The following is a 123,845-nucleotide window of genomic DNA, read 5'->3' as shown; positions in this document are numbered from 1 at the left end:
ATTCTAATATAGGCTGAGTTCGAATAGAATAGTGATTGGGCTTATGTGCATAGTCGTAAGCATAAATACTTCACAAACGATCAACTACAAAAGTGTCATAGTGGTCTTTTCGTTTTCACGCATATGATGCTCGATCTTGGGTCCAACGAAGGTAACACAAGAACAACGAGTCGATCGTGATTTCAATGAACTCAGAGGTAAAATAATCATTTCATGTGGAAACGATGTTATTTGAGAATTTTCTTTAAGTTGAGCCGATAAAAATTATTAATTAATTAATTATTTATTTATTTATTTATTTATTTATTATTATTATTATTATAATATATATATATATATATATATATATATATATATATATATATATATATATATATATATATATATATATATATATATATATATATATATATATATATATATATATATATATATATATATATATATATATATATATATATATATATATATATATATATATATATATATATATATATGCACACGCTTCTCTTTTTGTCATCAACACGAAATCGAGGTGGATAAAATGGCGTGAGGCGGCGTACTTCTTTGCTGAGATAGAGAGAGAGGAGGAATCGTTCTCGAAGTTCTCAAACCCTTTCCATATCTTGGAGCGCGCGACGAGGACAAGCGATATAGGTATGCGACGAACGAGGAAATTCGCAATCAAATCGATCCCTTTAGGATCTAGGGTTCCCTAATTCGCTCCTCCGATCTTGTTTCTTGAGCGCCGTCGCTGTTGTTTGCGTCTTTTCCGCATCGGTTTGATTCGCGACGGCTCCCTAGGAAAACATAATTGCCGAATTGTTGGTCCCGAATTATCCTAGGGCTTCTGGGTTTTGTTTTCTTGCTGATGTAGACGTGTTTCGGGTTCGTGGTTCTCGTGTAGATTTCCCTATTTGGGTGATATTGGAGTTTGTTTGTTTGTATTTTGTGTGCGTTAGGGTTTCTTGGTATTGCGTTGGAAGGCCAAGTTGAAACTTTCTGTCAGGTCCTCTCTCGCAAGTATTGCCTTTCCGTGGAATATTATTTAGTAGAAAGGTTGATATCGAGAATTCATTCGAGAATGTTCACTTTGTTTGCGAGGATGCTACTGTAATCTTGGTAATTGAACGTTCACTTGGAATGTCCTCCATTCTCTGTTACACGATTATGATGCATTTCTCCAGATAGCGATCTTGTTCATTGTTGCGAGCTCTTAAATTGCTGTTTTAGACAGTAAGCCTGATTTCCCAATTCCCTCTTCATGGTGAATTTTCGTTTCTTTGTTCTGTTACACCAATTCGGAAAGTGCAATTTTTTTTAATTCCAATTTTTTGAAATGGAGAATTGCTCCTTTTGAAAGGCCATTTTTTGGTCATTGGTTGTTTTCGTTCCTTCTTGGTTCCATATTCTTTACACACACATTCACTTATTAAAGAGTATATTGATAACCTTCTCTTAGTCTTTTCATCGAGTCTTGATTGCAGCCATTTGATCTTTGACTTCAAAATATCCCTACAGTTTCCGTGTCTATCAGAAGGGTGCAGTAGCAGTATAACAGGTGGTATGCTGAACTATACCACCTGTTTAGTTGAATAAAACACCAAGAAAATAAACTAAATGCTACTGTAATGGTATCAAGCTGTATGGTTCAGAACCGGTACTTGGCCGGGCTGGTTTATTGACTTGTGAGATCGAGATCTTACGTTGATTACCTTCCCACTGCTCTTCATTTCTGGGTGGCCTTTTTGATCGAGTTATGAATTTCATTTTGCTTTTTATCTTATCTAAATATTGTTTCTCAAATTTCAGGTTTGTTGCCATATTTCATGAGTTCAACTTGATGTCAACTTTATGCTACATTTGTTACTGGACAATCTATATCTTCAATCACAAATATTTTCTTTGATTGCCTTGCACTATTAAACTAATTTCAACCTGGATAAGTTCATTTATATTCTCCTTAATGTGGTGCATTGTAAAAAAGTTATTTACTTTTCTCATCTTGAAAGATCTAGTATTTTGGCTATCTTTGTTTCTATATGTCCATTAACACAGTCGAGTGCCACATTAAGGGAACTAACTTGAGACTGTATCCTTTGTTTAGATCTGAGCCTTGCCTAACTTATTTAGGGCATCTTTCTTTCTACCTTTTTATTGAAGATACAGAGGAATAATATGGAAAGAAATGTACAGTAGTTTTCCACTTGCGGGGCTGTTTAACTTTTGTAGCGATATTTTACTTGATGATTTAGACATCTTGAACCTTGTTTTTTATGGTTGTTTTTGTTGCTGCTTTTTAATCAGTGACTGTTGAGAATTGCTTATGATTGGATTTTAGATTTAAAATAAATCTAATATATAAATTTTCTGTATCATATAGCATAAGATTGCATTGTTACTTCTGGTCATGGTAAACTATATGATGTTATTATATGGGGAAAAAGCAGTACAACATGGATTATCAGTAGGATATTCTTTTCCTTTGAGCATATTTGTTGTTAGTAATGAGAGTGGGAAAATTGAGACCTCTGTCATATCCATGGAGTGAATGTGAAAGAAGACAAACAAATTTGTGTTTGAAATAATTTGCACTCTCATTGTTGGTTGTTTGGTTATACAGAAAAATCCCAGCAGAATTCCATAAACACAAACAACCCTATATTTTTTTAAAGCTTTGTAATTTCTCCACTAATTTATCTCATTTTATGCAAATATAAATTATTGGATTTCTCTAACTTTCTATTTTTTGCTCCTTTTCGTTTCTTTGAATACCAATTGCTGAGTCAATACTTGATATTTGATACTTGTGAACTCATTTTATTTTATCTGATCTGCCATCGCTGATGTTGACTACGTATTGTGATTAAAAAATTTATACTTTAAATTTCTGATCTGCCATCGCTGAGTCAATAATATTTTATTTTATCTGATCTGCCATCGCTGAGTCAATAATATAACCCTCACTATAGTTGTGGTTTTCAGTGTTCTTTATTTTTCTTGTTTTTGCTTATTGAGTTTGCAATTGTGATCAGCCATTTGTGGTTGGCATTTCAGGACTGAAGTTTTCAAGATCATACGACAAACATTTCATGCTCTCTGTTGGGAACCTGCAAGGGAAGGTTATTTTGGAGTTTGGACAAACATAATAGTCGCTGGTGTCATGAGCATGCTTGCTTACTCTTCATTTTGAGAGTGGCTTTGGATTCAACCTTTCTTTAGTTCCAATTGCCAACTGAGAAGACTTGCACAAATCATGACTTCTTCAGTTCAAAGCTTATCTGGTAATTATCTCTTTCCATTATTGATATTTGTTTTTATATATTAAATGTTATGCATATTGGTAAATTTCTATTAAGCACAAACAACTTGTAGTTGCTGATGCATAGAAACCATGATTTGATACTTCTAGTATTGCAACTTTTATACTAAGCTATTCAATATGTAAGTGGTCAAAAAGGATCTTGTTTTATAGTTGGGAACTGAGCAGATTTTGGGTTTCTAGGTTGTCATAACTGAATTGGTGCCTAGTGAAGTAGGGTAAAAGCTCTGACACCAAATTTGATGCAGGTTAGAAGCTTTGATATTAGGCAAACTTTGGTATCAAACCTGATATAGGATGAGTTTGGGAGGAACAAAGGATTTTTTGTGAGAATAGCGAAAGGAAAAGAAATAGGAAGTGAAAGATATTAATCAGTAATCTATGCTTTGTGTTACTTAAATATTTTGTTTTCTTTCTTCAAAGACCGGTTAACATTTTAAAAGATATGAGATTAGCAAGATTATCCATATTTAAGTTCCGTTGGTCTAAATGCTTAATGGATCCTAATATGTTTTCAGTTATGTAATTTTGTTCAATTTTATTTTCTACTGGTTGAAACCTTCCTGACAATCTCAACAAATTTTGTTAGCTTTGGTGGTCCTCATGTTGTTGAATGGGCTTTGGTATTCACTAACATGCACTGTAGGGAATCTTTGAGGGATTGCTTGATATGTAAATAATAAAAAAAACATATTTATTTTAAGTTTTGACGATTCTAGGATTTCTATCTTGGGCAAATTTATAGATTATTGTACCATCAAAAGCTAAGTCTGTCTTAGTTGTGGTAACCAAGACTTCAAGTTCTGATCGTACTTTTTTTTTGCTTTCTATTTTTCCAGTAAATACCAGGCAGCACAGTTGGTATACTGGCCGGTAATACCTGTATTGTATTGATCCAGCCGATTGGCAAAACTATTATCAGACTCTTAAAGTCACTTGGAATGGAGATTTATAATTATGGTTTGTGAGGATTTGTGTCAATTTGACTTTAATATAGTTTATGTGCTGAAAAAGCTATTATTAGTTTGCAGCCTTTGATTGTTCTATTTGGAACTCATTTTTAAGCTGTTGAAAAGTTTGAGGAGCTAAAGGATTCATGTGACATTTTTTGTCCTTTTCCTTTTTTATCCTAAGATCCTGCAGGTAATAGACATTTTCCAAAAAGAAAAATACATTATGATTGACATTCTCATCTATTACCACAATTAGTCATTATTTGTTTCACTTTATTACTCTTTCTTGTAAGTTGAATTGTCATCAACCATTGGCAAGATATGATTGGAATTTATTGCCAAGAACTTACTTTTTTCAAGGGCAGGACACCTCTAAGAGAATAGAGGAGAGAGAAGATGAGAAGAGGTATTGATAGGAAATATTGATAGAGAAGATGAGAATAGATGGATCGAGATAAAATATACAGGGAGTAGATTTGATAAAACAATGATTAGAACACCTTTATGTATAGGCTTTAACCCTTTCTCTCTCTTGTTTCTAAACAGCGACTTAATAATAGCTAGAGTTTACATGCATGTAAGGGAAGCTTATACAATATCTTTTTTTCAAACAGGACTCTAGAACTTCAAGAACACAAGTCTAAATTGGAAAAGAACTGCTCTAAACTATATCATACCCATTTCAGGATCTTATACTTTAACTTGAGACTAGATAAGACTTTGTAGGCCAAGGATTGAAATATCGTACCGTACCGGAGTTTCGACATTCGCTCGGTACGGTACTATATACCAAGCGGTATACTGTTCGGTATATATATATATATATATATATATATATATATATATATATATATATATACCGGTAACAGACGGTCTATGTATCGGTCTACTGACGGACTGGTACGTACCGCCCGTATCAGGCGATATTATTCGAAATTGAAGACCTTGCTGTAGGCCTTCCAAATTTTGACAATACAATGATAATCCTAGTTCAAGTAGGACTTGTATTCCTTGTTAGCTAGGAAGGCTAGTTAGGATTTAGTAAGTTCTTGAACTTGGTTCAATTAAATTTTGATCATCTTCTAACTTGGTCGGGATATCGGGTACTGATGGGCCTTAGCACTATGGGGTCCTATGAACATTAGGGCTGGCTCATCTAGGCTATTAAGTTCTGGTTTTTCTGGTGTCTTTTTAACTGATGAAGGGGTCTTCAAGTTGTTGAAATTTTGCTTTGTTACTTATTTAATCCATCCTCATTTTCTGCTACATTGGTTGTTAGATACTTAGATTTGTTCTTTTTTTAACGTTTACCTCAACTAACTCTTTTCTGGGTTTGACATCTAGTTGGCTTTATATGTTTGTTTTATGGTCCTATGTTTTCCAGATAACAGTGAACCTGATGAACAGCATGAGCAGGCACAATCTGAGAACCAACAGCAGCCCTATGGTGCTGCAAGCTTGCAGTCTGGCATAGCAACACCTTTGCTTGGGTACATGATGCCCGCTGGTCAGTTTGAAGTGGGACAGACTATGGTAAATGTTCTTGTAACTGTAATCTTGTGCAAATTCTCTTGGTCCCATCATTTGTGTATGGTCATGTGCCATGAAGAACCTGTTATTTTTCCTTCTATTATGTCAAAAAGTTTGACACCAGGTTCATGACCTTATTGCTTCTGCATCTTACACAGGTCTAAATTAATTATTAGGTTATGTTTCGTCTTTCATGTAAAGAAGTTATTTATTATTTATATTTATATTTGAAGTCATAAAACATGAGCCAGAATTTTGCAGGTCATCATTTTGGACTCCATTCTTATGCTTCTGACAAAAAAAATCAAGACTACCAACTCTAGCTTAACCTAGGAATTTTTATCTAGAGTCGGTTAGCCAATTGATGTAAATAAACAAAGTATAAGGTGAATCTTGCATTTTTTAAGTTCAAAATTCAGAAGCTGTCTAGTCTTCCTGGTGAGGTATCTTCTTTGTTATATCATGTACATACATATACTCGGGTGACAGGCAGGAAAATAATGTATATTATGTGGGAAGCCCTAGAGTATTATAACTGTTAGCTAAGTTATAGACAGTTTGCTGACCAATTAAATTAGCAATAAAGTGGTCTTGAGTCTGTTGATGCTGGTCAGTGGATTAGGTAGACAAGATTTGGACGGTGACCTTTTCCAGGGTAGAATACATTAATATACTTCAATTCAAGGCAATTTTTGCCTAACTTCTATGCTTTGTTAGTGGTGGGAACAGTATGAATTGAATTCAAAATCACATGGTGCTGAACTGGCTTGGCTAAATGTTTCTTTAAAAATCTTCCGTGGCAGGCTCCAACACCTTACCCATATGTGGATCCTTACTACGGTGGTATTTTTGCAGCTTATGGTGGACAACATGTGGTACATTTTATCCTAGTTAAACATACATGCTTTTCTGTTATTTGAATATCAAACACTGATGGCAAGGAGCTAACCGGTGCCTATATCTTCATCTCAGTATGGTGTAATATTTTGTTGATTATCTTTTATTTTCTTACCTTGAAAATTTTCAATTATTTTTAGATTCATCCACAACTAATTGGAGTGAATCATTCTGGGGTGCCATTGCCAACTGATGCAGTTGAAGAACCTGTTTATGTTAATGCAAAACAGTATCATGGTATATTAAGGCGTCGACAGTCTCGAGCAAAAGCTGAATCAGAAAATAAGTTAGCAAAACTTCGTAAGGTGCGTAGCTTCTGAATATACTATGACTTGCTAGGTAACTTGGAGTGTATTGTTTAGTTAGCATAGATTTTGTTTTCTAGTGGGCTGAATAAACTAATCATTCACCTTTCTGCTTTGAAATTGAACCAAATTGGCTTGACTCAGGCTCGACCTAGCTTGAGTTAAATCAAGTGGGTGCCTGGCCTACCCAGCACCTGGGGCATGCCCGGTTGAAGTTGCCCACCCAGCCCACTTATCGGGCACTCAGGCCTTGTCTCACCTCACCTAGGTGCCTCCACGAGCGTTTGAGCACCCACTGACTTCCTTGAGCTACCTATGACCATGGAGTTATTATGTCTTTAAATTTTCTTAAAAATCACCACTTTATGTTATTAGGATTCGATTCATTTTAATGATATTCTATTGCATTTAAGTGTTGTCTTTTAAAATGTTCATAAAATTGTTTGTCAACATGCTAGATAATATAGTCAAATGATCAGGGTCTCTGAGTTTCCATATTTGATTGATCATATATTTTCTTTTACCATTGGTCTGGACAAATTTATCCTAAAACAATAGTCAATACGAATAATATAGGTTCAAAATTTTTTCATGCTTGAGTTTTTAACTTGTTTATATAAAAGGTTGGAATGCATGTATATCTTTGGAATAATATAGGTCTTCTGATGGAAATCAAAACACTCTATGGGTGGACACTTTTTTGTATTGCATCAAAACACCATATTTAACCTCTCCAATTAATTAGAAAGCCCACTTTTTTGTATTACATCAAAGAAATTTCCAAACAAGTTGGTATGCTGCCCGCATACAAACTTTGTATCATCAGAATTTTCTTTGGTTTTGTCTTGTTTGCCGAATGAGTGACCTCACATGCAGTCTTGATGTCTCTGTGAGACACCTGCCCAGTAGAAGACATTAATACCTTGAATCTTTTCTCAGGAGTTGTGGTGTAGTTAATAGACTGAACTCAAAAGTTTCTAGATTCCTTAACCTTCAAGGTGAGGGCAACAAGACAGATTATGTTGATATCATTTGTATCTCATCCTGCCTGGTTTATTTGGGACATTGCTGTACTTGCCTTTTCATTATGATTAGTGAACAAACCTAACATTCATTAGTCATTAAATTGTTTGTGCTTGCACAAATATGGACAAATCCGTGCTTAAAATGATGTTGTTTCTTGAATATATTTTCGTTACTAACTGCAAATATATTTTATAACCATGGTATACCATGCTGACTCTACAGCCCTATCTGCATGAATCTCGTCACTTGCATGCTTTGAGAAGAGCTAGAGGATGTGGAGGTAGATTTCTTAATTCGAAGTTAGAAGCAAACCAACAGAATGAGTCCGAAGGAAATCAATTAAACGAGATTGCCACAAATGACAAGGCCCAATCTTCTGACATTCCAGGTTCCGGTAAGTGTCCCATTAACCAGGAGAATACTACTAAGCTCTCCGGCAATAGAGCAGAATCGACCAGGGTTCTAGTTTCTGAAAAGACACCACTGGACATTGAATCAAAGCAAACACCCTAATTTACTTGTTCAGAGACCAGATTTGCTGAATGTTGGTAAGGACAGTGTTTCTGTACAGTATCTTCCAGGATTACCAGCCAGCGTAGGTGTAGAGTCAAACCGCAAGAGCTTTAATTAATCTGAACTGTAGCTTTGGTGATCGGTGTGCTCTTAGGAGAGTTTGATGATGTAAGTTAGGAACGTCATGGGATCATGTAAAGATTCTACTTCCTCGGGTGTATTTTGGTAGGTTCTTGATAAAAGCAAATGTTTGGTGAGAGAACATCTGATAATTTTGATTCTCTCTATGAATGTTGTTCTTGCAGAGACTATAGGAGTTAGTCATTTCTTCGTCACCAGTTCGGCGAACATTATGGTTGGATTGCTTTGGATTAAGTTAATGTTTGTGTGATGGAAGATAAATAGAACAAAAAATAAAGGGGAAGCCTTTATCCATTACGGACCGGAGGATGACGATGTATTTTAGTGGCCTCTACAAGGTACATATTGTTGTAGATTGTTGAGAAACCTGTTGCAACTTTCATATGATGCATTAGAATGCCCTGTCTGGTATTCTCTTTCCCTCTGCCAAGCTCCATTTTCTTCCATGTCAAGACTTGAGCCTAGGTGAATTTTTTTTGCGGATCTTAATCAGATTGGGCTTGGAAATGGTTGGGAATCGGATGGGTTTCATGGCTAAATTTTACGAGTGTTTTGGGATTTTTTTTTTTGAATAATGTTCTTTGAATAAGAGAGAACTTACTAGTTTTGTAATATCATGTATGATTTTTTTTTTTTTTTTGGTTAAAGTTGTGTCGAAGAAAATCAAGCTTTTCATCAATTCCCTTATTCGTCATGGCACTAATATACTTGAGAATATGTTTTTTTTTTTTTTTTTTACATAGAAGATTCTTATTACTAATATCAAGTCCTTTTCAATAATCACAATGATCATCACTTGTTATGTTATTCATAATGATCACTTGTTTGCGGGGGGCAACTCTAAATCTTGTCTCAGCCTCCATCAATTCTCTACTTACATCCAACTAAATTTTCTTGCTTTTTCTCTAATATCATGTTGGATTAAGCACAAATCAACTCGGAAGCTGGTGAACAAGTCCTTATCAATTCTAAGGTCTTGGGTTATAATAAAATCCTTAGGCAAATGATTCAGATTTGTAGGCATCCTTTTGGAATCATAGTGCCAGTGGTCATATAACATGAATCTCATAAGATTATGTAGAGGACAGGTTTCTGGCTATGGGGGACTCCCTCCTCTTCTGGTATGCTTCTATTTACCTAAAGCGAGGCGCTCTTATGAATTTGCATCTAATGTTAAGTCCATGAAACGTGCAAATGCATCGGGCCTGTTGGGCCCTCGTTCCTGACTCGATTGAGGCTAAGGCCTGAGAGAGAGAGAGAGAGAGAGAGAGAGAGAGAGAGAGAGAGAGGAGCATCACAGACCATTCTGATCTGCACTCCGTTGATCAGGAAAGAGAGATTAGACGGTGACCGATGGACTGGTTTTTCTAGTTAATGGATCATCTAGATGTGAGTGCAACACACAGGAAGATCGACTTGCTCTGCCACAAAAGTTTGCACATGTTTCACCAACAACATATCAGATGGAGATCGTCAAATGCCTCTTTTAGTCTTGATGGAGAGTGGGTTAGATCATTTATATTACCCCTATAGTGTTTCGGTTTATACACTTTAAAAAATTACATTAACATTTCATATATTTACGAATATAAAATATATACATTTATGTATCTTAACGATATTAGTTTTATCGATGAAAAAAAATAAAAAAATAAAAGGTAAAAATATAATTTTAATGCTCCGTGGTGGACGACATCGGTGGTGACAGATGACGATGCCACTGGTGTCGACGTCGACACAGTTGCCTAGCAGCCTCATTGTGACGTCACCCGCCTCGACGAGGAGCACGCTGTCGACCTCATCGTTGCTTGTCCTACATCGCTTTATATCTACGTCGGCATCGACACAAATGGTGGTGGTCGCCACAGTGTCTATGGTGAAGACGGTAGTTGCCTCATCATTGACTCATCAGGCGAATCCTAGTCTTGACCCCTCTCGCTTTGTATGTGTCGGTGTCAACACAGTTGTCGAGCGGCAAAAGAGTCGCTTGGTATCTATACAAGTATCAACGCAAATATCGAGCAGCCCTTTTCAATGTTTGACAATTACGTCAACACCGACATAGATGTAAAGGGGGAGGGGTTAAAGTTGAAATCCGCCTACTGGGTCAACAGCGAGGTGGTTACCATTATTGCCATAGACATCATGGTGGCCACCACTATTTGCGTTAAAGTCGATACAATTACCTTAGCATTGATGCAGATGTAAAGTAAAACGAGACGAGCGACGATGAGGTTGACTGCACACTTCTCATGAAGGCGAGCGACTTTGTAGTGAGAGTGAACCTTATCTTCGTCGGAGGTAATCAAGCAAATTGCATTAGCATCGACGCCAGTAATGCCATCGGCCACCAATGAACGTTAAAATTATTTTTTATCTTTTATTTTTATATTTTCGTTGGCAAACCTGATGCTATTAGGATAAATAAATCTATATATTTCACCTTGGTAAATAGATATGTCAATACAACTTTGAAGGTGTAAGGACCCAAAACACATAACCAATACGTAACTAGCCCACCACCATTTGACATTGACATCGTTGTTCCTGTTGAGCCAGTTTGGTGTGGGACAAAGCTGAGCAATGATCTCTCTCCGATGAACCCAAACAACATCTTCTGCTCATGCACTCGCCAAGAAATGGACTTGTCATTGGTCGCGCAAGCAAACCATGCATACCAAGCTTAATACTGGTACCACTTAATCCCTCAATCTGCAGTGATCACCTTGTTCGGAAACGAACGGGCATCATCACAAACATCTATTTAGCTGTTCTCTGCTTAAAGATGGTTCTTCTCCCAAGCCTTGTGGCTCACAACATGAGACAAACATGATTACCAGTGGCTGTCCACATGTTGGGAGCTCGTTTTGCATTGAACTCCAACTGATATGACTCTATAATAATCTGATGCAACCCCTTATAATTAAAGGGAGTGGCACTTCTTCAAAGGTGTGGGGTGGGGGGGACATCCCCACATTATTCCTCCTCCTCCTCTCTTCCTTTCATCCCAGTCTCTTGTTGCCCAAGCTATCAGTTGTACTGCCATGTCCTTTGTGATAGCTATCGCTTTCATATCCTTACCCTCGATCTTTGCCAACTAGCAAAGTATTACATCACCCCAGCTGATTGGTGTTAATCCGTGGGAGGATGAGAGAGACGGAGAGAGGACTTGAATGCATCAAAATCCTGAAGTCATTATCAGCAGCACTCTTGTTGGATCTCTAATCATGAATCCATGCATGCAGTAAACAGTACTCCATGACTCTTAATCATGGTTCCTAGTTCCATGCAAAGCTCGATTGATGTCTTCCATCCATGATCACTATCATCCTTCGAAGGTTTATGGAGAAGAGCAGTAGCACTTGCATCTGCAGTTAAAATCAACGGAGAAACAACACAGATGTGTGAGGTGTGGGAAGCACGCAAAGGCAGAAAGCATGCATGCCGAAGAACACGCGCGCGCGGCGCTCGGCTGTGGGCGTCCACCACCACCGCCACCACCCGTATGGGCGGTTCTGGACCCCATGACCCTCCTTAACGAGAGAGAGAGGGGGCTGTGAAAGGGACTGGACCTCCACACTTGCTAATCTGCAAAGATCTCGCAATGGATCTCGGAGCATGCATGCTTTATTAACTGCACCGCAAAGGCAGAGGGGGTCATCCCCCCATTTACTGCTCTTCTCTTTTTGTGAAGTAAAAGGTGGAGGGGAGACAAGGAAGGGGAGGCATGAGAAAAGTGGCATCAGCCCTCATCATGGCGGAAGGTAGACAGGAAGACAACCCTATGCGAGTTTCCATGCCCAGTGACTCTCCCACCACCCATCATCACCCATTAATTGCTGCCGTTCTTCTTGTTGTCGTTGTTTGCTTCTGTAATTGATCATGTCTAACAAGAGTAGATGGATGATCAAAGGTTACTGTGCATGCATGTCAACCCTTGCAACATATAAATTCTCTGCGCTTTTGCTCTCCAATAGCTTTTCTTACATCCTTTCTCTTTTGTGAGTAAAGCTAATGACAAGCTTGGGAGTGAAGGCAAGGGTGTGGCCAACTCTCTCTCTCTCTCTCTCTCTCTCTCTCTATATATATATATATATATATATATATATATATATATATATATAAATGCAGGTGACTGTGAGTGTGTTTGATGATTGTATAACTCAGGTCATGACACCAAAGTGGCTTTTAAGGATCCTAGGGTTTAGGGTTAAGGATTTGAAAGCACATTACTGGCTCAAATTTGATCCACACTGTCATATTAGCTACTGCTTTGGAATGTGTTCTTCCATTCGCATGAATTGAGTGAGACCCTTCTCTTGGACTCGAAAGCATTTTAGTTTCTGATTACTACTTCTTTGCCTGTATGTGTTGTTAGGGTTAAGAAACATACAAGCAGAACATGTAACTAAGAAGAATCTTAGTATGACCTAAGAGAGATCTTCTCTTGGACTTCAAACCAGTATATGTTTCGAGACTTGACTTGTAACTCAGAAATTATTGGAAAAACCAAGACATCCATTAGCATCGACTCCGATATCATCCAAGATTGAGTTGTGTTCATGCCTTTTCTTCTGTGTGAGCTGTTATGAGCTTGCAACATCACAGTTTCAATTCAGAAAACACATATCCATGGACTTGTAGCAATGTATGATCTCATTTCCAGCTCTTATAATTACCATTTGAACTGATGACTCAATCAACATGATCGATGATGTATATATTGATATAATACACTGATGGAGAAATTTTTGACTGGTTTTTAGAACCATAAAGATGTGATGTAGAGCCTGCAAAAAGGGCTCTATCATGAGTTGTCTCCTAACCCTAGCTCCAACTATACTACCAATTCTTTGTGCACCAATCAACTTATTTCAAGGACCCACTAATTATTCTAGTGGTAAAGTGGCAAGAACAGCTTCTATGGAACATGGATATTTGGTCCAACCATGCCAGCTTAATCAAGCCCCCCCTGCAAAAAAATTGCATAAGATTGTTTGCAACAGTCCTGCATGAAATGCAGTAGATTGGAAACACAAAACAATGTATATCAGTACAACTCTTCATCTCAAATAGTCTGACAGAGTGGTTTTAGTTTTAGGTTAGTTCATCAAGAACATTCAACTTGTGACACTATTTGCTCTATGAACCAGCACTTGTAATGGATGGATGTTCAGGTGGACAACTATAGGCTTTGATTGATTCATCTACAAACTATATACAGCAAAGTTTTTTGTGTATTATTATTATTATTATTGTTGCATTGGTGCATGCAACATCACCTACATACTAATTGTGTGATGGGAAGATATATTTCAGGACCACTTCATGCATGGTTGTAACATTTGCTGATAGCTGCCATAACAGAGGGGAGGTGGCAAAACAACTCATGCAGAAAGTGAAGCAATAATGAAGCTTCTCATTGTTCTTTTTGAGTTTTTGAGGAGAAGGCCTCAGAGATTGAACATTTAGTTCATCCTTCTAATGGTTCTCTCATCCCAAATTATTAGGAAGATCAACACAGGCATTGGCATGATAACTAGACATTACTACAGTCTGGCAGCTGAAGTTGATTGATCATAGGTCAAGTTTTCGTACATATAGATTAGGTTGAAATTTTAAATGGTTAATCGTGTGGAACATATCCACCCTCTCATATTCTCCCAATCGAATTCTTCAAGCACAGTTCATGTTCCTTGTACCTACACCATTCAAAACGATTCACATTGCATGAAAAGGGAAGAGTCTCAAACTCATGATGCAAACACATACTAATGCTATCCATGATAGATAAGCTTCAAACATATGATTATTCCTGCATGGCGATTAATGATACAACAAACATTCACTGCACATGCCGCCATGAAGAAGATGTCTATTGCTGAACCAACAGAAGAAGGAAGGAGATGCAAAAGGGCTGCTTGATGTAAATGATAATGATTCATCTACATGGATTGCTGTTTTCTTATTTGTTCTGGATTGGACATCACAGATCACTAGCATCGGTGAGCAGTAGACCTTTACTTCAGTCATGACAAAGAACAGTGTGAGCCAGGTTGCTTGAGTGAGCCTTCTTCAAGATCATGAATGAATCATCAAAGATTCCACGAATGAAATATGTTGTGCCCAGATTTATAATTTGATCCCCATGCTATCACCATTGTGGAGATGATGAGCTGTGCCATAACACAAATGAAACAGTGACATATGTGACATCACAGAGATGGTGGATTAAGAGTGACTGCATGCCATTATTCTGTGGTGCAAGTAATGGCCATCTTACATATAGTACTTGCTATCTATAATTGCTTTGCCTGATAAACCAATCCCCTGCTTGGAAACCACTCAAACAAAAATGCAGATCAAATATAAGGATATGAATCCTGCTACTATAGATTCAGTGGAATTCATAATCCCAAAGTTTCATGTTTTGATGTCAGACAAGAATACTTTTTTTTTTCCTTTCAGTTCTTTGGCTCAGAAACAAGTCTGGTGACCTTTTATAAATTAATTTTGTTTGTGAAATTTTGTGACAGAGAAATATGTGTCTTCAAATCAACAATGGCAATCTTATGAAGATTTTAAAAACATAAATGATATTGGCACTACCTCAACTTTCATCCTTTCTATCCAAAAAATGAAGAGAGTAAAATCTGTTGTCTGTGTCTTGATCTCTCATGTATAATTTTGACAGCACAAGGTTTAGAGTTCTCTGTTTTTTACTCCAAAAAAAAAAAAATCTATGTTACTTTTGCAATATAGATATTGTTGACTTTTTAGCACAATTTGCTAGTCAATCAATAAATTGATTTTATTTTCTTAATACATATTTGATTCTATAGTTATCATAAAAATTAAGATAGTAGTATATATATCTCTAATTACATTTATCAAGTGCCAAGGAGGACTTTTGTCTTTTTGCCTATGAAATATGTATCTTTTGCACCCTTTGCCTTCCTCATTAGCACTAGCTCGATTAAATGATAATGTAAATAGCTCTATTCCCATGAGAATCTCTCTCTCTCTCTCTCTCTCTCTCTCTGTGTGTGTGGTCAAACAGAGATGAGAAATGGTGGGATTGCAGAGTAAAAGGCAGAACGCACACACACCCCTCTGCTGATGGCCGTGCAGTGATGGAAAAGGAGTTACTGCGGGCGGAAAATAAAAAGGCAAGCAAACTTAACTCGGGTCACTTTTGGGGGAACAGTGAGAGGGAGAAGACGAGGGAAAAGCTCGATGGCTCTCAGCAGCAGCAGTAGAGAGGCAAGACGACGGACAAAAGATCTCACAGCATTTGTTGCAGAGATTCGGGTAAAAGCCTCGTAATAATAACTGCGCTTGTCGTATTAATCTTAGCTTTCGAGTGTAGATTTTTTTTGTTGAGCAGTAGCGGTCATATATATCCTTGTTATCGTTCTCAAACTCACACTCACATAGAGAACAGTACACAAATCCATCAGAAACATAGAAGATAATAACACCAGCCGACGAAGACTTCAGTCTTGGGTAAGCTCAGGTTTCAGATGGATGATGTGATACATAAATCTAGAGACGGGGGTAAAGCTAGAGAGAGACGAAGGAGAAGGATGTTGTGCCCATCACAACATGCATCATGCTATTTATGCCTGCTGCTCCCACATACCAACATACCATCTCTTTCACCACTGACAGCACAAAGAACAGCCTCATCCTCCCTTGATTTGATATTTGAAGAATCCATTCTTCTCTCTCTCTCTCTCTCTCTCTCGCTGAGCATCGAAGGGAGAGAAAGCACTTTATGTTTTCCCTCCTCTTCCTCACAGAGACAGCTGCTGCCACTGCAGCAGGCCAAGCATTAGCAGCATAAACAACACGTCAAGACCCAAAACATGTACTTGGAAAGAATAGATGGCCTCTCACACTTTATTTAAGCCATTAAACTGAGAAGAAAGCATATGAAACGGGAGAGCACAACCGCTCGCCCCCGGCTTTAAACTTCGAAGGGTTAGCAGCGCCAACCAAGGCGCCTCCTTTTCAGCTTCCTCTTCTTCCCCGTCCCACCCTCTATCCGTAGAGCAATGGCTGCTTCGTGGGAGGAGAGGCAGATGGGGTTCCCCACGGCGGCGGCGGCGGCGAGTTTTTGAGGTGCGGTGATGTGTCTCCTGCTGCCGAGGAGCCGGGAGAAAGGGAGGGCGCGAGGCTTCTGAGGGTGGTGAGTGCGTCGGGTGGGGAAAGATTGGATTTTTGAGGGATTTGCGTAGGGGAGGGGATGGCGATGGTTGCGAGTGGAAGGGAAGCGGGGAAGGGGCAGCAGGAAGCCGCGGCCGCGATGGACACGGGGAAGTACGTGAGGTACACGCCGGAGCAGGTGGAGGCGCTCGAGAGGGTATACAGCGAGTGCCCGAAGCCGAGCTCCCTGAGGCGGCAGCAGCTCGTACGGGAGTGTCCCATTCTCTCCAACATCGAGCCAAAGCAGATCAAGGTCTGGTTCCAGAACAGAAGGTAAAAGACCGACGGAAAGGGTCTCTTCTTTTTCTCTTCCCAAAGTTGGGTCTGGTGTCTTTAGGCAGCAATTGAGATTCATCGTAGCTGTTTCATCGGTTCACTTTGTAGAAATTGATACTTCGAGAAATGATTAGTAGAAAATTTGAATCATTTGAGACACTGGTGGGGATATAACTCGAAATTTTTTTTTTCACCTTTGGTATTCCATCTTATGCTCGATCCTATAATGTTCGTGGCTTAGCATTATTGCATTTGTGTCATTTTTAGCATTTTTAGTGGATTCTTTTCGTGTATTTGAAATATCGGGTTTTCTATTTGGTTTTTTTTGTTGTAGCCAATGTTTTGCAAGATGATAGCATATCGTTCCTTACTGTTTGTTTTATTTTTCCTATTGACATTCAGAATCAAATATGCTTCTTTTTCTTTATCTTATTCTTTTTTGGCTCTTTCTGGTAATCCTCAGTGAGATTCTGAGGATTTTGAATCTGGTTGTCTAACAATAGAGTTGCTTTTGTGCCAAAAGTGGCCTTTTGTCTTGGTCTTTAAAGATCTTGCTCTGTTTGAGATCACTATACGGATTTTGCTAATGATCATGTGAAGGATTATGTTTTTCCTTAATGTGTTTAGAGTATAGTTTACATGCTGCTCGATCGGTTTCAGATTCTGCAATTTTCTGTTGTTTCTGAGTTTTTGGTTGTAAAGTTTCTAGTTTTTGCTTCCTAAGCTTGAATTTGGAAGCCAAGGTAATGATTTTGGTTAAGGGTTCATATTAATGTATGATAATTACTACCTCCCGAAGTGAAGGCCACTGAACCTTCGAAGACCTTTTTGTAGTCGCAAACTATAAATAAATTGACACTGCATTAATGGGAAAAGTAGTAGTTCTTATTTCTGTCAAATTTAATTTAGGAGGCTATACATTTATAATTTTATCAAGGCAGCGTACCTACAAATGACAATCTCTTTGAAACCAACCTTCAATCTTAAGTGATTAGATTCTTAACATCTTAATCTCTTCTTGTAACTGTATTGTCTGATGATGTCCAATAGTTTAGAATTTAGATTTGATTTACAGAATGTCATATTAACTCGAATTAGTGTAATACTATAATGCTGGTCTTTGTATTAATTTGTAGCATTCATTATCTTCCTTCTTGTAGATGCCGAGAGAAGCAGAGGAAGGAAGCCTTTCGTCTACAAACAGTTAACCGCAAGCTGAATGCCATGAACAAGCTGTTGATGGAGGAAAATGATCGGCTGCAGAAGCAGGTGTCCGAACTTGTTTATGAGAATGGCTATATGCGACAGCAACTGCACAATGTGAGTGTCCATGTTGTTTGTGCTCTTTTTCCGGAAAAGGAAGCCATCCAAAATATAATTAGTATTACATAGAGCAATTCTCTTATGTTTTCTTCTGAATCTTGGTTTTCCAGGACTCAAAGACTGCGGTGCTTTTACTTTAATAAATTAATATAAGCTATGCTACCTGCTTGGTCAAATGCTCCCCAATATCTATGCTTAACAAGCGAAGATCTGCATTTGAATATGTTATATGAGCCAGCCAGTTCTGATATATGCTTTCATCACTTTGAACTCTTTGCTTTAGAGTGGAATGTTATGATTACGAGTTTATGTTTCATGTTCCATGTTAATTTCAGAATTTTACGTAGAATCTTTCATGATTTACAATGCTTGTTTGGATCTTACTTCTAGTTAATGGATATACAGGCATCTGTAGCCACCACCGACACCAGCTGTGAATCTGTAGTCACAAGTGGTCAGCACCAACGTCAACAAAACCCAACACCTCAGCATCCTCAAAGGGATGCTAACCCAGCTGGGTAATCAGACTTCCTTGTTGTGATGGCTCTAGCTTAGATTGCTTTCGTCGGCTGTTTTCTGTTAACGCGTCATGCTTTGTGTTGGGACATTTCTGCTACAGTCTCCTTGCAATTGCTGAGGAGACATTGGCAGAGTTCTTGTCGAAGGCTACTGGAACTGCCGTCGATTGGGTTCAGATGGTTGGGATGAAGGTAATATTTTGATCGACTTCTTATCTTGTGTTGACCAATTCCATTCAGATTGCATGATGATTTCTTATATATATTATAGCCTGGTCCGGATTCCATTGGAATCGTTGCTGTTTCCCATAATTGTAGTGGGGTAGCAGCTCGAGCTTGTGGCCTTGTGAGTCTGGAACCCACAAAGGTTAGGCACTTGCTGAATTCTCTCTGCAGTTATGTTCTTTTCATGTTATGCAATTCATGGATCTGCTGGGTCTCTTAGGTTGCAGAGATACTTAAAGATCGTCCAGCTTGGTATCGTGATTGCCGTTGCATTGATGTGCTTACTGTAATTCCCACTAGTAATGGAGGGAATATAGAACTTATATACATGCAAGTATGTTTTGTATTTTCCTATGAATTTCATTATAGTTGTTCATCTTTTTCCGTGTTTCTAATATTTGACTTTTTGTTTTCAATCTCTTGTTATCAGACATATGCACCTACAACTTTGGCAGCAGCACGTGACTTTTGGACTCTGAGATATACTAGAGGTTTAGAAGATGGCAGCCTTGTGGTATGAGTTGTGCATCGTTTATGCATTGATAGTTTTTCATACCTCATTAGGTGTTTTACCCGTGGCCCTCAAATGTGTGCCAACACATTTAAATGATCATCAATTTTTTTCTTCCAAGTGATAAAAGACACATTAACTCAACATGTTTCTTCTAGATTTGTGAGAGATCTTTAACTCCTGCAACTGGTGGTCCGACTGGGCCTCCTTCTCCAAATTTCATAAGGGCTGAAATGCTTTCCAGTGGATATCTAATCCGACCATGTGAGGGTGGTGGCTCAATGATTCACATTGTTGATCATGTTGATTTAGATGTGAGTTCCAGGTGCTTTCTACACTTCTTGAGGTTCATTTTTCCATATTTTACCGACAATATCTTTGATGCTTCAGGCATGGAGTGTACCTGAGGTTCTTAGACCCTTGTATGAATCACCAAAATTTCTGGCCCAGAAAATGACAATTGCTGTAAGCCTTATTACTCATTATTATGCATTTCAGTCATCATAGACCGACCGCTAGTTACACTTTTGTCATTTTTCCAGGCACTTCACCACCTAAGACAAATTGCTCAAGAAACCAGTGGTGAAGTTCCATATGGTGGGGGTCGACAACCTGCTGTATTAAGGACCTTCAGTCAAAGACTGAGCAGGTCATTGGCGGCTTTGTTAATATGTTTGACTTGAGCCTTTTTTTTTTCCACGGTAGGTTTATGTATTTAACACAATGTGCTGGGTGCATGCAGAGGTTTCAATGATGCTGTGAATGGATTTGCTGATGATGGTTGGTTATTACTGGGCAGCAATGGTGTTGAGGATGTGACAATTGCTATAAATTCTTCCTCAAATAAACTTATTGGGTCTCATGTGAACTCTTCAGCATTGTTTTCAACCGTAGGAGGTGGTGTTCTATGTGCAAAAGCATCAATGTTGCTGCAGGTCTAACCTTTCCTTTTTAAGCAGAAGATTTCCATCACTATGCAGGAATGTCTTCTAAAACATATGCTTTCTTGTTCAGTTCTAATCCTAGTCCTCAAACACTATTTTTTCATGTAGAATGTGCCGCCTGCTATATTGGTTCGGTTTTTAAGGGAGCATCGATCAGAATGGGCTGATTGTGGTGTTGATGCTTATTCTGCCGCATCATTGAGAACAAGCCCATATGCAGTCCCTGGTGTTAGGACTAGCAGTGGGTTATCGGGGAGTCAGGTGATCCTTCCTCTCGCGCATACTCTGGAGCTTGAAGAGGTAGTTTATTTTTTAATGCTAAGAAGCAGTATCTTGGATTATTCATTGATGTTTTCTTTTACTCATGTATTGCACTAATGTCCTTGAATATAGTTCTTGGAGGTGATCAAACTCGAGGGTCATGTTTTTAACCAAGATGATGTCATTTTGTCGAGGGATGTGTACTTGTTACAGGTTTGTCTTGTGTAAGTTATTCCTCAGTATCTGGCTTTAGTGTTTTGGCTGAATGATTAACGCTTTCCATGCCATGGCAGCTTTGCAGCGGAGTTGATGAGGATGCTGTTGGTGCTTGTGCTCAGCTTGTTTTTGCACCCATTGATGAATCCTTTGCTGATGATGTTCCTTTGCTACCCTCAGGCTTCCGTGTTATACCACTGGAACCTAAAACAGTTGTGTGCCTTAACAGTATAGTGTCTTTAAAAAATTATGGTGATTGGTTCTTGTTTTGCTTTTATGGCTGTTCTTTTTAGCTAGATACGATTTGCGCATTTATCATGTAATTAAAGTTTCCACCACACCTCTGATTCTTACGTACAGCTTGTCTGCCAATGCTGCAGGATTCTCCTGTTGCTTCACGAACCCTCGATTTGGCATCCACGTTAGAGATTGGATCTGGTGCTGCATCACGCTCTGTTAATGAGACAGCTTCAAGTTCATACAACCTGCGGTCAGTCCTCACGATAGCCTTCCAGTTCACATACGAGAATCATCTCCAAGATAATGTTGCAGCAATGGCCCGGCAATATGTTAGAAGCGTGGTTGCGTCAGTGCAGAGAGTTGCTATGGCAATTGCACCTCGACCCAGTGGTCAGATTGGAGTCGAGCATTTACCGCAAGGTTTTCCTGAAGCTGACACGCTGGCATGTTGGATTTCTCAGAGCTACAGGTAACCTCATCAATACTTGCATGTACTTCTGCATTTTGTTACCTTCTTGCCTATGATCCATTGAGAAATTGTGAGTTGGACTTTACGCCTACTTGCACTCCCAACTTTTTTTTATCACAAATGCAGAAGTTGGACTTCATGGCTACATATTATCCTGCTTTCTTATCTCATATATTCAACTTATTCCTCTTGAAAATTGTTATAATTATTTGTGCAAAAGCGATATAATGTATATGTTGAATTAGTAGTTATTGAACATCATGACAAACTTACTTACCTGTAGATTTCTGATGTGTGTTATCTGCTAATGAATCATCTTTGGTGCTTTAGGGCTCATACTGGACTAGAGATCCTCCGCGAGGGCTCACAAACTAGTGATTCATTGCTGAAACTGTTGTGGCATCATTCGGATGCAATTGTGTGTTGTTCTTTGAAGGCAAGATTTCGTATATATGCGTCTTTGTTACATGCTTTCAGAACACCTGACTATAATATATGTTCTGTATTTATGTGACCATACTCGAGACATAAGAATACGTCTATGACAGGAATGTTCATTCTTTTGCAGGGTTCTCCTGTTTTTACCTTCTCCAATCAAGCTGGTCTTGATATGCTGGAAACTACGCTGATCGCTCTTCAAGACATTACGCTGGAGAAGACTCTTGATGATGGTGGTCGGAAGCTTCTTTGCTCGGAATTCCCCAAGATCATGCAGCAGGTAATTAGTAAACAAGTGTAGCTATTGTTTTGCTCGTTGCTGCGCTTGTTTCTATACATACTTACTGAAACCTGTGCATCTCTCGTCAACCTGCAGGGCTTTTCTTATCTTCCTGCTGGTATCTGCCTGTCGAGCATGGGGAGGCCGGTGTCGTATGAACAAGCCGTAGCATGGAAGGTCCTGAATGACGATGATTCACCCCATTGTCTTGCTTTCATGTTTCTGAACTGGTCTTTTGTTTGAATGCCCTGAGCAATTCTAGCCCTTCTGTGATCCACTTAGCTAGGGGTGGATGCAACTTTAGAACTCATCCCTTTTGCTTATGTTACAGTTTCTAAAGAACTACCAAGAAACATGTCAGCTTCAAGTGATCTTAATCCATGAATTCTGCTTATTATGCTTTATATTTCTTGTTTCTTTTTCTAGCTAGATTCATCCGACCTGGTGAAATCATTTGAATGATGTCTTCTTTTCCTTTTGCTTTAATAACTGTGCTTGGAGCAGTTGAATGCAAATTGACGTATCACCGAACCGAGAGATCGGTCTCCTTCGATGGATGAGGATGATGATTCATGCCAGGATTTTACTGGTATTCACGTTCATTTTGTACTGTTAAATGTGTCCTTTCAAGATGCAGCAGGTTCTTTATCATTTTGTCTCCTGAGAGCTGCTGTGTCTACAGAATCAAACAACAATCGCATTCATCATTCTTCATGTAGATCTACAGGTTACAGTAAATGAGCAAAATCTGCTCTTGGATCTGCCGGGGGAGGGTTTGGGAACCATTTACGAGCACATTGAATCGAAGCTGCCCTTTGAACCTGCAAAGAGTTTACGCTTGCAGATGACGATAAGACCGCTGTCACCTGCAGGTTGCCTCCCCCGCCCCATGCACGCGATGCTGCAGCAGAAAACCCCATCACGAGTGCCGGTCTTTTCGCCTGCTGTCACATCGCGAGGACGGGCGTCGCATCAGCGGCCGTTGACGGCTTCGATGCGATGGGATGTGATGTGATGTGACGAGCAGCGCCGGTGGTGGCCTTTGTTGTCGTCGAGCCCTCGTCGACATCGCTCCGCAGCGAGCACTAAAAGCCATCCGAGCCGTACTCGTACGTCTTCCACCTCACGAAATGTGGGACCCACGTGTTGGGTGATCTATCGGACCAGTCACGAGGCGGGTAGGCGAATGGTGAGGCGAAAGGCGTTTCGGTCCGTGGTTTGTGGGGTGAGACAGGTGTGAGAGATCCTCACGAGCCGCCGGCGGCGAAATCAGACGGTTAGCAACGTCCCGTTGATTTTGCGGACGGCTGAGATGGTACGGATCACACGGGAAGAGGATAAAAAGGAAAAGAAATTAATTCTTCCCTTTCCTCAGACGGCAAAATCTTACCAACTCGGCCCGGTCGGGAATCTCACGACGGATCTCGGCCTGTCATTTGAGTGGGACCCTTCGCAGCGCGCTCGTCGACCGTACACGTTTCGCCACCGCATAAGACCTCGTGCTTGTCCCCCTCAAAAGCCACACCGTTCTCCCCCGTCCTCCGTCATCGAGACGGCAGCAGCGCGGCAGGCACGCGTATCACGCCTCCCCCTATCACTACAACGACCCTTTCATTTGTCATTTAATTACGGTGTCACCATGCCCGCCCATCATGTCGCGACCATCATGCATGCATGCTATGCGCTGGTCTGGTCAAAGGTATGTGCTTCACGCCACGATTTATGTTACGACCAAAGAACGCGGCGTAGCAACATCGAGAGCCACGTCCTCCCGTCGTCGTCAAAGGCGCGCCGCGGAGCAGCGCTTAGCTCTGCTCTCGATGGGAGCGCTTTATGGCTTTTGGTTGTGTTACAGCACCAAGATCTCGGTGGGCTGCGGCGGATCTTTCAGCCGCAGATCGATGGCTCCTCGGATCGGTGATGGGCGGCGGGAGGACGAGCACCTGGCAGGGGCCGGCGGGGATCCCGGTGGCCTAACGGGGGCAGGGAAGGCCAGGACTTCGAGTAGCAATGCTACGGTCCGACTACAATGTCAAAGATTTGACCGGCAGCAGGGTAGATGGAGGAATCCGAGTCGATTCGATTCATAATTGGTGATGAATTCGTATCTTCTTGATCGAGAGTTCAAGAAAAGAGGGAGCTTGTCTCCTCTTGTTTGCCATTACTGCAGCTGCTGCATAAAGACACACTCAGCTGTTAAGAACAATTCTCTCTTCATTCGACTCTCTACATTTCTAAAGAAGAAACTGATGGGTGAGCTAAAGCTGCACTGCAGTTCGTATTTCGTGTTTGACCTTCTTACATGTGGTAATCAAATCTTAGGAATTCTACACCATGTTTGAACAATCACCTGCCATAATCACTGACTAGATTACTTATTACATGGTTCCAAGCCAATAGTGCTGCTCCAACGGCTGGTTCTACCTGCAGATTATATTCGAGCATTGAGAGATCCATATCATGAATATAAGATCAATCAGGAACTGAAGTTGAAGTCCTATTTGTTTGATATCTCCATCGAACGGCATGAAGTTAGATCGCTGCTAGTTAATTTTGACCGTAAAGAAAATTTGCAGATAAATCACCAACCGTGGGACGAACTGGATGTGCTCCTGGATATATCTTTGTGATGCAATCTACGACTGCTTTCCCGATATCCCAACTCTTGTTTGCCTCAAGAACTCCTCCGACCATAACAAGTGGAAATGAATCTTTTCCATCTGCATCCAGTTCACAGAGCACCTTCAATCTAACTTAGAGCACCAGCTCAGTGAAGCAGGAGTCTTCTTACTCCTACCTCAAGGCACACCAATGAGTTGTTGCGATGTTAGAAGTTAATCTAGTCATTGTACCTTCACCACACAAGTCAAGCCTCTGAACAACAGCTTTGACACTGGAAGTCAACTCTAAGACTGTATCATGTAGAATTCTGTTTGCAACTTCGTCGCCAGCTTCAGCAGAAGATACTACTGCCGGGGACAGTTTTGCGATACGAGCCCAAGATGGATCCGCATAAGTCCACCTGTTTTAGCAAGTCGACAAAACACTGTCAATGCTAATTCATTGAGATCAGGTTTCATGGAAGTGGCACTCCTAAGAAGTAAATTCTTCTACACGATTAAGATAACTGCCAAACATGATCTAAAAGAATAATCTAATCGATCCAGAAAACTGTTTCTTTACTTAGTCCCCTTTTTTTGGTTGTCCCATTCATGCGACTATTGTTACTGAGGCTTGTGCAGTAATTAAACCGGCAACTTTTAGTTCTCAACATGAGACAAAATGATCTAAAAGGTCACAAATCTTTAGTCAAATTCTACAGAACTCCAGCATGTTTTTAGTCAAATCTTTAGGCAGAAGCAGGCCAAGAAGAACTGCAAGTGCGTAGAAATACCCGATAAGTTCATCTGGTGAAGAAAGACCAAGCATGCTGAGGATCCCATAAGTAAGGAATGTTGGAGGGCCACGTCCATCATGAGCTCTCATTATTGCTGTCAATGCTTTAGCGGCAATCCCGTATCCACTGTGCAGCGCAAACAGCCAAACATAACTATATTTTCTTCCGAACAAAAACATGACAGTAAGAAAGATATAATAACAACTTTTTGTTGATTAAAATCACTTGCCAAAATAATCAAGACTATTTTCATGCACAAAAATGAAATCATCTGTATACATAAGCGTAACTATCCGTATGATACGCTGAAAAAACAAATGAAAGTTCTTACAGTTGCAAACTAGGCATTGCACAATTAAAGAATCCGATTTATATAAAGCTTGAAAAATCATCTCTAAATTCCCTTCCAAATATTTGTTAGCTAATAATAGCTCTGTGCACCAGCTACCAGTTGGTAAAACAAAAAGAACAGCCTCAATGGCCTGCTTATTGTGACAATGTCCTGTTTTTGTAATTAGTAGCTAGAATCCACAATATATGAAGGAACCCTTGTTGTTCACTTGTCACCTGTGAATTTGAAGGGGAAAAAAATGGCATTTGTAAGTATCAACTAGGTAAGATACAATTATCTTGATCGACAAGAAATAACTGACTTTCATGCAGAAGTAACTGCAAGCAAAAAGGTTACTTTTCACTCTATAATTATGTTAAAGACATTTGATTTGACAAAAAAAAATGAGGTAAAGATCATGTAGCCAACCTCGAATAGTTGGGACATCATGATTTTGGTGTTGTTATTGTTGTATTTGAATGTTAAATGTAACTGTTGCCTCTGATATGGTCATATGATGTTTCTGGTGAGTATTAGGTGATCACACATAAAGAACTTCCTGTCTATCTAGTAGATCACAGGCTTCAGTAAGTTTCCATGAGATCCTCACATACAAATCATGAGGCTATACCATCATCCAGTGAGTCTACGAACTATATGAGCAAAGACTAACCTTCCCCAGTCACCCAAGATGGGTCCTGCTCCGGCTGCTCGAGCTTCTCTTCCATCTTCTGTGAACCCGTAAGCAATTGTACCTGTACCGGCAATCAATACACAGCCATGGAGCTTGCCCATGGTTCCACTTGCCAAAGCCGCAACAGCATCATTTTCTACAAATAACTTGACATGCACTGGGAATATGTTTCTAAAAGAAGGAAATTAAAAGATCAGCATATCGTTACCACTTCAGTTAATTCTAAAAGCATTACAAAGTAGAGAAGGTAATGGCAAACTATCTACCGAACAACAAGATGTTGAGAATTGAGATTGTAAAAGCTTGATTTTATTTCAGCTATTAATTATTTCAAAGTAGAAAAGCTTTGATTAAGAAATCAGAAGAATCATCAGATATCAATGTGATAAAGTATCCAACAAGCCAAAAACTATGCCTTCATTAAATATTCATGAAGAAAGAAAATAAAGAAGCAGAAGCAGAAAACAAATCTTTTTCATATGAGGTTCTTCATGCTAATAATGGCAAACAGTCAGCACACAAACATTAGCCAAATTAAGTTTCATCATATGATATAGAAAATTGGTTTTTTTTAATCCATTCACAATTTCAGAACTCAGCCAATTCACCTCATTCTTGCATTCTGTTCATTTGTCTTCTTCTATCATGATATCAGTGTTTTAAAGATCAGCAGTGTAAATCCTCTGATTACCTCTCAGAGAAACATTAGCACAAGTAGAGTACCATCTTGAGGACTAGACAAGAAAATAATCTGATGTCCTAGCAATATCATGGATGCATCAGAATGTGGTTATTGCAGACATATTCATCAGGCACAGAAGGTACTCTAAGCCAGGGGAGTCTAGATGATCAATTTCAACTTTCAATTATAAGATCTAATGAGCAAGGCAATATGTGGGTCGGCACTGCATGGATACAGAACTTAGTTTGTGGAATCGTCCGATTTAATGATCCTATTTTGAGCAATTTTTTGGCCTTATGGTTTGATATTGACCATGTTGCCAGTAACCGATGTTACGGAAGTTACACTCACATAGATAGTATGAGAAGAGAAAATCAACAAAATTTCAGAATGATAGTAAATCTGATTATTAGATCAGTCCAGATTGACTAAACTATTCCTTATTCCAGTTCCTGAGTAATTAAGCACCACTGAGAGCTGCCATGAAGGAAAGGAGATATATGACTCAAGTGTCCTCGGTAAACTTCAACTTGACAAACATGACAAACACCTCTGTAATTTTTATGGCATAAAATTCAATCACAATCTAAAATTTATGTTTGATGCGAACAGCAGGTTAGCACATTTTCACTCCAACTCCATGCAAAATACTATCAGCATGTCGAAAATAATGAAACTGAATACAAGTTCCTCATATAACTAATGTAAAGCTTTAGAACTAAATCCACTAATCAGGCCATGATGTATATTAATTAGAATAAAGAAACAGTACATTAGACAGAAAGAAAATTTCACAATAAATGAGATTGACAAACCTGAGCCAATCAAGTATTCTTTCTTGATCGCTAGGATGATTGACACCAGCTAAGGCTAAGCAAACAGCACGAACAGCAGAACGATTAGAACCGGCCTTCAGAAGGGCTTCAGCCATGACCTTCTCTATTGTTTCCTTAGCTGCACTTTCTAAATGATAGCAAAAAAGAAGGTAAATACCAAAAGTAAGAAGTTATCATGGAACAACAAAGAGAAATCAACCCTTTCCCACACATTGTAGAAAACCGTAAGATTGCATATTCAGATTGTCTGATCAAGCAAATATAAGTCATTTTATTCAGTTATCAAAGATGACAAGGATTTTACTTGAACTTGAATAGATTTAAAGTTTGTAGGTATATTTAATAGGTCAAAAACCATGGATAATTAGTCAGTGGGAGAAAAATATATGTGACATAAATCATTGTGGCCAATCCCTTCTTTCTAACATCACCTTTAAAATTGCAGCTCTCTTGTTTCATTTGAATGTTCTCACATACTCTTACGATGTGAATAGACACACTGACCCATGGAAATAACGTTTAACTAGGTTTATTGTATCTACATCTCCTATTAACAGCCTACTCAAGTTGATCTTCTTTACTAAAGAGCTAAATCGAAATTAGCGTTGATCATATTGACTATCAAAATTCATAGTAAAAAAGATGAAACAATTGAGCATGAAGCATCTTAGCATTTCTTAAAGAACTTTCAGTTATCAGGACAGTAAGCAAGAGAATATGCTTTTTTTCTTTTTTCAAGAAAAAAATATTACTTTAAATAACGAATATATCCTCTGTTTTGTTCATCAGAACATCAAAGACTTGAAGAATAGAACAAATTTTATATGTTGTCCCCTTGTCAAAGAAAATTACATTTGCCAAAAAACCAAGAACAAAATTCTATTAGGGAGCAAGCAAAACTGATTCCTTATACCCATATGAAGATTAATTGATTCGATTACCAAAATGCAGTAAAGGAGGCACCTTTCTACTGGTTTCTGCAAAAGAGTAGAAGAAATCGAAGAAAGAAAAGTTGATCTTTCACCAGATTAAAGGTGAATATAGACGATAATGCCATAAGGAACCGTTGTGAAGCTCATAAATACAATAAAGGCGGAATCTTTGACAACTCCTCAGCACGAGAGAGAGAGAGAGAGAGAGGTACCTCCGACGGAGTTGTGGTTGGAGAAGCCGGCGACGGCGCGGGCGAGGACAGGGAACGGGTTAGGGAGGCGGCCGGCGAAGGAGGGCAAGGCAGCGGATATACACACGCAGACTGTGGCGGCGGCGCCGCCGTCGAGGCCGAGGATGACGTCGGCCCTATCCCTGCTCACCGGCGTCTCCATCTCAAAGTCCCACACCTCGCCGTTCCTGTATCTCTTCATCGTCACCCTCCGCAGCTTCTGTCCTTGCCGCAAGATGCAGCCTTTGACCTCCCGCTCTCTTCAACTCACTCTCCTCCTCCTACTCAACCAATTAAGCCAGAGGAGAAAGCCTTCATTCTTCTTATATGGAGCTCGTTGTTTGTGGTCGGCAAAAGTGCCAAAGAGTAGGAGTTTCGGAGCAAAAAGACAAATCGCTGGGAAGAGTCAGCACCTCCACCGCCGCCAGGAATGGAATCGACTTAATTGTGAGGATAAGATTGACACTCTGATTCAAGCTCTGAAACTAAATCAAATGAAGAACAAGGATTAAACTGCTCATTCCATGCAAAAGGTACGTGAATTAGGGAGCAATTTGAATGAGACTTCTTCACCATGATTATTACAAGCACATTGTCAAATAAGATACAGAACACATGGAGATGGAGATCTACCGAGAAGAAGGGTGGGATCGCCACATGGCAAAGTGAGGTTGGAAGACCTGCAAGATGTTTCTTGATGGAGACGTGAAACATAAGGAAATCTGCCGGCCTTTCACTTTGCTTACAATCACGTAGATAGGAAGAGTATTGTGTGTCATTCATGCTTGTTTAGTTGGATTGTTAACTCTCTGGTTTAGCTAGATTTTGTCTTATTTGTTTGTATGCATCGTGTGATGTAACCTAAAAATATTAATTATTTCCTTAATCACCAAAGCTTAAAATGCATTTGTAATGAATCCATGCGTATCATCAAATGTATTGAATCTTTTGCCATCTGCAGTCCTGAGTTAAAGCTGTGTCTCATACTCTATCCAAGAGTTCGACAAGAGTCGAGTTGGAATGTCACTCGACCGAAATATTAGTGATACATAAATGTCTCTAAATACATTAAAAAAAAAAAGAATTCTCCAAATACTTCCATTTTGATCTGTCGAGGATTGTCCAGTGTGTTGGTGCCATTTGTTGAGGTCATAAGCGGAAGGAGACGTCCAAAATGACAAACATAAAGCAAACAAGCAGGAATAGATAGACAAAAGAAAGCCAATTGTCTCGATCAGTGATGCCATTTGTAGTAGGCGTGCAAGTTGTCTGGTAATTTCTTGAGTCAATCTTATTCATAAATATATTTATATATTTGATTTTCTTCGTAAGTTTGTCTCGTAAAATCTGAATTAATAAATTTTAAAATCGACTTACATAAAATTTTAGAAAAATGATGTAAAAGATAAATAACGGTGAAAATGATTGTGTAAAAAGGTAGGAGTGATCCATGTTTTTAAATCCACATAATATTATTTTTTTAAAAAATTTAAATTATATATATCATTATATTAATAATTTATTATGAATCAATATACCTAAGTAAAATCTTATATATGTTAAAAATAAATTATTTATTTGAGCATCTAAAATCTTCCTACCATGTTTTTTTACACACATGAACTTTCAGCGTATATTTCGGTTTAATTCTACTTGCCAAATTCTAGTGTGAATCCTAAAGCGTGATTCTGCGGTTGCTGATGTATGATTGTTTAGCGGAGTAATTTAATGAGTTTATTATCTTATCCGATAAACTTAATAGGTCATAAAAATTTAATACACTAACAGATAATAAAAACGCACCTCCTCTAATCTTCTAGTGTGCCCCACCAAGTAAACGCGTGGAGAATGAACAACATGATGGTGCGTTTTAGTGGTACCAATCTTGGGTCGTACCATTGCCGTATCCGCCCTTGTGTATATACCGATTCCCACTGCGTATTTAGGAAATAGATCGGTTCTCGTGGGATCCACTGGTGGGACCGCCGCTGAGAGAGAGGTTTACAAGCCGAGTACGTGGCGAAAGAGTATTCCTCTTAGCTTTCATGACCATCAACGACCAACAGCTACTTCAACCTCCTCCGCCTGATTCGTTCCCGGTCTCCGCGTCTCTCCCTTCCCCTGCCTCACCTCGCGCCGAAGAAATCCTAGCGGTGACGACGTCCCTCGCTCCTCTGCTCTCTTATCCGTTTTTCTTGGGCGATTCATTGATTTCCTTTCTGCTCGCGATCGGTAGCTGCATTCGCGGATTTGGTCCATCCAATCGTTGCTGTTTAATTCTACCTGGGCTTTCCCCCCATGTACTGATGGTGATTTGTGTTGCAGTTCGTGTTTTTGTTCTCATTTCTTTCCTCCCCTTCTTTTGCATCGTATTTTTCAGGATCGAGAAGTTATTGAGCTATTGAGGTGTTGATTGCTTGTGGCGGACTCTAGAGAAATTTGTTGGTGATCTGGGGAACTGCTGGTCCGGTTAGGGCTGGCTTCAATAATCCAACCATGGCTCCAGGAGAAGAATACCGTGCTTTAAGTCAAAGGGGAGGACAATGCTCTCAGTTCTCTACTAAGTTTCTGCTTGCCTCCCCTTCTTTCCACGGTGGTAGGGGTGCCCTACCTTGGGATCTGACATTCCTTTCGGGCGGTGGTGTCAAAGTTAGATCCGGATTTGCTTTTACATTGATCATAGTTGGCGCAGTTAAGCATTGGAGACTTAGATATGTATGTTGTCAGCCAAACAGGTTGAAGGTGAGACGGCCACTCTGAAGCAGATCATGAGCTTCGAGGGGTCTAAAAGTCGTCAATCGCCTCTAATAGTTAGTGTTCCTTTCACCTGCTTTTTCACTTTTTCATGTTAAAGGATTTATTCGTCTGGAAATTTTTTTGTGCTTTTAAACTTTCTTCCCCCAGTTTACATATTAACTTTCAATTTTGTCGGCATTATTTGTATGTATTGTAGCATGATTTAATCTGTGATGGGAAATCTAAACACCAGATCTTTGCACCTAAACTCAATGTTATTCCTGTCTTTTGGGATGACTTGCATCTGTGATTAATAGCGAAATACTAGATCTTTGCACCGAAACTCATCTTCTTTCCATATTATCGCTTGATATCCCTAGTTCAATGGGTCTTTGTTATGTTTATCTTGAAGCAGTCCTTGCAAGCTTGTTGCTTCTTCATATTCTAATTTTACATGGCTTTAGTAATATAACTGGATATAGCAAAGTTCACATGAATAGCACGAGAAAATTGAAACTTGTAATCAAAGAATCTCAAGAAGTGGGAAACTGGTTGCTTTTCTCAACTACTGCACTTGTTTAAGTTTTTTCTCCCTGCCAGCATGATGTAAGTGATTGCTTATAGATGACTTCCTAGCTCTAATGTGCAATTAACCAGAAACTCTATATATGCATAAATTTGCCCAATAATTTTTTGCTGCCTCTTTCCCTTTTTACCTAGTCTAGAAGGTTTCTAACTGATGTACGCCTGCAGGTTAAAATAATTGAAGTTGATTTATGGAGTTGTCACGAAAATAGGAATGCTAACTAAAAAAATGCAGGTATTATTTTGTTTATAGGGAAGTAGAATTCTACTTTGTTAACTGCTGCAAGATATGCTTTGTTAAGGTGGTGAAGTGGTTATTTAATATTTCCAATGTTCGTTAACTTTTCGGGACGTAACTTGTATATTTTGATTTCTTGTTCCAAAGTTTGGAGCAGCTTTGATTTCTTAACTGTCTGAACGTGATGTGTTAAATATTGCGGACAACTACTTTGCTGCTTTTTGTCATCCATTCTCTTATTTCTTGATGAACTTCTTCATAGAACTCTTCTTCTCCACATTTAATTGTTAAAACTGATAAAGGATTCTTTGGAATACCAGTAATTATTATATCCATAAAATAGTCTTGTGTGGAAGAGAGAAGATATATTTGTTTTTTTGTACTTAGGTTGTTTTTCTTTTGAGTCAGTTTCGACGATCAGATACTTGTATCCAAAATGTTTAAAGTTCCAACTGCTTCTTAAAGGTTTGCCAATGATACGTTTTCCCCACTGATTGGAAGTTGACCTCTCTCATATTGAACATATCGTGAATCTAGCATGCTTGTTTTTCCTGTTCAAAATGAGTTACACAGTTGATGAGTTGAGTATTATCTTCTGTTATATCTAGCCTGTACTCATGTATGCACTTAATTTTGAATTTTAGGCATTATCACAAATATATATCGGCTTGGTATACTTGCAAAAGCTGATGGCACTTGTGAGGACCTACAATGCTCTGAGACAGAAGACAGAATCTTCTGGACATCATCGTCCCCTCGCAGGTATATCAGCTATATAAGCATTTACTGTATTTTGGTCCCTTAAGGGACTTTTTTTTTACATTTTAACCACTAACATGCAGTGGGAGAATCATGCTTGGAAGGATCAGTTTAAATATGATGCTACCACTTGCCAAATAAAGGTTACTTTTTCCAAATTGTTTGATGCTCTTGGGTATTGCTACAGTGATCGTGGAACTCTGATTATGATAAGCTACAAACCTTTGATGTCTTTGCAGATGACTACTGGTGGAAAGCTCATTACTGAATTGAATGAAAATTGGTACTCAAATATCATTGTCGATGAGAACAAAATGTTCCAGTCTGTGAGCCCCAGCAGAGCAAGTTATGTGAAACCTCACAGAGAAGATCTTTTTTATGTGTGTCATGTGGAGAAAGGAAGGGCTCTGAGCTTGTTCATTCAACTGCTGCCTAAAGATGGAATTTCAGTTGTCACTATTGTAAGTACACTTGCCAAGTTGCCCGTAATTTAGGATTAGTTGCTGGACTATTTGATGTATGTTTGATGTGATCTCTTGTTTAAAACTAAATCCTGTTAAATATGAACATGTTTTTCCTGGTACCATATGATGTGCATCAGATAACTGAGCTCTTAGATGAGAAGGTTCTCGGATCAATGACATGAATTGTTGCTGAGGTAGACAACTTCTCTTTTTATCTTTCTCGATTATGATTCATCTAAGAGTTCAGTTCATAGATGTTTTCAGGTAATTGTTTTGGCTGAGTCTTTAGCTATATTAATTGTGTCATCTTTTGTAATTCTAGAACATTTGTGCTAAATATTTCTTCAAAAGTGTAAAAGAGATATCTTGTGAGATAACTCATAGGTGATATAATTTATCCCACTTATGGGCTTGATGTCCTGGCCCAAACATAGCTTATATCAACTCTAATATGGTGCATGTGAGGTATAAAAGGTTTTACATCATAAAGTGCTCTCTCTAATGTCTTGATACTCGGCTCTGATTCTAATCACCATTATCATGACCCAAACCAATAGCATATGAACCACTGATCTAGAATATTTTAAGCCCGAGTTAAGAGTAGTGCACCCTTTGGACTCTTGTAAGTCGATCTAAATTTTTATCCACCTTCGATATGGGACTAAACCAAGATGTGCATTGGTCATAATTATTGGAAAACATATGGAGGCTAATAAATTAGTCTTTAGTAAGAAACACACTATCTGAAAGACAATCACTTCGAGCATTTAATAATTGTTCAGTATAAGGGTAATTCTGCATAGTATGATCCTGGCAGTTGATGTTGCATGATGCTATACATGACACAACCTGATATCCTTCAGCTTGTTAGTGTGGTCTTTGAATAGAAACTTTGTCCATAGATATTTTTAAAAAGAAGTAACATGCTCTCCTTGCTTTTTTTCTGCTGGTTTCCAATTCTTAAAAAGATTCATCACAGGTCACTTTCAAATAATAGGTTTTACTTCATTGCCCTCTTAAGCAACAAAGTACTTTGCGCTGGTTGGTTCTATCTGACTTGGTTGCATCAAATTGGATTGACATCTCGAGGTGACTTTTACATGTATGTTCTTGTAGAAAATGGTCTGGATGAGTTAGGTCAAGTTGCTTCTCAATCATGAAGGAGAATATGGATGAGATGAAACCAAACCAACCCTGACACAACCTGTCAAACCACTGGGGTGATTTAAATGGGTTGGTCCAATTCAGATTAGGTTGACCTGACAGATTCAGATTGGCATTGCGACCCCTTGTAATTCATGTTGGAGAATGCCATTAATTAAATGATTCTGATGACTTGAGATCTTACAAGAGCCAGCATTTTGGTGTTTTATGTTGTTAACATCCTTATCTTATTAAACTCTCTATCTACCTAGGAACATAGTGGTTTCAGAAAAGTAATTTCTAATGTACCATCTAGCAAAGTTTGAATGCACAGTTAATTACCCAAAATAAAACTTTGATTATGTGTTTCTTCAATGTAGGACTGGACAAATTTTCTGGCTTCTACAAACATTTACATGCACTAACTAATAACTAACTTTCTTTTTTGTTGATGAGGATTGCATCATACACAATGCCAGCCTTTCCTAGACTAAACTTGTCTTGCAATTTTTGGGCAGACTAGTTGCTTAGCAAACCCTTTACCTTTGGATCTTCTTCCAACCATCCCTGTGTATCGTAATTTGTTTGCAACAAAAAAGCCATATACATCAACGAAATTGCAGATTATCCTCATAACTCTCTAGTTTCTATGAGCAAGAACTTGAAAGCAATAGTTGAATTCACGGTGGAAATATGTTCCTACTTGCATGACAACAGTATTGTATTTAGCCTCTCCTCTCTGACTGTGGCAAAGGGTGTTTTTGTTTCCTCAGGTAATGCCTTTTTTTGTGAAAAGTGGTCCTTCTGACTGCTTTTATGAGTTTTGTTTTGTCTGGTGTTATGCAAAGAAGTAAAAGCAAGTACTTATTCTGGAAAGTATGAGAAGTTATCAGCAGAAAGTGACATTTATAACATTTTACTTGATTAAGGAACTTCAGATTTATCTGAAGTTGTTAACAGCTACATGAAGAGGAAGATTAATAATTTTTAAGATTTGTTTTTTGAGTCAGTTATTATTTTCTCTTTAGTTGAAACTTTATATAGATTTTCATATCGTATAGGTTTGTAAGGTTTTGGTACACCAACTTTCTACATGGGAATGCGGGGGTTACTTCATCTGTGATACAAATTCTGAAACTTCAAAACTCTCAAGCAGCAATGCTGCAATACTGCACTTAAGCTCGTACTTTGAGTTATCTCTTCACATTGGTGTAACTAGTACTGCATCTGAGGCTGTTGGTTATCTCTTGTTCATGCTATGAAACATTGATCTATATGAATGAGAACTGGAAACCTATATGCTGTAAGATGCAACAAAGAACATTCAACTGCTCTTCAGAAAAAAAATTTACTTTGTTATTTTATGACTTATGATATGGTAGAAGGGTTTTGTCCTGTGGGGCCTAAATATTGAAGTTATGTTCAGTTTGATAAGCTGTATTTGGTAAGATTCAGCTATGGTATGGTATGCATGTAGAAGATCCTGTCAGTTAGAAAATATAAACATCTGCTAAACTGCATATGCATGATGTTGTTCACATGTCAGTAACAAATCTTACGCAAACTTTGTCAATTATTCTTGATAAAGAAGTATTAGTCATGACTAATCCCAGAGTTGTTGGCATAGCCATTTTAATGATGGGAAGTGCCTGAATTTAATGTAAGCTTTGTTGCTCGTGGTAGTCCTTTGATGGTGGATGGCAACTCATATGCTGGAGAATATTTGATTTCTTAACTGGATGTGTGACTTATTTCTCTTCTCATGTGAATCCATGAACCACTTCACTATTAGAAACTAGTATTTGCGATTTCCCTGGTAACGTTTTCGTTTAGATTTGGCAGTTTGCAAGTAGTATATCGATGATCAACTATCAATAGAATATCAATACAGCCAATATTATCTCCTATTTTGGTGTAGCATGCATGATATGCTCATGATAGTTATAACATTGGTTGTACTTAATTTATTTATTCATGAACTCATTCATATCCTTGAATTGGATGGTGAAAAAGATGATACAAGGTTGCATACTTAACATTTGAATTTCTCATCAAGCATTTTCCAACCATGTTAGGGATATGGATGAAGGGATGATCAAAACTGTGGAATCATTTCCAACTATATGTTGCTGTGGCTGTTGGCAAACAATATTTTGATTGGATTATGTTTCTTTTTTTACTTTGTTGAGGAAATTGGGTTGAGAAGCCTTAAAGGACTAAGAGATAAATTGACAGGTTTGGGTCCTACATTTCCTGTTGGTATTGCATTCAGGTAATTTATCACAGTAGCTCATGTCCTTTCTCTTGTCCTGTTTTCTTGTGTTGTGACTGGCTGCTAGGTAGCTTTTCTGTGAGTACCAGAACAAACATGGTTCGGGTCCCAGCAGCTCATGTTGCATCACGATCCAGTGCACGAGCCTGTCAAGACTTCAAAGTGCTGCTGCATGACTTGGCCCCACTCCTGAGAGAGAGAGAAAGAAAGGGCAGAGCAACAATTGAACGCCATCTGACTCCCCCTTCTCAAAGCCACATCTCAACTCAGCACATGAGTGAGTTTTTCTACAAATCTGTCATTTCCCAGTGAATCATACTCTGCTACCTCATAATAACAGCTTTGCTGCTGCTAGATACTCTTCAGATGCACTAACTTCTACAGCTTGGATGGGGAGCTCCAGTAGCCTCCCAACTCTTTTTAAAGGCTTGCTTCTGAGAATCCAAAGTCACTCTCAGCCAAATATGAAAGGTGCAATAGTTTTAATACATAAAAGCTGGGCTTCACACCAACCCATGAGAAACTTTTGGAACAGGGAGGAATCTGCAAAACCAAGAAACCATGCCATCTCACACATCAACTGGCTTTGGGTTAGCTCACATCCTTCTCTGACCTAGCTAGCTTGGATCTAATCTTGATAGGGTATCAGAAAATACATGTCTTGTTAAACCTGGTTCCAATCTTATTGTTCTATTAGGCTATTTGTCTGTGGTTCTTGTTAGTGTCTAATTCATTCAGTCGGTCTCCTCTCTCCTCACTTTTGTTTACTCATCTAACGAAACACCATCTCATCAGAATACATAACAATATCATTTAGTTTATATTTTTATTGTTTATTCATAGTACTGGATAACATAAGTTATTATGTCACTTGGTATCATAGTACTACTGTACCAATTTGGTAAGAGTATATGGAAATTGGTTCGAGACGGACCCAAATTCTTAACCCCTGATAATAATACTAACATGTAAAAAATCCTTTGCATTGCAGATCAAAGATTTAGAATCGGACTCAGCTCAGACCTGATGGAAACGCGAACTCACATATTTGCTTTCCAAGTGAGAAGTACTCTCTCTCCGATTCACATGCCAAATCTGCACCAAAGCCTAACATAGCGGCAGAATGCGGTCAAGAAAGAATGGGTCAGAATTCCTTCCACCTGCCGTGGCCCCATCCCTGATTAAAGATGGACCCACGAAACACACTCCCTTGCTTTCTACATCCGCTTCCCACTACCCACCTTCGTTTCCTCTTCTTCAGCATCTTTGATGAGAAATGGGGTGTGGTTTTATCGGGATCCACCTCCATTTATTTATTAATAATAAAATTGCACACACATATATATATATATATATAGTTAGTTAGTTATTTTCGTATTTATCCCCAAAAATTAAGTTTAACAGACATATAAAATCTAACCTAGGTATGAGAGGCTTATCTCTCTTGATTATCACATTTGTAATAATATATTCTAGATTATTAATGTAGATATAAAAGGGATCGAGTTGAAAAATCTTTCTCGATCTCTTGTTCTTCGTATAAGTGATATTTTGGAAGTTTGATATTTCTATCTCGAAGTTATCTTGAATAATTCTACAAACGCAATATATGTTATTTCGAAAATTTGTAAGGATTTAAATGTAAAAACATAATTAATTAATTAATAAGGTGAATTTTAGTGGTATTTGGGGTCCGCGAGGCGCGCAGGGCCACTTTGGCGGGTAAAACACACTTGGTGTATACAAGTAGAACGGAGCACTCCATGACAAAAGCTACAGAGCTCGGCGAGGACGGAGTGCGACCCCATTCTACGGTTAGGGTTTTGGTTTCTCTCTCCTTGTGGACCAGAGTTTTCATTTGTTCTTCCTCCTCTCTTCTCTTGCCTGGTCTCGTTTCTAGGGTTTTCTTCCTCCTCCTCCTTCTATGTTCTGTATATTGGTAGTTTTGTTCTTGTAGAGGAAGGGGGAAGCAGGGATCTTTTGCGGGCCCGCGCCAGAGATTGCTGCGGGTTCAAAGCTGGGAGCATTTCTTGGTTCTGGCCCCCTCGCGGCCGTGGAGTTGCTGTTAGCCCTCTTACTCTGACCCCATTCCTAGTCCCAGAGAGGGAAAAGCTAGGCCCTTCCTCTCCTTGCTGCTGAATCATTGTTTCCCTCGAGAAGTCGTCATCTTTAGCTGTTTGTGACTCGGATCTTTGGAGAAGCTGCAATTTTTGTGCTCCAATCTTACTTAGAACCCCATTTCTACTTGAAAGTGGGAATCTTTTACGCTTCTTTGGCTGGTGGGAGATTTCGGTTGCTGTAAAGAGTGAAGAAATGGCAGATCGCTGCTGTAATAGCAAATGCTGCGTCTTTGGCATTCTAGACTTAGGTGAAATGGTGTGACTACAGGTTTTAAAAGCCGTTCTTTGGTTTTCTTTCTGTTGTTCGACTACAAGTACTAGTAAATGGAGCTCCTTAAAAGAATCTTGCTGCTGTTTCTGCTTGCAATCCCTTCCTCGTCGCAGCTACCTTCACCAGATATCCTAGCTCTCCTTGCATTCAAGAAGGGTATAACCCACGACCCGACGGGCTACATCATGGGATCTTGGAACGAGGAGTCCATTGACTTCAATGGCTGCCCTGCATCCTGGAATGGCATAGTCTGTAACGGTGCAAATGTCGCTGGCATTGTTCTTGACAATCATGGCATTTCTGGCCATGCTGACCTATCTGTCTTTGCTAACCTCACAGTGCTCTTGAAGCTCTCGATGACAAATAACAACCTTTCAGGGAATTTGCCAGACAATGTGGCCGTCTTCAAGAGCCTGGAGTATCTCGATATCTCCAACAATGCTTTCTCCGGTGAGCTACCATCAGGAATCGGTAAGCTTCGTAGCTTGCAAAACCTTACCTTGGCTGGGAACAACTTCATAGGGCCGTTGCCTGACTCCATTGGTGGGTTGGCATCAATCAAATCTCTTGATTTGAGTCGAAACCTTCTATCTGGTCCTTTGCCGGTGGCATTGAAAGGTCTCAGGAACTTGGTTTACTTAAACCTCTCTTATAATGCTTTTAGCAGAAGTATCCCAACTGGTCTGGCTCTGCTTTCCACACTAGAATCTGTTGATCTAAGCTGGAACCAGCTGGATGGTAGTGTTGATTGGAATTTTCTTATGCAGACCACAAGTGTTCATGTTGATTTCAGTGGGAATTTGCTAACTTCAAGTTCAAAGGAGCTGAGGGCTTTGTCAGATATATCAGAGACCATATTGTATTTAAATCTCAGTAACAACCGATTGACTGGGTCACTGATTGAAGGAGTTGGAATTGCTAATTTTGGAAACTTGAAGGTATTGGATTTAAGCTGCAATCAGCTATATGGAGAGCTACCAGGGTTTAATTATGTCTATGATCTTGAGGTTCTGAGGCTACGGAACAACAGGTTCACTGGTTTCTTACCAAGTGGACTTCTCAAAGGAGATTCTCTAGTTTTAAGTGAATTGGATTTGAGTGCAAACAATCTAACAGGTGTGATTTATTTTATGGAAGATCTATTTTTTGTGATGATTGTGTTGAGATTTCTTTTCATGCTTACCATTGATGCTTGCATTGATCTTTGTGGTTGTGAATTAGGAAATGAACAACACTTTAATGTCACCAGTTCTATATAAAATCTCTAATCATGGCCTTTGTAGTTTTCACAATGGCAACAAGGACGAGGGGAAAAAGTCTATTAGTGTAAGATTTATGATCTTCATCAACTTGTTGCTTCAAAAAAACGGCCGTTGTTGTTTGCTTGTTGAACAAGGCCGACAGATGTCAGAGTGAAGGAAGGATTATTTAGTCACGAGAAAACTTTTAATATCATCTCAATGGACTATTACAATGACTGGATGGTTCTTGAATTGGTTAAAAAATAATTTGATGTAGAGTACGCCACATGTAATGGTTGAACAGCAAGGATTGTTATTTAACTTTCATAAAATTTCACAGGTTAAGTTGAATCTTGTCAATGAAGGGAAATTGACGAATTTTATTGTCATTTAGTTGCTCTTAGTCATCCATTTGTATTGACTTGTTTTCATAACGACTTCTCAAAAGTATTCATTTGTTTTGTCAGTTAACAACCATGAATTTACTATCTAGTAGTTACTATGTAACAATGCCATCATGAAGCTGAGGTCTAAATCAATTACTAATTTTTGAAGCTGACATCTAAAGTTCTATAAAACCTTTTCCTATTGGGATTGGCACATTAAAAGAATCTGAAAAAAAGTACTCATTTTGTCTAGAACACAAATTAGTTTCTTTGGGATTAGCGGATTCCATTAACATCTTTCCACCTTGAAGCTGGAACCATGTTATGTTTCTCGTATTTGATTTTCATTTGCAGATTGACATGTTTTTAATATATGATTTAGGGCATATTAACATGATCACATCGACAACTTTGCGGATCCTTAATCTTTCCTCTAATGCTCTATCTGGTGAGCTTCCTGTGGTCCAAGGAAGCTGTCAAGTGCTTGATTTATCAGATAATCAGTTTAAAGGGAACTTGTCTCTAATTGCTAAGTGGGGAAATGATCTTGAGTACATTGACCTTAGCCAGAATCTGTTGATGGGGCCGATTCCAGATGTAACCTCCCAGTTCCTGCTACTTAGTTATCTGAACTTCTCCCATAATGCTCTGGTGGAGACTATCCCTGAAGTTCTTGTTCAGTTTCCCAAGCTTACCATCCTCGATCTCAGTTCTAACCAGCTCAGTGGTCCTATTCTGAATGACCTACTAGCCTCCTCTACCTTGCAAGAGCTTTATCTTCAGAACAATATGCTTTTTGGTGACATCGTACTCTCACCATCTTTTTCCAACAACTCCAACCTTCGCGTGCTTGATATATCTGGAAACCGCTTTAATGGTAGCTTTCCTGAAAATCTAGAATCCTTGACTGGCCTCCAAATCCTGGACATCTCTGCGAATAATTTTGCTGGTACATTGCCACCTGCTGTTACAAAACTCATTTACCTTTCGTCCCTTGATATATCCCTTAACCATTTCACTGGTTCCTTGCCGTCGACACTGCCTGACACGCTGGTATACTTCAATGCTTCCTTCAATGATCTATCTGGAACTGTCCCGGATAACCTCAGAAAGTTTCCAGATTCTTCTTTTCATCCAGGAAATTCCAGATTGGAGTTCCCTAGTGGTCTGCCTGGAACTGCTAATTCTCAACCTGAAAGCCCCAGTCACAGGCCATTTAGAACTTTTCTCAAAGCTGCAATCATTGCCGCATGTGTTGTTGTCATGGTTATTCTAATCCTCTTAGCCATAATTTTGCATTACAAGAGAGCTTCAAGTAGATCTGGATCAGAAAATCTTTCGGACAAGAAGGTTTATACAAGGAGTCTGCCAGAAACTACTGGAAGCAAAAGCAGGGACTCTGGTGGCTCAGTGGTGATCTCAGCTGATGATCTTATAGCTCCCCATAAAGGTTCTTCATCTGAGATGATCAGTCCAGAAGAAAAAATAACTGCAGTTGGTGGGTGTTCACCATCCAAGAACAGCCGCTTTTCATGGTCACCAGATTCTGGTGATATTTATGCGCAAGAAAATCTTGGAAGGTTGGATGTCCGTTCACCTGATAGACTGGCAGGTGATTTACATTTCTTGGATGAAACAATTACATTGACACCAGAGGAACTATCTAGAGCACCAGCAGAAGTGTTGGGAAGGAGCAGCCATGGGACTTCTTACAGGGCTACACTTGATAATGGGGTATTCTTGACAGTGAAATGGCTTAGGGAAGGAGTGGCAAAGCAGAAGAAAGAATTTGCTAAAGAGGCAAAGAAATTTGCAAACATCAGGCATCCTAATGTGGTAGGATTGCGTGGATACTACTGGGGCCCTACCCAACATGAGAAACTCCTATTATCGGATTACGTGTCACCCGGAAGCCTTGCTAGTTTTCTATATGGTATGCTTATGTTCCCAGCTTGATTACTGCTAACCCTCATTACATCTCTTTTTAAATGTGCTGTTGTTGGTTTCGTAAGTCTAATAAATGAATTAGTGGTTGTTCTTTGCTGTTTTCAGTTCAGGGGAAAGATTAAGTTTAAATTTCTTATAAAAGATTTGTTACAGAGCCAAATTAATCTTTACATAAGCAATGATGCTATTGAGAACATGCAAGTTGTGTTTTATCCAACTTATAAACTTGGCTCTTATGGAGATGCTTTTTCTCCAACATTTCTGGATAAGAAGTTACATTATAGCTTTTTTTTTCCGGTGTTAATTAGAGCAGAAAATTTTGCCACACTTTATGATTCGTCGCCTTTTAAAGTTCATGTTTGGCAACTCACTGATTGAACTTATACATTTAGATCGAGCTGGGAAGAAAGGCCCACCACTAACCTGGGCTCAGCGGCTCAAAGTTGCAGTCGACGTTGCACGTGGCCTCAACTATCTCCATTTTGACCGAGCCACTCCTCATGGCAACCTTAAAGCAACAAACATACTACTTGATGGTCTCGACCTCAATGCACGTGTTGCAGATTACTGCCTTCACCGCCTGATGACTCAATCAGGAACAGTCGAGCAGATCCTCGATGCTGGGGTGCTGGGGTACCGTGCGCCGGAGTTGGCAGCATCCAAGAAGCCATCCCCATCCTTCAAATCGGACATCTATGCATTCGGAGTAGTTCTGCTGGAGCTGTTGACAGGCAGATGCGCAGGGGATGTGATCTCAGGGGAGGAGGGAGTTGTCGATCTAACAGACTGGGTCAGGTTTAGGGTGGCAGAAGGGCGTGGGTCAGATTGCTTCGATCCTGCGATGGCTGCCGATGTTGAAAATCCGGTCGCATCCAAGGGTATGAAAGAGATGCTAGGAATAGCTCTGAGATGTATCCGTCCGCTCTCGGAGCGACCAGGTATTAAGTCTGTTTATGAGGATCTCTCATCCATATGAGCTCTAGCTGAGCGATTTGTGCAGGACTTTATTTAACTTTTAGGTAATTTGAAATGGCTGGTGTTATATCAATGCTGAGCATTTTGAGCTTGTTAAGAGAGATCACTCACCAGTTGTAGTTTGTGTAGATTTGTGTTCTAGAATGTAGATCCAGTCTAATACTAGTCAAGAGCTCATGATCATTTGTGGTAGTTTTGCTGCTATTGATCTCATTAGCCAGTGAGATATAATTGAGTCCTTTTTTTCTCATTGTTTCCAAGGTTGGGTGTGAAAACATATCCAGTATCAATCAGTGATGATATACCAAGTGAATTGGATATATGACATGCAGGGATTCAAATCAGGTTTTAGGCAGATAGGACATCAAATAAAGAACAAAAGAAAACTCGTTTAGAGAAATGTAGTTTTTGCAGAGAAGATTTTAGCTACATGAGGTTGTATGAATTATGATCACCTGCATATTGTATTTTGGTAGATCACAATGTCAATGGTTGGAATGATGAGCCAAATCATTTGCTGCTACAACTGGGGAACAGAGGAAGACATATTTATGTTTTGTACTTCGAGTGAGACTGATAATTTTATTAAGTATTGGCAACTCTCATTTTGATGTATCTTTTCTCCATATGCTAAAAAATGATCTGATGACCAAAGCAACTTATTACATTCATGATCTATCAAGCCTTGTAACAATGTAAAACCTACCAAAATGAATACCCAACCACTGCATTCAACTATGCCAATTTGTAGGACTTCCAGACGAAAATTTACCCAAGAAGTTAGAACTCCAACCTAACTTGTCAAAAATGAGGATTAAAGATGAACATCTCCAGCTTTTCAGAATCCTGTGGCATAATATGCACAGAATGATGATTTATGTTCAATTTGGCTTGCATGGAAGTGTAAAAAGTTTCTAACAGAAGTATCTGTTCCAGTGGATGCAACCAGTTATCTTGCTCAGCATTTCAGCTCACTATGGAAATTGAACAAACATCTGCCTTTAGCAGCACAGAGTGATATGGCATGAAAATGATGACTGTTCTAAAAATACAAAACCAAGTTGAGCTTTGTATATTCAGTTCAATGATCAGATGGAACTAGATATACATGTCTTTTGCGACAAGTGAAAACAAATTGGAGCTTGGTATATCTAGTTCAATGATCAGGCCTAATATCTGTCTTTTGCGATGAATCAATATGCTCTTCTTAACTTGCGGCAAAGATAAGACAATTAACGTTGATGAGCTCTGACACTTTCCCATCAAAAACCACCAAGAGGAACTTATCATCACCTCAATACGCTTCTGCTCTTCGACTTCGTAACAGCCTCGACAATTCTGTATGTCCACCTGTCGAGCATTCCTGTTGAATGAAGTACAAAGATGTCATTCCTCTTCATCATTGAGCGTTAGACATGAAATCAATACTCAGGCAAGTATTTTTATGCTTAAACTTCAACACCATTTTTTCAGAGAGAAATATATCATTATGCAGTAAAAAGCGAATTCATTTGATCACTAATATGACCAGGTGCTTGAACAAATAAGACATTTGATACCTTTTAGATAAGATCTAAATGATGTATTCGTATTTATATGAACAGAAAGGACCATGATAGTTGTATAACTTTTGGATAATGTTCTTCAGATGCAAGTTCATGCAGAACATTGGGCCACCCATGTGAACGTCATATATAGGCTAAAGATTAGGCCAAAATGAAAAGTGTTGCACCCCCTTGAAAAGTGTATATGTAAAGTTGTAAACACACCTACAATGATGATTGTCAAAACTCCAAGTGAACCTGAAATATGTCATGGACTTGATCTACGAATAGTGTATCACCAAGCAATCCATTATGAATTCTTGGGGAAAGTGGGTGAAATGAACCGAAGGCTTGGGAAAAGATATATGTACCAGAAGCCTGCGTTCGTAACTAAGTCTATCACCAAGCAATCCATTATGAATTCTTGTGGAAAGAACATTCACAGAATCAAATTGTAATGGATTACTTGGCCATAGACTTAGTATAGGAACACAGACTTCTAGTACAAATTTCTCTTCCTAAGCCTTCGGTTCATTTCTCCCACTTGAAGTCTGTTCTTGTAATATGTGTTTCTGTACTTGTTCAACTTAAGTACAGCAAGTTGGAAAAAAGATACCACTCAGAAGTAATTAAGGAACTAGTTTGAACCCACCAAATATATCTGGATAGGAGGCATCATAGCAAATTTGTGAGAAAAGGATGAATCTGAAAATAAAAATTGAACTTACAAAATAAATCAAATTACCAAAATTTAAAAAGTAATTAATCACTTCAAAATACATATAGATATGGATAGGAATGAACATCTATTATCTTAAAGATTATTGGAAGTGACATTAAAAAATGATAAAGATATGCGATAGCCAGATATTGATGTAGTTATATGTTTTTTTGGATAAGTGATGAATGTAGGATTTGATTCCAGCATCTTACTGTTTAAAAAATATATATCTTTATCAGCTAAACTAGCTAGCACCACCATTTCTTGTTTAAATTATATTAGACATCAAAACAGATCTCAGTGAATATTATTAGACTTTAAACCCTAACCAACTATAAATTATGAATCCCATGAATATGAGATCCTCACAATCACTCTTTAGGAAATAAAGATGTTTGTAACTGTAGGCTTAACTATAATAATTTCAAAAATAAATGTAAAACAAGCCCTATAGAGATGGGAAGTAAATATGGCAGTTTGTTTGATATTTGTGCGAAACTTTAAAAGTTAAAAAACATCAAATCATGCAAAATAACTGGCATACACTTGGTATCAGATAAAAACCTGTTAAAGCAAATGTACCACCAAGCACTGCACAAAGTCGAGTTAGGAAGTGCAGAAAGCTGCGGCGTTCTTCTTTTATTGTCACGGTGATAGGTGAAAGATCATACAAAAAGTAAACAGCTGCACCATAGGTAAAAGACTTACAAATGCAGCAAAAAACATCCAAAAGCAATATAAAGAATTTCAAGACGCCAGTTGGGACACTGACCTGGCCATGACCTATCAGTAACACGTATTGGAACATAATATTCTGTAACAGAGAACTGATTTGTTGGCAATACTTCTTTGGAAAGGTATCTATATTCCGTTGGAACAATCTGCATTATGTTTACACACAAAATTTTTAAATGTAACACATTGCTTGCTTCATAATAATTAAAGAACATAATTTTAAGTCAAGACTAAAGAAATTTCAAGAACAGGTTGGAAGCTTATAATGAAAAGAGGAACAAGAAAATTGTAAAAAATCACTACATAAGTCTCTCTGAAAAAAGAAAAACTTCCTAGCTAATGTTGATAAACAAAGGACCAGAAGTCAGAGTCGCACAAAATTGGGAATCCTTCCATCTGGTTTATAATAATTAATAAAACATCTATTATGCTTGTACAGAGTAAATGTAACTCAATTGAGCCATGAAATTGAAGGAAGAGTCTGTGCATCAAAACCTATAAAAATTACACTTAATAAATGGTAAATTAATTCTTAACATCAAGCCATCCCCTATAACCATAAAATACCAGCATGCGAGTACCAAATAATAGATTAGCATTTACCTTTATATAATATTTGAAAGTACCACTTGTATCATGTAGCATCCTGGTAGTTCCATCAAGGGGATTGTGAATCCCTGGGTAGCTTGGTCCAAATGACAAATCATGGATCACATGACTTACATTCACAAGTTTTGCACCTCCAAAAATCTATATGTGAAAGATAAAAATGAGGAGATGATTGCACAACCCAGAACACAATTTTAACAATTTCAGACGAAGTCATTAACTTCAGAAACAATGACCTTCATCCAGACAGGTCACAAACTTTTGAAACAATGGATATAATAAATAACATACTTTCATAATCAGCATAATATGAAAAGGGCATTTACTTGGGTAATGACTTCAGCTTCATGGTAAACTACAATCTTAAAAATCCCACTAGTGGTGCAGTTAAATTCTCATTTAACTTTTGGAGCTTCAAAAGTCTTTCATGGTTCCATCAAAAAAAGTTTAATAAGTGGTGCAAATGGACTTTAACCTCCTAATAAGATGGTTGAATGAAAAGATATGACCACCCAAGACCGAAAGAGAGATAAGAGAAGAAAGAATTTACTACTCTACTTTGATAAATCTAATGCAATAGTAAAATAAAATCCAAGACAAATATGTCATGTATGCAGTAAATCAAGATTCCTCATGGGAAATTTTCCTTCTCTAAAAATTCTGAAATCCGACAAATTCCTATCGAAGGACTGCTGTACTGCCCAAAATGGTACAAAACATGCAGTACATACTGGTCCAAGCACGGGCTGATACATCAACCATCCCTGTTTCAGACAGACCAGTTAAAATAATAAAAAAAGGAAAACAGTGGTGGGCCCCACATCCGATTCGGCATTAAAAAAGAACAAAAAAACCAAATTATGGCTCATGAACACGAGCCCTCTTTTTGCATACGACGCTGCAAAAAACTCAAATATGATTCTAAAACTGACATTAAAATACATACATACATATAAATTTATGCCACAAATACATCTAAAATAGTAAATTTCAAGATATACAATTTCAAATAATACCATCCGGTATGGGCGGTATGTACGGTCCGTCAGCTTACTAGTACACGGACCGCCCGTTATCGGACGGAACAAAAAAAATATATATATATATATATATATATATTAATATATATATATATATATATATATATATATTTTTTTTTTTTTTAAAGGCGACGTCACCTTATATATAAGAATATTTATATATCAATATATATATATATATATATATATATATATATATATATATATATATATATATATATATAAACGAGGCGATGTCGCCCCGCGTGGGAGAAGGAAAAGGCGACATCGCCGAGGCGATGCGACGTCGCCTTTAATAAATATATATATTTATATATAAATAAATATTTATTAATTATATATATATAGAAACGAGGCGATGTCGCCCCGCTTGGGAGAAGAGAGAGGCGACGTCGCCGAATTATATATACATATATACATACATATAAATACATATATACATATATACATATATATATATATATACCGAGTGATATACCGAACGGTATACCGCTCGGTATACAGTTTCGTATCGTACTGAGCGAACGTCGAAATTCCGATACGGTATGAAATTGCATACCTTGATAAATTCAACCAAAAAGAATTTTGTCTAGAGCATTTAACATAGGATTCTCATGAGGTGCTCTGAGGTCCGATCACTTTGTATCATCCAAACTTAAAAGAAGGTCAAAATGAGCAAATCTTGAAGATGCAAGATTTCAATGAAATCAAACACAAGTTGTTCAAAGATCTCCAAGAAAATGGACCAGAGTGCAATGTTTAGGAGAACTAAAGATGTTAAAGTGTGTATTGTGATTATGCTGAGATTACTACTGACAAGAAATTCAATAAAGGGATTGAACAAATTATACAAGTAGAAAAACTCCTTCAAACCATCTATAACGAGAGAAGAGGGGGAACAAGGCAGAAAGACAAGAAAAAGTCACCAGTCAAAATCTCGATAGTAATTAACCAGAAGAGTCTTACCGCAAATAATGGAAATTAATGATGCCGCAACAGATAAATATAGATACAATAAATGATAAGCATACATTTATTTTGCATTTCTCTAGAAAGTATCAGTAAACACATCAATCACTAATTAAGATTTTAAATAACTAACCTGTTGAGCTACAAAAATGTTTAACCCATGGATTGAAATATGAAAGTTACCAGCAACTCTCTGCACATCCAAAACCCCATATACCTGTTTCATTTGAAGTACTTGATTAGCAGTGGGCTGTTTGAACCTGAAAATATGGCAGACAAATACACATATTGAGTAAATAACATACTCGGCATCCTTCACCATTTGAGATAGCACGCTTTACATTCTCAATCATTTTCTCAGCATCTGAGCCAAAAGTATCCTCATGTTTTTTCTGGGAGGAATCATCATGATTATCACTATCATCTGTGAAGAATTTACCCAACAAAACCATTATTCAATTATTTTCTTGATGTCATATCCAATAAACATTCCTTTCAATCACAAAAACTGTTTAAACTCCAGTAATGCAAACAACAAAATTCAACCATAAAAATCAGCAAACTACTTATGGTTAGACAATAAAGAATTATAATGAAAATTTCAATCAGTAAATAACTCCAGATAAATGAGCATAAATGCAAATGGGAAGAGAAACAAGAATAATACGTAGGCAATATTGTTTATGATCCTCTCGGATCACCATCAGATGATGCACTGTTTTCTAGGTATGAATTATCAGAACATGTCAATTATGAGAGATCATGAGACAGATTACTCGTACATCATATGAACTACATCTTGTGATGCTTAATAAATTTCACAATAACTATGTTAGTACCATAATTACAAATGAAGCATCAATAAACAACATCTGAAAAAATTAACATGGTCAACTTCCGACCAATTTGTTCAATATTAATAATAAAAGTCACATTTTAGGTATCACCATTACTTAGATGAGAGTATCTTGTAGTTCTTACTTTGCTAATGGCACAACCATGGTCAAAGATAATATTGAACCCCTTTTATTCGGTCATGTTACGAAAGAGCAAAGGTTGACTTCTACCCCATAGATGATAATTCTTTCACTCTAGTCACGGTAAGTGTATCAAATATCTGTAACTTTTCATATTCATGACAAGTGGGGTAAGATCAGTTAACTGTATAAGGAAATGGAACAGGAATTCCTTTGGTATAAAACTATAAATATCTAGTGTTTGGTAGCTACCTGGGTGCCCACTAACTGGAGAGAAAGGCTAAGATTGGAATCTCCAAGCCAAACCCTGGTGTTTCTGCCTGCTTAGATCTTCCCACTGGGCACAAACCTCTCTAGTTCTGCCTTTTCAAACTAGTGTTTCGACTTTCTTGTACTAAGCAGAGATGTCAATTTGTCAACATTTTCCATGACAGTCAGACAAAAGGGAATAGTCATTCATAATTTAAACACCACAAACATAGAGGAGGTATCTGCTCAGCCAGGGGCATCAAATTATACAGCTGTAGTCTATATAGTGCAATGACCCTTTTGTAATGGTAGAGTTCAGACTTCAGATTCATCTTGAGAAAAGATTATCCAGGGTCTCCTTCTTAGTAATTCTTGGATGCTGTTCTAAATGGCCTAATAAGAACAGGAGGAACAAGCATCCCTCCTACTCTTAAAGTTTATCAACACACATAATACCCTCAAGTTTGAAAAAATCAGGCTTTTGTTTTAAGAATCTTGATAAACTGTACCCCAATTCCCACTATTACCACCAGCAGCATTCATTCAGAGAAAGATATTTGTGCAACAGTAGAAAATTGGAAAAAAAATCAGTGAAAATGTCCAAAATATATTAAGGTCAAAGGGTTCAATGATGGTATTTCACCTGACAATGGCTCAATTATGATATGTTGTCCCCCTGAACCATAATATCCTACACTAAAATGGATCATCTGGAGCATAAAAAGTTGTTTCCTCTAAGAAAAAAGCTTCACATGTCACTTCTAAACCATGCCAGTAAGGAGGAGAAGATCAATTAATGCATCAAGTAAAGAGTGGTAAGTAAAACACAAAGATGATCATACAACCAGCTAAAAGAAAAAAATATTTACTTCCAGGAGAGGAAATTACCATGCTTGTGAGCTGAGTGTTCCTTTTCAACAAGATCTGATAGGTACTCTGTGCCCGTAATTTGACCCTCTTTGTTCAAGCGAAGCTTTAATATTCAAAAAGAGGAAAAAGAAAAGGTCAACAAACAGTAATGACCATAGTTAGTATCAGCCATACTACGCATCCCATTGTATCCTACAAGTCTGCATGACATTTAGCCTAATTTGCACAATGCTGTTTTTTATACTTTAGATATAGGAAACTATTTTTCTTTAATTATTTTTATTTTAAATAAAGTATTGCTGCTTGTAACTTAACTGTGACTACAAATTGAAAAATAGGGAACCTATTTGTTCAAGAATAAATCTTAATGACCATGGATCAGATGGTAAAGCGTATAGAATACTCCCATTTTTTTTAGAGTCCACAAAAATATAAACAGAAACAATTGTAAACATCAATTCATTTTTGCAGTTTTATTTTGAAAAAAAGATCAGTATACAAATGAAAAAAAATACAGATGGGCCTTTGGTTAGTTCATCAAGTACAATATAGCATTGACTCCTATAATAAGCTGCAATATATGCAGAGAAAAGAAAGCTCATCAAATTGTACATTACACAATCTCAATACACAGGAAAGGTGAAATATTTAAGAGGAAAATCTACATTCTCACGATAGATCCCAAGCATAATAGTCGCACACTTTACTCTTAATGTTGTTATAATAATAAGTGCTATATGAACAGAAAAAAATAGTTAACAATCTAAGAGCGTCTAGGCTTTCCCACCCTTAACTCCTGAAGATTATGCGAGGCCAAACGACCATATTCCCTTTGAATAATGTGTTCCTATATCTGGAAGATTCTACACCTGTGAACAGCCAGAATTTTTTAATTTTTGTTATAATTCATTGTCCAGTTTATTACTGAAGTTAAACTTGACATCCTTTCCTCATGGAACCCAATCAATTCCTGCAATTAACAATTGTAAACTTCAAACCGCTCACTATCTGCATTCCTTGCCTTCCCTCTCTACCTTACACTGTGTGGCATGAGACCATGTAGCTCTACATGGCCAAAATTTAAAGAGATTGATGATATTAAATTGTGCATAGATTTTCCCCATCAGATAATAGAAGAAAAAAATCAATATCAACATGGAATCCTACTGTGAAGTTTTAGTACACTTTGCAAAACATAGAAGTGAAAGAGTTTCAAATACAATGTAAAAGACTGACAAATAGAAAAGGTAAAGAAATTTCAAATTGCTCAAATTTATAAAACAAGAACCTAAAAAAATTACAATGTCCGTACAGCAATCTATTTCTAGGAGATTCTCATTTACAATATAAATTTTTACAATTTTAGAAAGCATAAGAGATTCTTGTTTCCAGTATAAGTCTTCACAATTACAAAAAGCATGGTACTTTGTTGTCCATAAATAACAGGATAAATAGAGTCCAGGACATTTAACATTAGTGATTTACCTCATTCATGCATTTCAGTGTAAAATGAAATTTGCTAACCTAATTAAGAATAACAATGAGGATATCTAATTATAAGATGACAAATATAGAAATTTCAGTGTGTTTATAATCAATGGAAGTTTATGATAGCTGCAAGTTACAGAAATGTGAACTTGCATAAACAAAGCTAGATGTAGAAAATATCAGTGTTGTTACCTTCCAAATATTTGTATCCAAGTCCACCTCATGTTTTCCAGACATGTCAATGGCATCCACACTCAGAACTTGGACAAAAAGTTCAGAATCAGTCATAATGCACGAAGTTGATATAAGAAGACTGAGAATCTTCCAAGCCTTAAGATCATAACGAAAGAATGCAAAAGACAGAAAAATCTATGGTTAACCTTCACAAGGTAATGAAGGGAATGTCATATTTATATAAATTGGAAGTGTTTCTCCTCGCTTAAGATCTACAGACATCTGCAGAAATAAATGTATTAGAATGGAAATATAGATCCAAAAGCACAACCAATTAGCTGAAAACTGATAGCAAACATCTTCGAAGAGAAAATCAATTCAGTCAAGCAACACTTTACAGAGATTTCAAAACATACGCATATAAGCAAAGAAATGATATAAGAAACAAAACAGCAAGTAAGTTATTGTCAGTTTCTGGAAAAGGTGAATGAATTATGCAGCAACTGCTCATTACTCTGGCCATTTTCAATTTTAAATGGTGATCCACATGTATAATCATTCTAGTGCTTCTTAAGAGAAGCTTGGATGTCAAACACCTTATTAGAAGAATTACTGATAAGGTCTGATAAATCTAACAAGGGACAACCCATTAGAGAAGTAAAAAAGTTTGAGAAAAAGAAGCCAAGGTTCATTGGCGGGAAGAATTGTTAGCAAACCTGATGGACAGTATATGTAGTGAGATAGTACTTCAGCTCATGCACAAACAAGGTTCCCATTACAGCAAGGCCAATGATGGAAACTGAAAAGAATAAAACAAGGAATTTGATAATAGTCAAAAAGTGTCATATACCATGTGAAACAAAATAACAAACTATCTATAAGAATGTGCAAGCAGCGCATAGAAACTACAAAAGAAAAAACAACTGAGTACAAAGTATAAGACAAAATGCTGACGGATTCCTGATTTTAGAACAAAGGAAGAATGGAACAACGTTTGATATATACATACCAACAGCTCCAGAATGGGTCTTCTTTAGTAGGTGCTCCTCTGCACGAGGAAATGCGTCAAAACTCCTCAAAGATTGCAGTCGCCCCATCTTCAATATCAGGTCTGTGAAAACAACTTAGATTCAGTTCCTGTTACTACAAGTGCCTGGATATCACCAGCCAAGGGCATAAATTTGCTAAAGCAATGGATTTCTTCGCACGGTATGCTCATAATTAGAATCTACGAGATCAAAAATCAAAAGAAATTATTAAAAAAAAAAAAGACAAGCGACGACCTTGCTATTAGGTCAATCGAAGTATCACACCTAGAGAATCATAGCACAAGAGAATCGGAAAACCACCAATCAAATACAATAAACCAAGCATCTTTTGAAGCAAATTATGTTAGTCCTTGCCCAAATAAAAACGGAGAAAGGAAAAAACTCGATACCACCGAAAAGAACAACAAAAAGCAACACACATTCGATGAAAACCAAGGATCCAAACCCTAATCCAAAAATCCGAGGCGCGAGATCGAGAAAGATCTCGTCAAACCAAATCAAACATCAGATTATACTTCAGATAAGCGGAAAGCACAAACACGAATCGGAAAGTACGGATCTAAATTATTCTGCGCACCAGGTAGGTTTGGATCTTCAGCGCGAAGGTTCTGTCGCCGATGGAGTGGAAACCAGAGAAGGGCGTCGAGGTGCAAAGACGTATTGTATTGATTAAGGATTGCATCACCGTCCATCAAATATGATGAGGAAATCGCCAGACGAACGGTAGAGATGCTCCTATTTTGGGCTTGCCATACAACGGTTATCCGCATTGTCGGGGCGGATTCTCCTAGGCTCCGAATCCGATAGATAATCTTATAAATACTGAATAAAATTCATATTTGATATTTCAAATAGAATTTGGTACAGAAAAAATAATAATAAATTCCAATACATGAAACATAATAAATACTATCTTAGAAAAACAAAAGAGGATATCTGGATAATTAACATATATAAATCTTTTACCTATATCTTAATTATATACCTTAATTATACTTTTATCTATAGTTGGTTCAAATTTTAGTAAATGTTTTTGAATGACCTGATAGTCTTATATACTTATAAGACTAAAATTTATATCTTATAAATTTGAATGACCTAAAATTTTAGTAAATTACACTTAATTATAACATATATAGATTGTAACAAGAGCTCAGTTGGCATCCATCCAATTATACTCTAATAGTCTTTCTCAAAGAGATATTCCATATAATATTTGTAAAACATGTTGTTTACATAGTGACCACTTACAGGTCCAATTCTGATTAGGTCATTATCATTCAAAACAACCAAAAAAATTGTTGCTATAGTTATCTTTTCTTTTGCAGTCTGAGTTGATAATTGAGAAGATGAATCCATGGCTAACCCTCTGTTTACATGCATTTCTTTGCTGCAATTAAAGCCATGCTTTGTAGAATGCAATAAGACTTGCCATGTATAAAAATTGCAGGTGGAAAATTATTAAAAAATATTTTATCTGTTGATTAATGATTTAGCTGCTTTCCTTTTTTTTTGTCTTGTTGAGAATAAGCAAATATAGTTAATGAAATTTGTTTCCAAGTTCTTCTGTTTTCTTTAAATATTATCATGGAATTATATAGCTTTACAGGATCAGGATGGATCGAAGCATCCTTGACTTCCATGTCTTAGCAACAAATAGATCTTTTCTACTACGTTCTTGCAGGAGTTGCAAGGACAGTCTCTAACAAAAGGAAGGATTGGAGACCCATAAAAGAATCATTGTAGTTTGGTGCTCAGAACATGTTACTGAGGCACACCAGCTAGTTCAGAAATGGAAGAAGTGTTTGACTTTTCTCCCCAAAAAAATCATTTGTAGTTGTTAATTGACGTCAAGAAGCAGATTAATCAATGCAGATTTCTGTCTTTGACTACCCCAAGTTACTATAGGAAATTTCCTGCAGTGACCAGATGCAACTAAATAGCTGGTATTGGAGAAAAGTCTCTGAGCTTTTGGCCATCATCTTCCTCTCTATTTAGATGTTTTGTTCTGCAAACATCACAAATTCAACTTGTTGTTCTCTATCATAAGTGATCACATACAAGTGAAGCATTTCCACACTGCTAACTTCATTTTGTGAACCATGAGAAGTCTTCTACTTTGCTTCTTGCATAAAGGTTCTTGACTTATTGGTGTCAATTGTATGATTGTTTCCGGTGATCTTATACCATGTTCATCAAGTAAAACAAACTTAACATCATCTATTTCAACCTTGAACATCCACCAGGCAGTAAGAATGTGAACCTGTCAGCATTCTCCAGCAGGAATGAGGGAAGATGCACTGCCGATGCTGATTTCGGTATCGAACCCATCTTCTTGATCAGCTCACGGAAGCTGTACTCCTCGGGCAACATGTCGAACAGGTCCTCGCCCCGGCAAATGATCTGCTGAATTCTCCGGCGATCCAAGAAGCTCGACCGCCGCACACGATCCGCATGGCTGTATGCCGTCATCTTGAACACGAACTCCTCGATCGTACGGAAGCAGAAGCTGCAATGCCACCCTGCGTCCGCCAGCATCAGGTCCGCCTGCCTCGAATGCCGGTATCCGGTCCCCTGGTTGTACAAGTGCGCCGTGGCTCGCCAGCTGCTGTAGTCCACAGGGAACTCGAAGGAGTACATGTAATGCCTCAGCTCCAGGTGCATCACCGGCGGCACGCCATCGCACCATCGCAGGAGTTTGACCGTCTCGGCGCTCGGGATCTCGTCAGCGTCGGCCATGATGACCACATCCCCCGGGGCGATCCCTGACCGCCGGAGAAGGGAGCTCAAGGCCACCCGCTGCTTGGCTTCGAGCTCAAAAGGATCTCTGCCCAGCGTGCCGGCGGAATTGCCTGAGAAAGCCCCGCGAACAATCTTGGAGCTCGCGAACTCGAACCGGCCGAGGTTGTCGACGAAGTAGAGTGGTTTGGCGATGCCTGTGAAGGTGACGTTCGACTCGAGGATGACAAACTTATGTACGTAAGGCAGGAGCTCGCGGTACCGAATCTCGAGTATGTCGAGCTCGTTGCTGAAGAGGATGGCGTCGAACACCCGGCGAGGGGAGGACCGGAGGCTCCAGCCATGGAGGCGGCAGAGGTGATCCATCGGCAAGCCCTGCGCGTGGTAGTGCCGGATGCGTGTGAACGGGCGCGGCGGGGTGTCCCATATGGGGCGGAGGACGTACGATATCTTCTGGCCATGGCAGAAGACGGCGACGACGAACGCTGGGAGGAGGAGGAGGAGGAGGAGGAGGCCCAGGACGTGCTTGTGGTGGAGCTTCCTCTTGACCAAGGGGGGGGATCTCCTGGCCATGGCGGGGGCTTATGAAGGTGTGCAGGCTGGTGCTGGCTGCAAACAACAGCACTGTGCATACTCATTCTGAGTCATTGGAAGACACAACAAGATCAATACTTATCGATATAAATAAAACACACGTGAAGCAGCAGGTCAACTCTTATCTCCTGCGACAGGATTGGATCTCTTGATATTGTAGCATTCATAGAGTATCAATCTCAGGTCAACCAGTTTGGAATTCTCGTTTAAAGCCCAGAGAGAAACGAAACGCTTACCTCGAGAACAGAAGTTTTAGGAAGAACACTGGAATCTTCCCTCCATTTTCTTTCTTATCCCCTGCTTCCTTCTTCGAAGAGATCACCATTGGAGGAGCAACACGAGTAGGCTCCTCTTTTTCTAATCGAAAGATGATAACTAATAATAATAATAATAATAAAGAGAAAGTCGACGGCACGGCTGGTTCCCTCGAAGTTATCGTGCCACCTGAAATTACGGAACAGGCCCTCGGTTGTTTATAATGGCATTCATATCCTCGTGATCATTCCGTGATGCCTGATTGACGGTCCAGATCGCCGTGATCTGATCGGAGTCGCGTGCATGTCATCACCGTTGCTGCCTTCTCCGCCGAGTTGGATCCACTCATCGATCTCGAACAGCCGACTCTCATAAAAGCCGATGGACGTCTAACGTCTGGCATCGGAGTCACGTTGATGACATCACCATGCCGAGTTGGATCCGCTCCTTCATATAGAACAGCGCACTCCCGAAAAATCCAATAGATCTCTGAAACGTGTATCTTTGTGATTTCATATTTTGCGTAGAGACAAAATGGTCCATTGATTTCACTAAACCATCAACTATATTTTTTTATTTATAGTCATCGTATTTTAAGAGTTGGACTTTTCATACCAATGTATAAATTTTTATTAAAGACATATATTTAACTTGTTTATCGAAATACCTTATGATTTTGATATATATTTTTGGACCGGTCTTACCAAATAGGAATACTATTGGTTTTGGGCCCACGTTCTTAAGATGCGTTTCCCAACCTGATTAACTTCTTTGAGATTGCCGCTGGCCCTGCATTGCACGGACGATGCACACCCTGCGCTGGTAGAAGAAGTCCCAAGATGTCTATTCCTCGCGCTTGCGGTCGAGTCGGTGCGCACGCTCGCCCCAACAAGTCCGAAGAGCGAACGCCCCCGCTGCCATCGCCGCCACCGCCGACGCCGTAGGCGAATCCTGGGATAGCACGGATGACCTTCGGCGGGGTTTCGTCTGCGTGAACTGCGGCCGGGAGACGCCCTCTCTCTTCGTTCAGTCTCGCCTGGCAACATCCGTTCGATGAAATGCGTAGACGCCGGGATTTCTTTCTTTCTTCTTTCTCCCGGGAGCACTGCAAGGCGGTAGCTCACCCCTACATCGAGTGCGAATTCATGGTAGGCTGCTGCTTTCCTCCCACATTGATGAGTTATCCCCAGTAGAAACAAATACATATGAGCTAATTATGGGTTCAGAAACTCTCGGCGGCATGAACATGTAGCAATCGGTCTGCTTGAACTATTCCATCTGCAGAATTTTAACGCACCAATAACTCCGTATTCTAGATAACTCTCGGTCTAGCTCATTTGAGTCTTGGGCATCATTAAAGGTGTCGTCATTATGATCCTAACGATGCCCCAACAGCATGCTTTATCATACCCGCTGATGCTAACCATGAGAATTTTTTAGCCTATTTTGCTTCGAGTGTACTTCAGTTTTCTGTAATGGTACTGTTGCGACGTAGTCAATAATGGAGACATATTCATGTAGATAATTCTGATCGATCTGATACTGCACAAGAGGAAGGCCTACTGGTATTTGCTATATAACATGCTTAACTTTGGTCATATTACTCAAAGGTGCAGACCTTGTTGACCTCTCCTTTGGAATTTTATCGTACCAAATCCTGAATTACACTTTTTCGCAGTTGTCTGTATGATGCACTTATCTACTTTTTCCGTGCAATGTCTATTGCAGTTTTTTTAATGCGGTTTAGTAGGAGCATAATACCATCTGAAGTTCTTGCAATCTAGTCTTGCATGTAATCTTTGATCAACCTATTGCACTAACTTGATACATGAATTCTTCTTAACAAAACTTGATGTGTAAGCTGGCTGTTTATAGCATTGATGAGTTCAGCTAACAGGGACTTACTGTTACTTGATGACTGAAAGTTCTGTTTGCTTGATGTGCTTGTTTGCTGTAATTGCTTGCATAAACTTCTTTCGACCTACTCTTGTTTCTTCAAATAAAAATAATTCAATGACCTCACAATACAAAATTCTTCTGGAGTTCCAGCCTTCAAAGTCACACCACATTTAGTTAATTCTTGCTTCAGATGGATGCTCCTGAGGTATTACTACATGATTCTGTATAATAAGCAGACTAAATGGAGTCATTCATGGTATCATATCTCTATTGTATTCTATTTAGCACACCAACTGTCCATTCTACTATTTTTATTTAGTATCTGCAGGATAATAAGGCAAATCCATTACCTGTTGGTCATTGTCTCACACTCTTGCTTTAGCAAATCCATGACTTCCAAATGACAATTCAACAATTTAAAATGTCTCAGAAATACAATATTCCAGAACTTGTCATAAAAAATGGAGATGAAAATTAATACAATACAAGAACCTAAAGCTACATATGAGGTTTTATGGAGAAAATAGGAATTGTGTATTATTGTTATATTGTTATGCTGCTTTTTTGCATTGCCTGTTGTTGCACATTACCATGTTGCTAGTAGCTTTCCATTTCTTATTCTCTTTGATCAACCTGCACAGATTTCAACAGATCTTATATCCCTATTTCTAGTTTCTTTGGTGTCAACTGCATAGTCATATTGTGCTAAAGTTCAAGTTAATATTCAACATAAAATGCACCCTGCTTTATTGTTATTTATAAATGTATTTACTCTAATTGAGTTGGGATTTGAATAAAACGTTAGAAGTTAACTTGGTATAAGTCTGCATTTTTGTGTAGATCCCTGTGACAATTATTGGTTCATGTCAAACTTTACTTTTTTTAATTTAATACTAGCACTTGTCAGAATCTTTTCTATTTAGGACATTTCAGAAATATGTCTTATTTGATATTTGCTGCTATATTTCATTAAGTCATGCATCTTTTACCAAAACATTTGAATTTGTTTTTTGGAAATGCTTATATACTTTTCTTTAGTTAAGTGTTTTTTTTTTGTTTTTAAGGAGAACTTTTTTCTGCTTAGAACCTTTTGCATTAGAAAGATCAACATTATCATATCATGTTGAATAATTGTGTAAAGATACTCTTGGACCAGCTGTCACATATTTATTGTATTGTGACATATTTGGTATGTTATTGCTAATATTAATTGCATTTGGCTCGGAGGATTCATTCAGGATGATTTTTCTGTAGGTTGGTGAGTCTGACCTGAAGTTGACAGAAGGGATAACTTTGTACTCTATTGTTTCAGATAATTATGCAAAGCCATCAATTCTTGGGCCACTGATAAAAGTAAGTGGTTAACAACCACATCCACTTAGCTTCCTTCTCAAATTGGGAATCACACAGCCTATTGGATCTTTCGAATTTAGGTTTTTTGAGATACAATTTTTTTAATTTCTTTGCAGGAACATGCTAAAGGAGGTAAATGCATTGTATTTACTCAAATAAAACGTGATGCGGATAGGTTGGCTTATGCTGTGGGTCGGAGGTTTGGATGTGAGGTTCTTCATGGAGACATCTCACAGAGTCAGAGGAAAAGGACACTAGTGGGGTTTCGGGATGGCTGCTTTAATATTTTGATAGCTACTGATATTGCAGCTCGTGGTTTAGATATACCTAATGTTGATTTGGTGAGCATATTTTTTCTTATTGATTTGCTATTTTAGTGACATTTATCCTCGCATGTATGAGCAGGGCTCTAGTCCACAGTGGATCCATATGTTTGACATGTGCAGCCAAACTTCACTGACTTAAATAGTTAGTCTAGATAACTGTTGGTGTATGTTTATGCTGTGATTTTTTTGCTAGATACCTCCTATTACCTTTTTCAGTGTTTTAGTTCTTTTCTTTTTTTTGTCAATAATAAGTCATGATTGACTCTCATATCAGAATTTGTTCTTTTACTAATTTTTTGGTCAGGTGATACATTATGAGTTACCAAACACATCTGAGTTATTTGTTCATAGATTTGGTCGAACAGGCCAAGCTGGCAAGAAAGGAATTGCAATTCTTATACACTCGTATGAGCAAAATCGACTTGTTAGAGGCATTGAACAAGATATTGGTTGCAGGTTTATTGAGGCAAGTTATTCCTTTTATGATCTCAAACTATGTGTACTATTGGACCAACTAACACAATGTGTTATTTACTTTGACTTATTTTAGCTTATGCAAAAAGGTGGTATTGGGTGTTTATTCTTTGTGTTCTTCTGGTCAGAGCTTAGAGGTATCATTGTAACTTTGGGCTTCTGTCAAAGAGTGGTTGCATGCCTTAACATGCCTACGTATTTGTTAATTCCTGCAGAAATTTGAATTATTATCTTCATCATTCTTGAAAGAGCATGATTACCATTCAAGTAAAAATCGCATGTTACTCTAAAAAACAAGTCTTTCACATATATTCTACAAAATGCTTATGGTCTACTCATAATGACTGTGTTTGGTTAGATTCCATCATTAAATTGAATGGATTCAATTTATGTAGCTTGAAAGGACCCTTAAGCCACCTCTATATGATTTTTGTTTTTTAGCTCTGTCATGCAGATTTTACATTATAATTACTGTGATGGATATTTTGATCTTTCAATTGTCATTTGCAACCTGAGCAGACTCGATCCATGTAGGTGCAACACTAGCCACTGTTTGTTGCATTTTTGGTAAAAATAGGGGCATCTTGGGGTTTTTGGTTATATAGGATATTGTGGTTCGTTTCAGAGCTATGATATTTTAGATTCTTTGATGATTATAAAAATAAAAAGGAAAAAACAATGGAGGTTAGAATTGGTCATTCAAAAACAAGAACAGTAAGCAGATTGTAATCAGCTGAATCAAATGGTATGAATTGAAGGATTTTTGGTTTTAGTTAAAAAATAGAAATTGAAGGAAAAACAAAATTTGGGGAGTATTACAAGAAAAAGAGAAAAGAATGACAATCTCCACAATATTCTAAACCAATGAAATTACACAGAGTTTTTTTTTGCTAAACAACATAACAACTGTAGTTTTATCTCTAATATTTAATTTCAAACTTCAATAGAATCATAATTTCCCAGAATACAAATTCACTATCTTTACACTATAACTGTCCTTTGTTCTGTTATAAATCATTATTTATTTTATGTATCAAATTCATTGGAAGAAAATAAAGGTTTCTAGAAGTTAGAAAGAATAACTACAATATTTCTAAAGATTAGGAAAGGCATTGTTTTTAATGATTCAAAAGAGTTGAATAATAAAATTTCTCATATGTAGGTTAAAAAAATTTAAATTACCATGCTATTTGAGAAACTCTGCTATTTTGTTTTGTTTCTTTTACTTCTTTTCATCTTCTCAAGGATTTCAACTTCTTAGCTTTCAATGATTCCACCTTTTAGCAACACAGTGCCCACCATTGGATCAGTCTTACATCCCTTTCTTCTCGAGGGATTGAGTGAGCCCCCGTCCCACCTCTTTTTCTCCTGTTACTCACCTCTGTTCCTTTACTTTTTCTCATTTTGTTCATCTCTTTCTTGAAGTATTCTTGCTTACTATAATTTATGCCAAGCAGATATGACGAGTAAAAACTTCCGGAAGAGTTTTATCACGGCCCTCATTTTTCGTTCATTTCTGTTTTCCTTTTGTCAGTCCTTTACTACTTGCTGGCTTCTGAATGACTACCAGCTGATGTATGGTCTTCATTTTTAAGCTTCCGAGGATTACAGTTGAGGATGGAGAAGAGGACATGATTGGAGGTCGTTTTGATTCATATGGAAGTGGCCGAATGGGTGGATCAGGTTTTGCTCCTGGTGGAAATTATGGTGGTTCTGGTTATGGCTGTTCTCGTGGTTTCGGTGGTTCCGGCAGCTTTGGAGTTTCCCCGAGCCGCACAGGTGGTGGTTCACGTAATTTTGGTTCCTATGGTGGGCAACCCTCAGGGCCATCAGGCGGGTTCGGTGGTTCCAGTTTTGGACACTCGGGTGCTTTTGTAGACTCTGTTTCACGTCGTCCTGGCAACTTTGGTGATTCTGACCCCGGGCATTTCGGTAGTAGCTTTGGCGAGTCTGACTCGGGACTATTTGCTGGTTTTGCCAACTCTGGTCCTGGTCGTTCTACCAGGTTCCACAACTCCAGCCTGAGCTGCCCAGGTGACTATTGTGGATCTAATGGAAGCAGCTTTGGTGGAGGTCCTAGAAAGGAAGGATACTGATGAATGTTGGCTGGCCGACAAGATCGTTTAGGGGTTCATCTGAGACTAGTAGTCTAGTTTTCTTGTCCACAAGAACTAGTTCATATTTAGATGTTGGTACCAGAGGCATTGTCTCTTGGGGAGTTATTGCTAACACTGCACCTCCAGAGGCAAACTAACATCCACCTCATGTCAGCCAGGATCCTTGAACACCTAGAATCAACTTCATCAGGTTCAATCTTGTTTTCCAATCATTTTTTCTTTTCCACTTTAACCCGATAGGTGGCCTTAGAGAGAGATGCAGCAGTGAGATGTTGCTGTTGCATTGGTGTGTTGTTGGAAATTTATTTGCCTTTGGCTGGAACAACTGGCCGGCCAGTTCATTACACCTTACTCCGAAGAACTATTCATCTAGACTTCCGCGACAGATAAAATAAGGTAATTATAATTTAGATTTTCGATTTCAACATCAAATTCGTTTGAAATATTGCCAGTATCCGGAGTTCAGATATAATTAATGTAGTGGATTTTACATATATACACTTGCAAAGTTTTGATATATCGTGTTTTTCATTACGACCTTTATCATATGTAGTGATGTATGATGTACAATATTTAATCTAATCTCATCGCAAGTTTTGACAAATAGTTAGGTTACAAAATATGATACGCATATATATGCAAATAGTTTTCAAGTTTACAGGAATATATACAAATATTATATTTATATATATATATATATATATATATATATAACGGCGCCCGGAGAGGCCTCACTGTGGGTCCCATGGTGGGTTGAAAGAAAGAATACTAAGACAACGAAGGCACTGCTATATTTAAATCATATATTGTATTATATTTCTTTTGGGACGCCGACGGCAACGGCTAGCTCGTTTGCCCGTTGCGCTGGAACGTGCGATCTGCTCAAGCCTCGAGCGAGTGTAAGCAGAGCGACAGAGAGGGGCCGCTCCACCCTCGCGATCTCCCACTCCCCATCTGAGGTTTCTAGCCTTCTCCCCGCTGATTTCTCCTCTCCGAGCCCTGCTGATTTCTCCTCTCCGGGCCCTCGTTCTCTTTGCTCGGCTAAAGCGACTAGCGAGGACCAACCATGAACATCTTCAAGAAGAAGACCTCCGCCAAAGGTGATGCATCTCAGCTTGCTCGGATGGACTTGCCAAAATTTCCCTCTTTATCTCTTATCTTCGAACGCTACCATGCTTTACGGGCTTTCCTTTCTTTTTCCCCTCCAATGGAAGAAAGAATCGGGGTTTTCGGATTTGTAATTCGACTTGGTTTTCGTTTTTTGGGTTTAGCAGGCAGGGTTTTGCATTTTCTCTTGCTTGCTTCGATCTTGAAGGTTACTTCGAGGTGAATTTGATGTCATGCTCGTTTCTCACCTCCGCAGATTCTCTTAGGACCAGCAAAAGAGAAATGACGGTCGCCACAAGAGGTAAGAAGTCTCGTCTAGACTTTTGCTCTGGAGATGAGTGTGTTTCTGTGTTTTTCAGCTTATGATGGAAAGGTCGAACTTGCTCTGTAAGCATTAATATGTTCTTGAAACTTTGACTTTGCTCTGTTCCACTGACTGGCCTCAACTAAAGTCGGAAATGAAGTGCCAACGACTAATTAGAGACCCGACGTGATTTGCTATTATTATTATTTTCATATTATTATTTTCTTGGCTTCAGGTGTGGAAAGGGAGATAGGTTCCCTGAAGTTAGAGGTTTGTTAATGCAAACTGTGATACTTGAATAATTTTCTACGAATTTTCTGGCTATTTATTCTTACTCAAAAGACAATCATTGCAGGAGAAAAAACTGGTTGCAGAGATCAAGAAGACTGCACAAACTGGGAATGAGGCAATCTTCGCCACTTAATTTACGTTAATTTTCTTATCTAATCCAACTTGATCATTGCTGTTTGTATCATTTGTGCTTGCCAGTACATTCTTTGTTTCAGAAGTATTCTTGGTTTTATTAGGCACACACTTCATTTGTCATGCTTCTGTAATCCAATATCAAAAAATAGCTTCATTCTATTATTCATTTTTGTATTAGATTCTGAATTGAGGAATATTAATGACTTATTTGGTTGTTTATGCCTTTTGCAGGCTGCCACTCGGATCCTTGCTCGTCAGCTTGTTCGTCTGAGACAACAAATTACTAACTTGCAGGGAACTCGTGCACAAATTAGAGGCATAGCAACTCATACGCAGGTCAGCAGTTTGACTTCTAGATTTGGTCATGAAACTACCATTCTCTTCAATGATATGTCAACAATATGTGGAAAAAAATTGAACCATTCATGCTTTCTAGGCAATGTATGCAAGTACTTCAATTTCCACAGGAATGAAAGGTGCAAGCAAGGCAATGGCAGCGATGAACAAGGTAAATCAGAAACATAAATTTTAATGATCTGACATGCATATCTTCTTAGAATAACTGGAACGTAGCAATGATTTTCTTACATGTTGAGATGTATCATGCTACCAGCAAATGGAACCGGCCAAGCAGGCAAAAGTGATGACAGAGTTCCAGAAGCAGTCAGCACAGATGGACATGACGGTAACAGATGCAAAATATTTAACCGATTTTCACAATTTTTCTAAATCCTACTCTTATCTTTAATACAAGCTTTGTGTTATCAAGAAATTGCAGTGTCTTGCAGTAACTAAGCAGATTTTTTATTTATGGCCATCTCTCTATCCGCCCTTCTGCTGCTTATTCATAGAAGTTGTCATTTTCATTTCCGAACTCTAATCATCTAGGATTTATACGTGCCTTGTACTTGATGAAATTATGAGAACTGATCATTTTCTCCATTGTTAGGGCTTCTAGTTTAAAACATCAATTTTTTTTTCATTTCACTTGATATTTTTTGCACAAATTCTTTGCCTCAAAACAAGAAAGGAACCGAAACTATATTGCATAAAACCTTCTTCCAGATACATTATCAATATGTGTCATAATGCCATACTTGCCACATGCTTCTCTTGCCTCCCATGCTTAAGCCTTGTGTTACCAGACACTAACCTATGTTACCATTTGGCATTGGATCATTGATGATGTTTGCTTTTTCGTTTATAGAAATTCTTCTCAAGGAGTACCTTGTAGAAGTTACTCTTAGAAAGCATTTTTCACGATTTTCACATTTGTAAAGTTCATCCTTTTAAGCATGGGCTTTGCATGCTTCCTGATATGGATTACAATTTTAAAGCATAAGCAATCTTTGTAACTTAAAGAATTTACTTATAGACTTCTGCTTAGCTGTTAAGCACTTTCACATCAAGTAGCCTCCGGAAACACTATTTATAAATCACTGATAGATCCCAAAATACTCAAGCAACGTCAAACTTGCTTTTACTTGTGTAGTATAAAGCACACAGTACACTTATTTACTATTGCTTAGTGACCACAGGTTATGGGTAAGGCCTCCTCTTATTAGTGGTTAGAATAAAATTGGGCTCCCAGGTACTTATGTTGGTGAGGATTCTCGTCAACCATTTGATGCTTAAGTCTGATGGAGAATGATGAGTAGCAGCTCATTTTTCAACGCATTGTTTTTTGCAAAGAATTTTGGTGCAGAGTATTTCAATGAATGAAGAGCTGCTGTTGGGTCCCAACTATATGGTGACAATTATATGGATCTTTTCTCACAGTTAAGCTCTACTGAGGTCACTATCACTAATCAAACTTAAGAGCCATAAAAATAATCTTTGATTGTTTTTAGTAAACTTTTTCTTTGGTACATATACACAATTTCTCTTGCCTGGATAATTATTGAAATCTCTTATGTGTTTAAACATGCCATAAACATGCACTTATGAAACATATTCATCTATTTGTGAAGATTGAGATGATGTCTGAGGCTATAGATGAAACTTTGGATAAAGATGAGGCAGAAGAGGAAACAGAAGAGCTCACTAACCAGGTAAGCTGATTTTTTTTTTTTTGCATTATAGCATCATATTTAGGAATGGCAGTGAACCTATTCTTGCAACGAGGAAAAGTAGTTACCTTTTGTTTCCAGTTTCAGTTGTAGTTTCACTATGAAGTTCTAATCTTAATTATGTTGATGATCTCATGTAGGTGCTCGATGAAATTGGTGTTGATGTTGCCTCACAGGTAACTCTTCTGCTTGTCTATATGGTGTGTCATTGGGGTAATCCTCTTCATTGTTATACAAACTTCGACACTGATAGGGCATTCTATCTTCTACCTTCTTGCAGTTATCTTCAGCACCTAAAGGTCGGATTGCAGTTAATAACAAGAAAGTTGACACTGCTTCAAGGTACGAAAGATTGTCTAACTAGCCAATAAACAATGGACAATTATGATCAGGCCATGAATATTTTTATAGTTATTTTTTTAAAGAACTGGTATCACATTAGTCTTTTTCCTTCATTTTAGTTCCTTTCCTTAAAGGCATTCTAGTTCATGCTTTTGACATTTTACTGATCCCATGTGCAATGTTGTTCTAGCAGTAATTACTTTGAGCATCAGATATGTCTTGTGGAATCAAGTTGTAGTAGTCATTCTTCATACTCGGTATAAACACGGGCTACTCCATTGCATATTCAAATGTGCTTTTTTGGAGTCCCTCTAAATCTTTCCATGTGTGTATTTGTTATCATCAATAAAGGTATTCCCTAGTAAAAGATGTGCAAAACTTGTTTGCTAGAGGGCTTCTTGTTATCCTTCATAGTTCTCCTTCCCATATCCTGTATTCTGATGATTATCAACTGGCTTGCAGAAATGTAGCTCCAGAGAAACCTGCAGTTGATGACCTAGAGAAGAGGTTGGCATCCCTGCGACGCATCTGAACGGCTAAATCTCTTCCGATGGTTTTGTATGTAAAGATCATTTGCTCGGACAGATCGTCTCATGTTGTCGATAGAGAATTAGTCATATCTATTGTTTTAGGCATACCCTATAGTTCTTATGCAACTACATGTACACTTTGGAGCTAAGGACAATGTTGAAACCTGTTGGTGATTCAGAGCTGCTGCTTCTCTGTTCTTGTGAATTTGTTAAATCAAAAGAAATAGTGCTCTGTCGATCATATAAACCCAGTGTGTGGATATATAAATCCAAAAAAAATCCATATATACCCTGGATAGAGAATTACTGCTCTATCTTAGCAGTGGTACAAAAGTTTCCTAGTGAGTTTTATTGAATCAATCTGGTTTGATTTTGGTCTAACAAATTGGTTCAACCTAAATAAATTAGGCTTAATTAGGATCAACGGATATTAGAAATTTGTTATAATTTTATCAAACATATTTGATCCTAATATGAAAAAAGGGATGTCTCTTAGTAAAAAAAACAAATATGAAGAGTAAAACCGTATAATTGGATTTTTAATAAATTATTCAAAAATATATTTAGTATTATTATCATTATAATAGTTAGGTAATGAAGTTTCTAAGACATATGTGCTTAGTGAATTAACTATGAGCATCTATAATTATGTATTTAGGTGATATAGGACATACATATTTGCTAAACTTAAATTAAAGGGATACATATATTATATAATTTGTATTATAAAAACCCCACATTTAGTCCACTTACAACACCTAATACTATCTTTATGAGGTATGCATACAAAAAAAAAAAATCTATATATAATATTTAATTTCCCATTCTCTTCAAATCTTCAACCTCGAATTTATAGTTGGATGATTTCTCTCCAAAAAAACTCTTCTTTTTTTATTTTTTTAATTGGGCACCATTGTTTCCCTTCTTCTTAGATAGTATCACATATTTGCTATAATTTTATAAATATAATTTTTTTTCTTTTTTACTCGTTGCCTCCACTATCTTAGGCATGTTGGTGTCGCCCACCTGTCGCCTTTGCCTTATCGATATTGCTTGCTTGTTGCCTCCCCTTGCTCTCATAGTGAGGCCCTATGCCTCTATATAATATCTTTCCTACCCATCACACCCATCACCTTCGCCCCTTGCTCCCACTATAGGATCTTGTCGTTATTATATAATGTCTTCCCCACTTATTGTCCCCATAACCTCCATTCATTCTATGCCTATGACACTTATCACCTCTGCCTCTATGCATCTTTCCTCACTCTTCGTGTCCATCACTTTCACCCTATGGAGCAGAAGAAGAGCAAAGGTGATTGGCATGACAAGTATGGCCTTGCGATGACAGGTAGGATATAGAAATGATAAGTGTGACATGTAAGGAAGGGGTAAAGGTAATGGGCGTGATGGGTGGGAAAATTATTACATGAAAGTAATGAGACACATGATAAGAGCAGGGGGCAAAGGCAATAGACACGATGGGCAGAGAAAATATTAGACAAAGATATGGGCCTTACAGTAGGAGCAGGCAACGAGTGGATGATACTAACAAATAAAAAACAATGAAGGTAATAGTGGAGAAAGGAAAGCGTCACACACAAATGTGTGACCTAAGGAGGACAAAGGCCGAAAAGGGAATAGATAAATATTTACAAAATTACAATAAAAAGGGGTTGTTATATGGAATAAACAAAAAATAAAGGTGCTTTCTTGCAAAAAAAATCAGGAATATATATATATAAGAGGAAGAGAGGAAAATGAAATGACAAATTACCAAATAGCTCTCTCTCTCTCTCTCTCTCTTGATCAAATCAAAAGAGGGACAGGAAAAAGAAATAACAAATGACCAAATCGATCGGCTCCGCGTCCGTCCCCCACGAAGAATCTCGAAGCTCCGAAGCCATTAATTAACGAAAGCCTTCCGCTCGTACCTTAATCTTGCGACCCCCGTTTCGTCTGGCGTCTCCGGAGGAGGGTTTCACCTTCTCGTTGGGATATCCCCGTGTCGAGCCCGTTCATATTTTGGCGATTCCACCCCCGATTCTTTGGAGGCAAGTCGGTCTTCCTTGGATTCGTTGTTTCTGCGAGTGTTTGGGCTGCGATATCTGAAGAATTGTGGGAGTTCCTCTGATCTGTGCCTTCCGAGGCGGTTACGATACCTGATCTTCCTTGATTGAATCGCTTGCTTCTCTGGGGGAAATTTTAATTGCTTTCGGCTGCCAACGACATCGTTCTTTTCCCTTTTGATTTCAGGAAATTCGGGATGACTCGGATCGAAATGATTTCGTGATCATGGTGTTTTTTTGATGATTGGTATTTAGGGCTTTTTCTGATGTTGTATTCTTGGATTTTGGGTTGTTATCAAGATGTTTTCTTTCCTACTGTTGCCGCGTTTAATTCCCTCTTTTGTTACTGGCAAAATCTAATTATTGTTGTGTTCTTCTATTTTGTAGCGCGAAAATTGGTCCTTTTGTTTTCGGCTTACATTGATCGCCTGTATTCAGGCAGATGAATCTGAGGATTAGATGGAGTTTTCTTGCACCATTTTACTTCTGCTCACCTATTGGTAACGTTGTTTATGATTAGTTCAGGCATGCAGGGCCAACTGGTTTGTAGTGGATGTAGGAACGTTCTTTTATATCCCAGGGGTGCCGCCAGCGTCTGTTGTGCAATATGCAGCACCATAACTACAGTCCCACCTCCAGGTGCTTCGTCTACATCATTCCTTCTTGTCATTTAACTCTGTTGATTGCTCCACATGTGCATTTTACATGGCTTGGTATACAAGCATCACAAACCTATATTACCAACAAAATGTAGTGGTTTACTTCTGTGCCTTGAAAATATTTTTCTTTTCCTATGTTGAATTGTTCCTTGTGGCTGGCATAATATGGGTGCACATTGCATACCAACATATCCATAGACCGCCCTCCAAAAACCTTAGAGGCTATCCTGACCATACTTGATGTATGCTATCAAAGAAAGGATATCTAATTGAAGGAAAATAACATACATGTGATGTGATATTGGTTGTTAACTGTGTTCAGTTGTGCTTAAGGCTGTTCTCTGCTTTGGTTAAGTGGAGACATGGTGGATTTGTCTATGGAAGATTTAGTTGATCTGTGTGCAGGAATGGAGATGGCTCAGCTTATATGTGGAGGTTGTCGAACGCTATTGATGCATGTTCATGGTGCAACAACTGTTAGATGCTCCTGCTGCAACACTATCAATATCACTAGACCAGGTCTGTGCTTTTTGTTTGCTGTTAACCGATATGTAGTATTGATTAGCAATTCTGTGACTCCACAGAGCCTAGAGGTTCTTTTGTAATGATTGTGTGATACATGAAATGGAAACTTTGTCATGTTAAAGAAACTCTCCATATTCTAAGATGTGAAGAACATTTTTGTGATGCTTTGGTTTCTTTTTTTTTTTACACTTATTTAGTTATAACTTATTTGTGTGACATATTTTGTTTTAACTATCCTAATAGCATTTTCAATAAGTTACTCAATGTATCCTGAGAATAGTTGCTGCAACAACAACAACAACAACAACAAAGCCATAAGTCTTAACTATCTGGGATCGACTACATGGATCTTTTGTGGTTATTAAGAACTTAATTAGCCAGAGAATAGTTGCTGCACATACCTCTTAATTGACATTGTGGCTTGGAGGGTTTGTGTTCTCTCATACAAATACACTTGTATTCAAGTCCCTTATATCTTTATTTGCCAGAACTGTAAGAGCATTATTTCCTTTCTATAACAACTCAAGCCTTTCTACTATCAATTTGACACTTTCTTCTGGCTACTTATTCAAACACTTGTTTTATTGCAGAATTTACTTTTATAGTTAAACATTTTATTCTGAATTATCTTGTGACCTCTTTCTGAAGTTATAAATTGGGTCTTGGGAAATTGTTTCTTTTGCACAAAGGAGCTATTGTTCATAATGAGCCAGACTGACAAGATATACTGAAATTCTGTTCTACTACAACAAATCCTTAAATCCCAATTATTTGAGATTAGCTACATGGATCTTTTGCCATTATTATTAAGATCTGAAAAAAAAAGTCATATGTTTAGTTGAATTAAGAGTATTTAAATTTTTATTTATATTTTTATTAAAGTATTTTTAGTTCTTCTACCTCTCCTTTAATCACTAATAATCATTTCACCTCTTCTAACTATTGATCCATATGTCTCTTGAGCACATGTTCATACCATCTTAAACAATCCTCCCTCATTTTATCTTTTATCGAAGCGAAACCTAATTATTAACTAATAAAAATATTTGTTTCTATCTTTCACAGTAACTCGATAAATTCACCTCAATATTCTCATCTTAGCAATATAAATATTTTGTATATGTTGTTTCTTAATTACCCATCACTCGAATACATAATCATTATGGTCTAGCAATTGTTGTGTAAAATTTTGTTTTTAGCCTCAAAATTATTTAATGATATCATGAGACTTCTGACATCCCTCGCTATTTTAACAATCAAGTTTTTACTTTATGAATAATATCTTTATCAATCTCTTCATCTTATTAAATATTTGATCCAAGATACGTAAAGCTTACTTAAAGAAATTTTTTATCTATCCAACTTATACCTATATTCTTTTTTCTTTTGCTAATATTACTAAAATTATATCTCATATATTTAGTTTTAATCCTACCTAATCTAAAACTTTTAGTTACCAAGGAAGGAATGCCCTTACAATTCAAGTTTAAAATTAATTTCATTTAAACTATCGTTAACTATGACAATATCATCAACAATAGCATGTCTATCCATTATCAATATTAAAATGTAAGGATTTAATGTGGATCATTAATGTAATCTTATGTTAATAGGAAACTCACAAGACAAACTCTTTATATTTTTAATACTAGTGGCTATAGTATCATATATATCGTTAATAATATCAATATAATTAGTGCACATATCTTTCTTTTCTAAAACCCATCATAATAAATCCAAAAGAACTCTATCGTTAGCTTTTGTAAATCAATAAGAACCACATGCAATTTTTTTCTCTATATTTTTCTTTAGTTGTCTTAATAAATAAATAGCTTGATCTTCTGGGTATCCAAAATTATTTTTGTAGTATTTAATAAATGAATGTTGTAAAAAAGAACAACTAATATCATTTATGTAAAAAAAATGAAGGCTTATGTTAGCGTAGTCTAATTTCAGCGAGGACTTTATTGATTAAAACTTTTTTTGGCTTATTTCTTTTTCAACTATCATCCGCTACGTAAGATTTTAGTACTATCTAGAGCTGCTGCTAACCTACCTATGTAATTTGGACATTATATTGACCTTATGTTGTAGCTGGTCTTTAGTCCTTTGCATGTACTGATGGAGACAATTAGAAATGGAACAGTGAGAGACTAGAAGGGTGGGGTGATTGACTGTTCACTAAGTGCGATGAAGGCTGATATCAGCCACCGTGGTTTCCCATTGCACAATTATAACTCCATATGTATAGGTTGAATTAAAAAAGAAAAGTATAGGTTGAATTATTTTCCGTTTCTCATAAATATTGCATTACTAATTTCAAAGGGTGATGACACAAGTGGTTCTTTCTTTTCTGCTTGTGATGTGTTTCAAATTTGAGGCACAAAGGTCCTATCACGAGGTCAGATCTCTGAGAGGGGGTCTTAGGTACAAAAGTGTTCAGGCTACCTTTTTTATTCTTTATTTGTTATTAGTTCAATCTTTGTCTCTGTTATTCATCTTTGCTCTTTTCCTTCCCTTTATACTAGAAGGTCATTCTGATGCTAGGTCATGCATGCTCTACAAACTTATTGCAGATGTGTAGCTCTATCCCTTTTGTTAATAGCAATCCCCTATTCTGATCTCATTTCTGGCTTCATGTTGTAAGAACCATTATATTGCTGCTCAATCCACAATTAGCCTTCAGTTGGTCATCAATGCTATTTTTCTTGACTGTCATCTTTAGTTCTGAACGCATGATTTGGTGAAATTTCTTGTTTTAGACTGAATTTGAAAAATTAAATCTGGAAATTCTGCAATCTGGGTTCATCACATGCCTTGTTGAGATAAACTTGGGTACTTGATTATCTATATTTTGTTCCATCAAACACATATTTCAACCTGAACAACATGAAAACAGGTGCAAGAGTTCTTTTCTGGTACCTTCCCTGGTTTGATTGTATTGTTTTAGGGAATATGTCGTCGAGCTGCTGGGTGCATTATCATTGGGTTTTTTTTATATAATGTGGGCATCATTCTATCTCCCCTTTGGAGAGGCTGAGTGAGATTAGTCGTTGGTGTGAATTTGCTACTGTGAGTTTTGGTGATCTTCAGTTTCTAAATCATAGTATTGTACTACATAGCTATCAGTCATAGATTCTTTTCATGTTTTTATTGTCAAATATCTGCTCAGGAACTCTTCTTAGCTGCATCCATCTTTTCTTGCTCAGGGGTTCTTTCATGATCTTCTTCAATTGTCTTTTGTGTTTTTTACTTGCATATGTACCTGATGGGGATGCCTTTAATGTGTTGTCTTAAGATGTACTGTTATATGTGCACACCTTTAAACCTACCTTTTTTTGTGTTAAACCCTCTGAGTTAATTGTCATCAGTGCTGAAATTTCATCATCTTTGGCATGAAAGAAGATCTAAAGATTCACTTGTAAAATTCTCAATTGATCCCTTTTTTCACAGGATACATGCAAATCATTTAAGGTTTGTTTCTTAGACAAAAATTGAAATAATTTTAGAAGCTTTTTGTTCATATTTAAACGATAAGATTTTAATAGTTGTAAAGCCCATTGGCAGTTGTTTAAGTAAAAAGTAGGTTTATAGACTTATACAAATAGATCATAAATTTGTCGGAATTTATGTGGTAAAGGGGAACTTTGTGAGGTATACATATACAAAAAGTTATCCTTAATTTTTTTATTAATATTTTCTTGCATGGGAAAGTTGCTTCAGTGTCATCATATATTTATACTTTGCCACATTGTTGCATGACAAATGAATTTTATCCTCTTCAATTTATTATACTCATTTATGCTGTAAAGAAATAAAAAGCCATGTAACAGATGGTTCTTAAAGCCATTCATTTTTTTGCTGTTTCATAATAATATGTACTTGAATACACTTTTAGAGTTTTGATGTTATGCCACTATTTTGCTGAGATTATGTTTCTCCTAATGAGAAAGAATAAAAACTGTGTCCATTGCTGTGCTTATTCGATATCAATGAATGTTCACCAAGTAGTCTCTGGTGGGTGAGTGTGTGTGTGTATATGCGCTTGTATAAAGAGATTTAATTGTCTTGTGTTCAATTAATTGTAGTTCCTGTGTGCACTGCAGTAAATCAGGTTGCTAACGTGAGATGTGGCCATTGTCATACAACTCTGATGTATCCTTACGGAGCACCATCTGTCAAGTGTGCCATATGTCATTATGTGACAAATGTCGGGGTAAAATTGGAGACTGTAGTTTGTTCTTGCCACCGCTTTTCATAATTCACCATCTTACCGTCGAACATCTTTAAGCTCACAGTTCTTTTTCTGAAGTATTTTGGGTTTCCCTATTTACCTATTTATAGCAGATGGATGGTATGAGACTCCCGGTGTCAACCATGCATAGGCTTAATGGACCGACACCTGCGCCACCTTCAGCTGTATGCTCCCCTAATTCTCTTCCTGGAAACCAAATTGCTTTGATGGGCAACATCAATTTTGTCTTCATACACTGACTTTACTTTCCTTTCTACAGTCTGCTTCTCAAGTGCAAAACACGACGGTTGTTGTTGAGAACCCAATGTCAGTCGATGAAAGTGGCAAACTGGTAACATTTTAGTCTTGACCGCCGTACATTCTAAAATCACAGGTCGCTGAATCAACTACCAATATACTATGGTGCAGGTTAGCAATCTTGTTGTCGGAGTGACCACCGGAAAAAAGTGACATTTGTTTCCACATATCGTCTTGGTATTTAAGATTGTAAAGTTGGAGATTGAAGTTATCGAATTTGCTGGACAACCGATGCAATGCCCCTGGCACCATATTCTTTTAATTTTGTAAATTATACGCAATATGCACTGCAAAGTTGCAACTTCTGATAGTATATACATATATAAGTTAAAAGGGGGACATGTTTATGGTTAATTACCCCCATGCTGGCTATCTTATGTATGCTTGTCTTGATGTAATGAAGTAATTGTTCCTTGATTTTGTGTAAGGTTACTAGTTATGTCCATTTCATATTGACACACGGTGACACCGCAACATGTAGCTTGCAATCTTAGTTCTTTTTGTTGGATAATAGTCGTCCTCCACTTGCCATTACAATGTAATCTTCCAATAGAAATGTCCGCAGATGGATGCTATTATGTCAACAAGAGTCGTGCATGATTAAACACCTGATAGTTGGTTGCCACACAGAAAGCTTTTGAATGTCAAACTGTGAGGCTTACCTGATACGGACGGATAGTTCATCAATCGTTATACATGATTGCGTGCTTGATAGTTCCATTAAATAATAAAGCTTTCTTTATGTGAGCTGTCAGTTGTACATCTTCTGAATGGTTTTGGCATAATGTTTCTTCTGAACCACTTGACTGCCCTTCTCTTCCTACGCTTGTCGCCCCCACCCAACCCAAAACCCTAATGTTGTTTCATGAGATCGATGAAGTGACGTATGCTATTTTCCTGTTTTCTAGAATGTTCAAGATTCTAATCACAATGAGAATTTGATTGCAGGATCTTATGACCATAAATAGTTGGTTGTTTATGTATATCATCAGACTTCCACGACGAATTTTATCATGTTCATTTTTTGCTATAAATTTAAAATCCCCATATAAACAAAACTAATTTAGTCTGCAAAACCAAAACACCCAAATCCAAAGAAGCGAAGTCCTTTTTCTTAAAAAAAAAATATATATATTTTTTTATTATATATTAATCATAAATAAATTGAAAATTAACAAATAGAAAAAAGAAGTTGGGGTGAGAGAGGCTCGAACTCTCGACCTCAGGATTCCTCAATGAAGCTATGAGACCTACGCGCTAGCCAACTGCGCCACCACCCCGTGTATGCTAATGATAGAATATTCAGCTAATGTCGTTTACTCTGCACCTCATAGACTTTGCTTAATTCCATGATGAAAATAACAAATAATGTCTAACCGTATAAACCAAGCCATCCAAGCCACTTGGGATCTGAGTCTGTATCTTTGATATTATTGTCTTCCTACATATCGGCTTCGTCGTGTGGCACACAGTCCAACATATTATGACTTGCACTGCTGGATGATGGATCGATCTTATTTGTCGTGATGAGATATTTAACTCATTGAGTCTGAATGTAATCTTACATTGTTCTACAAGGGTTGCTTTTTTCCTTGTTAAAATATGTCCGCCTTGTCTTGTGGTGAATTCATTTATCGATCTACAAAAGCTCTGCCGTCTCCAATTCCTCCAGTTTTCTCGGTCAAATCTTTCGATGTTTTCCCTCACGACCAACCACTTGCTAGCACCACATGGTTTCCAGGATCTGTGATTTGAGCTCATCTCTCTCTCTCTCTCTCTCTCTCTCTCTCTCTTTCTACATATAAATATAGATCGTATGAATGTAAGATTCTCCACTACTCCTTCCTTTGATCCCTCCTCACCCTCTACCTCGCTTCATATCCATCACAACATCCAAGAGACGATGGCCCAAGCAGTAAGAGGACAAGACGATGCAGAATTTGGACAAGCTCAGCTCATCCGGGAAGCAACCACTCAGAACGTGAACCCACAACAGGTTTTCGTTTTTTCCCGCAAATCGTGTTCTTGCTTATGCTGCACTTCCTTGAGGTTTCATGTTTGTATTGGAAGAGTTCGTTCGTTCGTTCGTTTCGTCGCAATGTGGTAATACAATTGGGCAATACAAGTGCATTTTGTTAATTGCTAGAGTCAGCAAGAACTTGGAACACTAATTGCCACAGTTGGGCGATGGTCTGCCGACCAGCTGTCTTTAACGAAGGAAAGCAGTGAGACAGCGTAGATTGTGCTTACTTCTTGTTGTTCCTTCTCTCCTTACATGTAAATGATCGTTGCAGGTGCTCGGCCATGCAACCACCCATGATCAGCTGTGTGATGCCATGCATGAGAATCTGCTGAACACTGAGACTGAATCGAAGACGGGGAGGACGATCTCTGACCTGTCTCTTCAAGCGAGGGGAAGGTCTCTGAGCACCCCAAGTTCTGCCAAATTCTGAGATATCCCATCCATGACTCGCAGCCGGCGTGCAGGAGATGATGCTACCTTAGCAGTATAAACCTACCTACAAATGTTTTGTAATCTACCTTCGATCTTGCATTGTCACATTATGCTCTCGACTGTTGTCATGATCATCATGAGATAAAATCAATCTGTTTTTGCAGTTCATAAGTGACAGAATAATAAACACGACGTTTGTCATCCAAGACAAGAGCACTCGAATTGAATTTGCATCCATCAGCATGGGATTGACTTTGCTGCAACTCCATGAATAGGATTGGATTTCTCCAACCATGATGAAGAGACTTGCTGATCGACGAGGCATCAGCTCATCCTTTCATTTAATAATCCAGTCCTTCTTCTCCCTCCCACACAAGAAAACCCCTTTGTGAGACAAAGATGTGAAGCATCATCAGACCTGAAGAACATGCAACTCATGGTTTCCAGCATGAAAATAAATATCAAAAATCAAAACCACATGAGACAGACAGCTCAAGGAGGCATTATAGATAAGACTCCATCCAATCTGTCAAGATTCCAATCCTCCTCTCAAGTCAGTTCTAATATGACTGGAATTATTGGATCAACTTCACATGAAATTTAGGAGCATTGCAAACTCTTTTTCTCTCACTCTCTCTTTCTTTCTTTCGACAGTCTTTGTTGCGTGTTTGCTTCCAATCCGGCTTTATTCGGAAATTGACAGAGACAAGAAATGCTATCACATCAGCACATAACATTTTGTCCTTACATTTATATATCTATATATATATTTAATTTCTTATGTTATATATTCCTTTTATTTATTTATACTCATCAAAAAAATTAGGTTGACTTAATAACAGATCATATTAAAAATATATAGATAAAGTTGCATATAAGAGTTAAATTTAAAGTAAGTGAAAAAAGTGAGATTTGAGCTCAGGAGATTAAGATGTCAATTAAGTTCAAAATATACTTTATTGAATGAATATAAATATAATTTTAAACTAATTTCTTATGCTCATAAGACCAGACCATAAGAGAAGCCCACAAAGGCACCCAGATGATCTCGTCCGTTAACTCATCGATCTCAATGACTATGATGCGGACACAACACCCCCTCGTGGCCGCCAATGCTCGAGCTGATCGGGGTGTGTTTTAGGGGTATTCGTTTGAAAGGCAGTCGCTCCTCCGAAACGAGCCGCGTGTGGGGACAACCTGTCAGCCGAAAGCGCGTGTCGTACCGATGGGTACTCTTTTGGGTCCGGCGTTTTGGGTCTCCAACGCGAAACGCGTTGCTTGGCCATGAGGGTATCCCCGTGAGTGAGAAGTTAAAAAGGGCTCTTTTGCACATACATCCCTCTGCAGACACATAATTTTTATAGTAATAATATTTTGTTTATCTATTAAATGAATTCAATAGTTAATCGAAGCACAAAACCACGAAAAAAAAAATGCTATAATAGTGGAATGGATGACATGAGAGAATTTTTTTTTTAAACATAATTTATATGTGATTTATAATTAAATGTTTGATTTTATAGAGTAACCATGAAAATAAATACATGGAAGGGGTGTATGTGCAAAAAGGAGCCATGACATATCGTCTTTTTCCTTTGTGTTTTTACCGTTGCCATTTTAATGGGCTTATTCTTGATTTGATCGCGTGGTGGGAGGAAGGTGCAGGGCAAGCGGTCGAAGCCTCGTGGGTAGTGGTGGTGGTCGCGGAGTGCCAAAGCGACGCTGGTGCCGATCGAATCAGCGCGCTGCGAAAGGAAAGGGAAGAATTCAGTCTATCGACGATCTTGAGATCCAGGTAGGGAGTTGTTCCCCCACTGGAACGCTCCGATTTGGTGTTTTCTTGGTCGAGCACGGTCAGCTGCTGCAGTAACTCCACCAGCTCTACGGATCTTGGCATTTTATAGGCTCAAATTGGTCTCCCGGAAGAGGAATCTTCAAGTGGTAAGATTTTGAGTGGGTTTTGAGTGAGATTTTGCTGTTTCTTGTTTGAAATCAGGTGTGCGTATAGGTTTAGATGCGAACAAATCTCGTCTTTATTGGGAATTTCAGAGCGGATGTTCGGTGCTCTGAGGTTCTTTGTTCCGTTCAAGGAATTGCCGTATTTGGTGCCCATACTATGTCCTGTTTGGTGTAGATTGGGATGTCTAGATTAGAATCACTGTATCTCTGGTTTATGATTTTGATCTTTGGAAATGTTCTGGTTGTGATCGAAGATGGATTCCGCGAGAAGCTGGTTTCATAAATTGCAACCTCGAGGGGAGAAAGTCAAGCCTGGACCGGCGAAGAAGGAAGCAGGAAGCGTGAAGGATATGCAGAAGCCACCAATTGATGAGGCGCCTTCGAACATCACGAAGCAGAAGGTTGCCGCCGCGAAGCAGTACATCGAAAACCATTACAAGGCCCAGATGAAGTCATTACAAGATCGAAAAGAGAGGTGATTCTTTCTGATGTATACTTCTCTTTTTGACCTTCTTCAGAAGGGTTTCTACTTTCTAGGTTTTGGGTTATGGCATCGGAAATCTTTATTCTAAGAAAAGATGAAGGCTGAAACCACTGATCTCTGTGTTTGACTAAACTGCTATGTTGCCTCTTTGTGGAACCCGTTAGAGTCGATGCATAATTTTGTTAATGCACTTGTTTCAGCGAATTGTATGATGTGAACCATTCATTCTCTTGGACGTCTCAGAGAACTCCACTAGTAGAAACCTTTCCTTGTTTACATGCACCATTCATCAGATAAGAGTTGATCTTGAAACCACATATAAACTGAAGCTATTTGTCACTTTTCACAATCCATATGGTCTGTCAAATTTGCTGTTGACTAGTAGTTGGCTTTCAACCATCTAGCTTGCATCTTCTTGTCTATCAAATGTGTTATTCATCAGCTGGAAAGAACTATCACCCTGGTAGCATCAAGGAAAGTTTTTCTTTTGATGGCACAGATATTGTTTTCACTTAAGTCTATAAAATTAGATATATTTCCAGTACAAATCAATTGGTAATGCTTTCATTTGCCTCATTGGTTTCATTGTGTTATTGACTCTTCTCTGTCAATTGTGTCATAATTGTTTCCTCATTTCTACTTACACCTTCTGACAATACTTTTGTCTTTCCCTTTACCTTGCTTTTCTGACTTGAATTTCTTTTTTCACAAGCTGTAAGGTTGTGAGTATTTGGGTTAGTGACATGGATATTCTCCAACCATTGGTCTTGTTGAGAGCAACACTAGACAAATTCAGAGTCATATTTTTTCTCTTTCTATTGTTTCTAATAAGGTTTTCTTTGTCCTGTACTGGTCTTCTAGTACTATTGACTCACCCCATTCAGTTGGTGCTCTACAGGTCTCCTTTGACGTTGTATTATTTATTAGTACTAAATCATATGCATGATAAGCATTACATGCAATACTGTCTCCTTGGAATATCAGAAATATAGTTTTGAAGTAAAGAGATATCTTTTGGTTGATATATACCTAAGGCACATCTGCATTAAGTTCATTTGTTTATTTTGCTCAAGTTCTTTGGTTTCAAGAGTTCTTTATACATGTCATAAACAGTTTCAGGTTTAGACAGACTTCTATCTGAGTATTGCCTTCTAGCCTCTTAATATGTAGTCTTCAACTAAATATTGGCATCAGTATTTTTTTTCCTGACTATACACATCTATTTTAATATGTAAGAAAAATTTTACCCTTGATATTGTTGCTCTTTTCCTTGGCCTATATTCCTCACCTCACCACCTTTATTTATATATTGGTCATGTCAATATGTGGGCTCAAACTACATATTGATAACCATTAGATTGTCTAAATTCTTTGACTTGCCAAATATTGAAAGAATGGCCTACAAAGGACTTTTGCAATGTTCTAGTTCATATACCTTTCCCTTCATAATTTTACCTGTTTTTTCAGTTCCTTGTAATTATCTTTCATGACCTTTTTTTGGAAGATCAAGTGAGGTTCAATTGGTAGCCAATTGCTTTTATTGCTTCTCATTATTGATCATTACCTTTCTAATTTCTCACGTATGACCGGTGCCTTACATTCTTCCTTGCAATGGTTTTTGGATTGCATTTGACACTATGACATTGTTATTTGTGCCTCTTATTCTAAGACTGGTTTTCATTTCTAAATGCTTAGTTTTTTTAATGGATTGGTGGAGTAAACACTTTTCACTTAAACATTTGTTTTTGTTTCAATGGATGCTAATTTCAGGCGCTGGATGTTGGAGAGGAAGCTTGCTGATGCAGAAGTTTCTGAGGAAGAGCAGAACAATATTCTGAAGAATTTAGAAAAGAAAGAGACAGAATACATGCGTCGTCAAAGGCATAAAATGGGAGTAGATGACTTTGAACTTCTGACCATCATTGGAAGGGGGGCCTTCGGAGAGGTTATTTTATGCTTAAGTTCCCGCATTCTCAGTTACATAGTGTGTCATTGAATTTGTTGGGGCGAAAATTTTATCTTCGACATCATGATACACTTGTCCGTTTTCTATTGCATAATATATAGATATACTGAATTACTGATTACGACTAATATCTAAATCAAAATTTTAGGGAACTGGAAAAGATTGTTGCTAATATTTTACGCCTTAATCTGCTGCAAAGGTTGTTCAGTCTGCTAGAAGAGTTTGTTTGGTCTGCCCTTCCTTCTAAACTGACTTAATCTACATGGTTTTTAATTGTAAAGTGGCTGTATGTTTGCCATTTAGTGCAAGCTTCTGATCTTTGAAGAGCTTGCTTTTATTTTTGGATGCAAGGTCAATTTTCCTAATGCTGTTGTTTTTCCTTTCTCCTTTCTCTTGGAACTAGCCTTCAAATTTCTTATTTGGATGTTCCTTGTGAGTTTTAATTGGATTGTTGGATAGCATACTTTTATTATGCTTTTGGCTTGATGATCAAAACTTAGCTACCACTGATTGCCCAACTGGACGATTGATCTGGCTTCATCATAATTATGCAGGTGAGGATTTGTAAAGAGAAAACTACTGGGCATGTCTATGCAATGAAAAAGCTTAAAAAATCTGAAATGCTTCGCAGGGGTCAGGTATAGTTTTATACTTCTATTGTCATTTGCCCATAACTTACATAAATTTTTGCAATCCATCGACCTACTTCTGCATGCTTTGTAGGTGGAGCATGTGAAAGCTGAAAGAAACCTACTTGCAGAGGTGGATAGTGCCTACATAGTCAAACTCTTATTTTCTTTTCAAGATGAAGAGTATTTATATCTCATCATGGAGTATCTTCCTGGCGGTGACATGATGACTTTACTTATGCGTAAGGATACATTGACAGAGGATGAGGCCAGATTTTATGTTGCAGAAACAGTATTAGCAATTGAATCTATTCATAAACATAATTACATTCACAGGTATGCCTCTTCCAATGCTTATACTTTTCTCTCTTCTTGAACAACACTGGTTTAATTAACCTTGGTAGTATCTTTCCAGGGACATTAAACCAGACAATTTATTGTTAGACCGACATGGTCACATGAAGCTCTCAGATTTTGGCTTGTGCAAACCTCTGGATAGTAGTAGTTTTCCAAATCTCAATGAGCCTGAACATGCAATGGGAAGAAATATCAGGCCTACTCTGGATGATAAGCGATTTAATGTCGCTCCTGCTCCTAGGCGTACTCAACAGGAACAATTACAACACTGGCAAAAGAACAGACGGATGCTGGTAAAATTCAAAATTATTTTTACTTTAGATTGGCTGGTTGCATTTTACTTTAGAATTTGTGATTGTTGTTCACTGTAGAATTTTACTTAATGCTTTTAGATGGACCTTTTAACTATTCAATTTGAGATTATATGACTTCTTTATTTACTTGAACAATTATAATAAGCATTCTGAGAAAGCAAATTACTGCACAGATGGTCCTGTGAATGTTCATTAAGCATAAACAAGAAAGCCCTATTCCTTTTTGGGTTAGCTTGAATATTTTATGGTGATAATAGTTGATGACTAAAATTAGAGGTATGTCATGCCACTAGTACAAATACTTGCCTCACCAACATGAATACTCTATTTTCATTTTATTTCTACCTCATAATTTGAAGTTTAGAACTTAACCTCTTACTTCTTTATAGCTAGTTACTAAATTGCCACTTTATGTTTCTCATCCAAAATCCATGGCAATTTATGTTTCCATGCTTAGAGGAGATATTTTAGCATCTTTTTTTATGCTAGCATTTTCTCATTTTGTTGTATGATCTTTTCTGAATACAGGCTTACTCAACTGTTGGCACACCTGATTACATTGCTCCAGAAGTTCTGTTAAAGAAAGGATATGGAGTGGAATGTGACTGGTTGGTTCTCCTATTTTCTGTTTGGAAAATATATGTAAATGTCCTGACAGCATGTTATTTTTAGGTGGTCGCTTGGAGCAATTATGTATGAAATGCTTGTAGGTTACCCGCCATTCTATTCTGAAGATCCAATGTCGACATGTAGAAAGGTCTGTTGTTTTGTCACAAACATTTTCACTTTTTTTTCCCAATTTGAAATCGAGGATTTGATTCTGGATAAGTGGTTAACTCGCTTTTTGTCTGATAGATTATGACTCTGGTCGTGATGCCCCTTGAACTTTACTTAGTTAAGTTAGATTTAGAGGAAAAAAAGAAGAACAATAAGCATAATACAGTCTCTCTGACTTGAGCTTTTATTCTGAGATGGGCATCTATAATTTCTTTTTCTGAATCCAGCTTGTACTTCAATATTATACTCACGCCTCCATGATATATCATTTGTCATTATAACACAGATCTTTCTAAGTTGCCCAGGATTGCTGTTAGAGCATACTTAAAACATCCTCAGTTCACCCTTTGAAATCAGCCTTGGTGGGTCTTATGGACCTGAATTACTTGTTGAAATGGCTATTGTTTTTCTTTTCAAATAATTTGAATCACTTGTAGTAACGAGCTGTTATCTAGGTTCTTGAATTTAATATGTATTTCAGTTCTTTGCTTCCATTGTACTGGGTCAATAGCTTGGTTCATCTTACCGGTTTGTATTGGTGTACCGACCAGCTATCAGTATCGTACGTACCTAGCCACACCGACCTGTACCGAGTGTATCGACGTGGTATGGTGGGATGTACCAATGTACCGCCCATATCGATCTCCTATTGGACTAGTATGTACCGCCCATACCGAGTGGTGCATCTCGATACGATGAACCTCGGTCAATAGTAATAAATTACCTTTAGTGCGCCTTCACTATTGCTATAAAGGGCTAATTACAGATTATCCCTTGTAATTAGCTATGTTTAGCATTCCGGTCCCTACATTTTTAAAAATTACATTTAGTTTCCTATACTTACGAAAGTGAAATTTTGAGATCTCTATACAAAGTTAAAAATCAAGAAAGAGAGAAGGGCTTTGTTGGAGCAACGGGTTAAATATTTCACTTTCGTAAGTATAGGGATCTCAATATAACTTTTGAAAGTATAGGGATCGAGATGCTAAAGGTAGCTAACTACAGGGGGAATATGTAATTAGCCCTGCTATAGATTCCTGTCCTGTCTCACCTGCATATGACTAGAATGTTGTTGCAATTAACTTATCGATATGTGCTTCCATTCATCATGCAGAGAGCAAGATATTATCTTCACGGTGCCATCCTAATTCATCATGCAGGGGCCAGGAGTCCAATTCTTTTGGCTTCATCCTTGATATGGAGTCGCTGACATTAACAAATTTGTCTTTCTCCTTCTACCATATCATTAAAAACTCATATCAACTATAGTTTCTGCGAACTTTGCTCAAGCAACCAACCCTATTAAGTGCAATTTGCTCTAGTCCCCACATTTATGTTAATTATATACAAGATTATATCTGATCAGAATGGTGTCTGCATTATGATACCTTCAGAGATCTTTTGGGCTGTCACCACCTCTATTAAATTTGAACATTAAATTTGGTGAAATTTGATCCTCTAACAAGAACATTGGAACTGCTATGCTTGCTTAATCCTTTGGTTGGTCAAAGACATTTAGGGCAATGGCTTTTGCACCTTACCAGCAATTACATAAGATACTTGGAAATTTTACAGCAGGAATTCCCATTTTGTGGCATGGACTGTTTTGGCACAGTATGTGTCATGCTAGGCCTGTTGGCCTGCCCCCTGTGTGGGTCAAGACATGCCAAAAATTGGCATGGCCATGTCTCAGCATTGTTGGCATGGCTCACTGTAGCTCGACAGGTTTCAGCACTGATAGGCATGTGCCAGTTTGTGCCACAACAATCCCTTGCTCTGATTTAACAGACCTAGAGCTTTTCTTTTGGCAAACTGCATATGGGAATTTAGTCTTGATCTAGAAGGACTTTCAAAGTTTCAATAACTGGCTAAAGTGTTAGTACTGTTTTAATATGTTAACATTGATTTGCTTTTCTCCTATTTTGCAGATTGTAAACTGGAGAAACCACTTAAAGTTCCCTGAAGAGGCTAAGCTTTCATCTGAAGCTAAAGATCTTATTAGCAGACTTTTATGCAATGTAGAGCATAGACTTGGGACAAAAGGTGCCCATGAAATAAAGGTCTGTACTTTTGAAGGTATCTTTGATGGCCAGTTTATACGGATTCTGTCCAAAGTTATTATTAATTTATTATTGCCATTGTGGTCCATTTCAGGCGCATGTATGGTTTAGAGGTATCCAGTGGGAAAGTCTATACGAGATGGATGCTGCTTTCAAACCAGAGGTCAACGATGAGTTGGATACTCAAAACTTTGAGAAATTTGAGGAGGTATACCGATTTGAGAATTCTTGGATCTCTACAGTGTTAATTTGTTTGCAACGAGAAATGTTATTTTGTGAATAAACATACATTGAAACCAGTTATGTTTTAATGGCTTCACCTGTTTTATTGATGTGTGGTGCAATCTGTCGCATCTCTTCTTGTTCCTGTTTGACTTGGGACTGCATTTGTGTTGTTGTCTCTTTGCTCTGTCACTACTCTAGTCCTACTTACCATGTAGAACCTACATGAAACTTGTGCCACAGTATTAACATGTAAATAAAGTATATTTTTGAACTTTACCGTTTTATTCTTTTCTATGTTCTGTATAATTGGATGTTGTAAGTTGTGTAAGATGGTAATGAAGGAGATGATTTCTGTGCATGACAATATATATGTTTTTCAGCAGATGGATTTTCTTAGAATGTATTGGATACAAGACTCTTCGTGTGATTTTTCTATTTGTATTAGGAAACACTTGTCGACTTAAATGGATTTTTTAAGATTACTTTCATAACAAAGGGAAAATATTATCATCAATTTTCGAAGTATATTTTCATGCCTATTCTTTCTCGAAACTTCAGTTGACTTGCATTATGATGCAGACCTCTGCTCCAGTCGAGACTTCTTCAAAGTCTGGCCCATGGAGGAAGGTATGTTTTGCTTTGTTGTCTCCTATAAAATATATATTTTCTGATATGATAATGATTGTGCTTTACAGGAGATTGTTAAGTGTCTTGCTCTTATATGTTATTGTGTGAGGTATAATTTTTAAGTTGATTCCATATGGTTATGTACCTGTTCAAGTTGAAGTTTTGCTGATTATGGAATTCATTAGTGTTGATATGGATCTCCACTGGAATCATTATGATTCATGATTGACACTTAGTGTTCTATTGCATACATGGTTTTGTCTCTTGGCATTTGTATGCAGTTATTCTTGTAGCTACTAAACAATCAGTGTCTTGTGATTGACTTGTCTAAAAGAAATCTATCAATTACCATATGAATTCAGGATTTATTGGTTTCACTTTTGACTGTAAAGGTTTTTCTTTTATTAACGATAGAATCTTTGGTCAGTTTGGTTTATGATGCAGTGCATTATTTGTATTAGGACCTATGTGCAGATAGAAAGATGGGAAAGTAAAAAAATCTTGAAATGAACAATCTAGCCTTTGATGTGGAAAATGTACATGGTCTTGTCAGTTGTAAGGTAAAGATCTTTCATAATATATTGAATACCCAATAATTAATGTAGCTCAACACTCCTAAATCTGTTTCCCTGTAATGCTTTAGCTTTTTGTTTGAACAGAAGTTATTGCTCTTGACTTGGCTGCAATTGGTAATCTTGCTCAGAATATCAAAAAAATTAATTTAAAATTTAAGTCAGATTATATATTTTAATTGCAATTATGTATGTTTAAATGTTAATTGTTTTCCTTTTTCATATTACAGATGCTTCCATCTAAGGATGTAAACTTTGTGGGCTATACATACAAAAATTTTGAAATTGTAAACGACCATGAAGTTCCAGGGATTGGTTGTTCTCTCTCTTCAACTTTCTTGAGTTACTGTCTTGTCAATTCTCTTACAGTTTTATTATGCATCATTTATATACAGCTGAACTGAAGAAAAAGAGTAACAAGCCAAAGAGGCCAACCATCAAATCATTGTTTGGTAATGACCTGTCTTACCTTTTTCTAATTTAACTTGGATTATATCATCAGAATCATTACTCTGCTCATCTGGTCATGCAGACATGGATATGGCTCCGGCAAGTCAGCCTATCCAAGGAAGTTTTCTCAAACTATTGCCTACGCAGATGGAGATGCCCGAAAGCCAAGAATCATCCCCTCACTCCAGCAGTTCTTCACTGGATCAACCTCAATTTCGAAATCGATAATGCTAAGAGCTCTGCAAGCTACTTGTTAATATCCAAAACAACTAATTTTTGCAACTTCCTTTTGTCTACATATACCAAGACCTTCAGTTATCATCTTCGATCATCCTGTATAAGAAGTGGTGCCATACAGATGTTGGCTTGGTTACTTGTAAATTTGTGGTTCCAATTTCATAAAGGTTAGCTTTCAGATTTTTTAATTTTTGTAACGATGGATTTAAGCTGACATGAGATATAGCTTTGTAATGTGAATTAACTATCGAGAACAGATGGTTACTCTTTTTCTCATTTGTGCAATATCACATGCTTTTTTGTATTAATTTTCAGATTGTGCAAATAGCAACTTATGGAGGGCGATAGATACATTCATTCATTGCATAATAAAAATCATTTCTATGTGAGGTGTCGTTATTTAGGTTTCTTGTTTGGCTCATTAGCTATATAGTCAGTGTGCTCTTTATCAGTCTATTCTTAGTAGATATCTCTGTTTAAGGGTCAAGTTGAAGCAAATGATCCATCAAATGCCACCATTTCAATTTTGCTTTGTGTGTTTGTGTTGCCTAATAAAATCAAATTATCCAAATAAAGATGTCATAATTTGTAAGTATTAAGCCCCATATAAGAATTAAAAAATGAATTTTTTTAATATTAACAATCAATGGTTAAACAGATATTGATCAGTGAAAAAAACAATTTCTCTCTTTTTTTTTCTTTTCAAATTGGGAGAAATTTCATCGGATGAGAAATTTTCTTGGTCACCACAACGTATAGTCACGTGTTTTTCACGTGGCGCTTATCTTATAGAGTGGTGCAGCGCTCGTGTTTCCCTCGTCCGCTTCTCCTGTTGTGCTGCGACAGAGCGCAGCGCGAAGCGGCGGGCGATGGCGGCGGCGCGGGTTTTGGGATCCGCTCTGATAGGGCTGAGCTGGCAGCCGTCCTCCGCGTCGTCGTATTGCTCGGGCTCCTCGTCGCTTCTCCTCCGCTGGCAGTGGCGGCGGCTCTTCTCGTCTTCGGGCTCGAGGCTCAGCATGAGCCTCAAAGCCGGCATCGTCGGTCTCCCGAACGTCGGCAAGTCCACCCTATTCAATGCCGTAGTAAGCTCCTTTCTCACATTCTTGTGGGCACAACACTACGCTTCCTGCTTCCGATTCTCTTCCTCAAGTGTATCGAGGAATAGAGAGAAAACGAAGCTGACATTTTGATCGGCAAGCGCTGAGAAAGGTTGCGACTTTCCCGGTGTAGATGTCTCTGTCAGTTGTCAGGAATTATGAATGGGATTTGCGAGGGCGTGTTCGGTGTTATGACACAAGGATTGGTTGTGGTTTCTGCTGTGGAATTTGCAGTTGTTTGGCTTTTTTTCATAACTTGGTGATCTTTTTAGTGTTTTGTCTTATGAACTTGATTCTTGTTTTCAGGTTGAGAACGGTAAAGCTCAGGCAGCGAATTTTCCTTTTTGTACAATAGAACCAAATGTCGGCATAGTCGCGGTCCCTGATCCACGACTCAATGTTCTTGGGGAGCTCAGCAAATCTCAGCGGACAGTCCCAGCGTCTATCGAGTTCGTTGATATTGCTGGCCTAGTGAAAGGAGCAAGTCAAGGAGAGGTAAAGTGTTTGATATAATTTCTTTCCTCATATTCAAAAGAGACGTCATTTAGCATGTTCCTGCTCATGATTGTGTCTTTTTGATGTTAAAGTTGCAGCAGAAGCATAATCCATTTCATAGATCATCTTTTGATCTTTTCAAAGTTACTCTTTTTTAAAATTTTATGGAGGAACAAACTTATAGTTGTGACATGTTTTCTAAGATTATTTAATTGAAACTACTTCATCGTAGTTGGATGTATATGTTTGATTTATAGTTGCCAGTGATCTATACAGGGTTCAAGTTCGACGATCTATCGGTCCGATATCACCTCTCAAATGGAAGTTTTGGTAGAGGAGAGAAATATCGCTAATAAACAAGCATGAAACCGAAAGAAAAACAACTTCTATTGCTTGTAAAATTAAAGTGCCAACTATAAAGGCTAAAACAGTGGAATAAAAGAACATATGTTGTCTTTGAATAGCACTTGGGTGCTCTCAACAGATTGAGGATTGTTGTTGGTCTCGGTCTGCTCCTATCTTGTTGCTGGAACCTCTTCTTGAGGTATGGATAGCGAGTAGTTGGGCTTTGGAACTTCTCACAACAATTGGACGAAGTCTTGATGAAGGACTTCGATTGTAGGAACTTGAGGAGGAAGGGGCTACGACGGGAGGTCTACAACACCTTATAGAAGTCTTTCTCTCTCTTCTCTTGCTCTCAGCGGAGGTTCGAAAGCTAAGGCCGACTTATCATGGACAAAATTGTAAATGAGATGTTTGATGTAATGCTTATGTATGTCCGTGTCTTTTGGTTTTATTCATATTTTATACATCATGTAGAGGGCTGACAGTAGGCTTAGTTGTCTCATTTTGATTGGTTTTGGTGGTCGCTTTAGGCTTGTAAACGAAGGTTGTGTCATGTGGGCACTTGTGAGCATTTGGTCTGTAATGTATCATTTTGGACCCTTTGTTGTGCGACCGTTAAGAGCTTACGAAATCTATGTTTGTAATTTGCATTGGCTATAAAGTGTTTGCTGAAATGCTTACTTGTAGATCCTGAGTGAAACGTTTTCTCTAACTCGTTTTCTCTTTTGTATGTCCTAAGGGACCATAAGAGGTTTCGGGGAGGCTGACCTTTGTGGACGGACACACAAGGGTATCGCACGATTAGGCAAAACCAGCTAAGTTCGTGACAGACTAGGGCTTCTTTCTATTGCTTTTGGGATGTTTTAGATGAGGCTCTCTTTCCTCTTTTATAGCTGAGGTAGGGGTAGAGTTGTAGTTATGTTATGACTTTCCTTATAGGGTTGGTGCATAGCCGTCTCCTACTCCTAGTAGGAGTGGCACCTCCCTTGCCCGTTGGCTACCCTTATTTGGGTGAGATTGCTTGTGATATGGGCTTTGCTTGGCTGAATAGGGTTTTGAGACTTCAAGAGGCCCTTGGATAAGGGTTGACCAGACTGGTTAAGTGTTGTTGAGATCATTCTTGATCGCAACTCTCCCAATTAGGTTATTTACGTCCCTTTGAATCTTGCTTTGAAGTTGGGGAAATTCTGCTTCAATAGCTTTTTTGAGGAAGCATCTTGTTACACTTGGTCTTTGCCCTTTGTGTCCAATTTGGAAGACAACTTTGAGTCAGGTAGTAGTGGATTTCTTCTCGATGATAGTGTCTTCATCATGGGGCTTTTCTTAGTTGGTTACCAAGTCTTTAATAGATGACAACATTTTGTTTAGTGGCTTTAGCTCATCATCTAACATCGAAGGCTTGAATGACTTCAAGTTCTCGACGTTCACATCTAAGTACATCTCCTTGTAGGATGGTAACTTGAGTTGGTATGCATTGTCTCTAATTCACTTAAAAGACTTTGAACATCCCATACCTCATAAGTTTAACTTCTTTTCTTTTCCTTTGAGTTGCTTTTGCCCAAGATGTAGCCAAGCAAGGTCTCCTTCATAGAATTATCCTTCGACACAGTGTCTTTCGCATCGTTCTTTGTACTTCTATTGGTGTTGTCTTTGTTGAAGTTACTTATCAATCTTTTCATGCACCTTGCGGATAGTCTCTAGAAATATTTGGGATTGTTGTGTTGCATTTCTTTTGTTGGAGATAGATGATTCCGAATCAATCGTAAATTGCAAATCAAAAGGGCTGTGAGGTAAATAACCCAAGCATACCTTAGACAGTGTTTTGTTGGTAGAACTGTACATCATCCGGTTGAAAGCAAATTGAAGGTATGTTAGGCTTTCATCCTATGTCTTTGGATGTTGGGAGTTGTATCATTTAATGAGATGAACCATGGTGTGGTTTACTATTTTGGTTTGGCCATCAGTTTGCGGATAGAAGGCTATGCTCTTTGTCAAATTTGTGTCTATCATGGTCCGGAGAAAACTTCAAAAGTTGCCCAGGAAACATCCATCATGATCGGACATAATGGAACTCAAAAAGCTGAAGTGTGTCTACACGTGTTGGAAGAATAATTAGGCTACTCCTTCGGTGATTGTCTTCTTGCAAGGCATGAGCACCATCATCTTTGAGAACCTATCGACCTATCAATCACTACAAAGAGGTAGTCGTGTCCTCGTCTCGTCATAGGTAGATCTCCCAAGAAATCTATAAAGATGCTCTCCCACGGTCATGACGGAACAAGCAATAGAGTGTACAATCCTAATTTCTGGTTGGTCGACTTTGAAGTGTTGCAAAGGACACAACCTCACACTAAATGAGCCACATCATGTTGCATTTGGGGCCAGTTTATATGTCGTTTCAGGTTCATCAAAGTTTTGTTCACGTCAAAATGTGTTGCGACTTTCGACGAGTGTGCTTCTCACATCCAATTAACACAACCTACTTCTTTTAGTACACAAAGCTGAGCACCTTTGTAGAGCAGTCCTCCTTAGAGCGTGAATTCCATGTTGGTTCTTGCTTTGACTTTCTTTATGATGCCTTTGAATTTGGGTCTCCTATGCACATATCCACATAATCTTCGTGAAAACTAGATATGACATGCATATGCATAGACAAACAATGACTTGCGATCAGGGGTTGCGATAACATGTCAGTTAGATTATTTTGTATGCCCATTTCATACTTGATCACCAAGGATGAATTACTACAGATATGTCATTCACTTCATGTGTCGTGCTTGCTGTAATTTGGATTATGTTTGAAGGTATCAAAGTGGTTGATGGTCGATGTAGATGATTGTGTCCTTCCCTATGAGATACACATGCCAATGTTTGATTGCTTGATGTAGCACGAGTAATTCTTTATCATGTGTTGGATAATTCTACTGAGATGCTTGGAAAATCTTTGAGTGGTATGTCGTGGGTCGGCCATCTTGCATCAAAACAACTCCCATTACGTATCTCGATGTGTCTACCTCTAACTTGAACGATTGCTTTAAATTTGGTAAGGCTAGCATGAGCGCCTCACTGATTTTCCTCTTCAACTAGTGGAACGTATCATCATGCTTTTTTGTCCACTCGGATCTTTAATTTGCCTTGGTGAGGGAATATAAAGGAGTCGCAAGAATAGAGAAGTTTCAGATAAACTTACATAGGTATTGACATGCACCTAAAAAGCTTCGAACTTCTGTGACCATTCTCGGTTTCGACCACTCTCGGATTGCCTTGACCTTGTCCAAGTCGATTTGAATTCTTCTTCACCAATGATGAAGCCATGGAAGATGAGGTCTCTTTTGTTGAATTCATATTTTTTTGAGTTGAGCCATAGTTGGTGTTTCATTAGGAGCTCAAACACCTTTCGCACGTGCTCAACATGTCTCGCAACTTGTAGATGAGAATGTCGTCGAGGTAGACGATGATGAAATCTTCAATATAAGTGTAGCGTATCGTTCATGAGTCGCATGAAGGTGGTCAGTGCATTGCATAGGCCGAAAGGCATTACCAACCATTTGAACAACGCTTATCTTATTTTGAAGGATGTTTTTCATGTCTTCTTTTTGGATTCAAACTTGATGATATCTTGATTTGAGATCTAGCTTTGAGAAGATCATGACATGTTGTAGTTGGTCCAGCAAATCATCGATCCGGGGCAACAGGTATCGAATCTTTACCATGGTCTTGTTTAAGGTGCGATAGTCGATGTACATGCGCCAACCTTTGTCTTGCTTTAGCACCATCATCACTAGTGATCCACAAGGGGAACTACTCAGTTAAATGGTACTGCTCTCAATAAGCTCAACAACTTGTCTACGGATTTCTTCGTTCTCCACAACCGAACTCTAGTACATGCTAAGATTCGATGAAGGGTCATTGGAGATAAGCTGGATTTTGTGCTCCACCATGCATCATGGGGGAAGATCATTGTGTTCTTGAAAAAGCTTCGGATACTTGTTGATGAGCTGCTGTAGGCCTTTATCTTCTATGGTTTTGTGTGCTGAAGCCAAGGCTAATGTTCGTGTCTCTTTTATGATCGGTCGGATGAGCAGGAGTAAAACTTTCGGCATGTGTTCATCATCTTCTTTGCTTGGGTGATCGCTACTAAGTCGATTGGTCATCCGCTTCTATCATTCTTGACTATGAAATTCATGTTTGACATTAATAGTGAGGAAATGGAATAAGTGGAGCACTTTCTGGTTGTGTAGTTTTTGTATATACTTATGTTTAGATAATTGTTACATACCATGTTGATCTTCATTTAGGCCATAGTCATTTTCTCGTTTGTTTTTGTCATTTGCAGGGTTTGGGAAATAAATTCCTTTCACACATTCGTGAAGTGGATTCCATACTTCAGGTTAATGTTTCCCCTCATGTTTATTATATATATATATATATATATATATATATATCTGTTCATTGCTTGTTTGTTCTTGCTTTTTTTTTATCAATGAGTTAGTGATGATGCCAAGAAAATTATGTCAAAACTAGGAAACACTTAAGTACCAACTGCAAATTGTATTGCTAAATATATGCATTAGTTTTGATATTAAAAACAAATGTTTGAAAGGGCTGCTAGATTATTGTGCTTGTTATTAATAATCCTTATGCCAAGACTTGCTATTGTAGTTGTGTTCTTTTTGTTACTAATTAAGCTCTTATTACATATTAAGGATAGATTTATCAGATTCTTTTTGCTCCATCATGATTTTTTCTTAGTTATTTATTTTCGCATATGATATTTGCAACTATATATATTTGTTTAGCTTGTACAATGAACTTTTAGATTCATCATCGGAGACAAATTTTGAGCTGTAAAATTTATGCCACTATCCCGTGACATCATTTCATCTTCTGATGAGAAAACACCTGATACCTATTTCAATTTTACTTCATCTTAAACTTAGTTGAGAATATTGTTCTTGTCATTATATCTTGCATTCGTCTTATAAATACTTAACTTCAATAGAAAAAAGGACTAGGAATATGCAATGCCTAATTGTTTGTATAGGTTAGATTAATGAATGTTGATGCTAAAAGTTGGTTATAGCTCATTTGCTAGCTAGAAATTTGCATTCGTGGAATTAAGAATCTAGTATTTCTTATTATGTTGTGGTCATACCCTTAACTTTGTATTGTTTTCTACAGTGATTTAAAAAGCGTTAGGCGTCAAAAGGCGCTAAGGTCCAAAAATGCCCGAGGCGCTAGGTGCTCGCTTGACCGAAACGAGACGCTAAAATATAAAAACATATAATATAATTAATAAATTCAAATAAATAAAAATTAACAATATTAAAATTAAAATAATATATTATTAATCTAATAAATACAAATACTATTATTAGTATATTGTTAACAGTATACAGAAGAAGAAGAAGGAAGAGGAGTGTAAGGGTGGTGCTGACTGAGAAAAGAGGAAGCGGCAACGACAGCGACATCGGCAGCGGGAGTGTAAGGAGGCAGCGGGAGCGGCGACAGCGAGCAACGACAGCGGTAGCGGCAGCGGCGGCGGGAGCAGGAGCGGCGAGCAGCGGGAGCGGGAGCGGCAACGAGCAGGGTTAGGGTTGGGCAGCGATAGCTCATATCGGTTTTAGTTGGTTCGATTGAACCAACTAACCACCGGAGACCGAACCAGACCTAAAATCCTGGTTCGGTTGCCTGGTTTAACCCAGGCGCTCGCCCGAAGCGCCCAGCGCCTGGGCTCGGGCGAGCGCCCAGGTGGCGCCTCTTTGAAGCGCGTCGCTTGGAAGTGAAGCGAGGCGCTCGGGCCTTGCCTCGCCTCGCCCGAGCGCCTTTTTAAATCACTGGTTTTCTATTCTAACTTTCTGCCTATAGCTTTCATCTCTTTCATGACAACCTCAATAAAAAGAAAGATAAGCTAAAAGCCCATCCAACTTTTCGGTCCCTTTTGTTTTTTAAGCAAATCTAAGTTGTGATCACCAAATTGTTTTCCAAGAAAAAGAAAGCAAGAACAATCCTTTTGTTTGTTGTCTTTGTATGTGAGGTTGAAATTTGTAGCTTAAGTACGAGTGCATATGATCAGGACTGATTGAATCTGGATTTATTCATCGCAGCTGAATTTAGGTTAAAAATTCTGTAAATAAATTGGATTTGGATTTTCTTTTGTTTTTTGTTTGGATACAGATATATGAATCTAAACACTTACATCCACGTGTAATTTCAAAGAAAAGACATATTGGGAATTCACAACTGTCTTTTCAGCAAAACTAACTTTTGTAATTTGTTGCCAGTCTAAAATATATTATAACTACTTGTGTAATACATACTAAAATGGAATATTTTATGTTAACAACTGAATTAGTTTTTAGTTTTTACAAGTGTTAAATGTCTAAATTTATTTGTATCCTAGACCTGATTCAATTTTGTTTTTCTGTTCCTATTTGTATTTGATTTCATTTTTTTTGTATCTTTGAGCAAATACAGTTTTCACTCCCTTGATATGGTTCCATATTTAGGTACATCAAATATGGTTCCATGGTTAGATGAATCAATCAAAAGACATAAACCGTTTGTCTTGGTTGACTACTAATCAGACATTTAATCTTTGTGATTTGGTGCAAAGTTTCATGGGAAGAATTAGTTATGAGAAAGAGAAGCAACACTAATTTTTGTTATCATGATGTTACAGCTTTAGTTAATAAATAAGGAAGAAAAACAGCATATCATTTTATTGACATGATTTTATAGTTCTCTAGTGAGTCATTTTTATCAATTGATTCCCTCTCCCTTATCCTCTTCCTGATTTCTTTCTCATGTATTGTATACCATACATTTAAGATCATTGATGATAGGGCTCTGTATTTGAATTTATTCCTTATAAATGTGAAAATTTTCAATTTCAAGTTGACATGGCCAAAGAAATTCCCAAATTTTAGTAATGGCTCCTGTACTGGTTGGGGTAGACTCCCAAATTTAGAGTGTTTTACATGGTTGTATTCCTGACACTCGAACAAACACATTCTGTTTCTTTCTTTATATATAAATAAGTTAACTGAGGAAATGATCCCACATTTAGATTATCATCTAGGACAAGTACTTGTGGTAATATCTTCACAATGATCACAAACTAGAATCTCCTCAAGCCGAAGAGGGGAACCAACTACTTGGTAGGGCTTGGTTGGCAACCTTAACATCAAAATTTTCACTATATTTGGCATTTGAGTTATATAGAGTGAATTGCTTCTCAGGTAGTACGCTGCTTTGAGGATAATGATGTCATTCATGTGAATGGGAAAGTCGATCCAAAATCAGATATTGATGTGATCAACTTAGAGCTAGTTTTCTCAGATCTTGAACAGGTATGCAAGTTTAATAATTACCTACTTGTGGATATGTTGACAAGATGCTTTAATAACTGACTGGACTGAGGTTTGTCCTTGTAAGAATTGCAGATTGAGAAAAGGCTAGATAAACTTAAAAAGGGCAAAGCAAAAGATTCACAATCCAAGATGAAGGTAAAGCACAAATATACCCAGTATGTTGAATGAAAATCGTAATTATTATTTTCAACAATTAGGTTGAATGCATTAAAAAATGTTTGTTCTAATAATGTAATATGTTTATATTTTATAACATTCATCAATGCCATTATGTTACCAGGAAGAGGCAGAGAAATCAGCATTGGAAAAGATTCAAAAGACACTTATGGATGGAAGACCTGCACGCTCTGTTTCTTTATCAGACTTGGAGAAAGAATCTATACATAATCTCTGTTTGCTGACCATGAAACCTGTCATATATGTAGCTAATGTAGCAGAATCTGATCTTGCTGAACCAGATAACAATCCTCATGTCAAAGAAGTGATGAACCTTGCCTCAGAGTTGCAATCTGGCATAGTCACTGTATCAGCACAGGTTTGGTATCGACACATGGGGTATCCATCACCATCTAAAATTATAAGCCTTGAATGGAAATTTGTTTTATTGTACATCTTCTCCCTCTGCATAACTTGAGTTTATCATTCATCTCCTCTCATTCTTTTTTCCTTTTCAACATATTTCCTTTCTTGATGATTGAAGAGTTAATTCCTGGTGTGTATACTTTAAATGCACATAATTGCTTTTGCATGCACATATTGGAAGTGTGAACTTTTACTTCTGGAATTGCTTAAAATTCAATCATATTTTCGTTAAATAAGGATGCTCTTTCTCTTTAGCAATGAAGAATGATAAGACCACAGTATGTTTATAAGTTTTCTTCAAATTCAACTGGAATTGTTCTCTGATGTAGGCTTTCCATAGTCTTTCGCATCCATTCCAAAAGATTATGACCTATACGTATCTGCATGGCAATTTTGAAGCCATGAACTAGACACTAATCAAAAACTTCAATTATTATTTTAGATACCAACACTAGAATTCTGTTCTTTTTGGCTTTCAGGGTTTCATTTTAACTCTTATCTTATAATATTCACATTCTTCTATCATTAACTATCGAGTATTACAAACAATTTATATATGTGTTACCTATTGTAACTGTCGCCTTGTTGAATTAGATATTAATATGCTCATCCAAATCTGATTTCATCTTTCTCATGTACATTTTCTTCAACAACTGATTCTCTACCACTGTCCATTTTAATTGTGTTGTTTCCATGGAGTCAACCACAATTGAATTGAACTGATGCATAAATCTGATTTTAGGTAGAAGCTGAGCTTACTGAGCTTGCACAAGAAGAGAGAATTGAGTTTCTGAAGTCACTTGGTGTTAGTGAAAGTGGTCTCGGGAATCTGATAAGAGCAACATATAAACTTTTGGGGTTGCGGACTTACTTTACCTCAGGAGAAAAGGTAAGCATTTGCTTTTGTTTTGATTATATATTCTTGATTTTACCTTTTGTTGCCCATTTATCTTGATGTGCCCTCGGCTTTTCTCACAGGAAACAAAAGCATGGACAATATTAGCAGGTTGGTTTTGTTTAGTTGTGAAAAGTACCTTGGACTTGGTTTATTTTCTTGTCATGAATGATCCCTCATAATATAACCATAGTTTTAATCGAACAGGCATGACAGCACCTCAAGCTGCTGGGGTGATACATTCAGACTTTGAGAAAGGATTCATTAGAGCAGAGACTGTGAGTTCTCTTTATTTTTTCTACCAATTAAGTGATTCAAACATTCTACATGAGACTTACTGGGGAACTTGGGCTCTTAGGGTAGACTCACTTTTTCATGAAAATTTATCCTTATTTGAAAATGCGACAATTTTACTGGGAAATAGTAAATTATGAGAACGTGGACAAAAGCTATCTCCACAATCATTCACCAATTTAAGTAGGGTACAGATATCTTCTTATCAATAATCATGTCTTTTTAAGCTTCATTTCGCTGTATATTTTAACATTTTTTCACTGTATATTTTTATCCCCATTGTCAAATTCCCTTTTAAATCCACTGCTGACAGATGATGGGGTTGATTTGGCAGGTCTCTTATGATGATTTTGTTGCAGCTGGCTCTTTAGCGGCTGCAAGAGAGAAAGGACTCGTAAGTTCAATTCACTGTTCCTCTGTGAGAATGTTCATAAAATTAATGCTCAACTTCATAATAAGCATGTTAAAATTTTAAATGCAAAGTTGCACGTATCCCACCAAGTTAGTGATTTTGCATTTATCAAATTTAAATTTAGCATATATAACTCCAAAACTTAAAAACTTGCACACACACACACACATTTATATATATCTAATTAATGTCAGTTGTTTTCTTCGCAGTCAACTGTTACTCGGAATTCTAATTTACATTGATACTTATAAAATAATGATATTAAAAATATTAGGAGTATTTTATATAATTTATATTGTATATGCTTCTTTAACTCAATCAAATTAATGTTAACCATGATTAGGAATAATAAATCTAAAAGAATGTTAAGAACAATGATATATACAGAACTTCAACATTTGAAAGCATGTCATATTGAAGTTTGAAAATAGCATACTTGTTCCCTCCAAAATTTAATATCAGTGTATGTATATATATTTTGAATATTTAGACCTTGCATTTATCCCTTTAAATGTTCAAATTATTCACATGTGTTACTCCGGTGAGCATATTGATAACCATGATTACCGATGATTTCTTTTAAGAGAAAGGATGAAATTTAAAATACATAAGATACCCTTCAAGTATTGCCATTGAAAACTTAATTTAAAAGGACTAATTCAAATACTATAAATTTGTAAACTTTGCAAGATATGTTTATGTATATAAAGATCCCATTTTAGATCTTACACTTGAGTGGTCTGTTGTTTGTTGTTGATGCAGCTGAGATTGGAAGGAAAAGACTACACTGTCAAGGAAGGAGATGTTATGCTTTTCAGGTTTAATGTCTGATAACATGATCCCATTTTAGATCTTATTTTTTAAAGGAAATTTTTGGATAGCCCCGTCAGTGATCTTCAAAACAAGGTGATTGTGAGCACAAAAAATGAGAAAAAAAAAAAGAGGTTTAGAAATATACCAAGAAGAAAAGCTAAGCAGGGTACATGTCAAGCAAATACAATTATTCTTGAGATGTATTTTTTTTTTGTCGGTAGATATTGGAGTATGAAGCTGAATTGCTATCGTCCATATGTTGACTATGTTTTTTGCTGGAAAATGTTGTGTGGAAATTTGACACAATGTTTTATTATATGAACAATCTGCTATGAAAATTGCTTTCAACAGATTTCTTGCTGTTATATGACTTGTAGCTGTGGATCCTTTTGTTTCTTGTAATGAAAATAGTTGGACTTTGGTCCTCTCAAAGCTCTGTGAATGAATCTCTTCTAATTGACATAATGTTTTATTGTATGAATAATCTGGCTGATATGAGTTGTAGCTGTGCATCCTTTTGTTTCTTTCTTGTGATGAAATAGTTGCTTTCAACCAAGGTTCGCAATATCGTACCGTACCAGTGTTTCGACCTGGGCTCGGTACTGGTACGGTACGGTATACCGAGCGGTACACCTAGGTGTACCGAGCGGTATACTCAGGTGTGTCGAGTACTGTAGCTATAGTGTCGAGTACTATAGTGGTACACTCAGATGTACTTAGCGATATACTCATGTGTATCGAGTACTATAACGGTACACTATATTTTTAATACAGTGCTATAGTGCACTCGGATCAATAACAGGCGATCCGTTTATCGATAACCTGTCGGATCGGTATGTACCGCACGTATCGAGCGGTACAATTCGGTATTACATACCATGTTTTCATTCTTATGTGACATATGATTTATATACTTATATTAAAAATATAGATATACAGCTAAAACTGTATTGCATTCATTCCAATCCATGAGCAGTACATTTGGCTGGGAATGGAGGGATGCTTTAGCTTTGACTTGTGCCGACCTTTCAAAGTTGGTCAAGAAGTAACTCCTGCCCCAACCACTGGCGTTGAGGTAACTCCCTCTTCCTCCGTTCCAACCCAAGTCTATATCCCTGTGTAGTTGATGAAAGCAGCTCTTGGCCTCTTGGAAACACGAGGAGCCATAAAGCTGTGCAGGCGCAGTCCTTGGCCTCCACTGCCAGCTCAAGGAAGCTTGTCTCGAGGAGGGGGAGGAGGTCGGTCTGGACTCCGAGGAACAAGGCATTCGAACGTGGCCCGGATTTTCCCGGTGGTGGCCGTCTCCATGACCCACGCCGTTCCGGAGGCAGAATCGACAGCAACCGACCTCAGGGCGGCGAGGTCGAGCAGGACGAAGGATTCGCCGGAGGAGACGTAGGACTCGCCCTCGTGGTCGTGGCCGCCGCTACGCACAGGTCGTGGGCCTTGCCGCAAGCGACGGCGGCCTGGACGTGGGCGGCCCCGGCGGGGACGACGATGAAGGAAGGCTTGGTGGTTTCCGGCGACAGGAACCTGATGTTTTGGATGGAGGAGCGGAAGATGGTGTCGAAGGAGATCGTCTTTGGAATGTATATAAGAAGCGAAGCTTCTCTTGAGGAGAACTGTGTCTGGCTAAGGAAGCTATGGAAGAAGCCTTCAACGTACGCAGCGGTGACCAAGAAGAAAAGAGAGAGAGAGAGAGAGAGAGAGAGACTTCTTGTCCTGTGGATTTTGAATTGAGAGAGAGAGAGAGAAACAAAATAAAATTGCATGAACGCAAGCAATTTGGTGACTGCGTCATGCAGTAGATGGAGCTGGAAAGTGTCGAGCTCTCTTGTCACCTTTTGTTATTATTTAGTTCAAAGTCAAATCAAATTAATAGCTCAATTTTGTTTTAGTATTTATTACATCTAGTGATTTTACATAGACTTAATTTGGTTTGATTTAAATCATATTTTCTAATGATTTTACATAAGAGTTATATTTTCCATAAGAAAAAAAAAGAAGAAGAAAAACATATATGGTTGAGATATTTATTTCTTTTATAATTCTAAAAATGAGAGTACTTTCGGAGAAAAATCTAAAAAATATTTTTTTCTTAATGATATATATTTGTTGATTTTTTTACGGCGTGGATATCTCTCACAAGGGTTTTGTATTCCGTTATATACTTGGCCTATCACGTGCGAAACACCTGGTCAGGGGCGGTGGTACAAGAATTAGCAATTTCCAGGGTTTATAAGATATTGTGATCTCGTCGTTCCGCCGAGCGGTCGATTCCACCGAAGTGGAGGAAGAAGGAATGGATCGGAGACAACACGAAGAAGAGGTACAAGTAGATGAAGCAGCAGCTGCAGCGACGACGGGGCAGCGACGTTACAGCAAGCTCGAAGAAGCCCTCGAGATCAAATCCCTCCGCCGGATCATCAGCGCCTACCTCAAGTACTCCCCACCACAATTTCCTCCTCTTTCTATCGATCCCCTTGCGTGCAACGAAAGCAGATTGTTTTCGTTACCCCTCTTAGTCCTTTCCCTATGTTCCGATTTCCAAGGAAAGGGCTCGATGATGATAAACGGAATCAAAGAATCTGATCAACGTTTCCGATATTAAAGATGATTTATATTCATCAAGATTGGCCTTTGTAGTTTGATGATGTGGTCGTTTTGAGTCTTCTGCTAATTCGTTCGCGTCTTCCTAATTCGTTTCCAGTAGCTTGAGGGATCCAATTGTTTGATCTATTTTCTGTTTGCTAACGAAATATTACTTCAGCTACCCGGATGCTGCAGAGGAAGATATCGTAAGATACGAGAGATCCTTCAGAAAGCTTCCGCCTTCCCATAAGGTTGCTGTCTGTCTATCGGTAGTCTGCATAGAGTTACATATTTCGCTCAAGAATTTTTTTCGTTTACATAAAGAATGACATTGTGTGGATTTTGCTTTCCTTGCTTGGGCATTATTGGTTGTGGTATGTGGTGTCATCAGTTTATTTTCGTTTGTGAAGCTTTCGTTTATTGCTTATAACAATGATTTTCAATGAGAACTATTATCACGCTTCATCCTCCTTCTGCAGGCACTTCTCTCTCATCTTCCATTGAAGTACAAAACACTCAGACGGTAATTGAATTTTCAAACTTTGACTCCTTGAATATTAACCAAAACTTCTACTTGATGGGAAATAGGGTTTTATTTTGTTTCATTAATTTATGACGCTGTGCATGACTCAAATGTATGTTAAAGTTGATTCAAAGTGCGGATACTGGCCATAAAACAATTCTATCTCTAATTGGCTGATAAAATCAATAGGACGCTTCTTAACTTATTCCTACTTTATTGGGTTATAGTGTGGAGATCTTGTGTACATACTGAATCTGGCATAGAGTACTTAAAACTAAACTGTGATATGTTATACTGAAACATTTACACATGTTGATCTCCATTTTTATGCTATCTGTTTTCTTGCTTGGAGCTAGGCCTTAAATATGCTCTGTGCTCCCATGCACATTGTAGCTCGCTTCCTGTTAGTTCTTTGTCCCTTGATGCTCGTGGGAATTATGGAGTGGTCTGGGATGATTGTTGTTTGGATACATAAGTGGTTCTAATATCCTTTAGACAAATTCATGTTTGATATTAGCTTTAGTGTTAATATGCTTGTTACCTATAAGTCAGCAAACCTCCTACCAACCTTGTTAACTCCATGTCGGATAATGTCCCATAATTGGTTCTAATAATGTGCAACTTTGAAATATCTGAAAATCAGTTTAGTGTACGAGCAAACTAAACAATGTTTCCTTAAATTTTTGTTCCTCCTTTTGTGCACAAGGAATACAGCTTTAGATATGAGTTCGAATTTGATTCTTGTGTCTGTACTCATAGTTCCTATGATGCCTAAACGGATTTACGGTTAGAGTGCTTATACCTTATGTAAATATATTTTGTGTATGATCAAAGGAGCTATAAAGTACAGGATTTGAGCAATTAAGTTTTTGCAGTTGTTTCTTTGTCATGGACATGTAATAGATGTCATCATGGATTCCTGAACATGTAGTTGTTTGCAGGTGTGTTTCTGTGAACACATACTTTATAATGAGCATGCTTCAGGTAAATGCTCTTATTCCTTCAGTACATATGTACCTTCGGTAGACACTTCAATTTCATGAAGGTTAACGTAAAAGCTTTCTTTGTTTGTAATGCTGCCAGGCATTTGATCCTCCACTTGACATGAGCCAGGATATAGATATTGATGATCATGAGGATTTACAAAATGTATCTGAAAGTCATCAAGCTGAAGGCTCTAAATGCTCTGTAGAAAAAAATGTTTTCTCAGAGCAACCTCTGCCAATTGGTGGAAGTGATGCATATGTCTCTGAGCCAATCAATTCTGGAGAAGAAAACAATATGACTGACGAGTCCTTGGAAGCAACTACTAAAGAAGAGGTCCTATACTTGAAATTTCAAAATAGTTTCTTTTGTTCCATGGCTTCTCAAAATACTGTTGGACACAGCACATTATTTGGAATCTTCTACATCTTTTTCATTTAGAAGTTTGACTTCTGTAGATAACAACAGGAGATACATATGGAAGTTTCCCATGCGTCCCATGTGGAAAAGTTTGTAAGCTCCGAGATGCAAAAACGATCGTGCAATGGTAATATAAATGATGTGAAGGTTGTTACTGATCCAGCAGCTTGTTGCTCCAACCCTGATGCTAGCATAAGAGTAAGCTTGTTTTTGACCACTTTCTAGCATCTCAATTTCCATATTCCACAGATCAGTGTTAGGTCTAACTATCAAATATCATGCTCTTCTTTTATGCAATTATCTCATTGTAGCAACTAGCAATCCTTGTTGAAATTATGTGTGAAGTGGATTTTCTCTGATTAAATAACTATCTATGATTTGCATAAGATCTCTTTGCTAGTTTTTATATATTCTCCTGCCAAGGAAAAAATTATACTGCTCTGATACACACTGAGATTAAATAACTATCTATGATTTGCATAAGATCTCTTTGCTAGTTTTTATATATTCTCCTGCCAAGTAAAAATTTTTACTGCTCTGATACGCACTGAGATATCTTGTGTTTAGGGGTGTTGGTCCTTGTTGCGCTTCATTGTGTTGTCATTGTTGTTTGGTTATCTTTTATGATTCCCGAAATGCCCTTTTGTTATCATTGTTCCTTTAGTAGATCAAGTTTCTATCTTATTACATGATGTAAATAGCTTTTAGGTAATGACATATTGATTAGACATAATGTATCTCATTTTCTATTATATATATTTCAGGCAACACATCTTGCACACACCTGGATGGATCCATCAGTGCAGTTAAATGTTCCTCTTGTTGATGTTGACAAGGTAAGTTTTATTTGTGAAACTTCATTCTATCAGGATGGAATTTTTTTTAATGTTTATAACATTAATATATTATTGGGAAAACTTTAAATGTTTTTATTTCTGAGCTACAAGTTGTGTAACATAAAAACAGCCAAAGTATTAATCTTCAAAGTGCTAGGATCCATAACTTTTGTGACATGATTTCAACTTATCTTGAGCTCTTTATTCGTTCACATATGGTATACTTTCTAAATATATCAGGGTTTAGCGGTGGAGGATTGTGCTTTTGAGTTTTGATGGATTGTGTTCTTTTGTGATACTAGTGAATGTCTTCGTCATTATGGAATCAAGACCATGATTACGACCCTATATGTATCTGTATGTTTTAACATTTTCTTGGTGTGGAAGGACTGTTGTGAATGTGTCTTCTGTGACTTGTAGCAATGTTAAAAAATTTTTATGCTGCATCACACGATCCATCTTGTTACATTGTAAGATTTTTAATAGGGTTGTTTGAATTTTACAATGTTTTGAGCTTCACTGCTCTTATTAATTAATATGTATTGGAACTTCCAGTGAGCTCATCTATTACAGAATTCTAGATGGTAGAAAACCTAGTGATTGACCTGTTAGCAGATACATTGCTTTCATCGTTTCCAATTCTCCTGTCAGGTAAGATGTATCATAAGGAACATAGTGAGAGACTGGGCAGCTGAGGTACTTAATCTATCTGTATATAGTTTTATGATGACATATCTACCTCTTTACTGGTTTATATTATTGATATATGCAGGGTCAAAAGGAACGTGACGAATGTTATAAACCTATTCTTGAGGAGCTTAATTGCTTATTTCCACATCGTTCCCAAAAAAGGTACGTCTCCTATTACCTATTATTAATTTGGGGCATGGTCCTGGATCTGCTGTTGTGAACTATACTGAACAAGGTTAATATCAGATTTTAATTTAATTTTGGAAGTTTGGCAAAAGTTCATGTAGAAATCAAAGTAAGAATTTATGGATTCTGTATGTATGTCATGTACATTGTTATGCGAAGAACATGTATAGAAGAGGATGCATATTGTAATATGCTGTTAACATGATGGTGAGCAACTGGAATTTAGTCACCGAGTGCATGTGTACTATTGTGTAGATACAGCAGCTGAGTAAAAACTCACTCAATACAAGAGAGTATTTTATAATTTGAAGGATTTTGCTTATATGATTGGAAAGAACTATTTCCTTATCTGTGATATCTGAGAAGAAGACCTAATTTTTTATCTTATTGATGGTGGGTTTTAACTTTCTATATTTGATCTCTACATTATTATATTATACAATATGAAGGAAAAATATTCTGTGAATGGAAGTTATGGAAGAATGTGGTAGTTTTCTAATCAAGGTCTTGTTATATCTATCGTAGTTTTTCCATGACTCTAATTTCACTAAAAAGTTTGGTTGTATGTAGAGTTCCTTGCAGTTATTATAATTATTATTATGTCTCAAATTTTTTCATCTTATCTTCAGTATCCGATTGATTTTTCTTTCAAGTTCTGGCACGTGTGTACATCATATTCTAAATATGATGTTTGTGTAGTTACTTTCTCCCTTTGATATTTGTGTAGTTAATAAATAGTTTTCTAAATAAAATTTGCAGGCCTCCTTATTGTTTAGTACCTGGTGCTGGACTTGGGAGACTAGCTTTGGAGATTTCTTGTCTTGGTATGCAGAGTATATCTAATGACGTTCTGTAATCATTATTTTATTTGGTGCTGATGCTCACCATTTTATCTTTATTGAACAGGTTTTGTAAGCCAAGGAAATGAGTTTTCGTACTATATGATGATATGCTCTAGCTTTATCCTTAACTAGTATGTTAGCCATATAAATTTCAATCTCGACTTCTAGTCTGGTTCATCTCTTTTATTTTACGAGATATCATGAACCAAAACTTACTGATTTTTTTTCTTATTTATGCAATTAACTAATAGCTGAATTTACCTTTTGCTAGTACTCAAGTGGCTGGTGAATGGACGATTTATCCTTGGATCCACAGCAATTGTAATTCTCTTTCAGATAGTGACCAACTTCGGTCTGTTTCATTTCCAGATATTCATCCATCAAGGTATATAGGTCTTATCTTAAATTCACTTTTCCCTACCAGTGCTGGGATCAACAATTTAGCCATGAGTTGTATATTAAAAGGCAATATACATGATTTATTTGTATTTATGTTTTGGGGCAATCTAAAATATCTAAGTTATGTTTATATATGTGTACAGCTGGTTGGCTATCATTCACAATGTGGATTGTTTGATTTCTGTCCAAACTTGTAGATCATTTTTCTAAACTTAAAACACTGTCTATGTTATTTAAAATTTGCAGAAACTCAAATGGGGTTTTATTTGACATCATGTTTATGCCTCTATTTGATATATTTATGTTGGTTGCATTTTAACATCTATTATTATGCATGTTTATAAAAATGTGCTTGTCATAATTAACTGTATTGATTTTTGATGATCTATTTTTGCCAAGGCTACAAGTTTCATTTGCACCCCTTGTTGTATGGACATCTGGCATTGTATGTACTGTTCTTCCATTTAATGTGGACAGTTGGCACAGTTGAGTGTGTTGGCAACAAGTGTTGGAGGACAAAAAATGGAAACACTATGGAAGATAAAAATGGAAGATAAAAAAGGTAGATAAACAACATGCTTACCTGATGTCTCTGGTCGGTGGGAAGATTTTTTCATCTAGATTCTGGTGATGAAAGATGGTGAGAAGTAGCTAGCAGGTAGACATGCCACAGGGTCTCAGGCATTGAACAAAGGGTAAATAAGATTTGAAGAATGAGTCACTTACCAATTCTTTTTAAGATCAGGATATATCATAAATTGAAACACCCATGATACAGCCTCCAAAATGCCTTGTATGTAAATGAAAGCACCTGAAAATAGGCTGATGTCCTGTGAATTTTAAAACAGCAATCTATGCCAATGAATTTCAGAAAACATGCCACACAAGATGTTTACTTGACACTGGTGAACTCCTCCAAAATGCATGTTACTGAAACTGGAACATCCATTGATGATTGTTCATGATTCGATCAATATACTATACAGCGATGTCTGAAGTACTGATCGTAGTGGTACATGTTGATTGGTTTATGTCAGTCCAATCTGTTGGTTTTACTTGGTATACAACTAAACTAAAAGGGCATATCTAGTGCATGAGGCTCACGGCCTCACGCTAATGCTTGTTGTTGTAAATAAACCCTGGTCACCCAAATTTACAAAAAAAAAGAATTGTTGTTCCAACACTTGCCCTCATCACTTGGTATACCACTTTTGTTCTTTTTTTAAAAAGATTTTTTGTGATACCAGGTGGTAGAAGACAGGTGCGACTCATGGCTGTGTTGTTGTTATTGTTGTTGTTGTACCAGGTGGCAGAAGACAGCTTTTTAATATTGTGGTGAATATTATTTTTTCTAACCATTGATCTTTAACAATGTAAAGACTTTCAAATATGCATTTCATTGTTATTGTCTACTCAACACATTAACTTCAAGATTTGTTCCTTATTGATTTAGGTAAAATCCAAGTTATGTTTTGTTGAATTACATTAAGATGTTTCTCAGTAATTACTTTTTAGGGTTTGGTTAGGTTCCAAGTTTACAAAATTTTTGTTTCATTTATGACAAATGTTGTTTCCTATAAAGGTGGACTTTCCTTGGCTGTTCTTCTTGGTGATTTTTGTGACATGCCATATTAATCTTTTGTTGTGTCTCTCTCTTGTAAACAGTGCAGGAATTACTGAGGGTTTTTCTATGTGCGCTGGTGATTTTGTTGAGGTCTATAATGATGAAAGCCAAGAAGGTACATTAAAAATGATTCTTTGTGAGACATACAAACTAAGCAGGCAACCAGGCACTTCTAGCTATGTGAGATTGTACATCTGGTGACAGCAATCATGCTATGCACTTATGCAGACCATTCATCTTTCAGGGATCTGATACGGGGATCTTTTGGACTTTATTCTGAGCTTGAATTGTTGAAACAATGGTTTGCTAGTATTGTCCATTATTGATGAAGAAATCATGCATGTTTTGATTTAAGATTGGTTAGGGATAACTTATGTTAATTCAACTTTTCTGTTTGAGTTTGTTAACAATTCAAACTCATAAACTTAAGTACTTCATAAAATGTCGTGGCCAATAGTGTGGTTTAGAAAGTTGTATTTGGACCCAAATAGGATATTTTATTATGGGCATCATAGTTTATGGTTTACACAGCAGGTCTTCATGCATGAAAAAGTAGCTATGCATGCTCTGGTTTTCAAAATACGATTGGCACATCATGTAGGGTTTGTATTCCCGAGTAATTAAATATCTATCTATTTTTTCTTGCCCTTAAAAATGACATTGATAAAACAAATCTTGCTAGAAGAAAGACACTATGTTAGTTGTTGCCATATCTTTAGCAGTGTATAAACAAACAAATTGTGAAGCTATAGTGAAGTTCCTTATTGTAGCTTGTGTTCAGATAGCTGGATGAGAATTTGGGTATTTTTCTTAGGCTTACTTATTTTTGAGATTTCACTTACATTGACATGGATGACTTGTTAAGTGACAGTCTACTTGGTTAAGCCAAACAGTGAATGATTTTGGTAACTCATTAATTGTCTTAGTGAACTATTATTCTTTTTGGAATATCAATCTCAGTGCATAGTTCATTAGTCGAGTCTTGTGACCATGGTTGACTTCCTAGTTCACATGAATTCTGATATTTCATTTTGTTGGTTAAAAGTTTTACTTTCAGTATCAAAATTGAAGTGAACTACTGATTCAATTAAGAGCATTTCTAATGAAATACAAGGTTTAGGTGGTCATCCATTGGGCTATAAGATTTTATGACTAGTTAGGATGTTCATAATAAAACCATATGTAACTCTTTAAAGTTCTGGAAATGATGAAAAGAGTAATAACCAAGAGTCCATTTAAGGTGGCTAGCCCATATAAAAAATGTTTCTCGTAATCTGTATGGTGATATTGATGAGTGTTCACTTCCTGATTTAGATAAGAAATTAGAACATTGTACATGTAACACAACAATTAAGGGATTTTTTTATTTATGCATTTCATGGATTTGTTGCAGCTTCATCAATGATGCGTTTTGACAAAGTTCTGTAGTCGGTTTTTTGGTTGCTAAAAACACTAAGCAAGGAATACCTTATTTTTCCTTGTTGCTTCAAAAGCCACAACACCTTTTCTTTGCTATCATTTCACTAGTTTCCAAGGCAAACTTCCTACAATATAAAGGATTATAAGTTAAGAAGGATTATTGTATAATTTGATAAGTTTGCTTAGGCCTTTTATCTGTCAATGAGTATATAACTAGGGGTTACCTTATATTTCTTTTGCTCGAGTGCTTGAGACAAGATCTTTGTCGGATCTATTAATGCTTTAATTGTGGGATTCGAGTTGTGCTTAATTTTTGCACATTCTCATTGCATTATTGAATCTATCTTGCAGCTTACTGGGATGCTGTTGTCACTTGCTTTTTCCTGGATACGGCACATAACATTGTTGAATATATTGAAACTATATCAAAACTTCTGAAAACTGGAGGAGTATGTCTTCTGGAATGAGTTTTATACTTTTTACCATTCGATTACGATCTACACTGTTCTTTTTAGGACATTCCCGAATATTATTGTTGAGCCAATGGTTTCTTGATCTGATTTGATTAATGAATTCTGTTCTGAAACTTGTTACACTAAATATTATTTATTTATTTAATTTGTTCATGTGCCACACTAAAATTACAGGTGTGGATAAACTTGGGCCCTCTACTATATCATTTTGCAGACTCGTATGGACCTGAAGATGTATGTGTACTGTTTCACTATCTTTTTCCATAAGAGCCAATCTGAATGTTCTTTTTAATTTATTCCCTTTTCTCGAAGATGTCAATTGTTACATTCTTATATTCAGGAGATGTCCATTGAACTTAGTTTGGAAGATGTGAAAAAGATTGCTTTTCATTTTGGATTTGTAATGGAGGTGAACACTAATTTTCTAGTCTACGTCTCTCTGACTTTGCAAAAGTTCAGTTATTCTTGTGCTTTAATGACCTTGTTTGATGATCACAGAAGGAGAAAGTAATTGAGACAACATACACCGCAAATCCTCGCTCCATGATGCAAGTAAGCTTGCAATCTTTTAGTTCATTTCTCAGGTTTATTTATGTTTTAAAATGCTGAAGGAAAACTTGCATCCCTGAAATCCATTATTCAAGATATCTTTGGAACAGCAGCACACTCACATGTGGTTCTCATTTTAAAAGGAGTTTTTTTAACTAACACATTCGATGTACCTGGATAAAGACAAATTTCCCTCGTGCTTTTACAGTCATTGCATCTTCTTGAGCATTTAAAGGATAAAGTTAGATTTTGTGGTTAAATTCTGTAGTGCTACAGTGAAGCAAACAGACATCTCACTTTTGTGTTTAAAATGCAGAATCGATACTGCACAGCCTTCTGGACAATGAGGAAAAGCCAGTGATCAGAATCTATGATTCCATGGTAAAAAGTGCTTCGTTAGCATTTGGTGCGAAAGTCTTTCATTGGCTTCAAGATTTCACTTCGCCCCTGATATGAGAAAAAGGATGTTGGCTGGATTGCCATGTCCAGTCATTCCATGATCTATATTTTCTCCTAGTAAATTGTTACATGCCATTATCACCTCGAATATTGTTGGTAACTATGTGCATTGAGCATGTGTCACGTGCACTGTTTTCATTTGTTTGGTCTTTTGAATGCCATAGTATTCTTAAATACGACATAAAAGTTGATTGACAACCAAATAATTGAGGTGTTTGCACAGGTTTAAAACTTGAATGCCCTGAAGGGAGCAACTCAAGGAGTTGAGGCAATTCATGGTCTATGACACCTTCAACTGAGAAGGTGCAAGAGGACCATTGTTGCAGCAAAAAATAGTGGAGGATATGTTTGGGCCTAACAAACCCTTCTTTTATAATCATAAAGCTTTTGTGTACTTGCCCTTCTTAGAGTTGCATGGCACATTGTGAATGAAGGTAAACTAAATTTGAAGCATTTTAAGTATCTCAAGTGTCAGATGGTCAATGAGTCTGGCAACAATAATGCATCATTGATATTGGACCTGTGGAATATATACATATATGTGTGGAATATATACATGTGTGTGTAATCAATCTGAGATAACAAAAAGTAGTCATACTAGAATAAATTGGAACGCCCAATATTAGAGTGTTTAGCATGTCTTCCTTCATGTATGTCATATCAAGACATTTTCTTTTTCTTCTTAAATATTATTATTAACAATTTCTTGCCGTAGAAGTAATATACTAACCGGTTAGATCACAAAGTATGAATGTTTCAGAAAATTTCTTAGATATTTTAACACAAATGACACATGACAATGACAAACCACTATCAAACTGTCATGCAGAAGGATGGATGCTTAATCTTGAAGCATGGATGGATGCTTGGCATCATTGTTTCTGTTCCTGGCACCAAATGGAATAATATTATGCTTATTCTGTCCTTGTCTTCAACTATAATAATAATTGTAAAATGGTTGACTTTTCCATGGCCAACCTATGAATAGTCCATGAATTCATTCGTAAATTATTCAAGCAAATTTGTGAACTATATAGCATATTAAATTAATTGTGAACTATATAATAACATAGAATAAGACTTGTTGGATCGATATTTTTTCTATCGTGAAACTAATATGCATATTTATACGGATGCATGTTTGGATTTTTATCGAATTTTGGACCACAACAATAATAGCAATAAATTATGATGGTCCAACTATTTCGATCGATTAGATAAGTTCTATTTAAAGTAACATTATTAGTCAGATTAAGCATTAATATTTAGGTTCATGTTGTATTAATCTTTTTCTTTGCTAAAAAATAATAATCTTTACTATATTTTCACATTAAATAATAGTTTTACCAAACTTTATATATATATATATATATATGCTTTGGTGTGCAGTCCAACTTCTTTCGCCGCCACATCTTTCTCTTACGTATATATATATTCTTTGGTGTGCAGTCCAACTTCTTTCGCCACATCTTTCTCTTCCGTTCCATTCTCGATCTAAAGCGTCTAATAGGGATTGTGAACAGTGGAGTGGCCCCCTTTGCTACTACTATGGCGTTCCTCCGATCCCACGTGAGTGCTCCTCATTTCGTTTGATCGCATGAGTTTTTATGCCAAAATCGAGTGCTTTTTTGTTTGCGTTTGTCGTCTTGGATCGGTCCATTCTGATACTCCATGGTCAATTTCTTTGATGTTCCTTGATTCTGTGGATTCTTTTGTTTTTGTTTAGTTTGATCAGATCTGTCTTGTGCTTCTTGGTTGTCGGTCTCCGATTAGATGTTGTGGTAGACTGGATTGTGTTTGGGGTTTCGATGAAGCCTCAGCAATTTAGGGTCTGGGAATCTTGAGCAGATGGATAGATATAAGGTATCTAAATGATTTGATCATGGTTCAAAATTTTGGTTCCCTGGGCTGGGTGGACCAGTATGGATCAGATACGGTGGCATACTGACCTACTGTATGTCACCATGCTGGTCCGCACTGAGAACAGGGAATGGGGGATGAGAAGGGAGAGAAGAAGAAGATAAGAGAGATGCAAGAGAGAGAGGGGCGGAGTAGGAGGAGGAAGAAGAGAAGAAGTATCGGGCAGGTGGATGAAATCACCTAGTTGCTGCAAGTTACCATGCCTAGAGCTAGCAAAAAGCCTGGTCTACGTGCTGGTTCTGCCTATACCACCAGAACATACAGGTTGGGATGAAATTAAGAATCGTTGATTTGATTTACTTGCCTGCTACTTCGAGGTGATTGTATGTTACATACCACAGAATGCTTATCGGTGTCAATGGTTCAACATACAGGCTGTGTTTGCTAGAAACCTGTGGAAGTTGAACCATTTTGAAATTATCTTTCCAATATCTCGTTTCTTTTCTTTTGTATATGCATCATCAATTCGTGTCTGTTTCACTGTTTGTGAAGGATGGGCTTGTGGATTGATATCAACAATATATGATGCCGATGTCCTACCAAAATCTCTCATAAAACCACGGAGTCCATCATGCCTCATACTACTAGTTCATCCTAACTTATATGAGGGGCAGTTGGCTACCAAATGTTGGTCGACCTTTGGATTCCACTGACACTGTAATGCTCCCTTTGTGAGTCAAGTCGTCGATGCCTCATTGCTTTGTCGTATATATACTAATGCACCAATACCAACTGTGAGATCCACGTCGACTTCATTGCTACGACCCTCATACTTGTCATAAATTGGTTCCCGCATAGCCTTATAGTATTCTTCCTCAACTCTTGTCTTCTTTTTTATTGTATCTTCTCTTGCTTGTTGTAATTTGTTTTGAAATGATTTACGGACCTCCGTCAGAATTTTCTTACATTTTACAATATCGAGATACCCACCGGCCAAATGCATCTTCACTAAAGTGATTCCTCCATTCTTGTCAATGTAATCATAATAAATACATTGTCAATTATGATAGTTTTTATCTAGGCATGAGTCTATGCTTTATCATATGACTATTTATGTTCCTATCAAATTTAAATCAAATAAGCTATAAACATATAAAGACATTGAATTGATCCAATATCTATCAAATTTTGATTAAATCATTATTAAAACCACTAATCACAGCATTAAATAACTTTATTAAAACCTAATTAAATTTATTTTATCAGCATAAACATGTTAACACATAAAATATGCATTAAATACGTAATTTTGATCCAAGTCAAATTATGATAAAATCATCATTAGATACACTAATTATACTATTAACATAATTAATTACCCACTAATGATTTTTCTTTCAACACTATAAACATGTCAAACACCGTAATAGGTATTAAAGATATTGAATTGATCCAATATCGATCAAATTAAACCTATTAAAGCATAATTAAATAACTTGATTAAAGCTTGATTAAACCTATTTTACCATTATAAACATGTTAAGCACATAAAAGAATCATTAAATACATTATTTTGATGTTAAATTATGATGAAATCATTATTAGATGCATTAATCACACTATTAACATACTTAATTACTCACTAATTATTTCTCTTTCAACACTATAAACATCATATCAAACACCCTAATATGTATTAAAGATATTTAATTGACTTGATATCGATCAAATTTTGATTAAATCATTATTAAAATCACTAATCGCAGTATTAATAATTTTATTAAAACATAATTAAACCTATTTTACCATCATAAATATGTTAAACACATAAAAGAAGCATTAAATACGTTATTTTGATCAAATACGTCAAATTTTGATGAAATCATTATTAGATACACTAATCACACTATTAATATAGTTAATGACCCACTAATTACTTCTTTTTCAACACTATAAATATGTCAAATACCCTAAGTATTAAATACATTAAATTGACCCAATATCGATCAAATTTCGATTAAATCATCATTAAAATCACTAATCGCATCATTAAATAATTTTATTAAAACATAATTAAATCTATTTTACCATCACAAACACATGATCCAATACTTAATATGTATGAAATATAAACATTGGACCTTTTAAGGTCAAATATAAACATTTAGCCTTTTAATACTATTCTATCATCAAAATCATATCAAACAAACATTAGGTCATACATCACATAAAATAGGCTTAATCATCTCATAAATCAATAAAAATCTAGAAAGAGAATACATATCTTTTTATTAAAAAGTTCTTCCTCTTAATCTTCTCAAATTAGTCTCCTAAATTTGATTCAATCCACAAATGTGAGAATAAGAGAGAGAATGTGAGAAAAAATGAGTTTGAGAGAGTATAAGAGAGTGTGAGAGTGAAATGAATTGAAATTAGAGGGAGAAAATGGTTTAAAAATCCTTGAGGAGTGCTCCAATGGTTAAATTGACCGTTGGAGCACTGTTACCATTCGGTAACGATCGGTTTCAGTCGGTACAGGTCGGTAACGGTCGAAATTTCGACCGTTAATGCCTAGCACAGCCCCGTATCATCCGATACGGGGCCCAAAGCCTGATATCGCCCGGTAGCGGGCGGTCTGCATGTCGGTGTTGGCGGATCGGTACGTACCACCGTACCAGGTGGTACGGTATGGTTTTGCATACCTTGACTAAACATATGGCTTTTTACATATCTCAATGGCGATAAAAGATCTATGCAACCGATCTCAAATAGTTGAGACTTATGGTTTTGTTGTTGTTGTACTTACTACTGCATATCTTACCAAGGGTAAGCTCTTTGTTTATATGTGATTGATGGATATTTGTGACACATTCATGTCAATCCTAATACTGTGTGAATGATTTCCATTCTCTAACATCTTGTTGAAGTTATATTGATATATTCTAAGGCACTTTAAGAACATATTACTTGTTTTATTTACGGGTTCTTCTGTATTATTAACTGATATATATACATTCACTGATTTCAGTCAAATGCTTCCTCTGGAATGGGTGTTGCTGATGATTGCAAGGATATATTCTTAGAGCTTCAGAGGAAGAAGACACACAGATATGTGATTTTCAAAATCAATGAGAAGCAAAAGGAGGTTATTGTTGAAAAGATTGGAGGTGCAACCGAGAGCTATGATGATTTCGTGGCTTCTTTGCCTGAAAATGATTGCCGTTATGCTGTCTATGATTTTGACTTTGTTACTGAAGAAAACTGTCAGAAAAGCAAGATTTTCTTCATTGCCTGGTAGGCTTTCTCTGCGCAGCTTTTTTACCTTCATAGTTCATTCTGACGCTTTCTTGTAAGAAAAGGTCAGTTCATATATTTGTAGTTTTTTCTATTGGGCTGTGATAGAATCAACATGACTTGCACAAGTGACGCTGTTAATTTCTGTTGTAGTTGGTTGGCAAATGTTGCATAACTTATAGAACTGATGTGTTTGTAACTCTGAAGGCGGAGACCAAGATTTATGCATTAATATAATTCTGAATTAAAGTTGGATCAAGCATGGTTTGCTTTGAAAATCTGTCAAGAAGAGATTGTTTTCAGCTTTTGGAATAGTTTTTGTTTTCAGCTTTTGGAATAGTTTTTAGAGCTCCCAACTTAACCTTACCTCATTCGCTAGTGTAAAGTTTCTTTCAGAATCTGACTTACTTTTCTCAGAGTTGCATAAGGGACTGAATCAACTTTAAATTGAAAGGATGTTCATGACAAATAAGTGAATAAACTTGCCTAGGAAAATGTACAATTTTATTTGTGCTTTGGTATTTCATTGACATATTAATCCTTATGACAGATTGACGTATATAGTTAAGTTATTTGCAGCCTTTAATGATGATCATTTGAATCGATTTGCAAAATTTCAATTTTGGTTTAGACAGCTTTACCGGAGTCAGCTCCAGTGTTCAAAGTTTCAAGTTTAACACTGTACTTCTATTCATCGGTATTCCAACTGAGTACCCAACTCATCTGTAACCTTTGCTTATGCTGTGATGTTGTTCTTTCATTGGTCAGTTTCTTGCATCACATGCCCTGGGAGTACTGATGAAAATTCGTTTCTTTCTTCTTCATGACAGGTCCCCTTCCATTTCCCGAATCCGAGCTAAGATGCTGTACGCAGCTTCTAAGGATCGATTCAGGAGAGAGCTGGATGGTGTTCACTATGAGATTCAGGCTACCGACCTGTCAGAGCTGGACCTTGATAATCTTAGGGAGCGGGCACATTAGAGTGAAGGCTTAGGGTCATGGGAGCCTCATCAAAGGCCTGCTTGACATCGTGCTCTCTGCCAAATGCTCATGGGTTGTGCAATCTTCAGGTTATGCTGCTTGATTGTATTAATCAAGTGTCATTGGACACTTGTACATGGACAATATAGAAGGCTTGTAAACTGATACAACCTCTGAAGGCATGATTGTATGATTACTATTGTGGGTGTTTATGTTCATGTTCTACTTATTTGTGTTTGTCAATTTGGTTTCCTGTAAAATCTTTGTGCGGTTCACAATTAAGCATGTTCTACAGATGTTCCTTACCCTCGAGAGTAATATACTTGTAATCAGTTCATTCACTTGTGAACTTTATTTTCAGTCATAACTTTCTCTCCATAGCTCTTAGACATTTTTTTAGCTTTGTCAATTAGATACTAATAAAAAAGATGCAAAAGATGTAGGTAAATTATAGATTATTCCATGTAGTTAGTTATGTTTATCATTTCAATCTTTACATTTTAAAAAGTTATATTGATCGAGGTTTGTAATTTCGGATATCGAGTCTTGCTCGATATAATAAGTATAGAGGCATACCCACAGTAGCATGCTTAAAATAAAATAGGCATAAAATCTTTTTAAAATATTTAAAAATAAAAAAATTAAGATAGAGTTTTTAAGTTAGAAATAAATTTTTAAAAATAAATATACCTTTAGTATAGTTTTAGCAAAACTAATGTAAATTAGGTAAAAATAGTATTGTATTTTTTTCGGGCTTTGAGTAGTGTTGTGCAAGGTTCATAATTTCGATTTGTTTCGAATCGTCCATCCGTTAATATTAAATTATTTACAAAAAATTATTTAAATTATTAGATTATTTTATATATAATTTAAATTTTAATATATAAATAAATTAAATAATCATATATGTAGATATACTTGATTCTACCACCAAAATGAACGATGGGTCTCCACGGGTGATGGATCGGGGCCTCCATTTTGTGTCTATATATCAATATGATATATTTTTCGGAGTCAATCTTGAAATTGATCCCACGATATAGTGCATAGATACATCGTATATCATTAATGCATTAATATGGTGATGGTCACAGGTTGATCGTCATGAATCATGTGTCCAAGACGGCTCCTGAGGTATGTATTGGTGATATCAAAACTTCTATTTTCGCTGCTGATCTCTACTCTGATACCACGATAAAATGAGAGAATGAAGAATGAAATTGTAAAGGTAAAGAGAAAAGCACACTCCAATTAGTATGAAGTCTATTTATACATACATGGTGAAAGAGAATATTTCTTTAACTTAGCAGAGAGATTTTCTCAATTGCATGAGGAAATCTCATCTCCTATGCATTTGAGGAAATCTGAAATCTCTTTATTATCATGCCCCCTTCACATCTTTTGATTAATTTAAAATTTATGTTATTTTTGTAGACTATTTTAATAAGTACACATAGATATACCATTTTCATCATAAATCAGAAGTTTCAATAATCTTCACTAAATTTAAAAAGTTGGTTCCAAATTCTTTCAGTCTACAATTAAAACAGTCTACTCTAATGGTGGAGGTGAATATCAAGCCTTCACATCCTATCTCTTTATTTGTGGCATCCAACACCTTAAGTCACCTCCACACACTCCTCAACTAGTTAGCTCTGCTGAACGTAAACATCGACATATCGTAGAAACTGGTCTCACACTTCTGCATCACATGCCAACAACATTTTGGTCTGCCACCTTTCAAGCTGTCGTCTACCTTCACTCCAGTTCTCCAATACCAGTCTCCATTTGAAAAATTATCTTCTAGATTCTCAAACCTTCAAAAACTTAGAATATTTGGTTGTTTATGTTATCCATGGCTATGTCCCTATGCTCAACACAAAATAACACCAAGATCTAAACCTTGCATCTTCATAGGATATTCTCTTGAACATAATGTCTTTCGGTGCTACGAACCAAAAACTTAAAAAGTCTTTAACACATCATGTTGTTTTTGTGGAGTCTGCCTTTCCATTTCAAAACCATGAGTCTTCTTCCATGTAGGTCACTCCAACAAATATATATCATTGGAGTATTCCATCGATCCCGTCAAACGAACCTCTTCCCACACCATCCAGTCCTTTTCTTCAAGATCCACACTCTTTTGTTCTCCAGGTTCAACAGCTCCCCACTCCCTCCATTTCTTCTCCTCTTCCTTCTTCACAAGCCTCCCCTACTATTGAAGTAATATCCTTAGAAATACAATAACCTTCTTTATCTAGTGCCATTGATATATCTCAGCCTATCTCGACCCTTGTCGATGCCTCTCCACCACCCATACCAATAACATAACTTCTAGTTCCTAGACATCCAATGACAACACCCACCATAATTACTCAAGCCAAAAAATCTCCTCATTGGCATAAAGCCATGTGTGAAGAATATGATGCTCTATTCCATAACTCCACATGGACTCTTGTACCTTTTCATCCTACACAAAACATCATCGGGTGTAAATGGGTCTTCCGAATTAAGCGGAACCCCGACGGGTCCGTTGCTCGATATAAAGCACGATTAATAGCGAAAGGGTTTCATCAATGACCTGGAGTTGACTTTATAGAGACTTTTAGTCCTGTAGTTAAACCCACGATAATTCGGCTTATTCTAAGCTTGGTCATCTCCAAAGGCTGGCACTTACGATAATTGGAAATTAACAATGC

General features: G+C 37.4%; 13 protein-coding genes, 3 long non-coding RNA genes and 1 other non-coding gene across 24 annotated transcripts; 13 read left to right on the top strand and 4 right to left on the bottom strand.

Annotated features, from left to right (window-relative positions):
* Positions 1-515: 515 nt before the first annotated feature.
* LOC103990957 (nuclear transcription factor Y subunit A-7) lies at positions 516-8,884 on the top strand. 3 transcript variants are annotated; one of them, XM_009410275.3, is made up of 6 exons: positions 516-657; positions 3,058-3,284; positions 5,660-5,808; positions 6,609-6,680; positions 6,843-7,007; positions 8,256-8,884. In XM_009410275.3, exons 2-6 carry the CDS (start codon positions 3,257-3,259, stop codon positions 8,544-8,546), a joined length of 705 nt encoding a protein of 234 aa, XP_009408550.2. In that variant the 5' UTR covers positions 516-657; positions 3,058-3,256; the 3' UTR covers positions 8,547-8,884. The 3 variants fall into 3 exon arrangements, with proteins under 3 accessions (XP_009408550.2, XP_064971814.1, XP_018683989.2); XM_065115742.1 differs by lacking the exon at positions 8,256-8,884 and adding an exon at positions 7,152-7,479; XM_018828444.2 differs by lacking the exon at positions 516-657 and adding an exon at positions 1,100-1,122.
* Positions 8,885-16,425: 7,541 nt separating this feature from the next.
* On the top strand, positions 16,426-23,000 carry LOC135616496 (homeobox-leucine zipper protein HOX32-like). The gene is made up of 18 exons (XM_065115741.1): positions 16,426-17,168; positions 18,332-18,491; positions 18,900-19,012; positions 19,114-19,204; positions 19,284-19,379; positions 19,458-19,571; positions 19,668-19,751; positions 19,907-20,062; positions 20,139-20,213; positions 20,291-20,397; positions 20,491-20,683; positions 20,801-20,992; positions 21,086-21,166; positions 21,247-21,381; positions 21,550-21,878; positions 22,209-22,314; positions 22,447-22,596; positions 22,693-23,000. The coding sequence occupies exons 1-18, from the start codon at positions 16,936-16,938 to the stop codon at positions 22,837-22,839; spliced, it is 2,562 nt and encodes an 853-aa protein (XP_064971813.1). The 5' UTR covers positions 16,426-16,935; the 3' UTR covers positions 22,840-23,000.
* A 1,790-nt stretch (positions 23,001-24,790) lies between these two features.
* On the bottom strand, positions 24,791-30,002 carry LOC103990959 (uncharacterized). The gene is made up of 7 exons (XM_009410277.3): positions 29,681-30,002; positions 28,516-28,663; positions 26,998-27,189; positions 25,991-26,119; positions 25,449-25,618; positions 25,186-25,316; positions 24,791-25,020 (listed from the first exon to the last, which is right to left on the bottom strand). The coding sequence occupies exons 1-7, from the start codon at positions 29,898-29,900 to the stop codon at positions 24,943-24,945; spliced, it is 1,068 nt and encodes a 355-aa protein (XP_009408552.2). The 5' UTR covers positions 29,901-30,002; the 3' UTR covers positions 24,791-24,942.
* Positions 30,003-31,793: 1,791 nt separating this feature from the next.
* LOC135616323 (uncharacterized) lies at positions 31,794-34,642 on the top strand. The gene is made up of 4 exons (XR_010488320.1): positions 31,794-32,508; positions 33,188-33,254; positions 33,902-34,159; positions 34,256-34,642. It is a non-coding gene; the product is annotated as an uncharacterized LOC135616323 (long non-coding RNA).
* A 2,650-nt stretch (positions 34,643-37,292) lies between these two features.
* On the top strand, positions 37,293-39,165 carry LOC135616316 (uncharacterized). 2 transcript variants are annotated; one of them, XR_010488318.1, is made up of 4 exons: positions 37,293-37,858; positions 37,963-38,172; positions 38,251-38,485; positions 38,887-39,165. It is a non-coding gene; the product is annotated as an uncharacterized LOC135616316 (long non-coding RNA). The 2 variants fall into 2 exon arrangements; XR_010488317.1 differs by lacking the exon at positions 38,887-39,165 and having other exon boundaries at positions 38,251-38,566.
* A 456-nt stretch (positions 39,166-39,621) lies between these two features.
* LOC103990962 (LRR receptor-like serine/threonine-protein kinase GHR1) lies at positions 39,622-45,027 on the top strand. 2 transcript variants are annotated; one of them, XM_009410280.3, is made up of 4 exons: positions 39,622-39,709; positions 39,853-41,402; positions 42,296-43,846; positions 44,253-45,027. In XM_009410280.3, exons 2-4 carry the CDS (start codon positions 40,340-40,342, stop codon positions 44,834-44,836), a joined length of 3,198 nt encoding a protein of 1,065 aa, XP_009408555.2. In that variant the 5' UTR covers positions 39,622-39,709; positions 39,853-40,339; the 3' UTR covers positions 44,837-45,027. The 2 variants fall into 2 exon arrangements, with proteins under 2 accessions (XP_009408555.2, XP_064971810.1); XM_065115738.1 differs by lacking the exon at positions 39,622-39,709 and having other exon boundaries at positions 39,728-41,402.
* Positions 45,028-45,818: 791 nt separating this feature from the next.
* LOC135616495 (uncharacterized) lies at positions 45,819-56,053 on the bottom strand. The gene is made up of 12 exons (XM_065115740.1): positions 55,838-56,053; positions 55,221-55,322; positions 54,928-55,010; positions 54,418-54,493; positions 54,230-54,297; positions 52,568-52,652; positions 50,759-50,877; positions 50,587-50,670; positions 48,439-48,585; positions 47,873-47,981; positions 47,665-47,784; positions 45,819-46,198 (listed from the first exon to the last, which is right to left on the bottom strand). Exons 1-12 carry the CDS (start codon positions 56,028-56,030, stop codon positions 46,125-46,127), a joined length of 1,260 nt encoding a protein of 419 aa, XP_064971812.1. The 5' UTR covers positions 56,031-56,053; the 3' UTR covers positions 45,819-46,124.
* A 900-nt stretch (positions 56,054-56,953) lies between these two features.
* Positions 56,954-58,700, bottom strand: LOC135616059 (uncharacterized). Its single transcript, XM_065115224.1, has one exon. The coding sequence runs from the start codon at positions 58,570-58,572 to the stop codon at positions 57,481-57,483; it is 1,092 nt and encodes a 363-aa protein (XP_064971296.1). The 5' UTR covers positions 58,573-58,700; the 3' UTR covers positions 56,954-57,480.
* A 952-nt stretch (positions 58,701-59,652) lies between these two features.
* On the top strand, positions 59,653-70,002 carry LOC135582987 (vacuolar protein sorting-associated protein 2 homolog 2-like). Of its 2 annotated transcripts, XM_065115734.1 has the most exons (11): positions 65,776-66,117; positions 66,381-66,425; positions 66,664-66,698; positions 66,784-66,834; positions 67,086-67,190; positions 67,291-67,362; positions 67,468-67,539; positions 68,825-68,905; positions 69,064-69,099; positions 69,204-69,265; positions 69,728-70,002. In XM_065115734.1, the coding sequence occupies exons 1-11, from the start codon at positions 66,084-66,086 to the stop codon at positions 69,795-69,797; spliced, it is 663 nt and encodes a 220-aa protein (XP_064971806.1). In that variant the 5' UTR covers positions 65,776-66,083; the 3' UTR covers positions 69,798-70,002. The 2 variants fall into 2 exon arrangements, 1 of the variants encoding a protein (XP_064971806.1); XR_010488353.1 differs by lacking the exons at positions 66,784-66,834; positions 67,086-67,190; positions 67,291-67,362; ... (3 more) ...; positions 69,204-69,265; positions 69,728-70,002 and adding exons at positions 59,653-59,996; positions 62,002-62,100; positions 62,217-62,441 and having other exon boundaries at positions 62,731-66,117; positions 66,664-66,699.
* Positions 64,478-64,996, top strand: LOC135618012 (uncharacterized). The gene has a single exon (XM_065118913.1). It carries the CDS (start codon positions 64,478-64,480, stop codon positions 64,994-64,996), a length of 519 nt encoding a protein of 172 aa, XP_064974985.1.
* A 1,577-nt stretch (positions 70,003-71,579) lies between the features above and the next one.
* Positions 71,580-78,014, top strand: LOC135582974 (protein LOL3-like). 3 transcript variants are annotated; one of them, XM_065115736.1, is made up of 7 exons: positions 71,580-71,846; positions 72,249-72,500; positions 72,926-73,039; positions 77,152-77,261; positions 77,393-77,464; positions 77,560-77,631; positions 77,709-78,014. In XM_065115736.1, the coding sequence occupies exons 2-7, from the start codon at positions 72,374-72,376 to the stop codon at positions 77,748-77,750; spliced, it is 537 nt and encodes a 178-aa protein (XP_064971808.1). In that variant the 5' UTR covers positions 71,580-71,846; positions 72,249-72,373; the 3' UTR covers positions 77,751-78,014. The 3 variants fall into 3 exon arrangements, with proteins under 3 accessions (XP_064971808.1, XP_064971807.1, XP_064971809.1); XM_065115735.1 differs by having other exon boundaries at positions 71,582-71,846; positions 77,390-77,464; XM_065115737.1 differs by having other exon boundaries at positions 71,585-71,846; positions 72,387-72,500; positions 77,390-77,464.
* Positions 78,015-78,790: 776 nt separating this feature from the next.
* Positions 78,791-78,877, bottom strand: TRNAM-CAU (transfer RNA methionine (anticodon CAU)). Its single transcript is given in 2 exon segments — positions 78,791-78,826; positions 78,840-78,877. It is a non-coding gene; the product is annotated as a tRNA-Met (tRNA).
* Positions 78,878-79,109: 232 nt separating this feature from the next.
* LOC108953379 (uncharacterized) lies at positions 79,110-80,223 on the top strand. The gene is made up of 2 exons (XR_010488264.1): positions 79,110-79,593; positions 79,892-80,223. It is a non-coding gene; the product is annotated as an uncharacterized LOC108953379 (long non-coding RNA).
* A 1,462-nt stretch (positions 80,224-81,685) lies between these two features.
* On the top strand, positions 81,686-90,985 carry LOC103990968 (uncharacterized). The gene is made up of 14 exons (XM_009410288.3): positions 81,686-81,993; positions 82,266-82,486; positions 84,266-84,440; positions 85,016-85,099; positions 85,185-85,426; positions 85,506-85,740; positions 86,290-86,369; positions 86,434-86,518; positions 88,467-88,598; positions 88,693-88,806; positions 89,403-89,450; positions 90,253-90,337; positions 90,418-90,474; positions 90,555-90,985. The coding sequence occupies exons 2-14, from the start codon at positions 82,266-82,268 to the stop codon at positions 90,698-90,700; spliced, it is 1,704 nt and encodes a 567-aa protein (XP_009408563.2). The 5' UTR covers positions 81,686-81,993; the 3' UTR covers positions 90,701-90,985.
* A 540-nt stretch (positions 90,986-91,525) lies between these two features.
* On the top strand, positions 91,526-103,365 carry LOC135616493 (uncharacterized). Its single transcript, XM_065115733.1, has 11 exons — positions 91,526-91,791; positions 92,113-92,301; positions 96,983-97,036; positions 99,888-99,998; positions 100,092-100,154; positions 100,300-100,554; positions 101,344-101,490; positions 101,580-101,607; positions 101,704-101,774; positions 102,125-102,184; positions 102,965-103,365. Exons 1-11 carry the CDS (start codon positions 91,579-91,581, stop codon positions 103,031-103,033), a joined length of 1,260 nt encoding a protein of 419 aa, XP_064971805.1. The 5' UTR covers positions 91,526-91,578; the 3' UTR covers positions 103,034-103,365.
* Positions 103,366-105,223: 1,858 nt separating this feature from the next.
* LOC135616492 (uncharacterized) lies at positions 105,224-115,149 on the top strand. The gene is made up of 18 exons (XM_065115732.1): positions 105,224-105,457; positions 105,786-105,858; positions 106,087-106,130; positions 107,072-107,114; positions 107,214-107,450; positions 107,583-107,732; positions 108,299-108,370; positions 109,022-109,066; positions 109,143-109,222; positions 110,006-110,070; positions 110,153-110,219; positions 110,360-110,473; positions 112,153-112,226; positions 113,882-113,979; positions 114,178-114,237; positions 114,344-114,412; positions 114,502-114,555; positions 114,869-115,149. The coding sequence occupies exons 1-18, from the start codon at positions 105,318-105,320 to the stop codon at positions 114,911-114,913; spliced, it is 1,530 nt and encodes a 509-aa protein (XP_064971804.1). The 5' UTR covers positions 105,224-105,317; the 3' UTR covers positions 114,914-115,149.
* A 1,273-nt stretch (positions 115,150-116,422) lies between these two features.
* On the top strand, positions 116,423-121,389 carry LOC135616491 (actin-depolymerizing factor 11-like). Its single transcript, XM_065115731.1, has 3 exons — positions 116,423-116,580; positions 119,900-120,165; positions 120,996-121,389. Exons 1-3 carry the CDS (start codon positions 116,560-116,562, stop codon positions 121,144-121,146), a joined length of 438 nt encoding a protein of 145 aa, XP_064971803.1. The 5' UTR covers positions 116,423-116,559; the 3' UTR covers positions 121,147-121,389.
* The last annotated feature ends 2,456 nt before the right edge of the window (positions 121,390-123,845 follow it).

The sequence above is a fragment of the Musa acuminata genome, chromosome BXJ2-7 (genome assembly GCF_036884655.1).
Source record: "Musa acuminata AAA Group cultivar baxijiao chromosome BXJ2-7, Cavendish_Baxijiao_AAA, whole genome shotgun sequence".
NCBI classification, from domain to species: domain Eukaryota; kingdom Viridiplantae; phylum Streptophyta; class Magnoliopsida; order Zingiberales; family Musaceae; genus Musa; species Musa acuminata.
This window is presented reverse-complemented; position numbering and strand designations above follow the sequence as displayed.

Bases quoted from the DNA above. Each gene is read 5' to 3' on its own strand.
- LOC135616495 (XM_065115740.1), bottom strand. From the start codon at position 56,030: ATGCGGATAACCGTTGTATGGCAAGCCCAAAATAGGAGCATCTCTACC. The intron at 55,323-55,837 runs GTGCGCAGAATA...TTGTTTTCACAG, and splicing joins TGAAGATCCAAACCTACCTG to ACCTGATATTGAAGATGGGG. The intron at 55,011-55,220 runs GTATGTATATAT...TATTCTTTTCAG, and splicing joins GACCCATTCTGGAGCTGTTG to TTTCCATCATTGGCCTTGCT.
- LOC103990959 (XM_009410277.3), bottom strand. From the start codon at position 29,900: ATGAAGAGATACAGGAACGGCGAGGTGTGGGACTTTGAGATGGAGACG. The intron at 28,664-29,680 runs GTACCTCTCTCT...GCTATCATTTAG, and splicing joins CAACCACAACTCCGTCGGAG to AAAGTGCAGCTAAGGAAACA. The intron at 27,190-28,515 runs GTTTGTCAATCT...TCCTTCTTTTAG, and splicing joins AGAATACTTGATTGGCTCAG to AAACATATTCCCAGTGCATG.
- LOC135616493 (XM_065115733.1), top strand. From the start codon at position 91,579: ATGGCGGCGGCGCGGGTTTTGGGATCCGCTCTGATAGGGCTGAGCTGG. The intron at 101,608-101,703 runs GTTGGTTTTGTT...TTAATCGAACAG, and splicing joins AGCATGGACAATATTAGCAG to GCATGACAGCACCTCAAGCT. The intron at 102,185-102,964 runs GTAAGTTCAATT...TTGTTGATGCAG, and splicing joins CTGCAAGAGAGAAAGGACTC to CTGAGATTGGAAGGAAAAGA.
- LOC135582987 (XM_065115734.1), top strand. From the start codon at position 66,084: ATGAACATCTTCAAGAAGAAGACCTCCGCCAAAG. The intron at 67,363-67,467 runs GTAAATCAGAAA...TCATGCTACCAG, and splicing joins CAATGGCAGCGATGAACAAG to CAAATGGAACCGGCCAAGCA. The intron at 69,100-69,203 runs GTAACTCTTCTG...ACCTTCTTGCAG, and splicing joins GTGTTGATGTTGCCTCACAG to TTATCTTCAGCACCTAAAGG.
- LOC135618012 (XM_065118913.1), top strand. From the start codon at position 64,478: ATGGTCTTCATTTTTAAGCTTCCGAGGATTACAGTTGAGGATGGAGAA.
- LOC135616059 (XM_065115224.1), bottom strand. From the start codon at position 58,572: ATGGCCAGGAGATCCCCCCCCTTGGTCAAGAGGAAGCTCCACCACAAG.
- LOC135582974 (XM_065115735.1), top strand. From the start codon at position 72,374: ATGATTAGTTCAGGCATGCAGGGCCAACTGGTTTGTAGTGGATGTAGG. The intron at 77,262-77,389 runs GTAAAATTGGAG...ACCTATTTATAG, and splicing joins ATTATGTGACAAATGTCGGG to CAGATGGATGGTATGAGACT. The intron at 77,632-77,708 runs GTAACATTTTAG...ACTATGGTGCAG, and splicing joins TCGATGAAAGTGGCAAACTG to GTTAGCAATCTTGTTGTCGG.
- LOC103990957 (XM_009410275.3), top strand. From the start codon at position 3,257: ATGACTTCTTCAGTTCAAAGCTTATCTG. The intron at 6,681-6,842 runs GTACATTTTATC...AATTATTTTTAG, and splicing joins CTTATGGTGGACAACATGTG to ATTCATCCACAACTAATTGG. The intron at 7,008-8,255 runs GTGCGTAGCTTC...CTGACTCTACAG, and splicing joins AGTTAGCAAAACTTCGTAAG to CCCTATCTGCATGAATCTCG.
- LOC103990968 (XM_009410288.3), top strand. From the start codon at position 82,266: ATGGATTCCGCGAGAAGCTGGTTTCATAAATTGCAACCTCGAGGGGAG. The intron at 85,427-85,505 runs GTATGCCTCTTC...GTATCTTTCCAG, and splicing joins AAACATAATTACATTCACAG to GGACATTAAACCAGACAATT. The intron at 90,338-90,417 runs GTTGTTCTCTCT...ATTTATATACAG, and splicing joins CCATGAAGTTCCAGGGATTG to CTGAACTGAAGAAAAAGAGT.
- LOC135616491 (XM_065115731.1), top strand. From the start codon at position 116,560: ATGGCGTTCCTCCGATCCCAC. The intron at 116,581-119,899 runs GTGAGTGCTCCT...CACTGATTTCAG, and splicing joins TGGCGTTCCTCCGATCCCAC to TCAAATGCTTCCTCTGGAAT. The intron at 120,166-120,995 runs GTAGGCTTTCTC...TCTTCATGACAG, and splicing joins AAGATTTTCTTCATTGCCTG to GTCCCCTTCCATTTCCCGAA.
- LOC135616496 (XM_065115741.1), top strand. From the start codon at position 16,936: ATGGCGATGGTTGCGAGTGGAAGGGAAGCGGGGAAGGGGCAGCAGGAA. The intron at 19,013-19,113 runs GTAATCAGACTT...TTTCTGCTACAG, and splicing joins AGGGATGCTAACCCAGCTGG to TCTCCTTGCAATTGCTGAGG. The intron at 22,315-22,446 runs GCAAGATTTCGT...ATTCTTTTGCAG, and splicing joins TTGTGTGTTGTTCTTTGAAG to GGTTCTCCTGTTTTTACCTT.
- LOC103990962 (XM_009410280.3), top strand. From the start codon at position 40,340: ATGGAGCTCCTTAAAAGAATCTTGCTGCTGTTTCTGCTTGCAATCCCT. The intron at 41,403-42,295 runs GTGTGATTTATT...TATATGATTTAG, and splicing joins GAGTGCAAACAATCTAACAG to GGCATATTAACATGATCACA. The intron at 43,847-44,252 runs GTATGCTTATGT...TTATACATTTAG, and splicing joins CCTTGCTAGTTTTCTATATG to ATCGAGCTGGGAAGAAAGGC.
- LOC135616492 (XM_065115732.1), top strand. From the start codon at position 105,318: ATGGATCGGAGACAACACGAAGAAGAGGTACAAGTAGATGAAGCAGCA. The intron at 107,451-107,582 runs GTCCTATACTTG...AGATAACAACAG, and splicing joins AAGCAACTACTAAAGAAGAG to GAGATACATATGGAAGTTTC. The intron at 110,220-110,359 runs GTATGTTAGCCA...ACCTTTTGCTAG, and splicing joins TCTAGCTTTATCCTTAACTA to TACTCAAGTGGCTGGTGAAT.